Source organism: Narcine bancroftii, chromosome 1 (genome assembly GCF_036971445.1).
Source record: "Narcine bancroftii isolate sNarBan1 chromosome 1, sNarBan1.hap1, whole genome shotgun sequence".
Lineage (NCBI taxonomy): Eukaryota > Metazoa > Chordata > Chondrichthyes > Torpediniformes > Narcinidae > Narcine > Narcine bancroftii.
In genome coordinates this window covers 462,921,319-463,063,314 of record NC_091469.1, presented here as the reverse complement: position 1 = coordinate 463,063,314, position 141,996 = coordinate 462,921,319, and the positions used below count along the sequence as shown (strand labels likewise).

Below are 141,996 nucleotides of genomic sequence, written 5' to 3'. Positions count from 1 at the left end.
TATTCTGTCCACTACTACTCTCTGCTTTCTAAAGGCAAGCCAATTTTAATCCACACAGCCAAGGTTCCATGGATCCCATGCTTCATGGTCCAGATTTTGGTGCAATTGTATATTGAACTTGTGTATATAACAATAAACTCCCATATTGTATCAATAATTTCAAAAGCCTCATCATCCAGATTGTTTTGCCAGATGCTCAGAAAGAAACCAAAGGGAAAAATCTACAGAAATGAAAAACTTGTCAGATACAGTGGGAAGCATTAAGCTGCCATTTGGCACTATCTACCTTGGTGTATGTTCAGCTGTGCAAGTGATCAGCTCCACATGGCTCTTCTGTTGGTGAGCAGCTGAACTTGCTATTGTTAGTTTTTGGTGGCAGGTAGCAAGCATCATCTGGCCATAATGCATAACAATTACTCAGGTTTATATATTCTTTTTAATTTAGAGTTACAGCATGGAAACAGGCCCTTCCTCCCCATGAGCCCATTCCATGCAATACACAAATTCTCTCTATGTGCTTGGGTTTCCTCTCACCCTGTTACATGAGGAAAATAAGCAAAACCTTACCAACAGTGCCGGATTTGAACCTGGCTGGCTGGTGCCGTGATAGTATTGCGCTACACTAACTGTGCCACCCATTTTTTTGTTCAGAATACGGATGCATCAACAAGGACATGTCAATGTCGCTCAATTGGCCACTTCATGTAGCCATCTCAAAAAAAGTGGCATTCCGTATTCTCCTTTCAGTCTTGCTAAGAACTGGTATATTGATTTGACAAGGTACAAAGCCCGACTGTATACCACATGAGTTCATTATGGAGGATGCCAAGGTGCAACTTGAAGGATCAAACCTTTCTTGCAGAATGTGCCAGTTGCTGTCGCTTTCTTTAGGAAGGAAAATTAATGCATTCTCTTCACTCCCTTACGAATCAGACCCACTGAAATTGCACATTGTCATGAAAATTTGCTGACAATTTGCCAGGCTACTGCAAATTATTCCTGTAGGTTTGTAGCAAAATAATCAAATGAGTGTGAAGGTGCAAGAAAATGAGGAGATGAGGTTTGGCACTGATGAGATTGGTGTACCGTGAAGCAACACACGGAGTTGACTGGCCTCCTCCTGATAGCTAAGTAGGTTATGTCACCATTTCTTCTGCACTAGAAGTACTGGATGCTGAGACCATAAGTTGAAGAAGCAGAATTTGAGGCTCAATGAGTCTACTCTGTCATTCAAATCACGACTGATGTATTTTTTTCTCCCAACTCAATTTTCCTGCTTTCTCCCTATAAGATTGCATACCCTTATAAGAATTTTTTTCTCTCTCTTCCTTTTTGATTTCTGGGAAGCTATTTTAAAATGTGGGTAATTAATTAAATTTCATGTGTTAAGTGTACAAAGGGAGAAGTAGGAAGTGCTGATCGCTGTGGGATTATGTGTGTTTTTTGTGATTTTGGTCACAACCTGTAAAATGGAGGAAATTAGTGTTGTATATTTAAACAACACTGAATCAACACTTGTATCTGTATAGTTATAAGTATAGAGTATATATTCTTTGTAATTTTTTCTTCTATCTGGATTGCTGGAGGAGATGCGTACTGGCACGTGAAATATTACTTATTGGAATTAGAGGAAACTTGCGGGGGGGGGTTAAACACTTAAACAACACTTGTATCTGTATAGTTATAAGTATGGAGTATATATTCTTTGTATTTTTTTCTTCTATCTGGATTGCTGGAGGAGATGCATACTGGCACATGAAATATTACTTATTGGAATTAGAGGAAACTTGCGGGGGGGGGGGTTTGATGGAGGCGGATTGATTATGTTTTATAGAGATGAGTAAGGTAATGAATTTGTAAATTTTAATGTTAATGGATTCAACAGGATTGTAAAAAGGAAGACAGTGTTAACGTATATTAAGAAAATGGAGTTGATGTGGCCTTTCTTCAAGAAATACATTTAACTGAAAAAGAACATTGACCTTCAAAACGGTTTGGGTTGGAAATGTAGTATTTTCTTCATTTAATTCCAAGGCAAGAGATGTGGCAATTATGATTTAAAAAAAAAAAAAAATCTTCCAATCAAAATTCAAAATGCTGTGATAGATCCAGCAGGAGATATGTAATGGTAAATTGCCAAATATTTTCTGAATTGTGGTCTTTTAATTTAAAAAAATCTCTGTGCTCCAAATACTGATGATGATGAGTTCATTCAAGAAACGTTTCTTAATCTAGCCGAGGCACATGAGAATATTTTAATAGGAGATTTTAATTTCTGTTTAGATCCATTGTTATATCTAACAATGAGAACAAAAGCAGCTGAAGCAACACTGGTTTTGATGAAAGATTTTAATTAAATAGATATATGGAGGAGGATTCATCCTAGAGAGAAAGATTATTCATTTTATTCGAGTAGATATGATTCCTATACTAGAATTGATTTATTTTTTTTATTTTGGCTCAAATGCAAGCTAGGATTCTTGAAGCTGATTGTTAAAGCGAGGAATTTATCTGATCATTCTTCTGCATTAACAGTGGAAGTGCCTGAAAAGGAAAAGTTGATTTATAGATGGAGATTTAATTTTTTTTTTTGAAAAGAAAAGATTTTTGTGAGTTTGTTTGAATACAAATTCAGAAATTTTGTGATACAAATTTGAAATCATTAAATGATAAGTTTATTATATGGGATGCTTTAAAAGTATATTTAAGAGGTTAAATTATGTTTTACTTCTAAATTTAAAAGGTGTATATGAAAGAAACTGATCAGTTAGAAAGAGAAATAACATTTTTGGAAAAGGATATTCCAAAATGGAGTTCTGAAGATGAACATAGACAATTAATTAACAAAAAAAACCCAGTATAGTACATTGCAAGCTTATGAAACTGAGAAAGCAATTATAAGAAGAAAATAAAAATATTGCAAATTAGGTGAACGATCATATAAACTATTAGCGTGACAATTAAAATGGAACAGACCTCGAGAATAATCAATGCAATTAAAAAGGATACTAACAGTCATTTACAATCCTCAAGAAATAAATGAATCATTTAAAAAAAATTATTTGAAACTATGTAGTTTAGAATCTTTTAAAATACAAAAATAAAATAGTAAGTGTTTATCACAGATAATGTTACTTAATCTAAGTTTGGAAGAGCAGACTGAGCTGATTGTTTCTCTTACAGAGGAAGTGGTAAGGGAAGCCATGGGTTCATTACAGTGTAATAAATCTCTGGAAGAAGATGGATTTCTGCCTGAAAATTGCAAGGAATATAAAGATTTATTAATTCCTATATTTATGTGAGTATTAGATCAGGCTATGGAAACCCATACTCTCCCAAGATATTTTTCAATGGCAATAATTACAGTGATTCATAAAAAGGATAGAGATCCTTTAAAACCTTAATCTTATAGACCTATTTCATTATTAAATGTGGATTATAAAATTGTTGCAAATGTTTTGACAGATAGATTGACTAAATTTTATTCCTAAATTAATAAATATGGAACAAACAGGCTTTGTGGAAAAGAAGACAGCTATCAGAAAATGTAGCTAGACTGCTTAATATAATTCATTTAGCACAAAAATAGCTGATTTGGGTGTTGCAGTGGCTTTAGATGCAGAAAAAAAAACATTTGATGGATTGGAATGGGATTTTGTGTTTAAGGTGTTGGAAAGATTTGGATTGAATTTTGTAAATTGCATGAGGGCACTGTATAATTATCCTAAAGCAAAGGTGGTGACTGACAGACAAATATCTACAGTTTCAATTATCGAGATCAAATAGATAAGGATGCCTTTTATCTCCAGCTTTGTTTATTTTAGCTATAGAACCTCGGATAAATTTGGAAATTAAAGGATTTGGGGTATGTCAAGAAGAGTCAAGGTCAAGTTTATTTGCAGAAGATATTTTCATATATTTGACTTAACCTGAGATATCTTTACGAAAATTATATGTTCAACTGGAAGGATATGGGAAAGTTTCGGCTTATAAAGTAAATTGGGATAAAAGTGAATTTTTTTCCCTTAACAGAAGGAAATTATACTCAATATCAAAGGATTACTTGGTATAAATGGTCAAAAGAGGGTATTAAATATTTGGGTATTCATATGGATAACAATTTGAAAAATCAATACAAATTGAATTATTTACCATTACTTAAAAATGATCGAGGAAGATTCTTTTTAAAATGGATGAATTTACTGATAACTTTAGTGGGAACTCTATTAAGATGAATATATTCCCAAGAATACAATATCTTTTCCAAATATTACCTTTTTGATACCTCAAAAATAAATTTCAAGAATTGAGTGTGTATATAAGAAATTCATCTGGAAAGGTAAAATGTCAAGAGTTTCTATTGAGAAGATAATATGGAAATATGAATTGGGAGACCTACAATTTCCTAATTTAACAAAATTCATTATCAAGCAGCTCAAATGAGAGTTTTTGCTTCTTTTTTCGAAAGGGAAATATAGGTATTGGTTAAAATAGAATTGAATATAATAGGAGAGAAAAGCAGAAGAGTTTATATATAAGTGGGAACCAAAATGAATAATTAGTGATAAAGATACACCATTATTGAAATATTTGATTAATGTATAGAATAAAATAAATGATGAAATTCATGTAAGAGGATGTATATCACCTAAAATGCCTTTGATTCAAAATCCTCATATATTTTTAAAAGGATATTCAACTTTTGAATAGTTGGTTTTGTGAGTTTATAAATGTTGAACATTGTTATGAAAGGGTTCAATTAATGTCATTTGAGCAATTGAGAAATATTTTTTTTATTTCTAACTAAGAGCATATTTGAGGAACAAGTTAGGACGAACCATATTGTTACCTAATTGTACTGAAGTAGAACTCCTAGTTAGAAGAGAAACTGTTAAAAAGTTTATTTATATGATATTTTCTTTATTACGTGGGAACTTTTAAACGAGGAGTTTATGTCAAGACAAAGGTGGGAAGTAGGTTTGAATATTGCAATTGATGAGCAAATATGGCAGGTCTATGTAGGATTCCATGACCAATACTATCAATGTAAGATGGTATTAATTTTTACATCAGTTATATCTTACACCATTGAAATTAAATAAAATCAGATTTATCGGAGCAATGCTCTAGGTGTGATGAAGATGTAGGGATTTTCTTTTGCGTAGATTTACGGAATTTTTTTTTGGAACAAATTACAGGAGGTGTTTTCCTGCAAAATTCGGACTTAATTTTATTGGGAAAAGTCGAAGGAACAAGGCCTAAATTAAAAATACAAATGTATCAATTGAAATTTGTTAAAATAGCATTATCAATGGCAAGGAAATGTATAGTAGTTACTTGGAAATCAGATATATTTTTAGGTATGCCAAGATAGCATGCAGAAATTCAAAGTTGTATTCCTTTGGGGGGAAAAAAAATCACATATAACTTGAGAAATAAATATCCCATGTTTTTGAAAATTTGGTACCCATATTCCCAAATATTAGGTTTAAATTTGTAATAATGTCCTTTCCGTTCCTCTAAACCTGCGAGATTCTGAGTTTTAATGAAGAATGTTTATTTACATGTGTTAGACAACATCTCTTGGAGCAATCCTGAAAATTTTCTTTATCTATATAGCTATATTATCTTTTATATTGACTATTTTGAGGGAGGGAGGGGTTTTGGGAGGGGGTGAATACTATCATGTATGTAACTTTTAATTTGTTTCTCTTGTAATCTGCATTATTATATTCTGATTTCTGCATGCAAGGATAAAAATTTAAATAAAATATTTAAAAAAAAAAGATTGGACATGAATCTACCAAACTCCACTTTATTTTTTACCAAAATATATTTATTGTGCATCAACAACAACTTTGGGCACATTATACAGATGTACATTGTTCTCCTGTTTTCTTTCAAACTCCTCTTAAAATCTTCTCAGTGACATGGCCTCCACAGCTCTCTTTGGCAACAATCCCACAAATTCACCTCTAGCTGCAAAAACTTCTCATCTTGGTTCTAAATGGATGCCCTTTAATTCTGGACCCATATTCTCCCACTACTGGAAACATCTTGTCCACGTCCATTCTTTCAAGCCCTTACAAAATGTGGTATGTAATATTGTGGACACTTGTATTTGATTTATTATGTAAAGGAGACTAACTTTTAATCCAAACCTCTGTATTGTAAACAGATTTGAGTTTATTGTTCTCGAGTTATCTCTGCCACAGCATGATCTTATCAGCCTCATGGAAGGCAGATCTATTCACTGAAGTAAAACACGAAAATCTGCGGGCACTGTTTTTTTTTCGCAGTAGCAAAAGACATAACCTCGACGAAGGGCTCAAGCCTGAAACGTTGGTTATGTCTCCTTATCTTTGCAAAAATAAAGCACACTGCTTGACCTACTGAGTTTCTCCAGCGTTGTGCTTTTTAGATCTATTCACTGAACTGGCATTACTGGTGTTTACAACTGAGAAAGTGACGAAGCAAGCTTTTCTCATTCCCTCAGCTGTCTTAGGAGATTCACAGAAAGGATTGCAAAACATTTTGCACCTGTTATCCCCAATCTGTTCCGTTTGTACTTTCAACCTTCTCGTATAGGTTGACACGGTGCTTTATTACTGCATGTCCTTTTTCTCCAAAACGTATTTTGCTCACTGGCTGGAGAGATGCTCTGCTTATAAATGACTCAGGTATTAATGGCCACAGTTCAGTTGCCTTGGCAGTGTTAGTGATGCAATTGGAATTGTATTTTGCATCGAGACAGATTGTCATATTTAAATTCTCACGGTGGATGTTGAATAACAAAAATGTAAAGTACATTAAAAAAAAATCCACACAGATGCATGTTGGCAATTATTTCAGTGCTGAAACAGAACTTTTAGCCATTCCCGACCATGACGGCCACAACTATCCATCTATGTTTTCTTATTTGCCAGCACTTGGCCCTCAACCTTCCAATCCTTGGCATGCCAAGTGCTTGTCTCAAGACTTTTTAAATGGTGTAAGAATCTCTGCCTACAGTACATTTTCTGGAAGTGCACTCCAAAGACTTACCATTGAAACCTTCCCTTGAAGCCTCCTACTTACCTTTGGCTACAGATATCTCTGATAGGAGAAACATGTATTGCCTTATTTACACCTCCTATAGATCCGTCATCAGCCTTCTCTGCTCCAAGAGAAACAAACCTACCATACCCTAACTAGGCCCTTTCAAATTGCAATATAAAATGGGGTTAACCAGCCAATTTGATCAGTTAACGACACAGATACATGGTTATTTGAAAGGGTCCAATCGAGTCCAGTCTACTTCAGAGGTGATCGTGGAACCCAGTAAAACTTACCCAGGCTCCCTCCAGCAATTTGAAAGGGGAAATGGGAGACCCATTTACTCTGGTGATGTCTGCACTTGCGTGCATGCATCACAGGGAAACCTATGGCTGGCTCAATGTAAGATGCTGTAGTAGTGGTGCCTCAACATGCCGCTGCCACAAACCGGGAGAAGAAAGGTGCTGCCACGATTGAGGGTGGGAGGTTGTCGCGATGTGCCGTTGCCGTGGGAGGGGTGGTGGGCTGCTGCAACGCTCCGCTCTGGTTCATGGCAACGGCTCAATGCGGGAGTGTGAGAGCAATGGCCATCTTCCTTACCCATAATCCCCCACACCACTGGAACTACACTGTGCCCGAGCGGTTCCAGAGGTGTGGGAGTTTATGGGTAAGGAAGCCAGCCATTGCTCCCACATTCCCACATTGAACCATCACCACGAACCAGAGCGATACATCACAGCAGCAGCCCCCTTGTTCGCGGAAGCACCCCCTCTCCGTTCACGGCAGTGGCATGTTGCTGGTTACTGCTGGGAGCGGGGAGGGGGGGTGTCAACTGATGGCCAGGAGTGGAGCAACTGATGTGGTGGGGGGAGGCAGTGCATTTAGGAGAACTTTACTATAAACAGAAAGGGATTCCCTGAGGGGCTGCCTGTGACTGGGTGATGCGTCGCTCACCACATCATTGCAGTGGTTGGATCCCCCCCCCCCTTAAATCGCTGGCTTGGTGATTTAACAGGTAGGTTAGGCTGCTGTTTGAAAGGCGCATCCTGCCCACATGACCCAGTAATCTCACGCAATTCCCAGGAGGGCTATCCGGGTGCTGCAATTTGAAAGCTCCCATTCCAGGCAAGATCCTGGTTAATCTTTGTGCTGTCTCCTTGAATTCTTCACTGTTGTGACCAAAACCTCACACAATATTCCAGATACAACTTCTTCAATGACATTCAGCAAAAAAGATCGGCATCCTGTTCACTTTTGGACTTGCATCCAGGTCTGTTCTGCAATACCTTCTTTCATTCATTGCATTTGTCTTTCCCAATTTTAACCTCCCAAAGTAGTCACTTCAGTTATTAGTTGTGGGTAGTTTCAATGTAAAATTAAGCTAAGCTAAATATTACATTTACAGACCTGCTAATGTTAGAAAAGATTGAATAAGATTTTTTTTTAAATGCGTGACTTTGGCATGTATGTGAGCAATGTAAAGGCATTCAGGTATGCTTACTGCAACACAGGCCCTATTTCCTGTAAAGCAGTACTGAGTGCTCATACTCAACTTCAGATATGATTGCTCACCACCCTTGTGCTATTTAACAAAAGAGTGTTTCACTCTTTTGAACTGAAAAACCTCACAAAGATAAGCGTATACAGAGCCGTTGTCATACCCACACTCCTGTTCGGCTCCGAATCATGGGTCCTCTACCGGCACCACCTACGGCTCCTAGAACGCTTCCACCAGCGTTGTCTCCGCTCCATCCTCAACATCCATTGGAGCGCTCACACCCCTAACGTCGAGGTACTCGAGATGGCAGAGGTCGACAGCATCGAGTCCACGCTGCTGAAGATCCAGCTGCGCTGGATGGGTCACGTCTCCAGAATGGAGGACCATCGCCTTCCCAAGATCGTATTATATGGCGAGCTCTCCACTGGCCACCGTGACAGAGGTGCACCAAAGAAAAGGTACAAGGACTGCCTAAAGAAATCTCTTGGTGCCTGCCACATTGACCACCGCCAGTGGGCTGATAACGCCTCAAACCGTGCATCTTGGCGCCTCACAGTTTGGCGGGCAGCAGCCTCCTTTGAAGAAGACCGCAGAGCCCACCTCACTGACAAAAGGCAAAGGAGGAAAAACCCAACACCCAACCCCAACCAACCAATTTTCCCTTGCAACCGCTGCAATCGTGTCTGCCTGTCCCGCATCGGACTGGTCAGCCACAAACGAGCCTGCAGCTGACGTGGACTTTTTTACCCCCTCCATAAATCTTCGTCCGCGAAGCCAAGCCAAAGAAAAGAAAGAAAGAAAGATGTTTCACTGTAAATGGTGCGGTTTATTTGCATACTTCACTTTTCAATCTTTGTCATCTTTCATGGACTTTTTACTTTGTGGAAATGCTGAAAAATAGCATAGCTCTGAAATGCAATCCCTAGAACTTGCCAGAATTTTTCAATATGGAATGAAAAGAATTGCATTTTGTAAAGAAGAATGAAGAAAGGCAAGATAAAACATGTGGTAATTTTTTAAGAAAATGTTGACAGAATTAATTTCCTGTGGAAACATGACTTTTGGTCTCCGTGGCGCGATCAATGACCACTCACAGACATGAAGTAAAGGCCAGAGTCTTTATTGATCTAAAGATCCAAGCCTGCTGCTGGCTCAAGTCCAAGGGCAGGTACAAGGGAGGAGACTAAGACACTCGGCCTTTATTAGAGGTCTTAAGGGGAGGGGATACCGATTCAGCAGGCGGGCCAGCCGACCTGGTGGGGAAGGTGCCCACAATACCATGTTCCACCATATTCACCCTCCTTTTTAGATAGTCAGATGATGTGATGTAGGGCACTCTTTATATATAGTCCACGTGTTGCACAGCAATGTTCATAGGTTTAGTCTTTTCAGTGGTTTTACCCGTCGTTGGGACCTCCACAGTCCAGCTGGGTGTGTTCCTTGCTCCGGAAGTCTGATGGCTCGATCACTGGGCTGGCTGTTGGGGGGCTGAACCATGTCAGTGTCTCCCAGATCCATGGGAGTGGGTGGGGGTTAGTTAGTAACCGAGGAGGGAAACCTTTTTACCTCTAGTGGGAAACATTCAGGGGGCTGTGCTGGGTTGGGATCTCTAAGTCTTCAACCCAGTAGTCCCCGGGGCTGGTTGGTCACTGCCTAATGGTATTGAGTGCACCTCCTGCACTGGGATTCCTGCTTGCACCAGGTCCTGAATGGACACTGGGTCATCCCATCCATCTGGGTACCTTACCAGAGCTTACTGGGGGTTTGCATGCAGGAGGTACACTTCCTCCACCAGTGGGTCCGCCTTGTGGGTCCTAATGTGCTTCCGGAGGAGCACCGACCCATGGGCCATCAGCCGACCAGCAGCATGGTTCCTGACGCCAACCTCTTAGGGAAGGAGAACAGTCTTTCATGCAGTGTTGCATTCGTAGCACCAGAAATCCAGTCTCAAGATGACGGGAGTGTAGAGATGGGGCATCACCAGCAGTCTGAAATTTTTGTATTTTATCCACGCCCCCCCACAGTTATGTTCACGGTGCACTTCCCATGGATTTCTGTCAAGAGGGACTTGGAGGCTAGTGCTACCCGGAACTTTGCAGGATACACAGTCAGGGAGTAGCGTTCGGTGGTGCCCGGGTGTATGAAACTCTCGGTGCTCCCCATGTCGAACAGGAAACCCGTGGTGTGACCGTTTACCTCTGCGTCCATCATGGACCGTCCCAGCTTGTGTATTTGACTCTGGTCCAAAATGATCGAGGCTAACGTCGGTTCGTTGTCTGACCCAATGCTGCCCTGTCGTTGAATCAGAGGCCGCCAATATGGCCGCGCCATGTATCGCATGTGGTGGGGCCCCGGAAGCAAGCCAGCAGTGATGTCACTCCTTCTTGTGACGTGGGCCCATAAGTTCGGTTCTCTGCAACTGGAAGTGACGACTAGAGCTGCTCGATCAGAAATGGCGATGCAGGTTGCAGTCTGTATGCTGTGCTGCTTGCGGGGGTCTTGGATCAACTGCCCTTTTTTGCCGGCAGTTTGACCAGGTCACGCTACATGCACGGCAGTACTTTCACAGATGCTCACTTTGCCCACAGTAGTTGCACCTCATGTGCTCAGCAGTTGTGGCGGCAGTCAGGGGCAGGGGCCCCAAATCCCAAGATGACGCCACCCGTTCTGCGTATCTGGGGGCCACGTGGCCCATGGTGTAGACCTCTGCATTTTTTTTGGGCTGACTCTATGGCCTGGCCATCTGCATGACCTCCTCTAGGGAACTGTTCGCCCTTCTCCAGGAGTTGTTTGAGGAGGTGTTGGGAGTGGAAACCAGCGACCAGCCCGTTGCAGATGACCTCCACCTGGTACTCCACTGCCGTCATGTCCCGGCACCCGAAGTCTTGTCCCAGCTCACGCGTGGCCCGCACAAACACATTGACTGGCTCATCCAGGCCTTGGTGTTGGGAGCCATGCTGGAAGCACGGATACATGGCGTTCCTTGGCACTCCGTCCTGTTACTGGAGCAGGCCATTGCCTCTTCATAACCCATGCAATCGCAGATCAATTGGTACGTGCAATGGCCTACCGCTGCGAATAGTAGGTCATGCTCATCACTGTCCGCTGTGATTTCGTGGAGGCTCATGTAGGCCTTCATGCAGTGTAGCCACATGTCGAATTTCACTGAGGCCTCTGGGTTTTTTGGATCGATCTCCAGCTTCTCCATCTGATTTGCTTTGTCCATGACGCTTAAAATTTTGATCAATAAATTGTAGTGTGATCAATGACCACTCACAGGGCCACAGGCTTTATTGATCTAAAGATCCAACATGCCTCGGCATGCTGCTAGCTCATGTCTAAGGGGAGGCATGAGGGAGGAGACTAGGGCTCTTGCCCTTTATTAGGGGGTCTTAAAGGGAGGGGCAACCGGTTCAACAGGCAGGCCAGCCTGCCCAGCTCAGTGGGGAACATGCCCGTAATACCATGTTCCACCACAGGACCCTTGTTTCAAATTGTAAAGTGATGCTTCTGTGATCTGAAGCAAAAATTGCACAATAAAACACTCTGGGATTCCCCTCTGAGATTCAGATTACACTGGCTGAACAGCATTGGTTGAATGTGGCAGGAAAGTGAGGCTTCAGGCCCTTCTCCAGATATTTAGGCACCAGCTTTAAACTGATACTTGTTCCACTGGGAATGCCTGCTATTTAATGAGGATTTTAAATTGATGTCTTATTGCTGCTTTCAATATATGTACAGGAACCTGTGGCATTATTTCAACAAATGTTTTCTCTTTGTTCTAGTGTTGAGGTAGCCTGTTTTTTTGTTCCCAGGGTAGGGGGGAATCAAAAATGATAGGTTGTGGATTTAAGGTGAGAGGAGAAAGATTGATAAAGATCTCAAGGGGGTTTCCTTTTTCACACATATATCTGCAACAAGCTGCCAGAGGAAGTGGTAGAGACAGGGACAGTTTCAATGTTTAAAATACATTTAGTCAGACGCATGCATCGGGCTGCATGCAAGCAAATGGGATTAGTCTGGGTAAAGAATTTGGCTAGCATGAGTAAATCGTATGGGTCGAGGAATTTTGTTTGAGTTGTGGTTTGATTTTGTATGTTGGGAATTTTTTTGGGGGGGGTCAACTTGTGGATGTTAAGAGAATTAAGTTGTATTGAGTTAAAAGATCATCTAAGATCTTACTTAGTGAAGAGGAAGATGAGGGACTGAGGATGACATCAGAACAACAGGACGAACCTTCGCAAGACATCAGGCCTTGATGGTGTATCTAGCATGGCACCAAAAATCTGTGCCATGTAACTAGCCGGAGTGTTCACGGACATTTTTTAATCTCTCAGAGCTTCCCACCTGCTTCGAAAGGTCATCATTCATCACAGTGCCCAAGAGCAGTGTTGGCTGCCTCAATGACTACCACCCAGCAGCACTAACTTCTGCTTTGAGAGGCTGATCATGGCCAGAATTAACATGTACCTAAGCAAAGGAATGAAGTAACTGCAATTCACCTATCGTCACAATCGCTCCACAGCGGATGGAATATCGTTGACTCTCCACTGAGCTCTGGATAACCTTGGAAACAGCAACTCCTACATACAATAGACAATAGGAGCTGGAGTAGGCCCTTCAGCCTGTCGAGCCAGCACCGCCATTTTACAGATCATGGCTGATCACTACCATCAGTACCCCTTTCCAGCCTTATCCCCATAGCCCTTAACTCCTTCTCTTCATCAACTACAGCTCAGCCTTCAATTCCTTTTGTGCCAGTCAAGAAGCTACAAACTCAAGGCCTCCTATGCAACTGGATCCTTGACTTCCTCATGGGAAGACCACAGTAAGTATGAAATGGAAACAACGTCTCCTCCTAACTGATCATTAACATAGGCCCACCTCAAGAATGTGTGCTAAGCCCACTGCTCTGCTCATTATACACCCATGACTGTGACCGGGCACCATTCCAATGCAATCTACAAATTTGTCAATTCCACCACAGTTGTCGGCAGAATCACAAAGGGTAATGAGGAAGCGTAGAGGAGGGAGATGGATTAGCTCATTGAGTGGTGTAATGACAACAACCTTGCACTCAATATTGGCAAAACCAGGTGTATTGAGGATTGTTACAATCAAAAGAGCCAATTCTTGTCTTTTGAGAAACTAAAAAAATAAATATAATATGACTAATAGAACATTCTTCTGCCATCTTACGATTTTTTTTAAGGAATAAGTTGGGAACATCATTGGCCCGACCACTGAGCACGGACACAAAGGTTGTAATTCGAAAGGGGAATGTAACTAAATGTATTCCTACTATTGTATCTCCTGCTCCAAGAACAAAGTCCAAAAATTGGGTTACGTAGCTCTCGGGAGAGATGGAAACAGGATATAGGCATGGTAATTGATCAACAATGCTGGTCAAATTTATGCTTAGATAGTATGATGCCTCTTATTAATACATTTCAATTTTTTTTTTACACCAACTATATCTCACACCTCGAAAGTTATTTAATAGTAAATAGGAAATCTCAAATCTGTGTTTTAGATGTGGCATAGATATTGGTACTTTCATACATTTTACCTGGTTTAGCATTAAATTAAGGCCTTTTTGGATAAATTTGGTGAAATATTAAAGAAAATTATGGTGGTGGACTTCCTTCTTGATCTACAATTATTCCTTTTGGGGAGTTTGGCTATCATAAATGTTAACTTCCCCAAAAGTAAATCCAAGTTTATTAAAATCGCTTTGACAGTAGCCAAGAAACGTACAGCGGTAACATGGAAATCCGATTCCGTCTTACATATTGATCGTTGGAATATGGAAATGCAAGGTTGTCTACCCCTGGAGAAAATTACTTTGAATCTTAGAAATGAATATAACATGTTCATAGATATTTAGCAGCCTGCTAAATAAATATGAATTATTTAAATGTTTAATACAATTGATGCCAGTTCCTTCCCCTTTTTTCATTTCCCCCCTCTGCCCACTGTTTCATTTCTCTGAAGGTATGGAGGAGTTATTTCTGATCTTAATGTGCATTTTAAGGATATAATTTTTTTGAATATTTATACATATTTGTATATACATTCATTGAGTCCTTTGTGTGTGTGTGTGTGTGTGTGTGTGTGTGTGTGTGTGTGTGTGTGTGTGTGTGTATATATTATTTGGTGGCTGTGTGAGCAGTGGAAGAAACACAGCCACCACGTTGAGGATCGTTAACGACTGGTTTTATTCACATTCAGCGCGCCCCATGAGCTCAGTCACCTGGTGCATTGTGATGTCATAATCGCTGCCCAAGATGGGCGCTAGAAGGGATGCTGGAGTCAGAGAGAAACCTCTGATGACATCATTTCCCATGGCTGCCCCGCCACGTGGCAATACAAGCGGGGCCAGTTTGCCATGAGGATGTGCACCGCCACAATTTAATATATACTTTAAAATTAAATAAAATATTTTTTTAAAAATAGGAAAACCAAGGAGATGATTGTGGACTTCAGGAGGAAGTCAGGGGAACACGAGCCCAGTCCTCAGAGAGGGCTCAGTAGTGGAGAGGGTCAAGAATTTCAAATTCCTGGGTGTCAACATCTCTGAGGATCTGTCCTGGAGCCTCCTTGTTGATGCAGTTACAAAGAAGGCTCCCCAGCAGCTATACTTTGTGAGGTGTCTGAGGAGATTTGGCACGCCACCGAAGACTCTCGTAAACTTCTAAAGGTGTACCGTGGTGAGCAATGTGGCTGATTGCATCACTGCCTGGTATGAAGGTGCCAACTCTCAGGACAAGAATAAACACCAGTGGATTGTTAACTCAGCCTGTGAAATCACAGGCACCAGACTTCACTCCGTCGAGGACATCTACAGGAGGCGATGACTTTAAAAAAAAAAGCAGCCTTTATCCTCCCTCTTCACTCTGCAACCACTGGGGAAACTGTGCAGGACATAAAGAAGAATACTCAGCGGCACAAGGACATCTTCTTCCCCGCTGCCGTCAGATTCCTGAATAATCAATGAACAAAAGACACTGCCTTACTTTTTTGTGCACTTTATAATTAAAAAATATTGTTGTAAGGTGGTGAATTTTCTGCCTTGTTCATGACAATAAATTCTGATTCTAATTCTGCTGTTGGTAGCTAAATGTAATACAGGCAGTCGCCAGGCTGAAAATTGCCGATGGACGAACAACTCACACTTGCATACCGAGAAGCTGTCCATGAACTTCCGTATGAGCAGGGCTATGGAATAGGATACTCTCTCATGATGCTGCCATTGCCCAGCATCGTGAGAATAGCATACCGCATTTCACGGGAACATTCGAAAGTGGGGTGGGGGGAGGGAGCGATCGAGTGCGAGAGCGGGCGCAAGCGAAGGAGCCTGGTGTGGATTGGAAGGAGCCATGGGGTCAAGGGCGCCTCCATCAGCCAACATCGTGAGAGAATAGTCATCTCTCCATCTTCTATAAGTGTTAACTGATTTTATGACCTGTAGAGCTCGTCAAAAGAACCAAAGACTTGTTGATCCAAACCAAGGCTTTTATTAGCAAATGACAGGAGCTATTCACAGGTGGCTGACCAGTCCGGAATGATCCGACCTGGCTAGGGACACAACCCTTTAAGGCCCAGACAGTAGGCGTGGCTAAGCTCTCAGCCAATTGCTGTAAGCACAGTCATTACATACATACTCTAGATACTGTAACTATATACACTGGTGATAGGTCCGTACTATCACATGACCATATGTGGTGGCTTTTATTATTGTATACAGTACTGTATTCCCTGTATTATTATGTACTGCATTATTATGGTATTACTATGTTTAAGATGTGTTTGTGTATTGGGAAGTATTTTATATGCACATAAATGTAAAATATATACTATATACAGGTACTAAGATAAACATTTGACGAACTGACACTAAATAAGGACAGCATGTATCTGTTCCAACTTGCATACAAATGCGAATTAAAAACAGACCAAGGTAACATACTTTTAACCCAGGAACTGCTGTATATGAATGGGTTTCACAAAGGTATATTTTATGAATTGAAAGCATTGATTCAGTAGATTTCTGTCAAATTATGCTACCAGCCCTTCGTTTATGTTCTAGCCTCAATTGCCAATCTGAATCCCAGTGAAGAAGTGGATGAATATTCTAGCATCCCAACAAGCATTGAGTTACAGTTCATAGCTACTCATTTTGAAGGGAAAAAAAAATATCCCTCGCATTATCCTTGTATTGTTTTATATTTGATAGGTTCTTAAACCTTGGCTAATGAGAGCAGCTTACCCAAAAGCTACGAAATAGGATCAGTGTTCCTAAGTTGAATGGAACAAGGCCATGGTGGTGGAAGGGTCTGTTTGTGTTCTGTATAATTCAGTAACACTTGTCATGATCTTGTACACATATATCAGAATGCTCCTCAGTCACCTTTGTTTCAAGTTACTTCAGTGTAGTGATGTCATCCAGGCCCTATGTGCAAATCCACCTAGGACCTCCACTCCATTTTTTTGCCTGTTCCCCAAGTGAATCCAAAGCTTGATATGCCTGGTGCTGCCCCTCACACTCTTGATCCTCCATTTCACTTTCCTCATCCTTGCAGTGCACAGTTTATCTGGTTTCTTTGAGACTCATGGGGTGATGCATCATTGAGGGAGATCCTTCAGCCTTATGAGTCCATGTGGACCATTGGCTCTGTCTTCCCACTTTCTCACTCGCATTCACACTGGGGGCAAGGTTAGAGTGGCCTATTAACCATCTTTGGGATGTGGGAGGATATCACATTATTACAGTGGGACATGTGTAAGGTCCAAACAGCACCCAACGTCAGGATTGAACCTGGATCTCTGGCACTGCTGGGCAGTGGCTCTACCCCAGTGCATTTCGGGTGGGTGTGCACCACTTCACATTTAAGGTTGACTTTGCCTTGTGTTCTGCAGTGGGTCTCCTGCTTGTAAGAATACTTGCTGGGTGGGGAGAATGTAGTACAAAACTGATGTACATCCTGTGCATGGTGTTGCTCTATCATTCTTTCAGGAGCTGAAGAATTTCCAGACCAGGTTATAATTACCTTGCCTATTGACCAGAAGCACTTACATCATCAGTGATGAAGTGTTTTGAAGCATATCAGCTCCTGTCTGAGCGATGACATGGATCCTTTCCAGTTTGTCTATTGTAGAAACAGGGCTATGGCGGGTACCATCTCACTGGCTCGACATAAAGCCCTGGAACACCTCGACAGTAAAGATGCATACAACAGGATGCTCTTTATCGACTACACCATCATTCCCTCAAAACTGATCAGCAAACTCCAAGACCTGGGAGTTGGCACCTCACTGTGTAAATGGATCATGGATTTCCTCACCTGCAGACCACAATCAGTGAAGATGGGTAAGAACTTCTCCACGATCTCCATCAGTACTGGAGGAGCACAGGGCTGTGTTCTTAGTCTTCTGCTCTATTCACTTTACATCTACGTTTGTTTAGCTCAGTATGACAATAACATCATCTACAAATTTCCTGACAACACCATGATAGTGGGTTGTATAAAGGAAGGGGATGAGTCAGCGTACAGGATGGAGATTGAAAACTTGGCTGAATGTTGCACCAGCAACAATCTTGCACTCAATGTCACCAAAACTAGGAGCTGATTGTTGACTTCAGGAAAGGGATACAATCCGGTGATCATTGGGGGATCAGAGGTGGAGAGGGTGAACAAATTTAAGTTCTTGGAAATCACTATCTCAGAGAATCTTTCCTGGACCCAGCCCACCAATGGCATCATGAAGAAAGCACATCAGCGCCTTTACTTAGGGGTGTGCAGAGGTTCGGTTATGACACCAGAAATCCTGGCAAAAAAATGGTGGAAAGTGTGCTGACCAGCTGCATCACAGTCTGGTATGGGGACACCAATATCCCGAGCATAAAGCCCTCCAAAAGGCAATGGACACAGCCCAGGACATCACAGGCTAAACCCTCCCCACTATTGAGTACAGGGAGCGCTGCTGTCGGAGGGCAGCAGCAATCATTATAGACCCACATCACCCACCACCTGCTCTGTTCTTGCTGATGCCATTAGGAAAGAGGTATATGCGCCACACAATTTGCACCACCAGGTTCAGGAGAGCAGCTGCCACTGCTCCACCATCAGAATGTTCGACGGCAAACTTAATTGGAAACTCATTTAAGGACTCCTACTTGTGCACTTTATTGATCTGCTTTTGCACACTCGATTGCACAATTTGTTTACATTCATTATCTGTTTTCTGTTCTTTTATTTACATGTTTACGCTGTGTACAGTTTTTTGGCATTACTGTGACAGAGTATATAGATATGTTTTTGGGAGATAAATTGGGAAAGTTTGTTAGAGTAGGTTAAATACAAACACTTTAAAACAGATCTTATTTGAAATACTGAAGCTCTGCTAATGCTAGACATATCAGTGCCATAGCATTTGCAAGAGCTTTGGAGTGTGCTCAAGAGACTCCATTAATGAATTGTTGTTTACAAAAGGCAACAGATGAAAGATTTTGTTGGAGTCGCAGATTGTCTGGAAGAGAACTTGCTCTTCTAAGAGGGTCATGGGTTTTGCAAGCAGAGAGAGTCAAACAGGCTTTCTTTCTAAGAGAAAATTTCTTCTACAGTGTTACAGCCGGCAGAACCAGCTGCCTGCTCTGGAGCTCTATATTTCCAACTTCTGCTGAGACATTAACAGTCTTGAATTCAGCATTCCAATCTCATCCACTCAGAATCCCTGGCCCTACGCTCCCTCTACACTAATCGTGACCTCACCATCAAAGCTTCACACAAGGGCAATGTCCTTATGGTCTGGCTCATTGACCTCTATTTGGCTGAAGCCAGATAGCATCCACTTTGCTGCCAACTTCCAACTTGGTTCTGTGGATCAGAGGTCTTCTATAGGACAGTAAGCATGTCAGACAGGTTCATTGGAATCTCCCACTCACACACCCCTCCCCCCCAATGATGAGATCTACTTGGATTGTCATCTGAAGAGAGCGCACAGAATTGTTTATGACCGTCAGGAAAGAGATTCAGGAGGAGTACTACCAGGCTAAGAAACAGTTTCTTCCCATAGGCACTGTAAATGCTGAACTAGCAAAGGAACTGCTTGCACTAACCATCTGAGATTCTCATATTTACAAAGCAATATTTATTTATTTCTGTATATAAATACTTGTCCTGCATATGTATTGCTTGCCTGTACCTGTGTTATGTATGTGCGTGTGCATGCTTTGCACTGATGACTGGAGAACGCTGTTTCCTCAGTTTATACTTGTGTAATCAGATGATAATTTGTGGTCAAGTCAAGTTTATTTAATTTGGTCCATCTCCAGCAACACTCTCCCCTTTCTCTCTTTTTACATCTCTGGAGACCAACTCTCGAAAGACATCAACAAACCCATCAACTCCCACAGCTATCTTATCTACACCTATTCATACCCTGACCCCTGTAAGAATCATATTCATTTCTCTCAATTCGCCATCTCTGTTGCAACTGCTCCCAGATAGATGTCCTCCTTCTTCAGAAAATGTGGCTTCCTCTCTTCCACCATCAATTTTGCTTTCACGACCTGAACATCTGCCCTGGCCGCCACGTGCAACAAGGACACGACTCCATTGTCCTCACCTACCATCCCACCTGCTTTCGTATCCAAATATCACCCGCTGCCACATCTGCCATCTCCTACGTGATCCCACCACCTGACACATCTTTCCTCCTCCTTCCCTCTCTGCATTCATTCCGCAGGGACCACTCCCTCTGTGTCTCCCTTGTCCATTCCTCCCTTCCCACCAATTGCCCCTTTGGAACCTACTCCTGTGACCACAGGAGGTGCTGCACACATCCACACCACCTCCCTCACCACCATTCAGGGCCCCAAACAGTCTTTCCAAGTTGAGAGTTTGTTTCCCTGAGATGGAGAGACTGAGTGTTGCTAGAAATGGATCAAGTGAATTTGAGGTCAGCTCTAGTTTCCTCAAGCGCTCGCTCTCTCTCTCTCTCTCTCGCTCTCTCTCTCTCTCTCTCTCTCTCTCTCTCTCTCTCTCTCTCTCTCTCTCTCTCTCACACTCACTCTCTCTCTCCCCCCTTTTACCTCTGTCTTCTTTCCCCCAGCTCTGCATTTACAGAGCCACCCCCTCCCCCAATCAATGCTCACATTTCCTCTCTCCTGTCCTCTTCTCTTTTCTTCTTTGGCTTGGCTTCGCGGACGAAGATTTATGGAGGGGGTAAAAAAGTCCTCTTATTCATATCTTAATAATTAATACCTTTTGTCTGTTGGTTTGTACTTCTTCTTTTAATTCAGGCCCCTGCCTGCTTTTTACTCCTATCTTGATGAAGCACTCCTGCCAAAAACTGGTTATTTATCTTCACCTCCTATGGACGTTGTGAGACCAGCATTTCTGTGTTCTTACACAATCAAAGTGTCTGCAGACCTTCGTGTTTCACTTCATACTTCCGGTGCCCACACGTCAAGAGGACTTGACCGGTGGCAAAAGACTGAGCCATAATGAAGTTGTGAAATGTGTCACCTATACTCACAACAAAGTCGTTCCGAAGAGGCTATTTGACATGCGAATATGAAAGGAACAGAGCGATATGGATCAAGTGCAGGCAGAGGAGATCTAGTTTAATTTGATAACCTGTTTGATGCACACATTGTGGGCCAAAGAGCCTGTTCCTGTGCTTTAATGTTTTAACAAGGCTCCTCTCTGCACTATAGTTGTCCAGCATGCCACACCCTGTACGAATCTGCAGCCAGTTGTTTTGAGGATTTTTGAATGTATTATTTCTGCTGTGCGCGAGTTATAGTTGAAACATCAATTGGCATGGCTCGTGCTTGATAAACGACCTCAAGGGTACAGCTTTTCCTCAGAACACAGTCCTGTAATGGGCTTCCTGCAAGGATCGAAATTGAGCAGAGACCCAAGAGGAAAATAAATCTATCATTTGCACCTGGCTGCTGGTGAGTGCTGAGAAGGCACATTGTGTCAGCTGTCACTCTCCTCAATCAATATTGCAAGAACAATTAAACAATTTCTTATTTTGAAGCCAAATAGAAAAAAAAAATGATTTGTTTAATCCATCCCTGTTGGAATAACAGAATTAAATATTCTGGTTCTGAAATGTGCAGGGTACCCCTTGCTGACAAAATGTGAGTGTGACGAAATTGGAAATTATTGCTTTTCTTTGGGTCCTGTGTTGACGTGGACAGAATCACGTTACCATCCTGCATAGCTTATACCAGGAGGAATAGACTGTTGACTTTCTGGATTAACAGAGGAACTTATCTTAATTGGTGCATTTTCTGAAAATCATTATCTCGTCCAGCCCAGCATGTGCAATGCACACATCCTGGAACAAGAGGAAGTTGCTCAAACAGTGTTTTTTTTAAATATAAAATTGAAAATGTTGCAGCAGGACAAAAGAGAAGAAAAGAAAGATGAGAGACTTTAAAAGAGCATTTCCAACACTGCCTTTTTATTTGCCTTAAGAATATGAAATTCCTTAGTCAGATAGTTAATACTGGGCACTAGCTTGGCAGTGAATTGAAATGACCGAATAATGTTTTGAATTCGAGCCTGTTCCCATTAAACCAGCTCTAGACTTGCGGGTGGGCTTTAGTGGATTTGCAACAGTGATTTATTGGATTATTTATCACTTTAGCGCTCACGTGCAATATCATTTGAGACAGAAGGCTGATGTAGCTCGCGCAGCTGTTGCCTCACAGCTCTTGCGGCTAGGGTCGATCCTGATGTCTCACGATGTCTTTGTGGAGTTATCTCAATTTTCTTGCAATTGGAAGGGTTTTCTCCAAGTGCTCTGTTTTCTTCCTGCACCCAGAAGATGAGCAGGTTGATTAATTGGCCGATGTAAATTGCTCTTACGAACATGAGCATCTGCCTTAGTCCTCTCTGCCCCCACAAGCAACAAGATCCTTCTTGTCCTCACCTACCACCCCACCAGCCTCCGCTTCCGACACATCTTCCTCCACTATTTCAGCTATCTGCTATGTGATCACGCGTATTCTCCTCTCCGCCTTCTGCAGGGACCACACCCTCCATGGCTCTTTAGTTCACTGCTCCCACCCCACCAGTCGTCCCCTTGGGACCTCCCCCTGTGACCACAAAAGATGCTTCCCTTGTGCCCACCCTCTTCCCTCACCTCTGTTTGTGGCTCCAAACAGTTCTTCCAAGTGAAGCAACATTTCACTTATGATTCTGTACGGCTCACCTATAGCATCCGGTGCTCCCGTTGTAGTCTCCTCTACTTCGGAGAGACTAGCCACAGACCGGGAGATCACTCTGTTGAGCACATCAGCTCTATCTGCCACAATAGCATGGATGTCCCAATGGCCACCCATTTCAATTCCCCATCCCATTCCCTTGCTGACATGTCTATCCACGATCTCATCTATGACCAAACTGAGACCACTCACAAATTGGAGGAACAAAACTTCATTTTCCAATCAGATTGCAATAATATTGACTATGTTGGCTTTCATTAAGCTCTCCTCACCACCCCATCCCCCCCCTCCCATTTTTTGTACATCGCCTTGCCCCCAGCTCTGTCTCTCTCCCTTTTCCCTGTCTCTTTTCGCACAAACATGAAAAGATTCATACCTCATCCTTATCATATCCAATTAACCCCATTTGTGGTTCTGGATTTCTCCCCCAGCCACATTGTCTGAATTCTCTCTAAGATTTCCTGCTTCTGGCTCATTCTACTCATTCCTTGAAAAGTGCTTAGGTTCAAAACATGGGCTATATATCTATGCTTTTTATGGACACTGGAAAAAAAACAGCTGAGTTCCTCCAGCGTTTTGTTGTGTTTATACTACAATCACAGTGTCTGCAGACTTTCACGTTCCACCCTACTGAGCACGTGACTGGTAGAAATTTAGAGGGAGTTGAAGGGAATGTTGGCAGAATGAAATGAGATTAAGGTTGGATTTGTGTTAAATGTCCAATGCCGACTTGTTAAATTAACAGATCTGTTTGTCTGCTGTATGAATCTATGACTTAAGTCTTCTAGGTTCATTTGAATGGAGAAAAAAATAATCTGTTCATCCAAACCATATGAAAAAGATACTAATCTGGAGGTGGTGTGAAGTTGGGTGATTTGGAGAGAGGGTTCAATGACTGATCTAGAAGATAAATACTTGCAAATAAATGTTTAGCCTGTAAGAGTGGTAGACTGGTTATATATTTAGCTGGTTATCTGCAGTATATCAGTTTTGATTCCACTGTTTAAATTCACTTCTGAAAAATGTAAAAAATTAAATTGCTGTTAATAATTGTGACCAATGAATAATTGCAACATCTTTGGGGAATGAAATGATAAGACCATAAAGGTGTTTTTAATGGAGGGCCTCCACTTCGAGGCCGGCTCCATCCGCAGAGAAAATATTTACCTTACCTTTTTGTAGAGCATTCCTAAAAGGCTGTGCTCCAGTTTCGCTTTTATGCAGACCGGCACCTCAGGGCATCCCCTGGAGCCGCTATAGGTGGGGTGACTGTTGCCATGGTGCTGGCTGTCATAAATATGAGGTGAGCAACGGCTGTCTTCGATACCCATAATCTGACATGCATCTGGACCCCCCCCCCCCCCCTCTGGGTAAAGTCAGCCATTGCTCTGTCTGTGTCAACAGTGAAAATGTATTCAAAGGTGTCTAGCACAAAGCATTCCCTGATATAAATGGATTTTTCATTGGTGAAAATAGACCTCATTGATGTGACTGCTGCCACACCTTTGGGGCCCCAGATTTGCTGCTCCGCTCCCTCATCCTTCTCAATCTCCTGGCTGTGGTGGGTCAGGATCACAAAGCCATCCCCACAGCTGCTACAAGTGGACGATGGAGCTGGGCTGGCATCTGTGGTGATGGTGTGGGGTTGGGGGGGGGGTGCGATGTCAGACTGCTCTTGCTGATTAGTGGCGGAATGATCATCATGGACTTCGTGATCCTGACCTGCTGCTGGCGGGAGATTGAGAAGGACGAGGGAGCTGAGTGGCAAGTCTGGGGCCCTGAAGGTATGGCGGCGGCAGTCACACCGATGATGACTATTCCACGGTACTCTAAACAATATCTAACGCGCTGGCATAAATATGTTCATCTGCAATATGTTAGGAAGACGGTGACTTGGTAATAAAATGCATTGGTTTGCCCGGAGGAACTTTGCGCTCCCACACTCTGCATTCGCACCCAGGGTTCAGCGTGACATGAACTGTTTAGCGCAGATTCACTAAACAGTCCTGGGTTGCGGGCTGTCTGTGTCATCAGCCCGGCCCCACCCAGCCGCTTGTCGTGGCTGAAATTTATGAAATGAGGTGGAGCGCTCCGCTCCACCTTTGACGCAAGCCTATAGAAGTATCAGAGTCAGTGCCTTTGAACCACTCCCAGACATTTACGAAGGTAGGGTCAGCAAAGAGAGGGCGGAGAACATCCACCTTTACAGCTGTATTTTACAACTCTATAAAAGGACCTTAAGACATAGAAGCAGAAATAAGCTATTTAATCCATTGAGTCTGCCCTGCCATTCAATAATAAAATGATAATTTTCCCACTAAGCCATACTGCCAGGCCAGCTTCCCATAACCTTTGATGTCCTGGCTAACCAAGAACCTATCAATCACTCTTAAAATGTGTTATCCTCAGTCTGGCATGAATCTCTGGTTCCTTCAACCCTGTGGATTTTTTATTCTCCTCTGAAGTGCCCTTGCAACCTACTGTTTCAAATTCTGTATATGGTTTACGAAGGCTCACTATTTGTCTTCTCCAGGCAACCATAGGTAATAAATGCAGCCTTCGCCAGTGATGCCAATAGCTTAAGTAACAAGATTATTTTAAAAGAGCCTGTCACATTTGACAGTGTGAATACTTCACAAGTACTTTTTATGGAAAATTCCATTTTGATTGCAATCTGACGGCGGAATATTAAGGAAGATGGAGATTGCCTTAACTAACACAGGGGAGGGGGCATGGCAAGATGGTGTAGAGGGCAGACATGCGATCCCAGCCTTCCTCAGCCAGTTTTTAAGCACCTGTCTTTAAAGTTTATATAAGTGATTAAAAGTTGTATTTTTACTTTTGGGAACATTAGTGGGTCACAAAATGGCTGTTGATGTAAAAAAAAAACTCAACTACAGAAGAAATTACCTTTTAAAAGTGCTGAAGAATTGAGGCCTACCTGTTCAACTGAAGCCACGGACACATCGTTTGGAACAAAGTCAATCTCTAATGATGATTCAAAATAACAGAGTATTTTTTTACGCAGATCTGAGTCAGGAGATTATGAGGCGACGACGGGAGTTTAATTCAGCTAAAGAAGTACTGTGGCGGAAGGGTTATAAATTTGCTTTTCGATACCCTGCTGTGTTAAAAGTCTTTTATGGCAATTTTCAATCTCAATTTTTTGAGAATGACCATAATGGATTAATTTTTGCTAATTCATTACTGGATTTGTGAGGACATAGAAGAGTTTTGCCATCGTTGCCTAAAAAGAAGGCAAACAATAAGACAGAATGAACAGATAAGAGAGATGAGGGTTATGGAGGAAGAGTACAAAATTAATTTATTTGCAGATGATGCTTTGATATATTTAACAAACCCAGAACAATCATTGCCACACTTGTGGGAATGTTTATTACAATATGGAACATATCTGGATATAAAGTTAATTGGGACAAGAGTGAAATTTTGCCAGTTGGAGAAAGAGACGATTCAGAGTATAAAAACATTATAAAATTGAAATGGTCTGATAAAATTAAATATTTAGGAATAATTGTAAGTACTGAGTATCAATCTTTATATAAGTTAAATTATGTTCCTTTATTAAAAAAAGATTAAAGCAGACTTAATTAAGTGGAATGATCTTCTGTTAACTTTAATTGGTTGAGTTAATTGTATTAAGATGAATATTTTTCCCCATATTCAATATTTATTTCAATCAATACCGTGTTCTCAAAGGGATTTTTTTCAGGATTTAAATAAAGCCATGAGAGTATTTTTATGGAAAGGTAAATTATCGCGGGTCTTGGAAGTATGTGTTAGGTGGGCTTCAGTTACCTCATTTTCGAAATGATTATGAAGCAGCCCAGTTGAAATTTATTAATAGACTGATGGATTTGGACCAACCCTTGTGTTGGGCTAAAGTTGAGATGGCTTGTATTTTTGAAGTTGAGGTGTATCAATGTATATTTCAATGGAATATAAATTTGTTGAGGGAATATAATATGCTGATATTAAAACATCTATTAAAAGTATGGACTAAAAAAAAATAAGATTTTAGGATCAAAAGGTAAATTGTCAATTTTAACTCCACTATAATAATCAGCTTATTTCTTTTTCAATGTTTAATAATTATTTAAAGAATTGGGATTCTAAGGGTATAAAGATGTTACAGGATTGTTTTGTAGAAGGACAGTTTCTTTCTTTTAATCAATTGAAAGAATGTTTTGATATTGCTGAAAATTCTTTGTTTGTTTATTATCAACTTCGAGATTTAGTGAAAAATATGAATGATAGATGATTTTACCTGTATTGACAGAATTCGAGTCTTTGATTTCTTCTATACCAAAAAGGGGTTATATTTCTGTTATGTACCAAGTATTACAAGACAATATGGATAAACCAGAATGGGAGAAGTCTTAAGCTTAAATGGGAAAAGTATTTGGCTTTTGTTTTTCCTGAAGACAACTGGGCAGATACGTGTCATGATAGTGTTAGTAAACACACACACACACACACACACACACACACACACACACACACACACACACACACACACACACACACACACACGGAATGGTTAATTATAACTTTCTGCATCTGTTGCATTTAACCCCAGAGACTCTAAAAAATATGCTTTAGTAATTCGGATTCTTGTTTTAGATGTGGTGTATGTATTGGTACTTTTTTACATGCTGTTTGGTCTTGTGTTTATGTACAACCATTCTGGGATGAAATTAAGTTAATTTTAGAAAAATTATATAACATTAAGTTACCATTAGATTCATCTATTTTTTTAATGGGTTATATGATTTCTTTAAAGGGATTAGGGTTGGATAAATTTCAAATTGCATTTGTATATTTAGCATTGTCTGTAGCTCAAATGTGTAGCAAGTACATGGAAACATAACATAGTGATTAATATAATGCGATGGCATAATGAATTGAAAGCTTGTATTGTTTTGGAAAAAAATTACATATAGTCTGCATGATAATTATTCTATTTTTGTTAATAAGGGGTCACCATATTTGGAATATATGCATTTAGATATATTTTGATTTATTATATTCCATCCATACCTGCTGCTTTGCCACTTTTCAGTTGTTCAGTTGCCTTATATGTCTCATCCTGGGTGAGGACCTCATCCAGCTCTAGCCTTAGGGGCTGTTGAGGGAGCTGGAGCAGGGCGGAATCTTGGACTGAGTGGTTGGCACTGAAAAGAGATTGGAAGTGTTCTGACCATCGGTTGAGGTTGGAGATCTTGTCGCTGAGGAGGACTTTGCCGTCTGAGCTGCGCAGCTGTCTTTGGACTTGGGGTGAGGGGCCGTACACAGCCTTTAGAGCCTCGTAGAAACCCCTGAAGTTGCCAATGTCCGCGCTGAGCTGGGTTCGCTTGGCGAGGCTAGTCCACCACTCCTTTTGGATCTCCCGGAGTTTGCGCTGAAGATGGCTGCATGCGTGACGGAAGGCTTGTTTCTTCTCTGGACAGGACGGCTTTGTAAGGTGAGCCTGGTGGGCAGCTCGCTTCTTTGCCAGCAGCTCCTGGATTTCCTGGCTGTTTTCATCGAACCAGTCCTTGTTTTTCCTGGAAGAGAAGCCCAGTACCTCTTCAGTGGATTGCAGTATGGTAGTCTTCAGCTGATCCCAGAGGGTTTCAGGGGATGAGTCCGTGAGGCGGATTGCATCGTCGAGCTTTGCTTTGAGGTTTGCCTGGAAGTTTCCTCTCACTTCGTCTGATTGCAGGTCTGGTTTGCCTGGAAGTTTCCTCTCACTTCGTCTGATTGCAGGTCTGGAAGGCTGGCAGCAAAACTCTGCATGTCAAACTGCATGAGTTTTTCAAGCTTTGTTGGGACCAAGAAAACTGCCTCAGGATGGGATCATCATCACCTTCGTGATGCCATCATCATCACCCTGTACAAAAACAAAGGCGAGAAATCAGACTGCTCAAACTACAGGGGAATCACGCTGCTCTCTATTGCAGGCAAAATCTTTGCTAGGATTCTCCTAAATAGAATAATACCTAGTGTCGCCGAGAATATTCTCCCAGAATCACAGTGCGGCTTTCGCGCAAACAGAGGAACTACTGACATGGTCTTTGCCCTCAGACAGCTCCAAGAAAAGTGCAGAGAACAAAACAAAGGACTCTACATCACCTTTGTTGACCTCACCAAAGCCTTCGACACCGTGAGCAGGAAAGGGCTTTGGCAAATACTAGAGCGCATCGGATGCCCCCCAAAGTTCCTCAACATGGTTATCCAACTGCACGAAAACCAACAATTCGGGTCAAATACAGCAATGAGCTCTCTGAACCCTTCTCCATTAACAATGGCATGAAGCAAGGCTGTGTTCTCGCACCAACCCTCTTTTCAATCTTCCTCAGCATGATGCTGAACCAAGCCATGAAAGACCTCCACAATGAAGACGCTGTTTACATCCGGTACCGCACAGATGGCAGTCTCTTGAATCTGAGACGCCTGCAAGCTAACACCAAGACACAAGAGAAACTTGTCCGTGAACTACTCTTTGCAGACGATGCCGCTTTAGTTGCCCATTCAGAGCCAGCTCTTCAGCGCTTGACGTCCTGTTTTGCGGAAACTGCCAAAATGTTTGGCCTGGAAGTCAGCCTGAAGAAAACTGAGGTCCTCCATCAGCCAGCTCCCCACCATGACTACCAGCCCCCCCACATCTCCATCAGGCACACAAAACTCAAAACGGTCAACCAGTTTACCTATCTCGGCTGCACCATTTCATCAGATGCAAGGATCGACAACGAGATAGACAACAGACTCGCCAAGGCAAATAGCGCCTTTGGAAGACTACACAAAAGAGTCTGGAAAAACAACCAACTGAAAAACCTCACAAAGATAAGCGTATACAGAGCCGTTGTCATACCCACACTCCTGTTCGGCTCCGAAACATGGGTCCTCTACCGGCATCACCTACGGCTCCTAGAACGCTTCCACCAGCGTTGTCTCCGCTCCATCCTCAACATTCATTGGAGCGCCATCCCTAACATCGAAGTACTCAAGATGGCAGAGGCCGACAGCATCGAGTCCACGCTGCTGAAGATCCAGCTGCGCTGGGTGGGTCACGTCTCCAGAATGGAGGACCATCGCCTTCCCAAGATCGTGTTATATGGCGAGTTCTCCACTGGCCACCGTGACAGAGGTGCACCAAAGAAGAGGTACAAGGACTGCCTAAAGAAATCTCTTGGTGCCTGCCACATTGACCACCGCCAGTGGGCTGATATCACCTCAAACCATACATCTTGGCGCCTCACAGTTCGGCAGGCAGCAACCTCCTTTGAAGAAGACCGCAGAGCCCACCTCACTGACAAAAGACAAAGGAGGAAAAACCCAACACCCAACCCCAACCAACCAATTTTCCCTTGCAACCGCTGCAACCGTGCCTGCCTGTCCCGCATCGGACTTGTCAGTCACCAACGAGCCTGCAGCAGACATGGACATACCCCTCCATAAATCTTCGTCCGCGAAGCCAAGCCAAAGATTTATTATATATTCTTAGGATCTATTTATATATTTTTGGCTCTCCTGAAGATAGCTGGCTGATGGGGTGGGAGGCTGGTTGGGGATTTTTTAATATATATATATATATTATATATATACATATATATATATATATATATATATTATTTATATATATAGATATATATATATAATATATACTCATATTAAATTGTCTTTATGGAATGTATTCTGTATTACTACTAATTATCTTTAAAAAAAAATAGGGTAGAGGGCAATGGAGGAGGGGAATGCAGTGGGTGGTTAGTCCGTTGGAAGAAATATAAATCTTGCTTGGGATTCATAGGACTGAATTAACTTTTAAGGATGAATTTATTGTTTCCTGTGAAATCCTGGAAGGTTGCCACTTTGATGCTCAAATGTTCAAAGCGATGTTTGATTACAGTATTCAGATAAAACTAAAAGATTCTAGGAAATTAATCAGTTGTTATGTAGAATGCTTGTGAAATAGACAATGGGTAAATTATGTAAAAGTACAGTGAATTGTTTTTTCTAGTGATATAATCTCTTGGTAATAGTTTCATGTTCATGATCAATTTCAATGGATATTACTGTTGAAGTTTGACTGTAACAAAACACTCTTGCATGCAACCTAAAACCATCATTTGAGGAAAAGGAATGAAGCAATGTTTTTGTTCTGAAAACTCCTCATAGGTTCTGCATTTTGAGTTCTGTTTATTATGGTGTACTTGGAAATGATGGTGGATGATATTGTGATAGGAGGAGGGAGGACAATGAGAGGGAAGGGATTAATGAAAGAATGTCTGTGAGAGAGGTGGAGGGGTAGGAGGAGAGGGGGAGAAGGAGGGAGCTACTGAAGGGACTTCTGTAAGGGGGGGGGTTATGTTAAGGGATACAGACTCGCCAAGGCAAATAGCACCTTTGGAAGACTACGCAAAAGTGTCTGGAAAAACAACCACCTGAAGAAACACAAAAATCGGCGTGTACAGAGCCGTTGTCATACCACGCTCCTGTTCGCCTCAGAATCATGGGTCCTCTACCGGCATCACCTACAGCTCCTAGAACGCTTCCATCAGCTCTGTCTCCGTTCCATCCTCAACATTCATTGGAATGATTTCATCATCAACATCGAAGTACTCGAGCTGGCAGAGTCCGCAAGCATCGAATCCATGCTGCTGAAGACCCAACTGCGCTGGGTGGGTCATGTCTCCAGAATGGAGGACCATCATCTTCACAAGATCGTGTTCTATGGCGAGATCTCCACTGGTCACTGAGACAGAGGTGCACCAAAGAAGAGGTACAAGGATTGCTTAAAGAAATCTCTTGGTGCCTGCCACATTGACCACCGCCAGTGGGCTGATATCGCCTCCAAACATGCATCTTGGCGCCTCACAGTTCGTCGGGCAGCAACCTCCTTTGAAGAAGACCGCAGAGCCCACCTCACTGACAAAAGACAAAGGAGGAAAAACCCAACACCCAACCCCAACCAACCAATTTTCCCTTGCAACCGCTGCAACCGTGCCTGCCTGTCCCGCATCGGACTTGTCAGTCACCAACGAGCCTGCAGCAGACATGGACATATCCCTCCATAAATCTTCGTCCATGAAGCCAAGCCAAAGGACTAGACAGTGGGAGAAAGGGGAAGGTCTGTATGAAAGAGATCAAAGAATTAGATGGGCTGGGAGGTGAGAGAAAGAATATTCACATGTGGGCCTATGTGTTTCTGTATGCCAAGTCTGTACAACAGAACCAGGACTTCACTAGTCTTAGAAGTAACTCCATCGAGCCAGATCTTCTTCTGTCAGGCCTGCATGTAAGGCAGGGTTCAACGGCTAACCCTGTGCATAAGGAAATGTGACATGGGCATCTTGCATTTTCCAATGAAGTGGAAGCAAGTCACTGATAAAGAGCATCATTTCTCAATGGGTCAATGGCAGTGATGCTTGCAAGTAAAATCTGGTTCACACGAAATGAAATGGCACAAAGGGCTTCCTCGCCCGGGACACTGCATAGTCAATTAACTATGATGTCGTGGAAAAGGGGCTTCTGATTGACTTTGTCTTTGTGGATTCTGATGGTGGATGAGCAGCAGCTGTTCCTGAACCTGAGGCTGCGAGTCTTATGGCACCGATACCTCTTTCCTGATGGTAGCGGTGAGAACAGAGCATGTGCTGGGTGGTGTGGATCTTGGATGATTGTTGCTACCTTCCAATGGGGAGGGTTTTGCTTGCAATGTCCTGGGCTGTGTCCACTACCTTTTAGAGGGCTTTACGCTCAGGGTTATTGGTGTTCCCATACCAGACTGTGATGCAGCCAGCCAGCACACTTTCCACCTATGGCTTTCCTTTCCTGAAGTCAACAATCAGTTTAGTTTTGGAGAACAATGTTGTTGTTGGTGCAGCATTCAGCCAAGTTTTCAATCTCCCTCCTGTAGGCTGACTCATCCCCTTCCTTTATAACACCCACTACTGTGGTATCGTCAGCAAATTTGTGGATGGTGTTGTCATACTGAGCTGCTCAGTCATTGGTGTAAAGTGAGTAAAGCAGGAGTACTGATGGAGATTGTAGAGGAGAGGGTCTTCACCGATTGTGGTCTGGAGGTGAAGAAATCCATGATCCAGTTACACAGTGGGGTGTTAACTCCAAGTCTTGCAGTCTGCTGATCAGTTTTGAGGGGATGATGGTGTTGAATGCTGAACTGTAATCAATAAAGAACGTCCTGATGTATGCACCTTTGCTGTCCAGGTGTTCCAGGGCTTTGCATAGAGCCAGTGAGATGGTGTCTGCCGTAGACCTGTTGCTGCGAAAGCGAACTGGAATGTATCGATGTCACTGCTCAGACCGGAGCTGATACCATCACCAGCCTTTCAAAACACTTCATCACTCTGTGAGCCAACATAGATTTGAAGGGCTGAATATCTCCTTTCTTGTTAAAGAAAGCATAGCATTAATAGGCATTGCATTTCATTTTTGTAGCACATAACTTGTCCATAGCAATGCTAATATCTTTTGATTTTAAATTTCAAATTACAGCACGGTAACAGGCCTTTCTGTCCCATGAGCCCGTGTCACCCAAACACACCAATTAATCTACAGACTACTTCCATTGCTGACATCTGCTTTAATTGTTGCCATAGGTATGAATGGTGCTGTCCGTGCTGTGGTCCGTATGGGAATTTACGCTGGAACCAAAGTCTATTTCATCCACGAGGTTTGTTAATACATTTACACGTTTATTTTGATTCATGATCATTGGGATATTTTGGAACAAGAGATGTCTTCACCTTTTCCAAGTTAAAATAATGTGATGAAAATTAAAATATTTGGAGATGCTTGAACCCTGAACAAAATAAAAAGTTGCTGGTATTGGTCAGCAGGTTAAGTAGGATCTGTGGAAGGAGGAATGGAGTTAATATTTCAGGTCAGAGACCCCTTATCGAAACTGGGGAAAATGAGAAACCCCTTTAGCTTTAGATTGAGGAAAGGTTGGGAAGGGAGGAGAGAACAAAAGGAATAGCTCAGACGAGTGAGCCAGGGTTGCCATGCTGATAAGCTGTGGATGAAGCATCTCAGTGATAGGTTATTGAGAGAGATGGGCCAAAAGGAAGCTGAATTAAGTGGGTCTGCCAGATTGTCTTCTCCCCCTGCAAAGTCTGCTGTCCAAGACCCAGACATAGAGCAGATCCATTGTTTCCAACTGGTCTTGCAACTTCTTGTTAATCAATCAACCAGATCATTTCATCCACAGTTTATCACCGTGCTCCCTTGGTGTTATCCTAGCATTGTTTAGTCTCTTTGCTCCTCTGTTCTGTGCCATGTAAAACTAATGCTGTTGCTCATTTTCCTGTTTCAAGGGATCTTCCTCCTGAAATATTAATTGCTGACCTCTCCACATTGTCTATCTAACCTGCTGAGTACAACCTTCCTTGTATTATCAGTTCATTTTTTGAGTTCCATAATTCTTTCTTTCTTCAATAAATTCCTGTTGTAACAAAATTGTCAGGCACTGCTTGGAATTGTTTTAAATCAAGTAAGTCATGGGCCTGGATTCAAGAACAGTGCCAACTCTTATTATGGGGCCGTATTAAATGGAGGATTTTGGGATTTGCATGTGCAATCTGCAGTACTGAGTTACTCACCTCCAGTCTAACCTAGAGCATTGGCACTGTTATCCATGCTAGAGCATGAAGTTCTGGTGGAGTCTACTCCACTCGCCAGACCATAGTTCCGTCATATGCTGATGTAATGATTATGAAAACACTCATTAGCTGCATAATGAGTAAGGAACGTTTGTTGGCTTAGTTCCTGCTTAAAATCCCATACAAAATTTGTAGAGTCTTGCTGTATGGAAATGGGTCTTTCAGGCCATCAGTTCTGTGCTAAGCATCGGGCTAATTTACGATAATTCTACACTATTCTCCTCTCATTCCCATAAACTCTACCCACATGGTTAAGAACTGGGGCTTCAACTTTGTTTCTTATTTTTGTTTCCGTTTGACAGAGCTTATTTTATCAGCATTTGAAAGAAATAGGTATATTTTGTTATTTGGAAAAGACTCGAGAGATTTTGGTCTTGATAAAGCTCAACTTAATTTAAATCAGTAATTGTAATCGCAAACCCGTCCGGTATTTAGTGAACTATGAGAAGCTGGAGGAACTCAGTAGGTTAGGCAGAATCCATGGTTAGAAATGACCAGTCAACATATAGGGTCAGACCTTCTATGGAAACTAATGTAGGAAGGGGGATATTGTAAATCAAAGAGGGGAAGATGGAAGAAATAAGCTGGTGAGGTGAGAGGGTGTTGGACAATAGATAGGAGAGGTGAAACTTTTCAAATTTTCGGAAACCTCCACCTCTGCCAAGACTGATCCATCCCTTCTTTACATACTCACATTTTTACTTGTCCCTCTAACCTTCCTTCTCTCAATTATCCTCTACCCAGCTCTTCACCTCTCCCAACTTCTATCCTCCCTTCTCTCCTGCCTAGCTTCTTCATATCTCTCTTCATCTTGATGTACGTTAGACATAATAAAGAGTCTCAGTCCAATATGTTGACTCTCTATTTCTCCCCATGGATGTTGCCTGTTCCAGCTTTTCATTCTTCCCTCAAAATTGCAAGATCTGCAGGGTTTTTTTTTTTGGTGCTTTACTTCAGTCCAGTATTTGCCTTAGTTGCTCTGAAATTATTCTTTATGGAACTGCAATAGCGAGTACTCTGTTTTTTACAGACTATTTCCATCCGTGCTTTTGCTCTTCTGGCTTTATGCAACACTGACCACACCCAACACAACAAATGAGATAGCTTGAGAGTTTAGATGAATATTTTGTAAGCCCCTTGCAGCTTCCGTTGTGCAAGCTGAAAAGAAGAAAATAACTCGCACAGTTTTAGTGGATACTTTTCATATTGATCATGTTATTTTTGTTCCATTACTTAAAACCAAAATCATTACTTAAAACCAAAATATTCAAACCATATAACCTGTCCTCTGGCACTAAGCTTTCCTGTAATGTAAGTTTACCCATCTGATATTGTGCCCAACAGCATTAATAATGCATGAATACAATCCATTCAGATCAAGGGTTTTATCCTCTTTGAGTTTGTTCATCTTACTATCTAATTCATTTTAAAATTTCATATGTAGTTATACCATTTTATATCCTATTTCCCCAATCTAGTCACTTGTAAATGCTAAAACAAGACCTGTCTGGTCAGTTTGCTGATATAATATTATAAACAGATTTGTATCCTGACCTAAGGAAGGATTTCAGTACAAGAGAGGGAGTGCAATGAGGGAGTTCACCAGATTGATTCTTTGGTTGGATGGTTCTCCTACCTGAGAGATCGATCTGAATGTGTCTGAACTCTTTTGGGAGAAAAGAATAAGAGGTGATCGCATTGAAGCATACAGAATTTTTATGGGATTAGGGAGGCCATGATGAGAGATCCAGAACCTGGTGTTGCCTCCTCAAAATCATTCAAGTCAGAAATAAGAAATGCATTCACTTGGATGGTTCTGGGTCCTTTGAATTTTCTACCCGAAGAGGTCCGTCACTGAGTACAATCAGGATAATGATTAGATTTTTAAATATTTAGGGAATCGGAGGATAAATCAAGAAAGGAGTCAAAGAGAGATAAAGCTTCAGGAATAGGCCCTTTTGCCCTGCAGGTCCACACAGACCATTACCCACCCATTAACAATGATCCTAAGTCAAGCCCATTTTTTATTCTCTCCACCATTTTGTCACTGAGGCAAAAGGTCAGGGAGAATAACTTATGCACTTGGATAATATTTTGTAATCTTTGTGATAATGTCCTTCCCAATCTTTCACCTGGAAAACTTTGTATACATGCAATGACTGTCCCCATGAATTCCAATTTTACCATTAATATTTTCACCGCATGGACTGGACTGATTAAAGGAAGCTTCACTGCCACCTGCTCAGAGCTTTATTTTCATCATTTTTACAGGACTTTGATTAGACATCTGTAAAAATGATATTTGCATTTCCATGCACGCACAGTTATTGGAAAGGTTAAATCGGTGAAAGCATCTCTCCACTTTTAATCTTTTCCACGGGGTGTGATTTGCATCAGCAAATTATTGAATAAAGAAGTACCACATAGACTCAAGGTCACACAGACCTAGAGGTTGCAACAAATCTATCCTGTTCACTGACAGATAGGAAGAACTATAAATAGTGGTAGTAATTCTGTCATTTTTACTGATGCGTATGATTAGATTCTTACAAGAAATTGAATTTGCATTCTTGTGATTTGGCTTTGAATTTCTCAGTTGAAGCATGCAAAGGATTACAGAGTGAATATTGCACTTGAATAGGCCATTCGGCCTAACCAATCCATGTTGGCATTCATGTTCCACATTGATGCTTCCCTTCTCACTTTTGCTGCCCCTTGCCTTGGTTTAGTAATTTGTTTGTTGCTATTTGATTTTCCTGTCAAAAATTATTGAATAAAGCAGCACAGAAATAGACAATTCAGCCCACCATGTCTGTGCTGGCCAGTGAGCATTGCTTGCATTTATCCCATCTTCCAGCATTTGACCCATAGCATTTTACACTGAGTGATTCAAATGCTCATCCAGTCATGATTGAAATGCTGTCAGTGACTGCTTCTTCCCCTCTGTCTGCCAGTGCATTTCAGGGTCACATCAATCACTGGGTGAAATAGGTCTCCCCTCAGATCCAAATGGAAACCTCTGATTCTCAAACTACCACACTACAACACTCCTTCAGCCACACATTTACCCTTCTAATCTGTTTCAATCCAGACAATATTATTTATGTGGTTCTGAGTTTTGTTTTCAATCCTTGCTGCTCAAACTCTCTCCGCAGTCATCGTTCTTAGGATTGTGTCTGTTTTGTTTCCTTCAAGGATGTTAAAGCAGTGCATTCTTCCACTTTTGCTCCAAACCCTTTTTGAGCTGCAAGAAGATTGTTTTTCCCATAGCATCAGGTGTGCAGCTTAGCTTCTGAACTCATCGCAGCTTATAGAGTCATAGAGAGATAAAGCTTCAGGAATAGGCCCTTTTGCCCTGCAGGTCCACATAGACCATTACCCACCCATTAACAATGATTCTAAGTCAAGCCCATTTTTTAATTCTCCCCACCATTTCGTCACTGGATTCCACCACTCATCCAAACATGTTGGGCACTTTACTGTGGTCAGTTAATCCATTGCCCCACACAATTTTAGGAAGTGGGAGCAAGCCAGAGTACCCAGTGGAAAACTATATTGTTACAGGGAGAACATGCAAACTCCACACACTCAGCAGCTGAGGTCAGGGTAGAACTTGAGTCTCTGGTGCAATGAGGCAGCAGCTCCTTTAAATGATGCTGGTGTGCTCCCTGACTGCAGAATCCCCCTGCCTGACCACATCATCCTGCTAGATTCTTTATTGTTCTCCTTGCGTGAATGACTTCCTGTTCTGTAGCGCAGATATGCGCTTGTATTGTCAGGGGGCAGCCGGTGCAGGCTGTGGCAGCCTCGCCGGCCGCTCCGGAACCTCACCGGGCCGCCTCAGCCTTCAGGGCCGCTCGTCGGCGCCTGTGGCTTAAAGTACGGCAGCGCCACGGCTGTCTTTCCTACCCATGATCTCCATGCAGCTGGAACCATTCTGAAAAACACAGAACATTTCACACAGACCTCTCCCCTTCCCATATCCAATTAACACATTTTATGTGTGGGGGATTACGGGTGGGGAAGACTCCCATTGCTCTTCCATGTATTTATGCCAGGTGGCACCACTGCACCAGTTACACTGGCTCCGGAGGGCGCTACGAGGCACCGCTTCACATGAACGCAATGCAGGAGAAACCTGTTATGGCCGCTCCATGAAAGGTATGTTTATATTTTTCCCTCCGTGCTTATAGCCGGGCTCCAGGCGGAGGCTCGGTGTGAAAGGGCCTAGTTACACCATACCATCTGGACTATTGTCCATACCTAGTATTAATTTATCAGTTGAACAACTAACTCGAAAAGCAAATTGACCAAATTGCTTGTGTCCACTACTTTGAAAAGGAAAAGAGAATATTTACTCTCTCCACGTTGCATGGTTGACAAAATTTGATCTTTTACTGTTCAGCAATAATCTTTAGTCATTGTGTTTTGAATGTGACTTAATTGAATACATTTAATATCTGTTTCTGGGTTACTGGAGGCAATCTAAACTTAAAATATACTTGCTTCATTTCAGGCCCGCTTCAAGCCCTGAGGATACTCTGTCCAATTTAAAAAGCAGTTTAAAATTTCATTTGACTTTGAAATGCTCTTTCCAACCATAACATCAAATTGATCACTTGCAGTTGAAGTCGATTGTTTGGATATGCATCACTGATAATAAAGTGACTCAGGCTGTTTGGGAAGCAATATTTATGGAGCAAACAAAGAGAGGATGCTGTGAGAAGTGGGAGGGACACAGTAAGTCAGGCCAGAATCCATGGAGAGAAATGGATAGTTAATATTATACTTATCAGGACCTTTTTCAAAACTAACGAGGGAAGGGGCTATGGAGGGGCAAAAGGATAAATGAACGTGGGAGACGTGGACAGACAGAAACACGAAAGTCTGCAGATATTGTATTTAATTTTTTAAAATATATATATTTCAGCCCGACGATTCTGTGCCGCCCAATTTACATCTCATTAAAATACACCGAAATGCTGGAGGATCTCAGCTGGTGTTGCAGCATCAATTGGAGATAAATATATATTGCTGATGTTTCAGGTCTGAGCCCTTCTTCAAGGAATAAGCAAAAAAAAATCTAAAGAATAGAGACAGTGCTGGCTGGGGGAGGAGCCCAGACCCATAAAATGTGTTAATTGGATATGGGAAGGGGAGAGGTCTGTGTGAAATGAAACAGAGGGAAAAGAGAGAGACAGATCTGGGGGAAGACGAAGGAGGGAATAAGTGAGGGAGAGAGGTTTAACAGAATCCAGAGAAGTCGATATTGGTACGATCTGGTTGGAGGATGCCCAGATGAAAGATGAGGTGTTGTTTCTCCAATATCTGGAGGGTCTCAGTCTGCAGTGCATGAGACCATGGGCAGACATGTCAGCAAGGGAATGGGGCAGGGAATTGGAATGGGTGGCCACTGGGAGATCCACGCTATTGCGGCAGATAAAACCGAGGTGCTCAACAAAGCCATGTCCTAGTCTGCACCTCGTCTCTCTCATGTAGTTGCATGGGACCACGGACAGACATGTGAATGAGACCTCTGAGAATTGGGACTTGTTGAGTGAAAAGCAAGTAATGGAATGGACTAAGAAAATGGGAGCAGGTAAAGACTAGGAAATAGTGGAACTGGATCAGGATGAGGAATTTTCATGCCGATTGGATTGTACACTATTTAGGTGGAACGTGATGAATTCTTCTTCAAGTTTGTATTTGACCTCAACTTTGTAATAGACGAGGCTCTGTGTGGGAATTGAAAGAGGAATTAAAATGTATGGCAGCTGGGAGTTCTAGCAAGTGGCAGTATCTGGAGTCTGCTTGGACAAGTGAATAAGGCAGATGAGAATTATGGGCCTTCAATGTACCATCCATAAAACAAATATCCTCTACCAATCTATCCCCTGCTAACAAATTAAAGGCAATAACTAATAACATCACTACAAGATTATCCAGAATTATTTTTAGTCAAAATCAGTGACTGCTCAAGTTAATTAATTGCAATGTACACTGGCTTTCATTCTCTTGCAGGGTTACCAGGGAATGGTTGATGGTGGGGATAATATTGTAGAAGCAAAATGGGAAAACGTCTCCAGCATCTTGCAAGTGGTAAGTTTAAAAAGTCTCCTGTGTTTGCAGTTGGAATATAGATAATGCAGCATTGATTCTTCATGTAGAAATTCTCCCTTGCTGTTAACTTGTCCAAACCTTTAATCAAGAAAATGTATGCAAATGGACATGATACTCACAAACATAAATGCTTGATTGGTATTTAAAAACTGCAGGTTAAGTTATCAGTGTTAGATGGACATTTCACCATTCATATGACATTCACAGTCAGTGCAAATTCCTTAGCAGCTTCTCTCATCATCTTCTGGTCTCTGATTTATCTGGTGTTCAATCTTTATTTTCTTGAGAAAGGGAAGCCTAAAACTTGAAGGCATATACTTAAGGTGAGGGGCATAACATTGAAAAGGTAACTTAGGGGCATCATTTCACAGAGTGTGGCAGGGTATGTAGAATGAGCTGTCAGAGGAAGTGCTTGGGAGGTGAGGAGCAGGGCCCAATTGGAATATGCAAAAGACGAATTAGACAGATACATGGACAGGGAAGGTTTAGAGGAATATGGCCCAAACACAGGAAAATGGTAGGCAATGTGATTGGGAAGACATGGATGAGTTGGGATGAGGGGCATATTTCGATGCTGAAAAACTCAAGTACTTTACAACCATGACAAATGCCAATGTTGCTGTATGAGCTTTTTCAGGATGTAGGCACTTGTTGGCAAGGCCAGCATTCATTCCCCACCACGAACTAACCCCGAGAGGTGCAGTCATGACACATTGAAGTCCTGGTGAAGGTACTCCCACAACTTTGTTGGGATTTAGACATCAATGAAGGAACAGTGACATAATTCCAATTCAAGCAAGTGTACGACGCGGTTATTTTGACCCTCGTATTACTTTACGGTGGGTCACAGTTTTGAACGTTGAATGATGCATTACAGTCATTGTGTGTCAGCATGAGAGGGAATGAGTGTTTTGAGATGTGAATGGGTTAGCAGTCCATTTAGCTGCTTTACACTGGATATTGAGCTTCTGGAGCATCTTTGAAGATGCACTGTTGGTATTCCATTGCGCTCCTGACGTAAAACATAAATGATGGGCAAGCTTGGAGACACTTACAGCAGTTAGTATGCAAGCCTCCCAGATGGGTGATTTGCTGAAGGGTTGTCAGTTGGGGAGGGTGGGGGAGACAGGGTTTCAATTGCCAGCCTCGTGGGTTTAACCGTGGTCGAGGGAGGGACGTGGGGTGGGTGGTCAGTGAGCATTGTAAACACGTTAGGTGGTCAGTTCAGAGGCTTGGGTCAGGATCCCTATAAAAAGTTGCCCTGTCGCTCATACTCTACTGACTGGTGCAGGTGCCGGGCAGTGCTGATCTCTCAGTATCCAAAGGAAGTCAATGGCAGTTGTCCTTTCGAGCTTGAACATTTCCTCAGAGGGCTGAAATCAGGCAGATGCCTGAGTGGGAAGGTGGAGGAGCACAGGCTAATGGGTAAGAGGTGGATACAGGTGGATGAGGAGGGAGCTGACAGGGAAAAGTGCACCAGGCTAAGAATGATAATGATAACTCTCTGATCAGAGATGGAAAGGAAGGGACCAGGGAGCCAGAGGAAGGCAGACAGAGGGATGAGGGAAAGAGAGATACTGTGGGGGGGGGTTAACGGAAATTGGACAAGCTGATATTAGGGCTGTCTGGTGTTGCTGTCGCTTGCTGTTTACGTTCCCTTGCTGTGACCATGGAACCTGGGTTGTGAGTGCTTGGAATAATGACAGCAGGGCTCTGACCTTCCAAATGAGCATGGGAGCCATGTACTATCTAGTTGTTTTATTCAGCCCTGCTGGTGAGTCTCCATATTGGGAAAGTTCTCTTTAAATTTCAAGCTCATCTAAAGGGATCTTTGTCTTCCGATGATTCTGCTGTAGAGTTCCAACTGAAGATGTGAGGAGCTATGAATGGTCATGGGGAGTTCAAGGAAAAAATCCCTCACGAGAGGCTAGCTTTCATAGTCCAGTCATTTCCTTGGTTTTGACCTTCATGTGCACAGATAGGAATTTTAATTTCTCTTGGAGCGGGCGAAATGTGGTTTTGCCTCAAACTTGATTGGCCGTGTGCTTTCAGGGAGGGACTGTGATTGGGAGCGCGCGCTGCAAGCAGTTCCGTACCCATGAGGGCCGTCTCCAGGCTGCCCACAATCTGATAAAGCATGGGATATCAAACCTCTGCGTGATTGGTGGAGATGGTAGCTTAACCGGTGCCAATCTCTTCCGAGAAGAGTGGAAAGGTCTACTGGAGGAGCTCACTGAAGCCGGTGAGCCTTGAGTTTATTTCATTTCCATTATCTTTCTACTTGTGATACTATTTATTTTGTGCACAGCAATTGCATTGAATATAATCTTTTACATTTCTTTTTAATATTTTTATTGAAATTGAAGTTTCTCATGGAAAAATTCTGAGTGCATAAGAGTATATATTAAAAGTCAAAAAATAGTACATTACACTTAGATTATACCATTTCATCTAAGGTACCCCGCATTCTCAATTAAACAAATTATATTACAGAAATATTTTATTAAGAAAAGAAAATCTAAACCCACTACCAAAAAAAAGAAGTTATTTGGCAAAAAGAAGAAAAAAAGAATTCCTTATCAAAGTGATAAATATCCTATTAGTCAACACTCCTGCATTCATATCAAATCATAGATTCCAAAAATAATTCATAAGTCCCCACAGTGTTTGAAAATTTGAATTCAAAACAGAAATTGAGCATCTAATCCTCTCTAAATGAGGTAATGTCACGTAGCCATTGAGCATGTTTAGATGGAACAATGTCCTTCCATCTGAGCAACACTCCCTGCCTAGGCATAATTAAAAGCTAACACATGCAAATCAGATGCCATTAGAGTTATGCCACTCTCTCCAACAATTCCAAACAAGACAGTTAAAGGATTAGACTTAAAATATGTTTTAACATTTCTGAAGATAACTGTTGAACTTCAGTGTTATAAGGGAATCAGTGCACTTGTCAACTCATACCCAGATATTTTGTTTATTCATTTTGCCATTAGTCAAGTATGATCCAGACATTGATAATTTCAAATGTATTCTCAAATTTGGATCCACCTATCACCCTACCAGCTTCCTCCTCTGCCCTTTCCACCACCTACTGCATGATTCCAACCAACACATTCCCCTCTCTGTCTTCTGCAGGGACAGCTCCTTCCGTGACACCCGCATCCACACCTCCCTCCCCATCAATCGTCCCCTTGGCACCTACCCCTTTGAGTGCAGGACATTCTCCACTTGAGCCCACACCTCCTCATTCGCCACCATTTGGGGCCCCAAGCAGTCCCTTCAAGTGAAACAACACTCCACTTGCGAATCTGCAGTGATCACCTACTCCATCCGGGGTTCCTGCTATGGTCTCCTCTATGTCGGAGAGACTGGACACAGACTGGGAGATTGCTCGGCATTATCTGCCAAAAATAGCATGGATCTTCCAGCGGCCACCTGTTTCAATTTTCCAACCCATTCCCTTGCTGACATGTCTGTTCATGTCTCGTGTTCTGCCAGACTGAGAACATCGGTCAATTGGGGAGTCAACACCTCATTTTCCATCTGGGCACCCTCCAACTGGATGGCTTAACATCAGTTTCTCCAGTTTCCATTAGAACCCCCCCTCAATTTCCCCCCACCCCTTCCTGATCTATCCCCATATCCCCTCTGTCTTTTTTTTTTTCATTTTCCCTCTCTCCTTTCACAGAGCCAAAACCAATTCTCACCTTTCCTTTCTCCTGGCCTCATCATATCCAGTTAACATATTTTTGCCTGTTGGTCTGTACTCATTTCCCTCCCTTTCTTCCCTTTATCCCCAGCATTCCATAAAGACACCTATCACTCTTTCTACTCATACCTTGAGAACGGCTCAGGCCATAAATGTCAGTAATATATCTACCGTTTACCGGCACTGCGAGACAGGCTGAGTTCCTCCAGTATTTCTGTGTTTTTAACCTCATTCCTCACTTCTACAGACTTTCATGTTTCACTCCCTGGGAATCTGGATTATACTGAGTATTAGTTACCAAGCTTCACCTTCGATTTAAAAAAAAATACAAGTTAGGGCATCTTGAGAACAGAACAGATCTGGGGCATAATACTGTAATAAAATCTGCTTTACTGATTAAAATGCCAACATTGATATTTTGATCCATTCAGTTTAATGGATTATGGCCATTTCTGTTGCAGCTGGTAAAACCAAATATAGTTTTATTTTTAATATTCCCTGCATGTAATTTCATACCAGGATGTTTGCACACTAATCTGATTTCCTGGATGAAAATTTTATACTGATTGTTGTGTTCAGGCTATTTTTTTAAACTCCCTTATTTAACTAGGTAAAATTGACAAGAAAACAGCTCATAAGTACAGCCACTTAAATATCGTGGGCATGGTGGGCTCCATCGACAATGACTTCTGTGGGACAGATATGACCATTGGCACAGACTCTGCATTGCATCGTATCATCGAAGTGGTGGATGCCATCATGACCACTGCCCAGAGGTAATTCCAGCAGAGCAAATGTAAAAATAAATACTTGCAGTTAAAGTTGCAATGAACCCTCATCTTTGTTTTTTGCAGAAAACCTGTCAAACAGTTTGTTTTTTGCTGCCATGTAATGCAAATCACTGGGCCATTCATTTCTTGAACAGTAATCGGGAATACTGGAGGCACTCAGCAGGTGAAGCAACATTCGTGGAGTGGGAAATATGGACAACATCTCAGAGCAAGGACGCCTGATCAGATCTTGTGTGTTGTTGCAGAAATGGAGAGGCATGGAGTTGACTCACCATGTCGACGAAGATGTCAATTTAAATTAGTTCTATTAGCCTCCATATAACCCATATCATCTTTCTCAACCATGCTCCCAATTGAACATCCTTTAAATGTAATGGTAGCCACTTCTTCCTCTGGTAGCCCATTCCCTCTGTGTGGAAGAAGTTGCCCCTCAGGTCCTTTTCAAATATTTCCCCCTCTCACTTTGTGTTTATGCCCCTTAGTTTTAGATTCCTGTACTTTGGGAAAAAGACGGTAGTTTTTCACATTGGATCTGCCTCTACAAGATCACTCTTCAGCCACTCCTTACGATGCAAGCTGTCCAGTTGTACTAATATTGTCGTGAATCTAGAGAGGGGCAGTGTGAACTTAGGGAATGATTATCAAATTATATTACTTTAAAAACAGGCATTTGGAGGCATGAAAATTAATAGAAACAAATCAAAATGGAGCAAGGGTTTGGCTTGGTATATCAGATGTAGAGAGGATTAGAATCTGCTTCTCACCCCTGTGAAGCTGTTTTAGGGATGAGTGCTTCCAGCAAGTCTGCTTTTATTTTGATTCTCTGGTATCTGCAGCCTTTTGCTGATTTCTGTAGATATTGGTGGAGGGATTGGTATTGACTAGGGAACATGCTCTTGCTTACATTTGTTGAAAACTATTGGAGGGTCCCAAAACTGGCAATGGCTTCAGGTGGCTGGCATCGCCAGCTTGAACATATTCCCTTCCAAACTGCATGCAGTCCTGCCTTGGAGATATATTGCTATTCCTCCATCATCACTGGGCCTATGTCCTGGAATGACCTGCACAATGGCATTGATAGAGTGCCCTCTTCTAAAGGTTTGCAGCTTGGGCATATTTTGTACTATCATAATGTGAATCCTGTAAAATGCAGATTAATTGTTTTATGCTGTTATGCAGAGCCACTCAAGTTTTGAACTTTTTGTTTCCTGATATCATCTCTTTTGCAGCAGTGTTAATAACTGGGAAAATATCCTAACTAGACGGTTAAATAAATGTGTGGTGTATTTTATACATTGGCTGTATGGAAAAAGCCAGAGATGGTAGTGGATGATTGTCTCACTGACTGGAGGCCTGTGATAAGTGGTGTGCTGGGTCCACTCCTGTTGATAATGTGGAAAATTGGATCAGCAGGTTTACAGATAACTCGATGGTTGGAGTTGTAGTGGACAGCAAGGAGGGCTTTCAAAGCTTGAAGAGGGATCTGCAATGGCAGATGGAATTTAATGCAGACAAATATGAGGTGTTGCACTTTGGAAGGACATGTCAAGGTAGGACAAACATGGTAAACGGTAGGACTCTGAGGACTGTGGTAGAGCACAGGGATCTGGGAATACAGTCAGAATTCCCTGAATGTGGCATCACATTTATTTACATGGACTGCATCTTTAATTGAGGTGTTGCCAAAAAGACCTGATCATGGTTGAATCATCTGCAAATATCTCCACTTCTGATTTATAAGAGAAGAAAAGCAGTTGAAATTATCATAAACACTGCACTGAAAAACTCCCACAGTGGTGTCCTGAGGCTCAGAAGATAATTCTGTTCTTCTGCACAAGGTATTACTTCAATAGTGGAGTGTTTTCCCTTTGTTGCCATTGACTTTAGTTTTACAAGGGCACCTTGATGCTAGGTGGGTCTAGGGTTGTTTCAATTATTGAATTTTAATTCTCTGCTCTATATCTCTGGAACCCTACAGCCCTGGTGAAACCAAGTGGGACCTTGGTGAGGGACATTTGCTGACCTGCTTGGTAATGTTGTTGATAATCCAGTAATAATCGAGTAGTCATTAGTAAAGGCTTGCGTTCTGGAATTACTTCACTAAAAATGTAAACATCATTTTCTCCCCTTTTTAAAAACATTTTCCAAAAAACCTCCTCCTTAACAAAACCTTTGTCAATCTGCCCTTAATATTTCTGTGCATTTCTTCATCAATTCTTTATTTTGGACTATTTCTGTTGAACATTTTGGCATTTTTTTGATTAAGCAAAGTTGCTTTACAAATAGAGGATTTTGTGGTGATTTGGTTGCGTGGCCTTTGACATTTAATATTACTGCACAATTTTTACCAAAACTTTATTTCTGGCACAGTAAAAACCCTGGTATCCAGCACCTATAGGGATTGGTGTAGGCCGGATAAGTGAGTTTTCCGGCTGCTTGAGACTCACTCTTACAACACCTAACTAATATACCTTCATTAAGAATAGTTTAAAAGGCAAAAATACTACACTGTATTTACACTGAACAAACTTCACTTACATAAATATATAAACCTTAAAGCATTTTACTTTATTTTCAGTCACATTCTTTGAAAACATTTAACTGTCGCTGTATCTGCAGGATTCTCCCCTTCCACGGAGCCACCCAAAAGATTAACAATAACATTGTAATGAACTCCCTCCCCTCGCCGAAGTTTACAGATAAAACCTTACTAATATACTTAATAATGTACTAATAAGGATAAAGACACTTCTAAGTATGGAGCAAGCCTTTTACTAGCAGGGATAAGTAGACACTTTAAGAGAGTCTCGGTGCCTGCAGACTTTCGTGATTTACTCCAACGGCGAGCGGCATCAACCAGCTCTTCATCCTGGGTGATACCATTTTATTCAAATGCAACTTTATTCAAACAGCTGCTATGAGCAAACCATGGCCAAGGCCCTCTGCTGGCTGAATATTTGCTCCCATCTCCACCAAAGGTGTTACTTCAGAGAACATTTATTTATATAATTTTGAACTTTTAGTTAGTATTTTATTTATTCTTACTTTTTAAAAAAACTTTTAAATATTTATTTATATTCCTCGATCTTTGCCTGTTGCTTGAGGTTGCCAGTTCTTGAGTAACAGGGGTTTTACTGTGTTTTTATTCTCCAAAAAGACTGGAGAGAAATCAATGTCTGAACGGTTAAGCATGGCATTTTGATTCATACACTTCTTAAGACTTCAGAAATGTCTTGAAAATTTTAAAAATTTAAAAAAAATTGCAGATGCTGCAAATCTGAATCAAAAACAAAATGATGGAACTAAGCATATCAGGGCAACATCTGTTTATATTAACATTTCAGGTCAATTTCACTTCCATCAGACCTCTTACCTGAAACATTGATTTTCAAAGCTTTTCCATAGCCTGTGTCTGACTTTGCTGAATGTTTTCCAGCATATTGGGTGGCACAGTCCGTATTGCAATTAGCACAACGGTATTACAGTGCAATTGATCTGGGTTTGAGTCCACTGCTGTCTTTAAGAAGTTTGGGGTGGCACGGTTGGCGTAGCGGTTAGCGCAACGCCTTTATAGCACCAGCAATCAGGACTGGGGCTCAAATCCCGGACTATCTGTAAGAAGTTTGTAAGTTTTCCCCATATCTGTGTGGGATTTCCCTGGGGGGGGCTCTGGTTTCCTCCCACCATTCAAAATGTACCGGGGGTTGTAGGTTAATTGGGTGTAAGTTGGACGGCATGGACTCGTGGGCCGAAATGGGCTGTATGTTTAAATTTTTAAAAAATCTCTAAATGTAATATTTTGTTTACATTCCAGTAAAAGTATTTATTGGGTACACAGCAGAGATCTTCTCTCCTTGAGTGGTGCTTTTAACAGTTTAATGAGTCCCAGAGTTTTGATTCTGTTCAACAGCCTAGAACCCCTTTTGACCAGATATTTGTGGTTTCGGTGGCTGTTTATAAACACTAATTTAATCAAACCAGTAAAACGCTTGACTATTTGAGAGAGACCATTCATGCACAAAACAGTCATGAAGGATTCACCAGACTACAATTACAGCTTTTTTGACCGTTTGAATGACTTATTGCATCAAATTTTGGCTTAGGTTTTTTTTTAAACTTTCTTTCCATCATGCAATTAAGACCTTTTTTTCTTTGCAGTGTTTAAATACTCTGATGTGATCCAAGATTCCATTATTGTTATCCAATTTAAAAATTTGTCCAAGTTTGCTTGCTTGCTGTATAAACTGCATCAATAGGAGTAAGAGAAGCTGAGTGCGCATGGAATCTCCTCCAGTACTCCCGCACAACTTCCTGTTTGATCCATTAGCAAACTTGAGCTCCCAGATAATGAACCCCCTTCTTTGGGAGCCCTTCTCGCCATTGCCGCCCTCGTGAATCCTGGTCCCGCAGCTTGGGTTCCCACAAACCAGTCTCCAGCAGCCCGCAACATTTGAGACCTTCTGCCGCTGAGTCCCTTGCTGGTCTGCTGCCGTGATCACCATCTCTGCAGAGTCGCTTTCCAGGTCAGGGGTGGTGTTCTCTCACTTCCGGAGCTTTTCACCGGTATGTTGATCCCCCGCAGAACCTACAGTGCTCGTAGTCAGCTGCCAAGCATGGTCACTGCCATCTTGGGTACAGACCTCTGTAGTTTCACCGATGTTAAAAAAATATCACTGCCAGCCACTTCTACGGGCTGTTTAAAATCTGCACAGGGCCATCGCCATCACGACTGGGCAGTAGGACTCGGTGGAGGAGAACTGTGTGTCTGCCCACTGCTCTCCTAGCTCTGCACCAGCAGCAGTGCTGCTGTTACAGGTTTTCTCCCTTGCATTATAGCATTGTCATATAGTCGATGGTGATGCTGTTTGTGTTAAGATCCATACTCTCTTGTTGAAAGAAAATGCAGATGATAAATAGTCCTGGAAACACTATCTATGGAAAGAGAAACCAAGTTAACCTCCAAATCCAAGACAAGCGGTCTTCAACCTTAACCATTAATTCTCAATATCTTTAAACAGGTGCTAACTGTTTCTAGCATTGAAGATGTGCTGGGAGAAGTCGATGTGTTAAGGTGCAACATCCCTCCCCCCACACCCTGTTCCTCATTAGATGTCAATCAGTTCTTATTTAAAAAAAAAATCAATTGCATTCACTGCCGCAAGAGCTTAGGTCGGTGTAACACAATTCTCATCAAAAAAAATCGCAATGCTACTTTTTTAATTTGATGTGTGTGCCCTTCAACAAGACAAAGGAATAGACCGTAGACTTTAAGTAAGAAAACCCAGATGCACGTGACCCAGTAATCATTGATGTAGAGAGTCAGCAATTTCAAATTCCTGGGTATTGGAGAACCTGTCCTGGACCTCTCATATAAATGTTATTACAAAGAAAGTTCGACAGCACCTCTATTTCATCCAGAGTCTGCAGTGCTTTGATATGCCACCAGAAACCATGGTAAACTTCGACAGATATATGGTGGAGTGTTGACTGACTGCATCACGACTTATTATGGGAGCAACAATAAAAAAAATCCTGCAAAACTTCCTGCCTTTGAGCAATATCTGTGTGGAACATGGCTATTAGAAAGTCGCATCAGTTATCAAGGCTCCACACCATCCAGACCATGCTTTGTTCCTGCTGTTGCCATCAGGAAGGTAGAGGTGCTACAGGTCTTTGTACCACCAGGTTCAGGAATAGTTACTACCCCTCAACTATCTGACTCTTGAACAATAGGGAATAACTATACTTATTCAGAGACTCATTTAAGGACTCATATGCTCGTTATTCTTCTTTGGCTTGGCTTCGCGGACGAAGATTTATGGAGGGGGTAAAAAGTCCACGTCAGCTGCAGGCTCGTTTGTGGCTGACAAGTCCGATGCGGGACAGGCAGACACGATTGCAGCGGTTGCAAGGGAAAATTGGTTGGTTGGGGTTGGGTGTTGGGTTTTTCCTCCTTTGCCTTTTGTCAGTGAGGTGGGCTCTGCGGTCTTCTTCAAAGGAGGTTGCTGCCCGCTAAACTGTGAGGCGCCAAGATGCACGGTTTGAGGCGTTATCAGCCCACTGGCGGTGGTCAATGTGGCAGGCACCAAGAGATTTCTTTAGGCAGTCCTTGTACCTTTTCTTTGGTGCACCTCTGTCACGGTGGCCAGTGGAGAGCTCGCCATATAATACGATCTTGGGAAGGCGATGGTCCTCCATTCTGGAGACGTGACCCATCCAGCGCAGCTGGATCTTCATAAGCGTGGACTCGATGCTGTCGACCTCTGCCATCTCGAGTACTTCGACGTTAGGGGTGTAAGCGCTCCAATGGATGTTGAGGATGGAGCGGAGACAACGCTGGTGGAAGCGTTCTAGGAGCCGTAGGTGGTGCCGGTAGAGGACCCATGATTCGGAGCCGAACAGGAGTGTGGGTATGACAACGGCTCTGTATACGCTTATCTTTGTGAGGTTTTTCAGTTGGTTGTTTTTCCAGACTCTTTTGTGTAGTCTTCCAAAGGCGCTATTTGCCTTGGCGAGTCTGTTGTCTATCTCATTGTCGATCCTTGCATCTGATGAAATGGTGCAGCCGAGATAGGTAAACTGGTTGACCGTTTTGAGTTTTGTGTGCCCGATGGAGATGTGGGGGGGCTGGTAGTCATGGTGGGGAGCTGGCTGATGGAGGACCTCAGTTTTCTTCAGGCTGACTTCCAGGCCAAACATTTTGGCAGTTTCCGCAAAGCAGGACGTCAAGCGCTGAAGAGCTGGCTCTGAATGGGCAACTAAAGCGGCATCATCTGCAAAGAGTAGTTCACGGACAAGTTTCTCTTGTGTCTTGGTGTGAGCTTGCAGGCGCCTCAGATTGAAGAGACTGCCATCCGTGCGGTACCGGATGTAAACAGCGTCTTCATTGTTGGGGTCTTTCATGGCTTGGTTCAGCATCATGCTGAAGAAGATTGAAAAGAGGGTTGGTGCCAGAACACAGCCTTGCTTCACGCCATTGTTAATGGAGAAGGGTTCAGAGAGCTCATTGCTGTATCTGACCCGACCTTGTTGGTTTTCGTGCAGTTGGATAATCATGTTGAAGAACTTTGGGGGACATCCGATGCGCTCTAGTATTTGCCAAAGCCCTTTCCTGCTCACGGTGTCGAAGGCTTTGGTGAGGTCAACAAAGGTGATGTAGAGTCCTTTGTTTTGTTCTCTGCACTTTTCTTGGAGCTGTCTGAGGGCAAAGACCATGTCAGTGGTTCCTCTGTTTGCGCGAAAGCCGCACTGTGATTCTGGGAGAATATTCTCGGCGACACTAGGTATTATTCTATTTAGTAGAATCCTAGCGAAGATTTTGCCTGCAATGGAGAGCAACGTGATTCCCCTGTAGTTTGAGCAGTCTGATTTCTCGCCTTTGTTTTTGTACAGGGTGATGATGGTGGCATCACGAAGATCCTGAGGCAGTTTACCTTGGTCCCAACAAAGCTTGAAAAACTCATGCAGTTTGGCATGCAGAGTTTTGCCGCCAGCCTTCCAGACTTCTGGGGGGATTCCATCCATACCTGCTGCTTTGCCACTTTTCAGTTGTTCGATTGCCTTATATGTCTCATCCAGGGTGGGAACCTCATCCAGCTCTAGCCTTAGGGGCTGTTGAGGGAGCTGGAGCAGGGCGGAATCTTGGACTGAGCGGTTGGCACTGAAAAGAGATTGGAAGTGTTCTGACCATCGGTTGAGGATGGAGATCTTGTCGCTGAGGAGGACTTTGCCGTCTGAGCTGCGCAGCGGGCTTTGGACTTGGGGTGAGGGGCCGTACACAGCCTTTAGAGCCTCGGAGAAACCCCTGAAGTCGCCAATGTCCGCGCTGAGCTGTGTTCGTTTGGCGAGGCTAGTCCACCACTCATTTTGGATCTCCCGGAGTTTGCGCTGAAGATGGCTGCATGCGCGACGGAAGGCTTGTTTCTTCTCTGGACAGGACGGCTTTGTAAGGTGAGCCTGGTGGGCAGCTCGCTTCTTTGCCAGCAGTTCCTGGATTTCCTGGCTGTTTTCGTCAAACCAGTCCTTGTTTTTCCTGGAGGAGAAGCCCAGTACCTCTTCAGTGGATTGCAGTATGGTAGTCTTCAACTGATCCCAGAGGGTTTCAGGGGACGGGTCCGTGAGGCGGGTTGCAACGTCGAGCTTTGCTTTGAGGTTTGCCTGGAAGTTTCCTCTCGCTTCGTCTGACTGCAGTTTTCCAACATTGAACCTCTTTCTGGGGGCTTTATTGTTCCTGTGCTTTGGCTTGAAGTGAAGGTTGAGCTTGCAGCGAACCAGCCGGTGGTCAGTGTGGCATTCCGCGCTAGGCATGACCCTGGTGTGGAGCACATCTTGTTTGTCACTTTCTCGCACCAGGATGTAGTCCAGGAGGTGCCAGTGTTTGGATCGGGGATGCATCCAGGTGGTCTTAAGGCTGTCCCTCTGCTGAAAAAGGATGTTTGTAATGACAAGTCGCTGTTCTGCGCAGAGCTCCAACAGGAGGCGCCCATTGTCGTTGCACTTGCCGACGCCATGCTTGCCCAGGATTCCTGGCCAGGTTTCTGAGTCTTTGCCGACACGAGCGTTGAAGTCGCCCAGGATGACAACCTTGTCGGCTGTAGGGGTACGTTGGATGAGGTTGCGCAGGTCGGTGTAGAACTTGTTCTTTTCTGCTGGTTCCGCCTGGAGGGTTGGAGCATAGACACTGATGAGGGTGATGTGACGCTTGTTTTGAAGTGGGAGTCGCATGGACATGATTCGGTCCGAGAGGCCTGTCGGAAGGTTTTCGAGTTTGGAGGCAATGAAGCTCTTGACCATGAAGCCTACACCAGATAGGAGTCGTTCATCCGAAGGCTTGCCAGACCAGTAGAGTGTGTAGCCCGCGCCGCGTTCTTGGAGGCTGCCTACATCTGCCAGGCGGACTTCACTGAGAGCGGCTATGTCGATGTCAAGTCTGAGGAGTTCATGTGCAATGAGGGCAGACCGACGTTCAGGTCGGTGGCTGTCAGCCTTGTCTAGCATGGTTCTGATGTTCCAGCATGCTAGCTTTAGTTTGTGAGCATCTTTTGAGGGGGAGGACGTGGAGGGGGAGGACGTGGACCTGTCCTCGGGCCTGCGCAAAGGAGCTTTTAGGTGGAGTGCAGTGCGCGCAGTACTGGCCCCACCCTTTACACCCATGGTTCGTGTGCCGTGGCCGAGCAAGCTGGGACGTGGCAGCGAGGTCCTTGGGTCGTAGGTTTTATATCGGAGTGGCCTTCTCCTTCTCCCCGGCCTCGGTCGAGTGGGGCAGGCGAAGGCCCCGATCCGGGCAGAGAGTGGGAGGCGGCGGCCCCAATCCAGGCACAGGGTGAACTGCGGCGGCCTCGGCCCCGGTCCGGGCAGTATGGACCGACCTAGGAGGGGAGGCAGGCCCCTCCAGCCCGGGTAAGAAACCTGCATAGGAGAAGGCCACTCCGATGCTCGTTATTAATTACTGTATATTTACATCCACATTTTCAGTTTGTTTGCAGTTTTTGATATAGAAATGGCAAAATCCGGCCCAAAGTAACAAGAATCTCAGGGTTGTACATGATGTCATCCATGTACTTGGCCAATAAATTTGAACTTTGAACTGGAGATGAAACCCATTTAGAATGTTTATGTAGAATGTCTACCATTTTCAACCAAAAGCAAAATACTGCAAATGCCAGGAATCTGAAATAAAAGTGTTGGAAATGCACAAATAGCAGAATGCTGGGAATACTAAGCAGAATTGATATTTTCACTAGAATGGGGAAAATTGTGAGAAGCAGTAACATGGATTGCAAAAAAAAAAGATGCAGGGCAGAGAGAACATATGGGAAGATCTGAAAGAGTGGAGGCAACAGAGAGTGGATGATACAAATGGTAATGTTCAGGCTGATAGAGGACAAGAAAGGCCATTGGGCAACAAAAGTTATCTTGGGGGAGGTGGAAAAGATGAATTAAGTCTGAAATTAAAATAGAAACTCAGTGAGTAAGGTTGTGGGAAGAGATTAGGGGTTTGCTTGGACCAATGAATGACAAATTAACAGATTTTTATTCTCCTTATCTGTAACTTGTAACAGTTCTGATGGAAGGCCATCACCTAAAATAAGGTGACATGGATAGTGCAAACCTCTTACAATGGCAATAACCAGAGTTCGAATCTGGCGCTGTCCTTAAGGAGTTTGTTGTCCCGTGCCCACGTGGGTTTCCTCTGAGTGCTCCGGTTTCATCCCCACTTATCAAAAATAAACAGGAATTGTAGGTTAATTGGTGTGTTTGGATGCCTTAGGTTCATGGACCAGAAGGACCTTTTACCATGCTGTCAGTGTAAATTTCGAATTGCTAACTTTCTCAAAGATGTAATTTGATCTGTGGTGTATTTCCAACATTTTCTCTTCTGTTTTCATTTTGACACTGGATTTGCCGCTTGCATTATTACGCAAAAGCAACGTTTTTTCCAGGACTAATTTTAAAAATAGAATGGAGCTCAGTTACAATGGACTTTCACTGTACCTTGTGGGAAAGTAAGTACAAGAGGGAGAGTGGAGAGTGGTTTCACACATGTAACTCTTTCACCATTCCTTTCACAGCCACCAGAGGACATTCGTGTTGGAGGTGATGGGTCGCCATTGTGGGTGAGCAATCGTGGCATTCAAATAATAATTTGAGTCCATTTGAAGTGATTGAAAAATGTGTTTTATTAGTCATTATTTGAAATTCAATAAAGTTTGTCATTGCTCCAGGTACCTTGCTCTTGTGAGCGCCCTGGCCTGTGGTGCCGACTGGGTATTCATACCAGAAAGCCCTCCAGGTGAAGGATGGGAAGACCAGATGTGTCAAAAACTCTCAGAGGTAAAGCACAACTCTTCTACTGGGGGCCCTCCCACAGGATTAAGGATGATTTGCTTGCACTCAGATTTTATGGGATCTGAAATGAACGGATGAGACCAAAGCGAGGACTGCAGACTCTTCCACCGATGGATGAGAAGGTGCCTGAGACAGAGTGCGAGTGCACGGCTAGTGAAGCAGTCCAGCCCGACTGCCATTCACACAGAGTCAGAGTGTGCCCAGTGCACAGGGAGGTTCTCAAATGCTATCCTAAATGCTCCTGAGCAATCATGGGCCAGCAATTCCCAAGAACCACAGGACACATTACACTTTTCTCAAGGAAGTTTCAAATACATTTCTCAATTGATCCACTAATCTCTTCCCGTGACAAAGCATTGACTAAGTGAGGTTGCATATCATTTTTTTTTCCCAAAACTTGAACTGCTTGTGGAAACTGTGGTGTTTTGTGGAAAACAATTATTATTTCATGCTCTGTAAATTTCTCCCTTTGCCACCCCAATTTAACCTGCCATTTTTGGAACTGAGGTATTCCTCGGAGATTGAGTTTCAACATGGGATCAAGGTGAAGCTGCATGGGCCAAATCTTCAGTAACCCTATTGGTGCCCTTGTACATTCAGGTTCTCGTTTATCTGAAGGTAAGAAACATTCACACCATGCAAGTGTCTGCCCATGATGGACACCCAGCACGGGAAAAAGGGTGGCACAGTTAGAGTATAATGCAATTACGATGCCAGCGACTGGGTTTGAATCCGGCGGTGACTGTAAGGAGTTTGTACAATCTCTCCATGACCTGCATGGGTTTACTCTGGGTGCTCTGTTTCCCTCACCCCCCCATTGTCAAAATTAAAATCCAGCTTTCTTGTCAAGATTTTAATTTTAATGATACAGTATTACTGTCATCACTGAATTCCCCACCGTCCACATTCTGGGGGCTTACCATTGACTAGAAACTGAACGGAGTCGCCGTAAACACAATGTGGCTCCAAGAGTAGATCAGAAGTAAGGAATCCTGCAGCAAGGTACTCTGTTCCCAACTCCCCAAAAGCCTGTCCCCTTGTACAAGGCTCAAGTCAGCAGTGTGATGGAATGCTCTCCACTTAACTGGATGAATACAGCTCAAGACATCCTTGACAAAGCTACCTACTTGCTTGGTAGATGGCCTCAACATACGTTTCCTGCACTACTGGTGCACAATAGCTCTAATGTGTACTTGCTACATCATGTGCTGCACTTGCATGTCCAGATTGCTCTCATGCCACCTCAAAAACCCATGAGCTTCATCACTCAAAATGACCAAGGACATTGGAGTACCACCCCCTCCAAGTTGCCCATTTCCCTAATGTGGAAATAGATCTCTGGTCCTTCAGTGTTTGATCTAAATTCAGAAAGTTCATGCTCAACAGCTTTACAAGAAGAACTGTAGCAGTTTCAGAAGGCAGCTCAAGTAGCACCTTCTTCTCAAGGGCAGTTGAGCATCGGCAATAAATGCTGGACTAACCAGTTATACCCAGACCACATAAAGAAATATTAAAGGAAAAGAGTGTATCAAGAAAATCTGCAGATGCTGTGATTGTCATAAATGCACAAAATTATTAGAGAAACTCAGCAGGTCCTTCAGCACCCATTGGAAACAAAAATTATATAACCAATGTTTTGGGCCTAAGCCCTTGGTCAAGGTATGAGCAAAAAGCAGACAGGCGACGGAATAAAAAGTTGTCCACTATGACCTCTTGGCTCCTCATCTTGCCCCTTCTTCCCTCCACCCCCCTTCCATTTTATTCAGGTGCCTGCCTGCTTTTTTCTCAACCATTGAGCTTCCCAAGATCTCATAATTGTTGGTGGTCAGTTCAATTCTCCACCTCATGATCTTATCATTTTTAATCTTCCCCCGCTGTTTATTGTTAAACATAAATGCAATGGCTCCCTGGTCCGTCAGCAGGGTGAACAGCCTACTGGCCAGATAGTGCATCCATTGGTGCACAGTCTCCACTGTAGCCTGTGCCTCCTTCTTGATGCCCGAGTGCCTGAGTTCAGGATCTGGGAAAAAGAATGCTATGGGCCTACGTGCTTGGTTCAGTGTGCTGGCCAGGGTAAAGTCGCCTTCTTTGCAATCTCATCCTTAAAAGCCTTCATCCTTAATGCCCTCAAAGGCCTTATGGGCTTCCATCGACAGAGGAAACGTAGTTTTCACCAGAAGTGGACCTTGTCTGCATAATTGGAGATCCATTGGGCACAATAAGAGAAAAACCCCAGCCACCCTTTCAAGGCCTTGAGGTTTTGGGGCAGTGAGAGTTCCACCAGGGGGTGTATGCGCTCGGAATCGGGGGCAATGTTGCCAGGCACGAGGTTTGGACACGCACTTTTTCTGGTTGTGTGTATAAAGTTCAGACTTTAGTGGTGGCCAGGAACTTCTGCAGGTTTGCTTCGTGTTCCTCCTGGTTATGGCCACAGATGGTGACATTATCCAAGTATGGATATGTGTCTTTGAACTTATTGTCATCCACCATGTGGTCCATCTACATTAGGATCACCAACATCCCATTCATGTGGCCGAATGGGACCCACAGAAAATGGTAGAGGCAGCCGTTGGCCTCAAACACCGTGCATCAACAATCCTCTGTGTGGATTGGGATCTGGTGATACACCAACTTGAGTTTGATGGTGGAGAAGACCCAGTACTGGGCTATCTGATTCACCATGTGGGCAATGCAGGGGAGGGATAAGGATCCAATAAGGTGAACCGGTTGATGGTCTGGCTATAATCAGTGACCATCTGGTGCTTCTCCCCACTCTTAACCACCACCACTTGTGCCCTCCAGGGACTGTTACTTGGCTCAATAATGCCCTCCACTAGCAGTCGCCTTACTTCAGCTTTTATAAGGTTCCTGTCCCCGGGGCTGTATCACCTACTTTTTTTGGCAACTGGTTTGAAGTCCGGGGTGAGATTCTATGATGGGGGGGCCGAGGGACCCAGAGGGTGGTCAGACCATAGGTCAGGTGCCATAGACGGTGTTCCTGCGCCTAATTGCCACATTCGGAGAGAAAGGCGAGCCCTCCAGGAATTGGCTATTTCTGGATGGGGTCTGTTAAACTGCATCAGCACGCTCTTAAGCTAGCACTGGAAGTCCAGCCCCAGTATGACTAGTGCGCAGAGGTGGGGCATCAACAGCAGCTTGAAGTTTTTATACTTTGTGCCCCTCACGGTTAGGTTCATGGTGCAGCACCCGCGGATTTCTGTGGAGTGGGATTTGGACCCTCGAGCTACCTTACACTTTGCAGGAGAATGTCCTTGGTCACTTTGCAAGGGAATAACGTTGGACCGTGCCCGGGTGTATAAAACTTTCAGTGCTCCCCATGACGAATAGGCAGCCTGTAGTGTGACCATTCACATCTATGTCCATCATAGAGTGTACCAGTTGGTGTGACCTGTCGTGGTCCAGAAAGATGGAGGCCAGAATTAGTTCGTTGTCAGAGTCGCTGCTATTATAGTGTTGAAACAGCTGCAGCCAAGATGGCCACCCTCAAGATTCTGGACTGCCTCCAGCGATTGAGCCATATAACAATTACTGTACAGAAACAGGCCATCTCGGCCCCTCTAGTCCATACTGATTTAAGTGATCTCCCCTAGTCCTGCTTACCTGCTCCCTGCCCACAACCCTCCAATCCCCTCACATCCATGCACCTATCCAACTTTTCCTTAAATGACAAAATTGACCCTACTGCAGCCACCTCTTCCGGAAGGTCATTCCACTCAGCTACCACTCTGAGTGAAGAAGCTCCCTCTCCTGTTACTTCTAAACTTTTTTCCCCCTAACCCTTAACTCATGACTTCTCATTGCAATCTCTCCTACCCTCAAGGGGAAGAGCCTATTCACATCTACTCTATCCCCCTCATAATTTTGAACAACTCTATCAAATTCCCCCTCAACCTTCTACATTCCAATGAATAAAGACCCAGTCTAATCAATCTTCCTTTGTATTCTAGATACTGTAATCCAGGCAACATTTTAGTAAATTTTCTCTGCACCCTCTACCTTATTGACATCCTTCCTATAATTTTGAGACCAGAACTGCACACAGTATTCCAAATTTGGCCTCACCAATGCCCTGAATAGTCTCAACATCATTTCCCAACTCCTATATTCTATGCTTTGATTTATAAAGGCCAACATACCAAAAGCCTTATTTACTACTCTATCCACGAGATTCCACTTTCAAAGAACGATGAACTGTTATTCCAAGATCTGTCTGTTCCTCTACATTCCTCAATGCCCTCCCCTTCACTGGATATGTCCTGTTTTGATTATTCTTCCCAAAATGAAGCACTTCACACTTATCTACATTAAACTCCATCTGCCACCTTTCAGCCCACTCTTCTAACCCTCTCCAAATCCTTCTGCAGTCTCTGAAAACCATCTTCACTATCTACAACTCCCCCTATTTTTGTATCTTCCGCATATTTACTAACCCACTTTACCACTCCATCATCCAAATCATTAATGTAAGTGACAAATAACAAGGGACCCACACCGATCCCTAAGGCACACCGCTTGTCACCGGCCACCATCCTGACAGACAGTTATCCACTATGACTCTCTGGCATCTACCTTCTAGCCACCATTGAACCCATTTGACTATCTCAACATTAATACCTAGCAATTGAACCTTATCATCCTTTCATGTGGAACCTTATTGAAGGCCTTACTGAAATCCATAAAGAATACATCTATTGCTCTACCCTCATCAACATTCCTAGTCACCTCAAAAAATTCAACAAGATTTGTCAAAAATGACCTTCCATGCACAAACCCTTGTTGGGTGCCTCTGATCAGTCCCTGCCTCTGTAGATACTTATAATATTATCTCTGAGAATACACTCCATTAGTTTACCGACCACCGACATCAAACGTATAGGCCTATAATTGCTCGGCCTACACCTGGAGCCCTTTTTAAACAGAGGAACCCCATTTGTGATACGCCAATCCTGCGGCACCATGCACTCCTCTAGTGACTTTTGAAAAATCACTGTCAGAGGGTCCACTATTTCCTCCCTGACTTCCCTGAAGGTCCTGGGGAAAATCCCATCGGGACCCAGAGACTTATCCACCTTTATATGCCTCAAAGGTTTCAACACCCCCTTTCTTAATCCCTACTTTTTCCATAATTGCCCCTTTTGCTTCTCTTATCCTACACGAGTGAACACCAAAGAGAAGAACTTGTTCAATATCTTTCCCCCATCTTATTCGGCTCCGCACACATCCGATTTCCTTTCTCCAGGAGTCGCTCGCAGATGTGATTGGAACAGAAGCTGGCCACTTACCCATCACGGATGAGTTCCTCATGGTAGACTGCCGCGGCTTGTCCCAGCTCCCTCGTGGCCCTCAAAGTCATTGACAGACTGACTGGGGGCCTGGCATTGGGATACTAGCTGGTAACGTGCATACATTAGAGTTCATGGGAGCAATGTACTGCTGCAGCAGTAGAGCCATTGCATCCTCGTACTTTTCACAGCCCCGTATTATTTGGTAAGCTCAGTGGCCCACTGATTGAAAAAAGCAGATCGTGCTTGTCTGTGTTTGTGGAGATCTCAGAACACTGAGGTACCCCTTTAAGCAGTGCAACCACATATCAAACTTGACGGAGGCCTCTGGATCCATGGGGTTGGTTTCCAGCTTCTCCACTCAGATCGCAAGTACTTCTGGATATTAAAGTGTTGCTCGATCAATAACCACAAGCAAACACGGAGCAAGTGATATCCAGAAACATCAGGCATGTCTCTACAAGCTGCTGGCCCGAATCCAAGACTGGTATGGAGGGAGGAGACTAGGGCTATCAGCCTTTATTGGGAATCTACAGGGAGGAGTTACAGGGTCAGAGGTGGGCCAGCCTGTACAGTGTAGTGAGGTCACACCTGCACTAACGTGTACCACCATGGATACACATGACCATGGATTCCATTGATCAATTGTTCACATCTTTTCTACTTGCTGCCGATTTGCCTGTTATATTTCTTTATATTTTCTCTCTGAATTTTTCCAACCTTAGTCAAACTAAAGGTTTTAGATTGGGTTTGAAATTCAACCCCTTTAATGGGTCGAGGCTTGCAAATTAAGAGTGTTCATTTCTCCAGCATTTCTTTCTGTGTTCTTCAGAACCGTTCGAGGGGCACCAGGTTGAATATTATCATAGTTTCAGAAGGAGCAATTGACAGACATGGACAGGCAATTTCTTCCAATACTGTTAAGGATGTGAGTACCTGTGTAACGTGCTGGGTAACATGGAGCACATTACCTGCTAATGAATGGTTTCACTCACAAATTACCAATTGAAAATTTATGTTGTCACACCTCAATAGGTGGAGTCTGTGAATTTCCATTTTACAAAGCAGCTTTGTAGAAGAAGGAAGCTATGATAGCAGAATGTGCTCCAGTGGCTCAATTTCAATGTAGTTTCATGCAATCTTTATTTTTTCATCCAGAATCGTGCAGGAAAGAAAAGGCTGAATATCATAATTATATCGGAAGGGGCACTTGATTGTTGCAACAAGCCTATAACTTCTGACATGATTAAGGATGTGAGTACAGGCCTTATGGTGGAATGTTGCTGTGACCAATTCCTGCAATGCCACTCGAATTTTTCCTGCTTGCTTCTGAAATGTGATGTTCATAAATCGCTTGAAGCAGAAATCCTCTTCATCACTTTAATTTTAAAAAATCTGCTTCGCATTGTTCCTTGTATGTTACTTCTGAGACTTCCTGCATTAAGTTATGGATAAAGTTACAGGTATGATAAATTGAACAGGCTCTAGTCCATGTACTTGGATCCTTTATCGAAACAGGAAGATTGTTTATCTATGCTGTACACTGCATGCAATAAAGAGAGTAGAATCCCCTTATCTGGAATTTATTCAATCGGGAAACCCAAACAACCAGCAAAAGAAAATCAAGGAAATGAGTACATAAATAAAATTCAAAATATATAAGAAAAAGTAGAGTTTTAAATAAAGATCTTAAACAGAAGCTTAAAATTGTAAAAGTAAATGTTCTCCAAAGCAACACACAACCCCTTGATGAAGATGGGAGCAAAAATTCAGCCAGCGGACCCGTCCCGGTCATGCCCTACCCACAGCAGCTGCTCAAACAAACTTTCACTAAGTTTGTGTTTGAATAAAATGGTGGTGCCCAGGATGAAAAGCTGGCCGACGCTGCTCGCCGCAGGGGTGACTCTCCCAAAGTGTCGCCTTATCCTTGCTGAGAAAGAATCTTCAACTTTATTCGTATTAGGTATCTTAGTAAAGGTTCAATCTTTTAAACTTGGGGGAGCAAGGTTAATGATGACAGTGGCAGGTTTAGGGTCATGGCTAGTGCTGTGCTGTTAGAGTGCCAGCGACCAGGGTTTGAATTTAAATTTTGTAAGTTACGGGAATTAACTGATTAAAGTGAACCTTGCATAATAAAATACTACAATACTGATTTTTTTTCTTCCAAATTACATTACATTTTGCACTGTCTTTTGTCTTTTAAGCTGTGTATTCTTAATACAGGTGTATTAGTTGGGCATTGCAACCATTTTGACTCAGTCAACCTGAAAATTTGCCTATGAGGCATACACGATTCCCACAGATGCCAGATAACGGGGATTCTACTACAATATACAGTATGTGAAAAAGAACACTTGCACTTAACACACACAACACAATCCATTTTGGTAGCATGTGAGCCAGGAAATAATTGGTCAGGGTCTATTCATCTCCATCCCTCATTGGCATGCATCCTGTACATTGTGAAGTGGATCAGAGACTAAATAAGGCATGAGCAGAGAACCTGGAGAGTTGGATAAGGGGACTGTCCTTGCATTTCACCGCACCTGATTTCCATTCCTCTGGGATTACTGGAAGTGCATGCATCTCGAGCACAATTCATATATGTTTCATTTAAATGAACGTAGGATCTCTGGAAAGTGGACGCAATTGTATTCATATTATCGAATGCATCATTTCATTCCCAGTAATCCTTTTCGAATTTTTAGGTAATGAGATGTTTCTGGATTTTGTAATGTGGCCTTGCAGGTGTTGAACACGTGAGGTGTGTACTTCTGTCCTATCATTCTGGATTCTGATGCTGCTAAGTAAAAGAAAGTAACCTTACATTTTTGTAAATTTTAATTATAAGGACATGATTCTAAATATTTCTCCAGTACTTCTTCATTAACATGTCAGTGATAGGTGCTTGTTTCATCTGTATCAATCTGAAAATAAGCTTTCAAGCTTACAAATAATGGGACAGTTTGGGGATGGGATTGCATTCCATGTGTTAGATAAGTCATAGAATGGTAATCCTAATTCATGGGAAAAATTGGTGAAATACTTGGGGATTGACAAATGAGGTTCTGAGCCATTCCATGAAATTTTCCTCCTTTTGCATGTTCAGAATAAGTAGCTGCTGTTTAGTTTTAATTATGCTTGGAACTGTACTAATCTACTATGTCAACTTGCTTTGAATCTTGCTCACTGTTTACATTAATGGTTCATGCTGCAACACCTCTCCTGTGCTATTTTACTACTTTGATCTGTTCAACTAAAAATTAGGATGAGAACATTATTGAACACAAGATCACTTTCTGTAGTTCATGTATTGTATAGTTTTCAAAAGAAGCATTAAAAAATGCTTAGGATTGGTGATTAAAACCAATATATGTAGCACGATGTTAATACCTAGTATTTCAAAGGATTTTATCTTGACATTGGTGTTAAACCCAATTATGACCAGACTTGACAAGTTGTCACCTTCATTATCAAGTTTTACCCCTCAAGTTGACTGCAGATCATTTTCTCTTGCAACAATTTCTGACAGCTTGTCGTCAGGCGGATGGGTTATGACACACGTGTGACCATTTTGGGTCATGTTCAACGAGGAGGTACACCATCTGCATTTGATCGAATCCTGGTAAGTAAAGTCTGCCTTCACTTACAAAGCAACGTTCCAATTAAGCTACCCTTGGTATAAAAGCTTTTTTAAAAAAAATATGGTAAAGAAGGAATAATTTCAGCATTTTTTTTTCTTTGCTGCTGTGATTGTTCTGTGCTCCAGGCTAGCAGAATGGGAGTGGAGGCTGTGCTCGCCTTACTGGAAGCTTCGCCAGAAACTCCAGCCTGTGTTGTATCTCTCTCTGGGAACCAAGCCATCAGAGTCCCTTTAATGGAGTGTGTACAGATGGTGAGTAGTGAAGCTGGGTCAATTGCCTATTATGCAGGAAGGCCCAAGCCATTGCAGGATGGCCTTGTTTGACAGACTTGCAAGGGAAGCTCTGGATGAATCTCATAATTGTTTTTAACCACTTGGGTTTCTAACAAGATGTCTGTGCTTGAAGGTTACTTTATTGACAAATGCTTGTCACATTAATAGCAATGAAGTGTGAATTGGTTTTTCATATTTTTCATATTCAGAATGAGTTCTAGAATAGTTTTCCAAACACTTGATCAAGCTATTGATTTTCACAGTTAACCATCTGCATGAATATTGTTGAATACATCACGCGAGCCTTATTGTTACAAAAGATGAGTACAAATGTTTCCATGCTAAGATCCTACCATCATCATTTCCTTGTCATCTTATAAGGGGATGTTTCACAATGTTTTTCATTGATAAAAGAACTCAACTAGAATTGAACAAACTGTCCTATCAAAGCTATGTTAACAAGTCAACTTATTTCCTACCCTTTGCGTATCAATAACATGACTACACCTAGTTTAAAAATATTCAAAAGACTTCGCTTGCACTGTTCGTTGAGAAATAGAGTTGAAACATTCATGGAATACTAAGGAAAAAAAGAAACTTCATCACCACTTGGATGGGATACCCCTATTATTAAGTCAAGATTTCTCATTCTAGATTCTCCCACATCCCTTTAGGACAGAGATGAGGAGAATTATTTTTACTCAAGAGAAATTTGGATCTTGGAATCCTTTGCTGCAGAGGGTGGTAGGGGCAGATTCACTGGATATGTTCAAAAATGAGTTAGATAAAGCTCTTGTGGGCAGGGGAGTTAAGGGTTATTGGGATAAGGCAGGGAATGGATTCTGATAGAGAATGATCAGCCATGATCTGAAAAATGGCAGTGCTGGCTTGACAGGCCAATTGGCCTACTCCAGCACCTTCTGTCAACTGTCTATTGTCTAAGTGGCAACATCCTATCCACATATCAAGACCTGATTTGAGTCGGAATCTTCCAAAGAAAGAAAAACAGGATTGGAGGGTGACCCTGAAAATGTACTTTCAGAATGGCTGAACTGGCGAGAAGGGAACCACACAATCAAAGTAGCAACGGTTGATTTCAGTCATCTGCATCTATCTAATTATGTGTCCCTGCACCCAGAAAACCTGTCACATCCAAAGTTATTTCTACGCAGATGAATGAAAGGCAGGCATCTGAAATCTTGCATGGGCAGGCAGTGGTTTCATTGATTGGTTTAAGTGAATTCCATTAAACTGGCAAATGGGAACATAGTAAGATCAACTGGGAGGCACCATCAAGAAATTGATAGGAAGAATACTAGATAGGGACATGGAGCTATGAAAAATGTCGTTGGGAGATTCTAGGCAGTCGTTACAGTAGGCTATTAGGTCGGCACAACACTGTAGGGAGAGGTAGATTTCTACGTTGTATTAAGACTCATGCCTGGTGCTTTATTCATAATAAAGGGCAGCATGGGGTTAAATGGCCAGATTCAGTTTCTACCATGCTGTAAATAATAAAAATTACACCATTTCCAAATTGGCAGCAAGCCAACCAGTCAATTGTGGGCCAAAAGGGCCTGTTACCGTGCTGCATGTCCTTGCATGCATCTCCTGTTATCCAGACCAGTATTTCTCAGTCTACAGTCTGCTGCAGGTCCTAGAGCTTGTTATAGGTGGAGAGTGGAAAGATGGCTCAAAGTTAGCAGAACAACTTGGTGCAAAAGTTGAAAATATGAAGAGTTGGGATGATAGGACATTACAGTACAGGCACCCCGGTCCAAGATGCTGTGCTAACCTGTATAAACCTACTCAACCCAGTTATAACGGGCCGGCATGGTTAATGTAGTGGTTAGCGCAATGCTGTTAGAGCTCCAGCAATCGGTGCTGGGGTTCAAATCCCGCGCCTTCTATTTGTACATTCTTCCCATGTCTGCGTGGTTTTTCCCCAGGGTCTCCACTTTCCTCCCTCCCTCCCTCCAAGAGGTTCGAAGAGTTGTAGGTCAATTGGGTGCAATTGGGCCAAAAGGGCCTGTTACCGTGCTGTAAATTAAAATTAATTTTTTTCTAAATTAAAATTAATCTAATCCTTCCCAGAACCTTTTAACTTTTCTTGCATAAATGTGCCTGTCTAAGAGTTTTTAAATATCCCTATTGTCCCAACCTCCACCACCACCCATGTGTATTAAAAAAAAATGTACTCCAGACAACTCTCCAAAACTTTACCCCCCACCCCCCCTCACCTTGTACAGATGTCTTCTGATATTTGCTATTGTCGCTTTGGGTAAAAGGTGCTGGCTGTTCACCTTATCTATGCCCATCTTAATCCTGCAGACCTCTATTAAGTCACCTCTTATCCTTCTTCACTTTAAAGAGGTAATCCATAGCTTTGTTAACCTTGCCTCTTAACACATGTGATGCTAAATGCGTGTTCCTCTCATTAGCCCCCGGTAACGTGATACTACTCAGAGGCTTGTGAGAAGCACCAATGTGCATTTATTAACTTACAAGTAATGGCCAGTATTTACAGAGCTGTTCAGGTGAATCTGGGGTAAGGCGGGAAAACAGTGTTTATATTGGGTCCAACAGGGTCGGAGCCAAGAGGAGGGGTCGGTCATCTACTTTACACACAGACAGTGAATTGCAGTTCACTGCATATTCACCCCTTCCTTTAGAAAAGAACCTGTGGGCGAAAACAGAGACCACATACAGAAGGAAAAAAAAATTTTTACAGTTATTTACAAGTTGAGTCTGTCAGAGGGCCTGGTTATTCTGGTTGAGCATCTTAGCACTGGTGGATTTTGCTCTTCCAGAACTTCCTGTGTCTCCTGTGATTCTTGGGTCATGGGGATCAGAGAGAGGCTCTGGGGTCCCAGATCCAATGGTAGCTCAGTTGGAACCACGTCATCTGGAACCCTGCGCAGGGTGTTTGGAAGTTCCAGGCCTATTGAGGGCATCAGGACCTCAGTTCCTGAAGGTGCCAGAGATCTGATTGAGACAGTTCTCCCTGACATCCGGGTATGCTACGTAGGCATACATCGGATTCACCTGAAGACCTCTGTAAATACTGGTAAGTTAATGAAATTGTATCGTGATTGATAGTATTCAGAGACTTGTGAGGAACACAAACTTTTATTAACATACAACTAATGACCATTATTTACAGAGGTCTTCAGGTCAATCTGGGGTAAGGCAGGAAAACGGGATTTATATTGGAACTGACAGAGGCAGAGCCAAGATGAGGGGTGGGCCGTCTACTTTACACAAAACAGTAAATTCCAGTTCACTGCACCCCCTTGGGCTTTCAGTCTCAACATGTCCTGCAGTCACCACCAGTCAGACTGCGACATTGTACTTTTCCATGTTGCTGCAATGCTGGAGACTGCAAGAGGGAAGCTAACTTAATGTGCTTGTTTGATATACTGGAAACAGGGAGAACATGCAAATGGGCAAAGCACAAATGCCACTGATGTAATAAACAAGTTCAGTAAAACCCCTATTAATGGGAATGCAAGCAACCAGCAGCCTTAATAGGCAAAACAATTGCAGAAAATGAACAAATTAAAAAAACAGGTATAAAATTTGTCACACAGCCATTAGTTCACCATTCATGCAACACGTGTTCTCAAGCAACCGTAAAATTTATTTAACCGGCATCTACCAATCCCCACAGGTGCTGGATACCAGGGGTTTTACCGTACTATGTAGGAATGTAGGACAAGATTGTATGTACAACAAAAAAACCTCTAAAATTCTCTAATAATCTTGCCACCAAAACAAAGCAAAAATCCTGTCAGTCGTCTGGAAAAGGGCTTGAGCGCCCCTTCCTTCCCCCATTGGTGCTCCATGCATTTGTGATTGAGAACGACTGGTGTAGAGAAAGGAAGTGAATAGCAATGGGAATCAAAGACTAGAAAGTACATTGGTTGCAGTAGCCTCGTGGCCATGGTATTGGTCTAATAAACCTACTGGCTCTGTATGCAAATACCTCACCATCACTCATTGGAAAAAGGAGTACACTTGCTGAGTTATATTGCAACATGAGATAAAATTATGATGGATTATCCAGAACAGTTTCCTTTTCCCTTATCTCTAGAATTAAGTATCACTGTCCATGATTAATCCTTGCAGATGGTCTGAACAAAGCAAGAACCCTTATCTTTTATGTAAAAAAAAAATAGCTGTTATAAGGAATTTGTGGATTATTTTTAATAGAATATCTTAACTTGTATTTAGAACAAAAAAAACCTTTCAATTGTGTTTGAACAATTCAATTGAGAATCAATAAAATGGAAATAACCTTGACAATTTTAAAGCTCATTTCCACTTGAAAATTGCAAAGCTTATTTCCTCTTGAAAAGGAAAGTTATATTCATGATGTTGTAAGTTTAATGTTATATACTTTTAAAATGTTACAATTTAGACCATGGAAGTTCAGAAGGCCATGGATGAAGGGAGGTTTGACGAAGCAGTGAAACTGCGTGGCAGGTAAGATGGCATTTGACTTGTACTTGTGGGAGGTGTTACCCTATTGTCTTCAGCTTTACAGCTAGCTATTGCATGGTGTCAAACATGCAGCCTATCTGCAGCGCTGTGTCCGTTCTGAGCTTGTGTGTGCTTGATCATGCACCATAAGTCCATGATTTGCAGAGAATGACGTGCATTAAATTGCAGAATACGTTCTCCTGCAAGATTAAGGTTGTCTGGTTCAACAACATATTGTTCAGTATGTGTGCGAGGAAAGACTAAATGGACCTAATTTACAATTTCTTGTTAGGAGTGGCGCTCTAGTGGAGCAGCTGCCTCACAATGTCAGAGACCCAGGTTCAATCTTAACCTTGGGTGCTGTCCATTCAAATTTGCCCATTCTCCTCATGACAATATGGGTGTCACCCAAATATTGGCTTTTCCTCCCACATCCCAAAATGGTTGATTAGCCACTGTAAATTACATGTTGGTGAGAAGTAGAATCTGGGTGAAGTTGATGGGAAGATAAAAAGTATGGCATTAATGTAGGATTAGTGTAAATGGGCGGTTGACAGAATGGGCTCGGTGCGTTTCTTTCTGTATTAAATTACTCCATAGCCAATTAAGAATTAAATGTTTAAAATATATAGACAGAAACACATAAAGCAGATTTTTAATCATTCCTGATCTTCTCAGGTTTTTTTTCACAACTCTATCCTTGGGTACCTGGATGATATAGGTTGTTGGATTGCTTTCAGTGATACTGGTCAAGGTAGTGGACAATGGTTTATGCTCCTTGCACGCCATGAGAAATCCAACAGACTGGAAGATTGTCCAGGGATTATCTCAATGTCTAAGATGTCAAGCCCCTTTGCATTATGAGGTCAAACCCATGAATGCCCACAGATTTTTAAAGTTATGAAATATATTTGATGGTTAAAAGTTTTTTAAAAATTTATTAAAATGCATTTTGTTAAAGAAATTAAATAAACAGGGCAAATACATTGAATTAAATGCACATTAAAATTACAAAGCATTAAAAATTCTGTTTGATATACCGCATTCAGGGAGAACATGCAAAAGGACAAAGCACAAATGCCACTGATGTAATAAACAAGTACAGTAAAACCCCTATTAATCTAAATGCAAGCAATCGGCAGCCTTGGGCAACCGGCATATCATTTATATTAATGATTTGGATGAGGGGGTGGTTAACTGGGTAAGCAAATATGCAGATGATATGAAAATAGAGGGAGTGGTGGATAGTGAGGTACATTTTCTTGGATTACAGAAGGATTTGGTTTGGAAGAGTGGGCTGAAAGATGGCAGATGGAATTTAATGTAGACAAGTGCAAGGTGCTGCATTTCGGAAAAAAATAACCAAAATAGGACATATACAGTTAAGGGGAGGGCAGTGAGGCACACAGAGGGACCTTGGAATTATGGTGGATTCCCATGTAGACAGGGTGGTGTTAAGAAGGTGTGTTGTATGCTGGCCTTCATAAATTATAGTATAGAGTATAGGAGCTGGAAAGTGATGCTGCGACTGTTTAAGGCATTGGTGAGGCCAGGTTTGGAGTATTGTGTTCAGTTCTGGTCTCCAAATTATAGGAAAGATATAGATAAGGTGGAGAGGGTGCAGAGAAGATTTACAAAAATGTTGCCTGGCTTACAACATCTAGAGTACAGAAAAAGGTTAGGAGACTGGGACTTTATTTATTGGAACGTAGACGGTTGAGAGGGGATTTGATAGAGGTATTTAAAATTATGAAGGGAATAGATAAACTAGATGTGAGTAGACTCTTTCCCCTGAGGGCAGGGGAGGTTGGAACAAGAGGGCATAAGTTAAGTGTAAGGGGGCAAAACTTTAGGAGAAATGTTAGAGGATGCTTCTTCACTCAGAGTGGTGGCAGAATGGAATGATCTTCCAGAGGAGATAGTTGCGGCAAGGTCCTTTCTGTCATTTAAGAGAAGGTTGGATGTGTACATGGATATGAGGGGGTTGGAGGGTTATGGGTGGAGAGTGGGAGGGGGGAACTAGTGGAGTTGTTCAAGTGAACCGGCGCAGATTCGAAGGGCTGATATGGCCTGTTTCCGTGCCTTAAACTGTTATATGATTATAAAGTAAGTGCCCATCTGCATTTACTTTTATCTTTCCCCACAGGACAGAGATGCCTTGGGTCACATGTGCATGCTTTGGTGAAGAGCTGAGGGGTTTGGTGCATTGTAAATAAGGTTGTCTTCATGAATATTTAAAGTCCAAAAGGGAAGCTCAACACATCTGAATCAACTCATCACATCCATAGAAACCAATGATTATTCAGACTAATCCAAGCTGCCACTTGCAGATCTGGTCCTTCCATTCCAGTAGTTCTCAACCTTTTTCTTTCCACTCACATCCCACTTTAAGTAATCCCTTTATCGTCAATGATCTGATTAGTAAGGGATTGATTAAGGTGGTTGTGGTTCTTTTTTTTTTTCGCTGATCTTTGTGTGTTTCTTCAGGTGGTTCAACCACCTGAAGAAACACACAATGATCTGCGTGTACAGAGCCGTTGTCATACTCACGCTCCTGTTCGGCTCCGAATCATGGGTCCTCTACCGGCATCACCTACGGCTCCTAGAACGCTTCCATCAGCGCTGTCTCCGCTCCATCCTCAACATTCATTGGAGTGACTTCATCACCAACATTGAAGTACTCGAGCTGGCAGAGTCCACAAGCATCGAATCCATGCTGACGAAGACCCAACTGTGCTGGGTGGGTCACGTCTCCAGAATGGAGGACCATCGCTTTCCCAAGATTGTGTTCTATGGTGAGCTATCCACTGGCCACCGAGACAGAGGTGCACCAAAGAAGAGGTACAAGGAGATCTCTTGGTGCCTGCCCCATTGACCACCGCCAGTGGGCTGATCTCGCCTCCAACCGTGCATCTTGGCGCCTCACAGTTCGGCGGGCAGCAACCTCCTTTGAAGAAGACTGCAGAGCCCACCTCACTGACAAAAGACAAAGGAAGAAAAACCCAACACCCAACCACAACCAACCAATTTTCCCTTTCAACTGCTGCAACCGTGCCTGCCTGTCCCGCATCGGACTTGTTAGTCACCAACGAGCCTGCAGCAGACGTGGACATACCCCTCCATAAATCTTTGTCCGCGAAGCCTAGCGAAAGAAAGAAAAGAAGATTAAGGTGGTCTGTGGATGGAAAGAAAAAGTTTGAAAACCTTTGTTTTAATCGCCCCTAATTGACTCGATTTCTTAACTTCAAAAGAAATGGGACACTGACAATTTTTCTCAAGCAAAATATTTCAGTAACAATTGGGTTTGGACCAGTGATTCTCAACCTTCCCTTCCCACTCGTATACCATGTTAAGCAATCCCTTACTAATCACAGAGCACTGATGGTATAGGGATTACTTAAAGTGGGATGTGAGTGGAAAGAAAAAGGTTGAGAACCACTGCACCCCTTTTAAATTGCAGCACCTGGGTAGCCCTCCTGGAACCCGGGTGCGATTACTGAAGAAAAGGTGCTGGAAGCACCTATCAAATCGCAAGGGGATCTACCCATTAAATCACCAACCTGGCGATTTAAGGGGATCCTGCCCCCGCGATGAAGAGGTTAATGTTGCACCACGCACTCAACGGAAGTACGGCGAACGGGAAGAATGTTCAGATTCTTGTTGCCATAGTGATACCCGCACACAAGCACTGATATCACTGGAATAAGCTAGCCATCCATTTTCCTTTTCAAATCAGCCGTTGACAACACCTAGATAAGTTTTACTGGGTTCCCTGACTACCTCTGAGGTAGGTCAGGGACCCAGTTAGGTTCCGACAGGGTTGAACTCGTTGGACCCTTTCACAATGCCGCACAACTGGGGCGCTAATCATGCAAATTGCCCAGTTAACCCCATTTTACATGGCAGTTTGAAAGAGTATATATCCAAGTGCACCTTAAGTGTGAAGTTTTTTACTTTCACCAAACTGATGAGCTCTAAACTCCCACTATGATTTGGGGAAATTTTTTTCCCCCCTCTCAACACCTCCGTAATTGCTTTACCTAAATTATCTGACAATTCATGATGTTAATTTTGTGTTCTCAAGTTATTCCCTGCTAATTTAGTCGTACAGGTTTTCAAATCTAATAGCAATATTCCTTTTGCTTATTTATTGTTTTTCCCTGCAGGAGTTTTGAAAACAACTTAAATACTTACAAGTGTCTGGCGCACAGAAAATCTCCAGCACATCAACCTGATGTAAGTCTACAATGCATTGAGTTTCATAATAGCACAGAAAGAAATGTATTATTAAAGGTTTGTTTCTATTTCAGTTTCTAGTGATTTTAGAGGAAATAGAAACGAGATCCAATATAAAGTGAGCTGTTGATTTGCAACCAGGAGTTTAACAATTTAGCCCAAAGTCAAATACTCTATCTGAACCCTGTTTCAAGTGCTGTTTTGTGAACATTAGAAAAAGGAGCAGGAGTGGGCCATCCGGCCCCATCATTCAGTGAGATCATGGCTCCACTTACCTGCCTTTTCCCCATATCCATTAATTCCCCTACTTTGTAAAAATCTATCCAACCTTGTCTTAAATTTATTTACTGAGCTCACCTCTACTACTTCAATGGACAGGAATTCTATAGATTCACCACCCTCTGGGAAAAGCAGCTCCTGCTTATCTCTGTCCTAAATCTACTACCCTGTAATTTGAGGCTATGTCCCCAAGTCCATCTCCCCCACCAATGGGAATAACTTGCCTTATCTATACCTTTCATAATTTTACACGTTTCTATGACATCCCCTCTCATTCTTCTAAATTCAAGAGGGTACAGCCCCAGGCAACTCAATATCTCCTCGAAGGGTAACCCCCTTATCTCTGGAATCAACCTGGTTAACCTCCTCTGCATCTCCTCCAAAGCCAGAACATCCTTCCTCAACGAAGGAGATCAGAACTGCCTGCAGAACTCCAGGTGTATCCTCAGCAGTGCCCTCTACAGTTGCAGAACAATTTCCCTGCTCCTAAATTGAATCCAATCCTCTTGTAATGAATGCCAACATTCCATTGACAATGTGTTATCAATCTCCTCCTTTCTTCATCTCCACAGATCCAATTCAACGTGGCCATCCTTAATGTGGGCGCCCCTGCAGCTGGGATGAACGCGGCAGTTCGCTCTGCAGTGAGAACATGCATCTCTGAAGGACACAGGATGTTAGCAGTCACTGATGGGTTTGAAGGCTTTATGAAAGGACAAGTGAGTTTCCCAACTGTTTATATACATCCCTACAGTGAATCTGAAGCTGTCCCCGTTTTCCCTCCGATTTCCTAAGATGCTTCCACCAAATAATCACTATTTAAGCATAAGCTTAACTTCAGCTTTTTATGTGGTCCACAATTGTTTTTTTAGCATTTTAATAGTTCTTGTATTTAATTTGTCTAACGTATCCAAGAGTATTTTAAATGTCCCTGTTATACCAGCTTCTACCTTCCACCCTCGCCAGCAATGCATTCCAGGCACCCAAAAATAAAAACTTACTTCTGACATCCTCAATAAACTTTGCTCCACTAATTTTAAACAATGTGCTTTGGTATTGTCCATTGTTGCCCTGGGGAAAAAAGTGCTGGCTGGATACCCTGTCCATGCCTCTCATAATCTTATGCACATTTAGACATTCATACATACAGTACAGTGACAGGCCATTTTAGCCCATGTGCCCATGTTGTCCAATTATACCCCATTAATCTACATCTCTAGTATGTTTTGAAGGGTGGGAGGAAACCAGAGCACCTGGAAGAATCTCGTGCAGACACAGGAGGACATACAGACTTCTTACAGACAGCGCGGGATTTGAATCCCAGTCGCTGGCGCTGTAATAGTGTTGCGCTGACTGCTGCACTAACCTCTATAAAGTCACTCTTCAGCCTCCTACAATCATAATCCCTCACTTTATAACTGTAGCCTTCCATTCCAGGCCACATTCCTCTGTTAATCTGGTGTTTTTCAGTTGGAGACTGGGTGTTAATGCTACAACAGAGGGATATTTGAAAGATTTTCAAGAGCCCTACAGACTGAATGATGTAGAGAAGATCAGAAATGCAACTCGATTTGGGGTAGGGAGTAAAAGCAGGATGGGAGTGGAGGGGGATTTTGGGCATTTAGTCATGGTTAGGATTTATGGAAATCATGTTGGGTGAAAAGGATTGATTCACAAGAAATACAGTCAAGTTTTCTAAGTGAAACTTTTCTTGGAAAAGTTTGATTTTCAATGTTGCACGGTAGAAATTTCTGGGCAAGTGCATCCCCACAGTTCGTCAGGTAAATGCTACATCTTCCACAGCACATGACCACATCCATTCCAAAAGGTACTGGTTTCTAAAGCAGCAGAAATTGAGATCAGCTCAATGCCCCAACTCACTGTTGGATCATATTACAGTAAAACTCCCGTTATCTGGAATTCAAGCCACCGGCAGCCTTAAGCAACTGGTAAAAAATAAAAATAAATAGGTGAAAAATACGGAAGTTCAAATTTGCATGCCTTGCCGTTATTTTGCCAATCAGGAAATCTCAAGCAACCGTAAAATTCACTTAACCAGCATCTAACATTCCCCATAGGTGCCAGATACCAGGGGTTTCACTGTTCTTAGCACATGCTTTCAAGGTGGGTGAAATACAAATGAAGATCAACAAGAGTCACAATCAGTGCTCAAATGTTTTGCATTTTCAGAATGTAACACTATCTTTTCCTTCCCCAGATCAAAGAAATTAAATGGGGCGACGTTGGAGGATGGACTGGCCAAGGTGGTTCCCTTTTGGGTACTAAACGGTAATTGCAGGGCTGATGCTAGAGTATGTCTTTAATCCAGAGTGAATCAAAATGTAAATTATCATGAGAACCAGCATTAAAAAGTGTCGTAATATTACTGGAAAGATTCAGTCAATGTCCTAAACTTTTTTTTTAATCCTCTAATGACGTTTTAGTCCATGACTGAGAGGATGAAAGCTCATGAGTTCAAGCCCCACGATCTGAGCTGTTGCCAGTTGTTTACCAAAATATGCTAACCAGTGCTCTTTCATGACAAAGTCAGTGAAGGTTGAGGAACGGGAAGGTTTCGGGGGCTTACTTTGAGTCAGTATCTGTGTAATTCTGGGAAGAGTGGAAGAGATCAGGATTACAGTTGGAAGGTGGCGTGGCCTTTGCTAATGGTGGGGTTTGAGAGCTTGCTTTACACTAGGGATGCAAGTGAAGTATGCTGACATGAGGAGATCAAAGTGCTTTGAGAGGATGGAGGAACTCAGGGACCAAAGCCTTTTGGTGCATTTGAATTGAGAGAACTTCCTCCTGGATGTTTCTGTAATGAGCTTCCCAAGCTTCCCAAATGCCACAGGATGAATAACATCATTATTATCATCTGCATCACATGACCACAATTTACTCGGTTAAATTTCAATCTCAAAGCATCACAAAATTCAAAGTGCTACCAAATCCAATTTCCAGCCAAGCATCTTCGATTGGTGTCCTTTTATCAGTTCCACCACATTTTTGAATGTTTTCAGTTTTTTATAACTTTACAGGTGACATCAAGTTGCGCTTGGCCCATCTCTTGGACCAAGCTCTATCTATTGCCTGCATCAATGAAAGCACCACCTAGCTTCCTAAACCTTCCTCAATCATTTGTTCCTCATCAGATGGAGTCAATACGAGCCAAACTTGAAGCTAGTTCATTACTCCCAATGGCTGAACTTGTTTGAGTAGGTGGAAAAGGGTGGGGTGGTGCTGGATTGGTGGCATTAGGGAGGGGAGGAATAAGCTTACTCAATCAATGTTGGACCTATTTTGGGCATATTTAAACTGGCCAAAACATACACTCTAAATTTAATTTAAACCTTAAATTTAGACATATCGCATGCCCTTTCAGCTCACGAGCCTGTACCGCCCAACTACACCTGATTAACTGACAAACCCCAGTATTTTTTTGAAGGATTGGAGGAAACAGGAGCCCCCAGAGGAAACCCACGCAGTCACAGGGAGAGCATACAAACTCCTTACAGACAGTGCTGGATTCGAATGCTGGTTGCTGGCGCTGTAACAGCGTTGCATTCACAACTATGCTAAATGCGGCTCTACTTGGTAGCATATTCAAATTGCTGTCTCTTTTCCATCCTACAAAAGTTCTGCATGCATATGAGATATCATTCATTGAAATTAAGCATATTTCCTCAATGTTTAAGGTGGCTACCGAGTGCAAGCTGAAACATTTCTGACATTTACTTTGCATGTTTCGAACAGCACTCTTCCTGTTAACAACCTGAAGGCTGTTGCTGAGCAGTTACGTTTGCATAACATCAGCGCTCTTCTGCTGATTGGTGGCTTTGAGGTACGTGCAGGATTTATTTCCTGAAGTTCTCATTTATCGGTGTAATTAATAGTAAAATTGATTTTTATGTAGAATCCTTCTTAGCCTTGCTTTAAAAAAATAATACTGATGAAACAAATGTAAGCACAGTACAGGCCCACATTGTGCTGACCTATGTAAACCAACTCCACAACACTCTAATCTTTCCCTACCTCACACCCATAGCCCTCTATTTTTCATCCGTGTATCGATCCAAGACTTTTACTATTGTACCAACTTCCACCACCATCCCCGGTAAAATGTAATTCTGAAAGCAGGCAATAGTTCTTGCTTCAAGTTTTCAATATCTTTTAAAAAATCTTACAATTAAGGTGGAGATGGGGGAAAAAAGATACCAATAGTTCAATAGTATAGCTTTAAATTTATGAATAAGTTATAATATTAATGTACTCAACTTTGGAATACAGTGGAAGATCACTTTATGCCTACTGAGCAACCTCTGCCACCATTACCCTCTAATTTTTCACCTGCTATCATTCCACAATGCTCAATTATTTCAGTGATATTAGTCGTGAATGTTGGTAAGCAGATCCACAAGGAATCTCTTGAGCCAATATGCAGAGAGAACTCAAATGTAAACACGATCTCTGGCTTGGTCCTGAGCCAATTCAAATTCAGTAGAATTTGCTCCTGCGGTGAGAATTTTATAAAAGTTGCCAGTCTGCACACACTTTGTTCTCGCTGCTACCATCAGGAAAGAGGTATAGGGGCCACAAGACTCGTACCACCTGGTTCAGGAACAGCTGCTACCTCTCCACCATCAGCCTCCTCGACAACAAACTCATTTAAGGATTCTTACTTTTGCATTTTATTGATTTTTGTTTCTTTCTCTCTATATTGCACTATCACTTTGCTTACATTTCTTTATTTGTTTACCTGTGTACAATTTATGCAGGAGTTTTTTTGAACTATTAATAAGCGGTAATTCTTCCTCAATCACAGGGAAAAAAAAGAATCTCAAGGTTGTATGTGCTGTCTTGTATGTACTCTGACAATAAATCTGAAATCTGAGCACCCCACACCAGGAGGGAGATGGTTTCAAACTTCACAGCTCATCACTTGTCAGAACTGTTCCTCGAACTGTCACAACGTTTCACATTGTTCCAGTATTTAGAAATCAAAATTAACATATGTTGTGAAGAATGGTCTATAGCTCGTCTGCTGGAAATTTGCTCTATGACAGAATCACAAAAAAAGGAGATGATTCAGCTTATCAAATCTCTACCAAAGCAATACATAAATACCTCCGCTTGTCCCCATGTTCTCCACAATTACTTATGAAGGTCCCCTTTAAATGTTGCAGTTGAATCTGCCTGTCCTACTACCATTGATAGTGGACTGCAGAACACGACCGACCAATCACTGTTTTAAAGACATTTTATTCTATCGCCCATGATATGCGTATCGTATAAAAAGCATCTGGTTTGGAGTTTAATGAAGGGATTCAGACAAAGGTATAAACTGCAAATATACACTTCCGGCAATATACAATAGTTCTTGCTTCAAGTTTTCAATATCTTTAAAAAAAATCTTACAATTAGGGTGGAGATGGGGAAAAAGATACCGATCGTTCAGAATTAGTCCGTCATTTTCCTTCTTTGCTTTTGGCTGTTTATTAAATGACAAGAAAAATTTGGACAGGTGCATGGATGTGAGGGGAAAAGTCTGTGAGCAGGTCAAAGGGACTGAGCAGAATAACATTTCAGGACAAACTCAAAGGTTCGAGGGGCCTGTTTCTGTGCTGCAATGTTCTATGGTTCTGACTGCAAATAAATGCCATTGTATGTTTAAAAAGGAGTATGCAGTAAAAAGGTACTGTTAATTGGGTGAAATAGTAAGGGTCTTGTGTAAAGCTTAAACACCAGCTTGTTATTGGGTCTAATTTCTTGGATCTTTTATATTTTATATTTAACAGTGAATCAAATATTTTGCAACGTTTAATTGATGGCTTGAATTTGCTGTGGCAATATCAGCAGTGAAGTGTTTCTGTGACGATGAGGATTGACACTGGGATGCTCCAAGTGGCTCTCCCTTCAGTCCTTGCCACGTTTGTAATTTACCACTTGTACCTGCGAGCTAACCCTGAATATGTTCTGCAGGCTTACCTGGGAATTTTGGAACTGTTAGCTGGGCGAGCCAAGTACGACGAGTTTTGTATCCCTATGGTAATGGTACCTGCCACTGTCTCCAACAATGTGCCTGGTTCCGACTTCAGCATTGGTGCAGACACTGCCCTGAACGCTATAACTGACGTAAGTCTGTCTGGGAATGCGTGACTATATTTTTAATGTAATGGTCTTGAGAGATGTATGGGATCAGTTCTGACTTCGGCTACATATCTACCAGCAGCAGCAGAATTGATACTGCCATTCAGAACAATGGGCTTTCCTCACAAATCTCAAGCCATATTTATTTTGCACTGTGGGACCTTCTCATCACAGCAGGCTGTTGAGTTTCTTACTGTGGTTAATTAAACTCATTATTTTCCTGAGCACAGGATTCTAACTACCGGTATTGTTAACCAATACAGATTTTGGTGGTGCCTTCAATCTGCTTCTCCATTTTGGAAAAGCAAAGGTGATATTGAAGAACCTTTATTTAGTGAAAAATATAATCTTCCTTGTTACACTGTAGTAGTTTAGGATACAGTCAAATCAGAATCGGTTTTGTCGAGAGGTTTATTTAAGCAGGTTTATATTTTACCAGCTTTAACACTTCTACTGGACAACAATGATCTTGCTTCCTGAACACTTTTAGGTGTATTTTATGGATTTTGGCCTGCTGATTATGAAAATCAGCTTAAAGTTTTCCTGGCACATACTGCTCTTTTAGATATAACCTATTTTTGTGATTTCCTGTCAAATTTAAATCTACTTCAAGCATACAAAACTATGAAGTGCAACATGTCATTTAAAATTCACTTTCCGCACTCGCACTTGGATTTCTTCCTTACTGATCTTGGTGCAATCAGTGATGAACATGGTGAAAGGTTTCACCAAGATACTGCCACCATGGAAAACTGGAATTCATTTTTGCTGGCCGACTATTGTTGGATACTGACGCAAGAGGCATCCGATGCTGAGTACGAATGAAAATCAGCGACAAAATATTGATAGGTCTGTTGAACTAACTCAATATATCAGCATCAATATGTGATTAATTAATTTAATTTAATTAATTAAACCTTCATTTAATGATTCTCCAATGTGATACAGCAAATCATGAAATGATCTTTGTGTTCAGCTTGAAGTTGACCATCATAATCCTCAATTTTTATTCAGGAAGCAAACCTTTTGGAAAAAAAAATGCTACCCAGTATACTCAGTGGCTTGTTAAAGATTTTATTCCATTGAATTTATTGCTCAAAACTATTTGAAATTTAAGTATTTGGACAGAAAGGTAACCCTCTCCACTTATCCAAAGTATATTTTTTCCAACTTAATATTATCATTGCATTTGTCTTTTACCTGGAATTAGGTTGGGTCATGGATTAGGTAACTTAAATTTTTCAGGAATTGTGGGCTTTTCTGTGGTGTGTCCTCTAAGCAACCATATGATATTTCCCTGTCTGGGAGAGGGAAGGGAGGTGCTGGTCGATAACACAGCAGTAAAAAAGGGAGGAAAAAAAAATTACAAGTGCAACATAAAAACCTTTCTGTTTATGATTTACTAATCATCGCTTTGCCTGTGGATAATTCCAAAGTAATTGTTTCATTTTCATGCATATTACTTTCTATATTCACCAATAAGGCAACACCACATTATTTTCAAGAAACTCAAATATCAACATTATCTGTGAACACCAAGAAAATATTTAAAAGGAAAACATTCTTTTAAGCTTTTGGAAGTACAGGTACACCCTGCTTTACGAAAGTAGACCATTCCTGAGAAACCTTTCGTAAGCCAAAGTGGTGTAAAGCGAAGACCCATTCACTACTATTGAAGGATATTTTTCATAAAAGCGAAAACTCGTTCAAATTTCTTTCGGATAGTGAACACAATTTCTTCGTAAAAGCAAATTTGCTTTAACCGAGTACCAGTATTCGTAAAGCAGGGTATACCTGTATATTGAAACAGCAAGTTTTGTTTCTTCATTTAAAATATTTCTATTGTCTATCAAATTAAATAATCACTCAATTTTGTTCGTTTTTTAAAAACTCCTATTCCTGGCTGATATCATTGAAAAGGGGGAAAAAAGTGTTAAACTTATCCAGTTTTTCTTGATCCTTTATTCCTGTTCAGCTGTAACAGAAAGAAATGAGACTGAGCATTCCCAAATTAACTGCATTACTACCAACGCCTCAAACATCCATCAGTCATTTGGCTCTGAACTGGCTTGATGGCAATGATGCCCAAGGAACATTCTGGGAGGTGCACTCCCACTGCAGAAATTACACGAGGTTTACAAGGAAATTCCCAGTTGAATTTCACAATTGGTGTGATTTGACCCAGAAGTGGTCACAACATATCCGTAGAACATTGCAGCATAGAAAACAGCCCCTTTGGCCCTTCTAGTCAGTTCTGTACTCGTCCCACTAACATGCACCCAGTCCATAGTCCTCCATACCCCTCCCATAATTTATTTCAGATCAATTCAATTTTCTGTCACATATTGCTGAGGGAAGCAATGATTTACATGTTGTCCTCGTCGTCCATCACCCTTGGGGGATCCAATTCACTGATGCTTCCAGTGGAAATATCTTTTATTTGTATTCAAATCCCTTATTCCTGCCCTTTTTTGTTTCAGTGATCTCCTTACATTCATCCAAATATAATTGCATCCAACGTGATTCATGCCTACTTTGTCAGTAATCATAGGGCCCAAATTTCCATTTTGCATATCCTCCTCATCCTTTTCACATGCTTTTTAAACTGCACTTTTAATCGTTACTGAGCAGATATTTCTGTTCACCTCTGTGTACGCTTCCCTGCTTCATTATACTCCAAAGTATCTGATCACGTTTTGTATTTAAATGCAATTTTTTTCTTTCAGTGGTAATTTGGTTAATAATTTAAAAAAAAATGAATTCATGCAACTTCTGTTGAAGTTTTGTTAATCACATTTCAAACATATGGTAAGGCGTCCTATTAATTATTCAGTAGTAATACTCCTTAATTTAAGTTTCACGATTATGATGAAGTGTTGCCTGTGTTTGCATCTAATCATTTACATGTCTCTTCTATCTCTTCCTGCTTTTGGCTGTGTGTTTCACTGTAAACTTTTGAGTCTGTTGCAACTGCTTTGCATGCTCTTGTTTAAAGGTGACGTATTTGCACTGGGAAGCCTAACTTCTCCTCACAATTAAACCAATACAATGAGTATAGTTGCATCATGCAGTGCAACAGACAACCAAACATGTTAAATTATTTTTGTTCTGGAAATCCAGCCATATGAAGCAATGTTGGAATTATATTTATGCACGTGCATCCTTTGAAGAGTTTTGCATCCCTATGAGTATTATGCCTACTATCAGAAGTAATAATGTGCCAGGAACTGATTTTTCTATTGGCACTGATACTTCTATCAACATAGAAACATAGGTGCAGGAGTAGGCCATTTGGCCTTTCAAGCCTACATGATTCAATATGATCATGGCTGATTGGTACTCAGTTCCTGCCTCCTCCCCATACCCCCTGATCCCCTTAGCCACAAGGGCCAAATCTAACCTACTCTTAAATATTGACAAGGAACCGTCCTGAGCTACTTCCTGTGGCAAAGAATTCCACAGATCCACCACCCCTGAGAGAAAAAAAAATTCCCTCATCTCAGTCCTAAAAAAAACTTTCCCCTTATCCTTAAACTGTGACCCCTGGTTCTGGTTTTTCCCAGCATTGGAAACCACCTACCTGCATTTAATCTGTCTAATCCCTTAAGAATTCTATATGTTTCTATAAAATACCCTCTCAATCTTCTACATTCTGGAGAATACAAGCCAAGTCCTTCCATCCCTCGTGTCAGTCTAGTGAATCTTCTCTGCATCCCCTCCATGGCGAGGATGTTGTTCCTCAGATAAGGAGACCAAAACTGTGCATAGTACTCCTGATGTGGTCTCACCAAGGCCCTGTACAGCTGTAGCAGGATCTCTATACTCCTATCCTCTTGCTATGAATGACAACATAGCATTCGCCTTCCTCACCTCCTCCTCCTCCTCCTCCTGCATGCCCACTTTCAATGAATGTGGAGGCAAGTCCTGTTTTTTCAGTTTGAGTTATGGCTCTGTTTTTAACTTGATGCTGTTGCCATAATGATGAGTATGTTATGGAGGACTCAACAGAGCAAACTGCTTTTAATCCAGCAAGGTTGTGCAGAGCTGCACACTGCTTTTAGATTATTCTCGCGCTTTGCTGAGAAAATCCTGTAATTAAAGCAGAATCCAATTTTATCAAGTGATTGATCTCCAAGTATTTTACGCTTTGGATACAGAGCCTTTACTGTATTTAACCTACTCTATCTATTTATTCATTCACGGATGTGAATGTAATCGGATTTGCCATCATTTATCATCCATCCCTATTTAGCCCTGAACTAAGGAGGTTGGTCTCATAATTGCATAGTCCTCATCAGGAAAGGTTCCTTCTCCTGAAGGATTTTGGAGAACCAGATATATTTTTGCAGGAATCGGTGAATTGTTTCTGACCGTCATGATTTATTCTTCCAAGTTTTTTTTAAAATCATCTCCATTTAAACTTTCCAACTGCCATTTCAGGTTTTGAACTTAAAATTAAATTAAACTTAGACCCACAGCACGGTAAGAGGCCCTCTCGGTCCACAAGCCCAATTCCACACAATGGACCTCCATTTTCAATGGTGGGAGGGAACTGGAGTGCCCGGGGAAAACCCACTCAGACACGGGGAGAATCTCCACCTTCCAGACAGCGCCAGATTTGAACCCCAGTCGCTGGGGCCATAGCAGCGTTGTGCTAACCGTGCCGCCCACTTGATTACTCTCTAGAGCAGGGGTGTCAAACTCAAATTCACAGAGGGCCAAAATTAAAAACTTGGACTAAGTCGTGGGCCAAACTAAATATTTATTGAAAATTTTCAACAACATCTGCATGTTTTCTCTTCTTTCAACATATGTAATGTTAAACTTTTTCGTATTAAAATAAATGTTTAATAATAGTTTTGGTTAAACTCTTTCCAGAAGAAGCATTAACAAATGAGAAATAAAATATTCAATAAATAATATTTCTCTATAGCCTTTAAGCTCCTTTTAAATGTATTTTTTTTCACAAGCCAACAAGTAAAAAAAAACAACTTGCTTCAATGACAAACAGGTTTGTCTTTTAAAATGATGAACATATAGTCTGTCTCCCACCTGTCTTGAAAGGTCCTGTTTTCTGTCTTCCGTTTGGACATATTTCGTAAGGGGTTTATTACATGTGAGTTGGGCGACAGGTCGCAGGTGCTAATGAAAGTAAAGAGAGGAGGTGGGGGCGATTAGCGGGCTGACGGGTCGGCGCCAATGCATTTGCAAAGCATTCTGGGGTTTGTAGTATTAGCTGTGCATGCGCTATACTGGTGCGGCAGCCAGCGGGCCAGCTCTAATACATATTTGACATGATCTTGCAGGCCAAATATAATTATATCACGGGCAAAATTTGGCCTGCGGGCCTGAGCTTGACATGTGTGCCCTAGAGTAATAGTTCAGGCTTCTGGAAACCATTCCAGTAATTTAGCCAATGCGCCAGGTAAATTTTTGCAAATTTAAAATGAGGAACTCTAAAGATCAAAAGAATCTCAAAATAGCTACATCACAATTGTTATGTTAAAAAAATATGATCATTTTCTTAATTTTGTTATAAAATTATAAGTATTTTGGATTGTAGTGTGCACGAAAGAAGTGCAAATATTTCATAATAGATTGAAAGTAAGATAACATTAAGAAAATAATTGAATTGTGGAGTGCAGATTGGGTAAAATATTTACTCCATGAAAACATTGTAGAAATTACTTGATAATCTTCCAATCTCCAGGCAGGGGCTTGGATATTTTAAGAATTGAGTAAACTATTCTGGAATGTTGAAGGCCCCTGGGCTTTAATGATTTAAAATGCTTTATGAATTCACCACAGTGGGGGAGGATAATGAACCCGACTCAGTTGATTGTGAAGTTTTGTGCTCAGTTTCATTTGTATGCTGACATGATGTATTTCTGTTAGACATGTGATCGTATCAAGCAATCAGCGAGTGGAACAAAGCGCCGGGTTTTCATTATTGAGACGATGGGGGGTTATTGTGGCTACTTGGCAAGTATGAGTGGCCTGTCCGCTGGCGCTGATGTCTCATACATCTTTGAGGAGAAATTCGACATCCATGAGTTGCAGGTCAGTCTCAAGATTTTTTTAAATAAAAACTTTAACAGTAAGAATGATCAATTCTTTAAATTCAACCATTTCATTTCTGTGCCCCACTCTCGCGCTGGCATGTCTGTGTCCATGGCCTCGTGCATTGTCAAACCAAGGCCACCTCTAAATTGAAGGAACAACTCCTAATTTTCCGTCTGGGGACTATCCAGCCGGATGACATTAACATGAAGTTCTCTGTTTCTGCTAGCCTACTTCCCATTTTTCCTCTCTTTCCCCATCCCTCTGTCTTCTTTCCTCCATCCCCTTCCCTCTCCATTGACAGAGCCATCCCCACTCCCCTGCTTGCCGGTGAGTTCTCCCTCCATTATCCACCTATTACCCCCATCCCCTGCCCCTTCCGCCACCATTTTATTCAGGCGCCTGCCGACATTTTGCTCACACCATGATGAAGGTCTCAAGTTATATAAAGTACACTGTTGAACCTGCTGAGTTTCTTCAGCATTGTATTTTTACTAAAGGCTTTTGGTACGCTGGCCTTTATAAATCATAGTATAGAATATAGGACCTGGGAGGTGATGTTGAGATTGTTTAAGGCTTTGGTGAGGCCAAGTTTGGAGTATTGTGTGCAGTTCTGGTCTCAAAATTATAGGAAGGATATAAATAAGGTTGGGAGGGTGCAAAGAAGGTTTACAAAAATGATACCTGGATTGCAGTATCTTGAAATCAGAGAAAGATTGAGTTGACTGGGACTTTATTTGTTGGAGTGTAGAAGGTTGAGAGGGGATTTGATAGAGGTATTTAAAATTATGAAGGGAGTAGATGTGAATTGGCTCTTTCCCCTGAGGGTAGGGGAGATTTATACAAGGGGTCATAAGTTAAGGGTTAGGGGGCAAAACTTTAGGAGTAATATAAGAGATGCTTCTTCACTCAGAGAGTGGTGGCTGAGTGGAATGATCTACCGGAAGGGCCAATTCTGTCATTTAAGAGGGGACTACATGATTACATGGATGATAGGAGGTTGGAGGGTTATGGGCATGGGAGTGGGTAGGTGGAACTAGTGGAGTTTCACGTAAATCGGTGCTGACTAGGAGGCCTGAAGGCGATATGACCTGTTTTTGTACTGTAAATTGTTATATGGCTATATATGTAGCTTTCAAGTATTGTTCACACCACAGATTCTTTGTGTTTTAAACATGTGGTGATGAGGGTTTGTGTTTGCATGTAATCCTGTGCATGAATCTGGCAGATCTGAATTGTGCGAGGCAATGGGGACTACTCCAAGGTCAGGGAATCGGTAAGAAAGTGTGTCCTGATTATCCTGCGGAAACTAACTGTGAGGCTGCCTTTGGCAGAGTGCCTCCTCATGGATGGCCTCATCGACATTCTGAACTTCTTCATGGTGATCCATTACCCATTACATTTCAGTTTTTACATAATGTGGAAGGCTCATCAAATTATTCCATAAACTATATCCCTCTTTCAAGTCAAGTTTATTTGTCATCTGAGTGTTCAAATACAACCCAATGAAACAGCGTTATTTGTTCCTTGCAGACACCCAACCAGATATTACACACAATCAATCAAACAATACAAATGCAGGGCAAGTATTTAATCTGTACAAATGAATATTGTTTTGTACATATGAGAATCTCAGATGGTGAGTGGGAGCAGTTCCTTTAGTCGTTCAGGATTCTCACTGGTCTTGGGAAGAAGCTGTTCCTCAGCCTGGTGGTTCTGGCTCTGATCCTCCTGTACCTCTTCCCCAACGGGAGCTGCTGAAAGATTCTGTGTGCAGGGTGGAAGGGGGTCCGCAATGATTTTGCGCACCCTCTTCAGACAATGATCCTGGTGGATCACGTCGCTGGGGGTGGGGGGGATGGATGGATGGAGGGACACTCCAGTGATCCTCTCTGCCACTCTTATTGTCCTGTGAATTGACCTCCGATCCATTTCTCTACAGAAATCATCAGGTTGTGACCTTGGGTTCTCCCAGTCTATTTTTAATCATTGCCTCAGCAACTGTTGTTACATCAGAGTGTCCTTTAAAATGGATGAAGAGCAGTCATTCCTTTTAAGATTCGAACGAAGGCCAACATGTTTCCAAATAAGGTGTTTCATTATTGCTATACCCTTGTGACTCTTCCCAACTATGGTCAGGATCAAGCAGGGTTTCGACGCCAGTGATGATTTTTTTTTTCCCCTTTAGAAACACCAGTAACAAATCAATAACATTTTTTTTGTTGTTTCTCTTTCTCGCCCTTGTCAAGAAGGCAAATTCCTCCTTGATTTCCCTTGGGATAACAAGTATGGAACAATTTTGACCCTGCCAGTGTTTATTTTTACAACTTGTTCCAGGTTCTGTTCTGCAAGAATCAAAATGACACTCGGTGTTTCTGGAGCCATTCCTGTTTGCCTTCCTTCCCGTGTGAAGTCCAGATTTAAACTTCTATCATTTCCTTTGCTAATTGCTTATTCCGAGGCTTCTGATTCTACAATTCTTGTTTAAAGTTATACTTGGAAGCTTTTAGAAAAGAAATATTTAATATTAACACATAAACCTTCTTATCCTTTCTGTGTCTATTAGAGTGAATGAGGGTTTACCTCATTTATGTTACAATGTCCAGATGCAATGAAAGTCTTGCCTGTTGCAGCTTCCTAGTTATGTCAAACACACAAAATAATTTAAGTCCAAATTGGCTGCCTCAAAGGGGAAATATAACAAACGGAACTAGCAGGTCATTTTACTTCATAAAGCAAAGATAAAGATACATAACCAACTTTTTTGGGGCCTGAACCCTTCAAGGTATGAGCAAAATGTAAACAGGTTCCTGAAACACTTCAGACTCAAAATTTTGGTTGTGTACCTTTATCTTTGCATACACTGATCTGCTGAGTTTCTTCAGCATATTGTTTTTACTCCGATCGCGGTGTCTGCAGACTTTCGTGGTTTTCTTCGTAGTTATTAATATAGTTGGTTGGTGGTGCAACACTAGGCTGTTTCAGTAGTAGAGACAGTGTTTTGGTGGTCTTGAAATGCTGTTATGTTTGGGTGATAACTGTTGAAAAAAAGAAGCTGTTCTTGAGGGATAAGATATAAGAATTCAAGCATCGGTACTCTCTGCCTGAAGGTAACAGTGAGAAGAGAGCATGGCCAGGGTGATGGGGTCTTTTTTAAAAAAATATAGACATACAGCACGGTAATAGGCATTTTCGGCCCACAAGTCTGTGCCACCCAATTACACCCAATAGGCCTACGACCCTGGTGCATTTTTAAGGGTGGAGGAAACTGGAGGCCCTGGAGGAATCCCACTACTCAATGTATACATGTAAACACAAAGCAAATGTAACAATCTGACTGCAATACAAAGAGGGAAAAAAAATCAATAAAGTGCACCTGTGTGGGTGTGTGGGTGTGCGTGCTAGATGTGAATCCTTGATAATTGCTGCTGCTGTCCAACAGCAGCATTCGTGTTAGATGTTCTCGGTGGCGGGGAGGGTTCGCCTGTGATTTCCTGGCCTGTGTCCACTACTTTTTGCAGGGGTTTATGCTCAGGGGCAATGATGTCGCCATACCAGAACTTAATGCAGCCGGTCAGCACACTTTCCACCACACATCTATAGAAATTTGACAAGGTTTCCAATGTCAGACCAAACCTCCACAAACTCCTGAGGAAGTAGAGGTGCTGACGTGCTTTCTTCATGATGCATTTGGTGTGTTGGGTCCAGGAAAGATCCTCCAAGATAGTGACTCCCAGAAACTTAAATTTGCTCACCCTCTCCACCTCTGATGCCCCAATGATCAATTGTTACAAGAGATCTAACATTTCTTTTAACACAGGCTTGTAATCTTGTTTAAAATTATGGCAATAATTCTAAATGGAAAAATATTGGCAAAAGTTGATTTCAGTGTCTATAACGATTTTTTTAAATACCCCAAAATGTCCAGAAAATTAAAGATCATCCCCAGAAAACATTATCACGGGGAGAGCTTGGTCAGGCATATTTTAAAAATAACACATTCTACAAATGTTTTTATAGCAATGAATATTTAAAGTACATGAAAAGGCAGCTTGGGTGTCCCATATATATCTCATGTGTTTTTAAAATAAAAGTTCAAGATGCACTACATCATCACTGTAAATATTTGGTGAGCAGATTTGGAGAAATCAAATATATGAGGTTGGCCACCAGGCCATAATGCAACCAGTCAGCATGCTTTCCCTTATCCTAGCTTGTGATGTTGCACTTAATTAACACTGATAGATTTCTATCATAGAGTGGAAGTCTGCCTTTCCTTCTGTCTGCACCCTGTGGCTTTTACTACCACCTTGTGGGAATAGTGCAAATGAGCAGTAATAAGAATCGGAAACGTTTTGTGTTTCATCTTGTATTGGTATGTAGGAGTTCTTAGACAGCACATAGATGAAGGAAAAGGTTCTTTATGTTAAAGTTGATGTAAACAGCACCATGAGGCTGCAAGCCTCCATTACATATAACACACTGTGTGTCAGCCCCCTGCTGGCAGCCAAGTCTAATCAAACATTGCGAGTTGCATTGCACCCACGAGCACTCTCATTACCTTTTGCACATGTGGGTCTTGATCTCATGGAATGGAAAGTTTTGCACCAATATTTTTAGTTCGAACAATGTTAAACGTTGTTTCCGAGTTGAATGCACGAATCAAATTTTAACCACAGAGCAGAGCTGTTCAGCAGACCCAGAGAACTGATTCATTGGGTGCTTATGCAGCAGTTCCTCACAGGAAGCACCCCTGTAACTAAAACATACCATGACAGAATTGGCTTTGTTGGTGTAATAATCATGAAATGCAACATATATGTCAGAAAGGCACTTGGCTGCAAAATTCTCAGGGTTTTCTATTTTTTTTCTCATTTTTAGATCAACTCCCATCGAAGCATTTTGACATAAGGAATAGGGGGAGTCAGTTATCTGACCCCCTAGGCCTGCACAGTCCTTTAATATGATTATGAATTTTCTTGATCTTGCTCTCAGCTCCACTTTCCTCCCAATTCTCTGCAATACATGACCAAATTGATCTCGGCACTGAACATATTCTAGGGCATCAAAAGTTTTTCTGCACGACTGACACAGCACATTCTTTTGGCATGATGGTTAATTTTTTTCCCCTCGTATGTATTATCTTTGTCTTTAATATTGTTGGGCAGTGAATGTACTTGGGAAGCTGCAGCAAAAAGGCTTTCATTGAATCTGACAATAAACTTGATTTATTCATTCTGTAGTGTAGTCTCTACATTGAATGCCAAAGAAATTCTTCCTCTTCATCTTGTTTCTAAAACTGTGCCCGTTATTTTCCAGCAGCGGGCACATCCTCTCACCATTCACCTGCCAACTACTGTTGGAATCATTTTCCTCCATTGTCACCACAAGGACAGGATTCCACTTCCACCTTCCTCCCCACCAGCCTATGCATTCAACAAAAACTTCTCCAAAATTTCCATCAGCTTCGGTAAGACTCCATGATCAGACTCATTTTCCCCCTTCGTTTCTTGACACTCTGAGGGGACTGTGCCCTGCCACTCCAATCTTTCATCTCCATCAGTAATCCCCTTCTCATGGAGTCATTTTCTCAGATCCCCCAGAAACGGGTGTCGTGTTCACTCCAACCATTTTGTCACCAAACCTATTTCCCTTTCGTGAGGACCCCATATCTTTTTATGCTTTGCCTAAGTACCGTATATTTTGGCATATAAGTCAACTCCTTTTTTCAGCCTCAATTTAAGGGTTTTATGGTACATCCGATGTATAAATTGACCACAATTTTCTGGCTGCCTGAGATGCTCCGTTGACCTGCGTATAAGTCGAAGCCCAAAAATCGCAATGCCTGAGATGCGCTGTGGTCCAGCATGTATGTCGACCCTCCCCTAAATATCATGCGGATTGATCTGCTGGTCGTTGGCTGGAGGTGATTGCTATCATGGAGGGTCCATCGAAACAACGCTGCATGCAACAAAGATATGCAGTTGAAAATGATAGAAATGGCCAAGAAAACCAACTGGGCTGCTGCAAGAAAATTTGATGTATCTGAGAAGTTGGTAAGAGATTGGGGGAAGAAAACCAAAAAGTCAATGTTCTTTGAGAAAAGGAATCATTCATTGGCCAGAGTTGGAAAATCACATTGCAGAATGGTATGTGAACAGAGGCAAGATTGTTACATAGTCACCCAAAATCAAATAACATTTGCGCTTCAGTTGGCCAAGTTGCACCCAGACCTCAGTGATAATTTTGAGGCTACAGTCGGCTGGTGCAATCGTTTCATAAACAGAAAAAGTCTGGTATTACATCAAAAAACAAAAACTGCACAGAAACTGCCAAAGATCCTAATCATAAAGTTGTAAGTTTTCACCAGTTTAGTATATGTAACGGGCAGAAACATCAGTTTGCATTGGTAAATATTGGAAACATGGATGAAACCCCATGAATTTTGACATGATAGGCAATAGAACAGTGGAATGGAAAGGTATTAAAACTGTGCAAACAGAAGTACAGGTCACGAAAGGACCAGGTTTACCATGGTGTTATCGTGCATGGCCAATGGGACAAAGTTAAGACCCATGGTAATCTTCAAATGCAAAATTAAACCGAAAATGACATTCCCTGCAAGTTTTTTTTGTATATTTTCATGAAAAAGGATGGATGGATGAAAATGGTGTAAAACTATGGAACAGGTGATTGGGCAGTTTACACAAAGAACAGAGTTTGCTGGTCTGGGATATGTTTTTTAGCCACTTAACTGAAAACACTAAAAGTAGATTAGCACTACATAACGCTTACATGGCGATTATCCCGGTAGTTTGACGACTATATTGCAACCTCTCGATGTCTGTTTAAACAAACCATTCAAAAACCATGTGTGCGAGGAATGAAATACATGGATATCAAGTGCAGAAAAGTCATTTACAAAAGACGGGGCAATGCATGCTACATCGCTTGATGTGCTGTATAACTTCATGTTCAAGGCATGGGACCAAGTTAAAGTAGAGACTTTAAAACTTTAAGACATTTAAAAAGTGTGTTATCTTTTGTGCAATTGATGGCATGGAAGATGATTTATTGTGGGACAGTGATGGCGAAGCTGAAACCGCCTCATCGGACACAGGCTGGGATCCGTATGATGACTGTTTAAACAGTGAGAGTATGGATGTGTTTGCCCATCTTGGCTTCAGACGACGATAGGGAGAGTGATTTTGAAGGGTTCTATATGTGTTATTTTCAATTAAAATCTCAATGAAAATCTGTCGCAGTCGGGTTTTTCAAGGGTCGACTTAAATATTGGATCAGCGTGGATTGGATTTTGAGCTGAATTTAAGTCGATCCCCATTTTTGAGAGTTTTTTTTGTTTCATGACTCGACATATACCCTGAATATATGGCAATTGTCTAAGTGCCTTTTATCCTTCATGATTGCATCTGATTCCTCCACCCCTACTGGCAGACCCCCAAGACACTAACCAATTCTCTGTGTTAAGCAAAGATTCCCCACAGATTTCTTTGAAGCTCCCACCTGAATCCTCTGATCTCTTGTCTTTGATACCCCATCAAGGAAAAAATGGATTTGACTATCTGCCCTATCATTGCCTCTCATAATCTTGTATCACTCTATTGGGTCATCCCTCAGCCTCTTTCTTTTCCCGTTGATACAGCATTTTCTGCTTTTATTTCAGATTTTGAGTAACTGCAGTGATTTATTTCTTATTGCTGGCATTTAAAATTAACAGAATAAGTGCATCTTCTTGTGGAATAAACTCTCCTTGTTCGGAGAGTTCTACAGCATGGAAACATGCTCTGTAGCTCAATGTGTCTACCAAGCTAGTCACACATTTGGCCCATAGCCCTCCAAATTTTTACCATGCTTGTACCTGCCTAAATGTCTTCTCAATGTTATAATTGTCCGTACTACTTCCATGTCCTCTGGTAGCTCAGACCATATGCTCAACACTCTGTGCCCTTCAAATGCTGAAAGGCATGGACAGAGTAGATGTTGAAAGGCTGTTTCCTATGGAGAGTCTTGGACAAGAGGACATAACTTCAACATTAAAGGGCATCCACTTGGAACAGAGATGCATAGGAATTTCTTCAGGAAGAGGGTGTTAAATCTGTGGAATTTATTGCCACAGGCTTTTGAGGAGGCCAGGTCATTGGGTGCATTTAAAGATTCTTTGTTAGCCAGGGCATCAAAGGTTATGGGGAGAAGGCTGGGCAGTGGGACAGAGTGGGAAATGGATCAGGTCATGATTGTATGGTGGGGTTGACTCGATGGGCTGAATAGCCTACTTCTGCTCCTATGTCTTATGGTCTTGTAGGTCCCTTTTAAATCTTTCCCTTCTCATCTCAAACCAGTGCCCTCTAGTTTTGTGCCCCTAGTCCGAGGGGGATAAAAGGGCTAGGTCCATTTACTTTATCTCTGTTCTCCATAGTTTTAAACAGAGGCGATCCTACAGTATGGCAGGTATGGCATGTGCCCTGGGCACCACTTGAAGGGGGAGGGGGCACCACAAAGGGGTAACACTGAGCCAGCGCCAGCGCCCTCTCCCGGTCAACACTGCTGCCACCCTGCCCCTCTCCCTTACCCATCCTCTCATTTGCTCTGAACTAATACTATTCATATACAACATGGCGGTCACCAAGGCCAGTTCTCGCGAGACCCCCTTGACGCTGTTTATTTTGACATATTGGCCACCCCTACCATCGGCACTATTTTGAGTAGATATGCCCGTGGTTTTAAATAACAATAACATTCCCCCCAACCACCTGCACTCCAGGGATAAACATCCCGGCCTATCTAGGCCCTCATAATTTAAGCCCACCAGTGCAAACCTGCTGAGTTTCTCTAGCAGACTAAGTTTGGCTTTAAATTTCAGCATCTGGAGACTCTTATGTGTCCCAGTAATGTTTCCATGAACCTTCTCCGACTGAACGATCTTTCCACAAGATTGGCAGAAAGTGATGGTGTACTGAGAAGATAAAATATAGTGTTGTTTGACGTGGAAGTGCACAGCTCTTCAGCGCTTGACGTCCTGCTTTGCGGAAACTGCCAAAATGTTTGGCCTGGAAGTCAGCCTGAAGAAAACTGAGGTCCTCCATCAGCCAGCTCCCCACCATGACTACCAGCCCCCCCACATCTCCATCGGGCACACAAAACTCAAAACGGTCAACCAGTTTACCTATCTCGGCTGCACCATTTCATCAGATGCAAGGATCGACAATGAGATAGACAACAGACTCGCCAAGGCAAATAGCGCCTTTGGAAGACTACACAAAAGAGTCTGGAAAAACAACCAACTGAAAAACCTCACAAAGATAAGCGTATACAGAGCCGTGTCATACCCACACTCCTGTTCGGCTCCGAATCATGGGTCCTCTACCGGCACCACCTACGGCTCCTAGAACGCTTCCACCAGCGTTGTCTCCGCTCCATCCTCAACATCCATTGGAGCGCTCACACCCCTAACGTCGAGGTACTCGAGATGGCAGAGGTCGACAGCATCGAGTCCACGCTGCTGAAGATCCAGCTGCGCTGGATGGGTCACGTCTCCAGAATGGAGGACCATCGCCTTCCCAAGATCGTATTATATGGCGAGCTCTCCACTGGCCACCGTGACAGAGGTGCACCAAAGAAAAGGTACAAGGACTGCCTAAAGAAATCTCTTGGTGCCTGCCACATTGACCACCGCCAGTGGGCTGATAACGCCTCAAACCGTGCATCTTGGCGCCTCACAGTTTGGCGGGCAGCAGCCTCCTTTGAAGAAGACCGCAGAGCCCACCTCACTGACAAAAGGCAAAGGAGGAAAAACCCAACACCCAACCCCAACCAACCAATTTTCCCTTGCAACCGCTGCAATCGTGTCTGCCTGTCCCGCATCGGACTGGTCAGCCACAAACGAGCCTGCAGCTGACGTGGACTTTTTACCCCCTCCATAAATCTTCGTCCGCGAAGCCAAGCCAAAGAAGAAGAAAGAAGAAGAAAGAAAGAAGAAAGAAGCACAGTGTTTAGAACGTAGAAAATTACAGCACAGGACAGGCCCTTTGGCCCATGATGTTGTGCCAACCTATATATAGTATACCTAAAAAAATTCTAAACCCTCATAGCCCTCTATTTTTCTTTCATCCATAGGCTTGTCTGAGAATCACTTAAATGCCCCTGTTGGTACAGACTCCACCACCACCCCAGCAATCCTTCCAGACACCCACAACTCTGTATATAAAAAAAAAATAGCCCTAATGTCTCCCCTAAATTTTCCTCCCTTCACCTTGTACAGATGTCTTCTGGTGTTTGCAACTCCTACCCTGGGGAAAAAAGGTGCTGGCTGTCAATCTTACCTACGTCTCTCAGAATCCTGTTTTTCTGATTCTGCTTTTATGTTTTGAACAATCTGCACCAGGTCCAACTAGCCAAAATGCAGTGCTGGTTTGCAGAATCAAGAGCAGTACACATTCCACACTGGGTTCAGGCTCAAAGGCAAATAGTTGTCCAAGGCCTCTACTGTAATAATAGTCTAAATCAATGGTTCTCATCCCTTTTTTTCCCTATGCCATGGGGGCTCTGTGGTTAGAGAGGGATTGCTTAAGGTGGTATATGGGTGGAAAGAAAAAGTTTGAAAACCACTGTTTTAATCGTACCTAATTGGCTCGTTATGTGCATGGTTTCATAACTTTAGTGGGCCAATGACAATTTTTCTCCATCAAAATATTTCAGTAACAATTGGGTCCAGAGCAATGATTCTCAACCTTCCCTTCCCACTCACATGCCACCTTAAGCAATCCCTTACTAAGCACAGAGTACCGATGGCAGAGGGCTTACTTAGAGTGGTGTGCGAGTGGAAAGAAAAAGGTTGAGAACCCCTGGTCTAAATGGAAGCAGGGCTGGAAATTAACAGTGGGGGTTGGATTATCCAGAGACTCTGTCGATGCATTTCCTGAGCAAAGATGCAAGAGAAACTCAAGATGTGCTGTTGAACAGAGAGTGAAGGGTTAAAGAAAAACACATTAAGTAAGAAAAGCAAAGAATGCTGGAATGGTCAGCGGGTCAGTCCGGTTCATTAAGGACAGAAGCAGTTGACATGTGGAGTCAAGGCTCTTCCTCAGAACAACACACAAAGCTCCGTTGACATCACCCCCTCCAATTGAATTGTTTATTGTCACGTGAAATGAGATACAGTGAAGAGCTTTGATTTGCATGCTCTCCAGGTACAGTAAATCAACTCGTACTTCAGTGCATCAGGTAATGCAGTACAGGTGCTCCCCAACTTACAATGGAGTTACATTCTGGGAAAACCCATCATAGGACGGAAAAGAATACCGCACCTACCATTTTTTAATAATTAAATTTTGAATACATTTATTCCACACTGGGGGGGAAAAAAAACATTAACATACACAGCTGAAATCATACTGGGCATGAAGAATGCTTGAAGCATTGAACTAAAATTAATTCCTGGATGGTGGAATGGCGTACCGCATGTCGCAAGCACGGGAACGGATCGGAATTCAAAACTGAAAACTCGGATTCGAACCATCGTAACTTCAAAAAAATTGTAAGTCGGACCATCGTAAGTAGAGGAGCAACTGTAATGCATCCAAAGTGCAGGGTGTAGCTCCAATGAAGGGCCCTTGCCCTGAAACGCCAACTGTGTTTCTCTTCCCCACAGATGCTGCCTGACTTCCTGAACACTCCTTGCATTCTCTTTGTTGTTTTGGGTTTCGACATCTACAATTTTTTGATTCAAATAAAATTTGTATTCCAAGAGTGCTTTGTAAAAAAACTAAATAAATAAATGAAATGGGCAAGTTCCAAATTGACTATTGGGTAAAATAAACTTGTATTGTGCTACTTGGATCATATGAGTTTCTGACCATATAACCGTTTACAGCACGGAAACAGGCCATGTCGGCTCTTCAAGTCCGTACCGGTTCACTTGAACAACTTCACTAGCTCCTCCGCAAACTCCTGAGGAAGTAGAGGCTTTCTTCATGATGCCATTGGTGTGTTGGTTCCAGGAAAGATCTTCCGAGATATGCTCATCACTAGCCACTTATCTATGTTTGTCACCGACAATTTCCTTTGATTTTCTCTGGGTTCTACTTTATTCAGAGATATTATTTACAGCAACAGCCCTTTGGTAAAACTCATGATGCAAAAGATCTGATTTGTAGAGTTAACTTGGAAACCGCGCCATGTTGGTCAATCTTTGTCTAACACTTCATACTCACTCTGGTGTTGGGAAAGAAAAACAAATGGCAATATTTTAGTTTTGCTTTTTGATACCTTGAGTTTGTGGATACTTGAATGATTCATTTCAGGGACTGATTTGGTAAGAATCTTGGCAATACAGTATGTCACAGTGTTTTGGACATGGGTTTTAAGTTGTTCAAACAGGTGTTTCTGGAAATGGAAAATGTCATCAAAACCCAAGAAAAAGGTCACTTAGAAGGGGTTTAATATAGTTTGGCCTGCATGTTCAGCATGAACATTGAAAATGAGATTATTGTCATATACATTATGCAATGCACCGATGCATTGAAATTTGTACTTGCTGCAATCGAATATTACTTGTAAAGAAAAAACTATACCTATAAACTAATTTGAATTAAAAGAAAGAATTAATAGATAATTCACAATAATGCTTGTGGAAAAATTAGTGCAGACAATCATTTTGTCGTGTTAGAGCAGTCTGATGGGTGAGCCAAGGAGAATTTCAAGACCCTGATAACTGTTGGAAATAAATTGTTCTTGAACCTAAAAATGCTGGCTTAAGGCTCCTGTATCTTCTGTACTAAGGTGGTGGTGAGAAGAGGTTGTGACCAGGGCGATGGGGATCCTTTGTGATGTGGTTGCCTTCTTGAGCCAGTGCCTCACATAGATGTCTCCAATGGAGGTCAGGGCCTATGATAGATTTGGTTATGTTTGCTATCTTCTGCATCCTTGGGCACTTGAGTTGTCAAACCAGGCTGGGAGGCAACCAGTGCACCTGTGGGCATTTGATGGAGCATCCGATATCTTGCCAAATCTCCTCAAACTTGTTAAAAATTACAGGCATTGGTGTGCTTTCTTCACGGTTCCTCAATGTGCTGGCTCCAGGGAGGGTCTTCTGAAATATGGACCTTCTGTCTCTCTCCACCTCCTTCCCATCAATTCAGACAGGTTCGGTTGTTCCTCGGCATCTCCTTCCTAAATGAGTTCCTTGGTCTCGGTGATGTTGAGCACAAGATGGTTGTTCTAGCACCTGTCAACCATTGTGGGCTAAGGGACTGTTCCTGTGCAATATTCTATATTCCATGAATGAAACTTGTGGGTACACTAGACACAAGATTATTTGTCATGTTCATGCAGTGCAGAATTGCCACTTTCTGATGACAATTACCAGTGTATTGCAACTTGCAATATAAGACAGCCCAGTAACAAGTGTAGGGCCTCATAGTTATTCTCACCCATCAGCTGCTTGACCAGTTATAGATGCATTCACACTGCTTGAGATTGTACAGCTTAACTCAGGTATACGTGACCCTATGTGATGGGCAATTAATGAATCCATGCGTTTGTTAAGGATATTCACAGATATAACAATTAAGGAAAATAGGGTTAGATATGGGAATGCATGATTATATTTATGGCAAGGAGCAATCCTTTAAGACCTGCCAGTAGGCGTGGCTACACTCTCAGCCAATCACAGTCATCCTACACTACAATCTGTACATATGTACATTGGTGATAAAATCTGTATTATCACAATATGGGATAGTTCTCAACTCTAGCATGTAAATAACATGTGGCCCAGCCAATACTCTGCAATGATCCATGTGACAACCTTGAGCAGTTCAGCTCCTTTGGTTGGATGTGCTGGGTATTTATAGAATATTATGGATGATAATACAGGTATACCCTGTTTATGAAACCAGAGCATTCCTATAAAACCTTTCGTAAGTTGAAATGGCGTAAGGCAAAGACCCATTCAAATCATTTTGTAAAAGCAAAAGCAGGTTGGTTCGTAAAAGCAAATTTTCATAAAGCAAGTATTCTTAAAACGGAATAAACCTGTAATATTATGTATTAGTGACATTACAGAGTAGTTGCCATTGCATAAACAGAAACTAATGGAAGGAAGTTGTGTGGGTGTGGGCCACATCAGACACTGAGAGCTGCAAGTATGATCCCTTGTGTTGCATGTGGGTTCGGAAGCACATATCTAAATGAATGATGGTCAAAGAGAAGCTGGAGGGGATCAATGGGTCAGGCAGATTCCATAGTCACGGAGTATTACACCAAGGACACAGGACCATTGGCCCACCTTGTCTAAGAACATCAGAAATAAGAAACCCTGGTAAATTTCTACAGATTTGTGGCAGAAAGTGACAGGCTGCATCACAGAAACCCAATACACCCGAGTAGAAAGCCTTGCACAAAGTAGTGAGGACCTCGCAGGCCAAACCCTTCCCACTATCAAGAACAGCCACAGGGTACACTGCTGACGAGAGCAGAACTTGTTCATCCAGGATCCAGGCACCCAGCACGCGCTCTGTTTCTGCTGCTGCCAACAGGAAAGAGGTATTATAGGCGCCTCCTGGTTCAGGGACAGCTGCTCCCACTCCACCATCAGACTCCCCAATGACAAACTCAAATCAGGGACTCATTTAAGGACTTACTTATGCTCTTTATTGATTTTTATTTCTCTCTGTGTTTGTTTGCGTTTCTTTATTTGTTTATGTATATACGTTGAGCACAGTTTTTTGGGCACTAGAGATAAGTGGTAACGGTGCCTCGCCAGCAGGGAAAAGAACCTCAGAATTCTATGTGATGTGATTTATGTTCTCTGTCAATAAATCTGAACTGAACTGAAAATGGAACAGGAGTAGGGCATCTGGTCCATTGGACCTGTACTGCCATTCAATAAGATCATGGCTGATTTGGCTGTGGACTCAGTTCTACCTACCCACTGTTTCCCCATCTCCCCTAATTTCGCTGATACGTAAAAATCTATCAAACCATCTTAAATATAAACCCACTATGCCTTCTGCCTGAAATTTGGATACTACTCAAGAGGAATTTACCAAGAGGAACCATATCCCTGTTCTGTTTTAGAGGAAGGGGGTTTAAGAGAGGAAGTTCAAGGGGCAGAGGAGATGTGGGAGGTGGCTGAATTGACCACAGTCGAGGGGGAAGTGTTGCAGTTGCGTACTCACCTTCGTCAGGAGGAGGAAAGTGAGAGCGTTAAGATCATCTGTGTGGTGGTGAGCCAATGAGAAAGTCAGAGAAGTTTAGCTGGGTGGTGTTTGGGGAGTTGAAGAGGGCAATGTTGTGTCTAGTGATAAAAAGAAAGTCAACTTCATGGTGAGCTGAAAGAAACGAGTGAGTGTATTCTTTATTTGTTTGTAAGCTGTGGTAAATCAGTGCCGTTACAAATGGTGACCCCAATGTGAGTTGAACCCGCAGCCTTCTGATCTGTGACGATCTTTAGGGATGATGAATTTTTATTGCCTATTCTTACCAAATGCAGGGAAAGGGGTGATATCTATTATCTCTTGCTGTACTACTAAAAAGATCCGATAAGTCCGTGTACAAAAGACATTAACTTTGTTGAAAGCACGCACAGCATCATCTCCCATTGGGAAGACTGTACTTGCGAATGCCACGATGCTTGTACATCAAAAGCCCAACGCCTTGCTCTCTCTTACTACAGATACATCTGTCAGTGCTGTGGGAGCAATATTAAAACGTGTCTCTGGGTCATTGGAACCTCTGCCATTTTTTTTCAGCCAAGTTGTTGCCAGCTCAGGCAAAGTATAGTAAGTTTGGTCAAGAACTCTTGGCCATCTATCTTGCAGTAAAACATTTCTGCTTTTTTTATTGGAAGGTTGTCCTTGCACCATTTATATAGGCCACCAGCCTCTTGTGCATACTGCGAGTACAAGCACACATCTCTACTCACCCAGAGAGATTCAGCACTTGGACTTGACTTCATCCTACAATTTTCATCGGATATATGGCACATCTGAGGAAAAGCGAATGCCGTGGCCGACATCCTGTCCATGCGCGATATTGATGCTTTACATACAACTACTGCCATCGCCATGACTCGTGCACAGCACACTGATCCTGATATTGCTGGATCAAGTCTGGTCTCCATCCTCAAGATGTGACCTTGGATGAATCAGGTGAAAAGTTAGTCTGCAAATTTGCCTCAGGAAGGCCTAGGGCTTTTGAGCTGGCAGCTATGAGGTGGGATATTTTTGAGTCTCTTCACAATCTATTGCATCCTGGCAGAAGAGCATCAATCAAACTAATTACAGAACATTTTATCTGGCTTCATGTTAAATGGGATGTTGGATTATGGGCAAGGACCTTCTTGCTGTGCAAATGCTCTAAAGACTCCCAGTACACAAAATCCAAGCTGGGAGATTTTGTTGTTCCAAATTCCCATTTCCAGCACGTGCACCTAGACTTGGTAGGCCACTTCCGCCATCTCGGGGATGTACTTATTCTGCTCACGTGTAAAGACCAGACTACCAGGTGCAGGAGGACATTCCTATCAATGTGGAGACAATCGCTAGGGCTTTCGTGGATTGTTGGATTCCATCTTTCGGTGTTCCAGTCACTATTACAACATACCAAGGGTCTCAATTTGAGTCAGCATTGTTCCGATCTTTCACTGATCTTCTGTCCACTTCACGTATTCGCATTACCATCCGCAGGCCAACAGCCTTGTTGAGCGTTTCATCGACAGTTGACAACAGGTGGTGATGCATCTATATAGAGTGAACATTGGATTCTTCAGGGTTCTCCTTGGAGCGCATACTGCTGTTAAAGCAATTTTGGATGTTCAGTGACAGAGCTAGTACATGGCAGTACGTTGACCTTGCCAGGCAAGTTTGTTAATCTGAATCCAAGCACAATGTTCTTTGGGGAAAACAGAGGTTACTCCAACCTATTTCTTTGTGGCAGGAGTCACCTGCAGTTTATGTGTCGAATAATTTACAGCGCTGTTCCTTTGGCATGAAGCTGTTCGCAAACCATTCAGCCCATTTATGATAGTCTTTCTCAGGTCTTATCACGTCATCTAAGATTTTTGTGATCATCAGGAATGGAAAAGCTGACACGGTTTCCATCGAGAGGTTGAAGCCGGCATATATCGACGGTCCATGTTCTGCGTCGGAGCCAGAGTCAGAGAACCAGTCGCACCCTTGCTAGCCAGACCATGCATCACCTGTCTACTATTGTATGAGGTCGGGCGGAACTGTCAGCCCTCCGAACCATTACATAGCAGGACAGTTTCAATCAGTCACCTCCTTGCATGTTGATCGTCGGAGGGGGGTCGCTGTTGTCACTGTCATGTACTCTCTGGATGAGGAGAGCAAGAGTGTCAGGATCATCCATTTGACAGTGAGCCAATAAGAAGTTCAGAGGAGTTTGGATGGGTGGTTTTTGGGGAGTTGAAGAATGCAATGTTGTGTCCAGTGAATAATAAAAAGAAAGTCGACTTCATGATGTGCTGAATGAAACTAGCGAGTGTATTTTTGTTTGTAAGCTGTGGTAGATCAGTGCTGTTGCAGAAGCCGTGTTTGCTCGAAAAATGAGACATTTCAGATGTCCTGAGATGGAAGGCCTCATCTTGAAAGCACATATGGTGAAGGCAGAGAAACTGGGAAAAGTGGATGAAGGCAATCGAGACACCAGGTGGGAGGAGGTGTAGTTGAGGTTGGTTGGTTTGTGGTAAACATCAAAATAAAGCTTGTGTTCTAAAATAGAGACAGAGACCTCGAAAGGGGTGGGAAGTGTCAGAAATGGTTCAAGTGAATTTCAAAGTGGGTGAATGGTATTTGCAAATTTTCTAAAATTGGCAAAATCTGCAAGAGTACAGGAAGCAGTCCCACTGCAGTCAACAATGTAATGGAGGAAGACTTGGGGGCGAGGTGTTGGATAGATTTGAAAGAAAATCTGTTCCATGCAGCCAACAAAAAGGCAGGCATAGCTGGGACTTATTCAAGTGCCTATGGCTGCCCCTTTGAGTTTGAAGGAAATAGGTACCAAAGGATGAGAATGAGTTCTGCCATGCAGACAAGAGTGTTGAAGGGAACTTTCTTCCACAAAGAAGCAGAGGGCTTTGAGACCTCCCAGATGCATGTTGGAGAAGTACAAATGAGACAGTGGGGACTTCAGAATCGGAAGTTGTTAAAGAGTTGAAGGGCAAGGGAGATATCCCGGATATTGCAGGGAAGTGACTTGATGAGGGGTGAGAGGATCGTCGAGATATGAGGAGATGAGTTTATTGTGGCAAGAGAAGTTAGAAACAAGGGACCTACCAGCACAGTCCTGTTTGTGCATCTTGGGTAAGAGTTAAAGGCCAGAAGTGTGAGCATTTGTTCTGTGTTTCCAATGGGTCAGAATACAGAAATACAAGTGTGTGCCGTATAGCGTCCACAATATGGCCTGTGAAATTTGGTGTGATGCTATGTGGACATTGTGCAAACATCACATTATATACTCAGCAAAGCTAAATGGGGTGCTGTAGTGTACCTGTAAACTTTTTTATTTGTAGGTAAGGATCAGTGTGGGGACCAGCACGGGGTGGGGTGGGGGGGGGGATAAGCAGAGAGCAAGGCAGTGTGATCAGTGTGGGGACTGACACAGGGCTGTGGGTAGAATGCAGGGCAGTGGGTTGAGTTGAAACTGGTATGGGGCTGTGGGGAGAGAGTGGGGCAGTCAGGTCAGTTTGGGTATACAGTATACAATCTCCTAGAGCTTGCAATCACTTTTACTAAATTACTGCGGACTCGCTCGCGGTAACTGAATGATTATGGGACCATGGATGTATGAGCAGTCAGATGTTGCCCGAGTGGACGTTAAGCAGCGCATACCTGTACGGGAGGAACTCAGCCAGTCTTGCAGTGTCCATAGATCGTAAAAATATGTTACCGACATTTCGGGCCTGGGTCTTTCCTCAATGGGTGATGGAATTCTTCAGCTTCGAACCTCAAGCTATTATAAACTGCTATAATTCTGATCAAAATCAGAATTGATTGCCGTGAACAAATTTGTTGTTTTGTGGCAGCATCACAGTACTTGCAAATTAAATTTTAAAAATAGTGCAAGGAAAAGACACTGGCTTATTCTGAGTGTCTGTGGCTCCTTGTTTACTCAGGAATCTGATAGCAGAGGGAAAGACGCTGTCCTTGGGCCGCTGAGTGCCACTCTCAACAGTATTCGATCAATCTTAATGGCTGATGATGATATTTACTTCTTGGATAATATATTTGTCAATTAATATAATTTTAAATTACACTGTTGCTTCATGCCCATCTATTTTTTTTTAATGCAGTGCAACGTAGAACACTTAACAGAAAAGATGAAAACAAGTGTCCAACGTGGTTTGGTGCTCAGGTGAGATTTTTAGAATTGTTTATTGGATATTTGGAGCTTTATTGTTCATCTCCACTTGCCTTTGCGAAGGAACAGCGATCTTGCTTTCTGAATTGCTCTTCCCCATCTGACAATAAATGCTGCTGCGGAGCAAGTTCCAGGATCTAGATCCTGCGATGATGAGGGAACAGTGATATAGGTCACAGATTGAAACAGCAAGTATGGTGGCTCCACAGTGTCCACAGCTTTGAGTTAGTACACAAGAGGAATTTAATAAGGATGTTAAATTGGAATAAAGTGTGAATATGAAGTAGTGCCACAGAATAAGGGAGCGGAGCAGGGACTTGGGTCATAGTCATCTCGGGACTGTAGCTGGAAGATTAGGAGCAATGGACTTGGGAGTGCTGTAAGTGTCGGGAACCACCTTAAGGTGTGTGCATTTAAAAAGGGAGTGGAGGGCAAGTTAATGATTGGTGATTGGTGGGATGAGTAACAAAAATAAAGGACAGTGACAAATATAAAGAGGGGTAGCTCAAGCAGAGCAGCCAGTGTGTGGGTGGCTTGGGGTAGGAGAGGCTTTGGCTCATGGGGTTTTGGTGAGCTTAAGGATCAATTTGTTTCCAGCAAGGTAAGGCAGATAAGCTGCTTGTATTCAAATTAGGATGAGTTAATGGAGACAGCTAGGGCAGTGGAATGGTCCAAGTGCAATATGTGGGAAATCTGGGACAGCACAATTGACTACACCTGCAAAAGGTGCATCCAGCTCCAGCTCCTGACTGACGAAGTTGGGCAACTTGAGCTAGAGCTGGATGAACTCTGGATCATTCAGGAGGCAGTGATAGAGAGGAGTTTCAGGGAGACGGTCTCCCCCAAATGTCAGGAGGAAGGTAACTGGATGACTGTTAGGAGAGGGAAGGGGGAATAGGCAGACAGTGCAGAGCACCCCTGTGGCCATTGCCCTCAACAATAAGTTTGGGGAGGGAGGGGGGGAATGATCTAACAGGGACAAGTCATTGTGGTCATGTCTCTGGTGTAGAGGCTGGACCCTCAACTCAGAAGCGAAGGGAGAGAGAAGAGAAGAGCTATAGTGATTGGGGACTCATTGGTTAGGAGGATCTGTGAGCGAGATCAAGGCTCCAGGATGGAATGTTGCCTCCCAGGTGCCAGGGTCAGGGATGTCTCTGATTGAGTTCACAGCATTCTAGAGGGGGAGGTTGAGCAGCCAGATATTGTGATCTACTTGAGACTAATGGCATAGATGAGGTCCTGAAGAGGGAATATAGGGAGATAGGTAAGAAGTTAAAAAGCTGGACCTCAAGGGTGGTCACCTCGGGTTTGCTGCCTGTGCCATGTGCCAGAGAAGGTAGGAATAGGAAGTTATGACAGATGAATGCGTGGCTGAAGAGTTGGTGCAGGAGGCAGGGCTTCAGGTTTGTGGATCATTGGGATCTCTTCTGGATGAGCAAATTCAAGTTCTTGCGAGTCACTGTCTCGGAGGATTTTTCCTGGACCCAACACACCAATGACATTGTGAAGAAAGCACGTCAGCCTCTACTTCCTTAGGAGTTTGAAGAGGATTGTTATGACATCAGAACCCCTGGCAAATTTCTACAGAGGTGTGGTGGAAAGTGTGCTAAATGGCTACATCACGGTCTGGTATGGGAACACCAATACTCCAAAGCATAAAGCCCTGTAAAAGGCAGTGGATGCAGCCCAGGACATCACAGGCAAAACCTTCCTCACTATTGAGTACATCTGCAGGGACTACTGCCGTCGGAGGGCAGCAGCAACCATCAAAGACCCTCACCACCCAGCACACGCCCTGTTTTCCAGCTGCCATCAGGAAGGAGGTTATAGGAACTACAAGACTTGTACCACCAGGTTCAGGAACAGCTGCTGCCCTCCACCATCAGACTCCTCAACGGCAAACTCATTCAGAGACTCATGCATTTTATTGGTTTTCTTTTTGTTCCTGTATTGGAACAGTCAGTTTGTTTACATTTGTTAACTTCACAGCTCTTTGTTGACATGTTTACTGGGTTTTTTTTGCATTACCAATTAGTGGTAATTCTGCCGCGCCTGCTGGAAAAAGGAATCTCAGGGTTGGATGTGATGTCATTGTCATATATGTACTCTGACAATATATCTGAAATCTGGAAGATCTGACCTGTACATAAAAGACGGGCTGCATCTGAATATCCTGACAGGCAGGTTTGCTAGAGCTGACGGGGAGGGTTTAAGCTACTTTGTCAGGGGGGTGGGAGCCAGAATGTGAGTGCAGAGAATAGGGCAAAAAGTCAAAATCAAGATGCTCTGTGCTTTGAGTTGTGAGGAAGGACAGGCATTAATGGAGCCATTTAGAGGGGTTAAAATGTGTCTATTTCAATGCTTGGAGTATTAGGAATAAAGGGGATGAACTTAGAGCGTGGATCAGAATGTGGAACTACGATGTTGTGGCCATTACCGAGACTTGGCTGGAGGAAGGGCAGGATTGGCTGATGCAGGTACTGGGTTTTAGGTGTTTTACAAGGAATAGGATGGGAGGTAAGAGAGTGGGTGGGGGGGGGGAGGGGGGAGAGAGTAGCATTACTGGTCAGGATAGTATCACACCTATAGAAAGAGAGGATGCTGCAGAGTAGGTGACAACTGAGACAGTGTGGGTGGACATCAGAAATAGGAAGGGAGCTATCTCTGTGCTGGGAGTAGTCTGCAGGCCCCCAAATAGACCTAGAGACACCGAGGAGCAGATAAGCAGGCACATTTTCAGAATGGTGCAGGAAATACAGGGTGATTTCTCTAATATTGATTGGCACTTCCTGATTGCAAGAGGGACTGAATTTGTCAGGTGCATTCAAGAGGATTCCTGACACAGTATGTGGACCAGCCGATGAGAGAACAGGCCATACTGGATGTAATTCTGGGTAATGAACCTGGTCAGGTGGCCGACCTCTCAGAGGGGAAGCATTTTGGTGAGAGTGACCACAACTCCCTGACCTTTAGCATAGCTATGGAAAAGGATAAAAGCAGACAAAATGGGAATGTGTTTATTTGAGGAAGGGTTAATTATGATGGGATGAGGCAGGAATAAGCGAGAATAAATTGGAAACAGATGTTCGAGGTGAAAGCATAGAACTAATGTGGAGAAAGTTTAGGGACCACTTGTGCTGGGTTCAGGATAGTAGGAAAAGGGAACCATGGTTGACTAAGCAGGTGAGGTAACTAATCAAGAGGAAGAAGGAAGCATGCATGAGATACTGGAAGCAAAAAACAGGAAGGGCTTGTGAGAAGTAGATGGTAGCCAGGAAGGAGCTTAAGAAAGGACTTAGGAGACCTCAAAGGGGGCATGAGAAAGCCTTGGCAGAGAACCCCAAGGCATTGTATGCGTATGTGAAAAACAGAAGGATGACAAGAATCAAGGGGGTTGAAAAAGGAGGCAACGTATATGGAGATGGAGGAAGTTGGTGAGGTCCTAAATGAATACTTTGCTTCAGTATTCACAGTGAAAGGGACCTTGATCAGGGTGAGGTTAGAATAGAACAGGCTTGTGTGCTGGGCATTGTAGAGATTAACAAGAGGAAGTGTTGGATTTTCTTAAAAACATCAAGATTGATGTCCCCGGGAACAGACACGATATACCCCAGGTTGCCGTGGAAAGTGAAGGAAGAGATAGCTGAAATAATAGCTATGATCTTTGAATCCTCTTTGGCCAGAGGGGAGGTTCCGGAGGACTGGAGAATGGCAAATGTAGTTCCCTTGTTTAAAAAAGGTGATAGGGAGGATCCTGGGAATTATAGACTGGAGAGTCTTATGTCAGTGGTGTGCAAGCTATTGGAGAGGATTCTTAAGGACAGGATCTATGAGCATTTGGAGAAGTGCAGTCAACTCAAGGATAGTCAACATGGCTTTGTGAAGGGAAGGTCATGCCTCACGAGCCTAATTGAGCTTTTTGAGCAGGTTGCAAAAAAAAATTGATGAGGGTAGGGTGGTAGATGTGGTCTATATGAATTTTAGCAAGGCATTTGACAAGGTGCCCCATGAGAGACTCGTTCAGAAAGTCATTAGGCATGGGATCCATTGAGCCTTGGCTGTCTAGATAAAAAATTGGCTTGCAGGTAAAAAGCAGAGAGTTGTAGTGGAAGGAAAGTGTTCATCCTGGAGGTCAGTGATTAGTGGAGTACTGCAAGGATCTGTTCTGGGACCCCTGCTCTTTGTGATTTTTATAAATGACCTGTTTAAAGGGGTGGAAGGATGGGTCAGCAAGTTTGCAGATGATATGAAGGTTGGAGGAGTTGTGGATGGAGCTGAAGTTTGTCGAAGGTTACAAGAGGATATAGACAGGATGCAAACTTGGGTGGAGAAGTGGCAGATAGAGTTCAATCCAGATAAGTCTAAGGTGATGCATTTTGGAAGGACACTCCAGAAGGCTGAGAACAGGTTTAATGGTCTGTTACTTATGAGTGTGAATGAACAGAGGGACCTTGGATTTCAAATCCATGCATCCCTCAAGATTGCTTCATAGTTAAGATAGTTAAGAAGGCCTTTGGGATGCTGGGCTACTTTGATAGGGGGATTGAGTTCAAGAGTCAAGAGATCATGCGGCAACTCTACAGATCTCCGGTGAGACCACACTTGGAGTATTGTGTTTAGTTCTGGTCACCTCATTATAGGAAGGATGTGGAAGGGTGCAGAGGAGATTTCCCAGGATGATGCTTGGTTTGGGAAATGAGTCTTATGAGGCAAGGCTAGCAGAGATGGGACTTTTCTCTTTGGAGTGTAGAAGGATGAGAGGAGACTTAATAGAGGTGTAAAAGATTATGTGGCATAGATAGGGTGGGCAGCCAGTGCCTGTTTCCCAGCGCATGAATAGCAAACACCAGAGGACATGTGTACCAAGTGAAGGGAGGGAAGTTTAGGGGAGATATTAGGGGTATTTTACGCAGGGAGTAGTGGATGTCTAGAATGCCTTGCCTGGGCTGAAGCATTTGGGGCATTTAGACATTCTCAGTCAGGCACATGGTTGGAAGAAAAAATAGAGGGTTATGGGTAGGGAGGATTTAGTACTTTTTTTTAAGGAATATATTTGTTGGCACAACATTGAGTGCTGAAGAGCCTGTACTGTGCTGTAGTGTTCTGTTCTAACTAGAACTGGGAGTAGGTAGTGTGAATAATAAGGTTTGGGGTTAGAAAGGATGCTGAAATTACTAAATAGCTTCTTCAGCCTGTAGATGATGGAGAAAACTGGAACAAATGTCAAGGGTATGGAGTTTGTTAATGACTTAACTTTTCCACATATTTTCCTCCCAGAGATGTACACTAAAAAAATTGGGAGTTGACTTGGTTTGATTCATTTGCTCCTCAGATCATTCCTTGAACCTGCTCTGCCATTCATTAAAATCTGGGCTGATCTGATCCCAGCCTGAGCTGCATTTCATGCCCAGTCTGCCCAAATCATCTATCATCCAAACATCTATCTCAGGTTTGTGCATCTTCAGTGACTCAGCAGCTCTCTGGTGTATAGAATTGCAAAGATTCAACATGCTCTAAGAATAGAAATTCATACTTTATTCATTCGATGAATCCACCAATTAAACAATCTCTCAACCTGCTGTCAATGCAAATGCACCATTTGTAAGGAAACCAAAACTGTATGCAGATTGGAGATAAGTAAGAGAGACTGCAGATAAAGCCATGAAACACTACAGCACAGAAATCAGGCCATTTTGGCCCTTCTAGTCTGTGCCGAAACATCATTCTGCTAGTCCCACTGACCTGAACCCATTTCATAACCCTCCAGACCTCTCCCATCCATGTATCTATCCAATTTATTCTTAACAGATGCTGGAAAACTAGAGCAACACACAAGATGCTGGAGGAACTCAGTAGGTCATACAACATACATAGAAGGAAATAGATAGTCAGCATTTTGGTTTGAATGAATGAGCTATCTTCTGAACCTCTATTCTCAGAATGTGATGAATCTTTGGAAACCTGTACACCAGAGAGCTGAGGAAGATGAATCACATAAGCTGCACATACCTGAAAGAGAGAGAGAGAGAGATGTTGGACCATGGTGAAGGCAATCTGGGCAGGAAATGCAGATAAGGCAAAGATTAAATCGGGCCACTTTATGACATTTCATAGGTTGTGCGATCTGGTTACAGAGCGTCTACATTTCAATACTCCTTTGGTTCTAGCCACCAGGGCACCAGGTTCATTGCACATTCAGATCCAGTGTCCAATGTCTGACTTGGGTGTGTATACCTGGCTGTGGTGCACAGAAAACAAGCCAAAAGTTACATCCACAAATTGCAAGGCAATCAAAACGACTTATCAATCACCTGGCGTTGCCCATGCTCGAGTCACTCCTTCAGTGACCCTCAATGCACATACTCTGAACACTATTATTGTATCTGCTTCCACCACCTGGAAGCCTATGCCAGGCTTCTGCCACTCAATATGTAAAAAAGAACTTTCCCCACACATCTCCTTTTAACATTATCCCCTTCACCTTAAAGTCATGTCAAGTCAAGTTTGTCATCTGATCAACCATCTGATCAGGTTGAATTACAACCTGACAAAACAGTGTTCTCCGGTCCTTGGTGCAAATCATACAGACACACAACCAGATATAAAACACATACAGACAAACAATAGAGATGCAGGACAAGTATTTTATCTGTACAAATAAATAAATGAATATTGTTTTGTATGAAAGAAAGTCTCGGATGGTTAGTGTGAGAGCAGTTCTTTTGGTCGTTCAGCATTCTCACTGCCCCGTGGGAAGAAGCTGTTCCTCAGCTTGGTGGTGCTGGCTCTCATTCTTCTGTATCTCTTTCAGCTTGACGGGAGCAGCTGAAAGATGCTCTGTGCAGGGTGGAAGGGGTTCTCAGTGACTTTGCACACTCTCTTCAGACAATGATCCTATCGAGGCGAGGGAGGGAGACTCCAGTGTTCCTCCCTGCCACTCCCTTGGTCCTGTGAATTGATTTCCTATCCATTTATCTGCAGAAACCGTACCACACAGTGATGCAGCCAGCCAGGACACTACAATAGATGGTGGCCGGTGGCCTTGACCTCTTCAGTCTTCTCAGGAAGTGCAGTTATTGTTGTGCCTTCCTGCAAGTGAGGAGATGTTGAGTGTCCACAATAGGTCATTAGTTTAGTGAACTCCAAGGAAATTGGTGCTCTCCACTCTCTCTACTGCAGAGTTGTTGATGTGCAGTGGAGGGTGGTCATTCCTGATCCTCCTGAAGTCCACGATCAACTTTTTCATCTTGTCCATGTTGAGACTCAGGTTGTGACTCTCGCACCATTTCGCAAGATTTTCAACCTCTTCTCTGTGGCGCAACTCACTGTTTTTGGCTGATGAAGCCAACTACTGGTGGGTCATCAGCAAACGATGACACTGTCCTCTAGTATTCAATATTTTACATTGGGAAAGAAATTCTGTCTTATCTATGAATCCATTTCATAATTTTATAAACTTTTTATGAGATCTCACCTCGCTCTTTGAAGTTCCAGAGAAAACAAGCAAAGTTTGGTCAACCCCTCTCTATAGCTCAAGCCTTCCAATCCAGGCAGCATTCCAAAGCTTCCACATGCTTCCTATCTAAAGTTTTATATAGCTGCAAATAGCTCCCTTTCTTCTGACACAGACAGGATGATGGGATTATCCAAAGGGTCGAAAAATGCATTGGGGGTCGATAATGCTGGGGGGTGGGATGGGTCAATTGATCTTTTGTGCTGGAAAGCAGGGGCAGATCAACAGAAAATAGTGCCTATGCCAGTAGTGGCTAACCTCTTGCAAGAACGGGCCTTGGTGGCCACCATTTTGCATTTGGCTTCAGGCCTTGAAATAAGTAGAGAGCAAACGGGAGTTCGGACTGAGCATAGAAGAAAGGTGTGTTCTTTCGAGATTCCATGCCTGGAGGTCGATGAGGGATCAAGTATTCCATGAAGGAGTCGATGGTCTAAAATGTTAGGGGACCCCTGTCCTAAATGCTCTGCCACGAGAGAAAAGATTTGCAGCTACTCGGGCCGCATGCAACACACCAAAGAGCTCGGAGAAACTCAGCAGGTCAGGCAGCATCTCGAGGAAGTAAGGGATGTCGCCATTTTGTCTGAATAAAAAGTGGGGGAAAGTGAAAGGAGGGAGGAAGGGGGAAGAGCACGGGCTAACAGATAAGAGGTATAGGTGGATGTAGGAGGAAAGATCGAAGAAAAATGTCTTGTTTGTTAAAGTTTTCCATTCTGTGAAAGCTGTCAGTCTGAAGCCTTGATTCTTTTTCTCTTGAGCTGATCAGCCAGCTTCTGAAGTCCATTTCCTGCTGTTTACTTCCAGAATCTGCAAAATTGGGAATTCATTGTAAATTAATTCTAGTTAAAATCAAGGCACGTTGATGAAGGGTTATGTATATTTTTCTTTATTATATTAAGTACTCTGAACTACTGAGCTTCAACATTGTGTTACTATTTCAATCACGGTGTCTGCAGACTTTACTCCAGTCTACGGCAAAACTCTTGTGAAATTCCATCGAGGGATGCCTACACTGAAGGAGTTCTCCTTTGTTTTCCGAAGGGAGTTCTGTTGCATTCTCCCTCACTGCTCCCGGCCTGCTCTAAATTTTAACGACCATGGACTTGCCCAGACTCTTCATAACTCGAGACGTTGCTATATAAAGTATGCTGTTTGACCTGCTGAGTTTCTCCAGCAAGGTGTTTTTATACTTCATTTTATCATGTTTAACCTCACTTTCTCTGTTACAGAAATGAGTGCTGCAGTGAGAATTACACGACAGACTTCATCTATCAGCTGTACAATGAGGAAGGCAAGGGGGTGTTTGACTGCCGGAAGAACGTCCTGGGTCACATGCAGCAGGTAAAAATATATCGGCAAAAATAAGCTGTCGGTGGAACATGGGGAGGTGGGGGGGTCGAACAACATGGATTGGGGTGGGGGGGGTGAGGGGTAGAAGGAAATTGCTGATGTTTGAGGTTGAAAACCTGCATTAGGACTGAAGAGTGGCAAGGGCAGAGAGCCAGTATAAAGTGGAAGAAGGGAGAAGGGGGTAGGTGTTGGTGACCAGTCCGTGAACAGTGCAGCGAGGGAGGTGCAACAGTAAAGCTGGGAGGCAAGCCAGGAGGTGATAGGTGGAAGCAGACAAGAAAAAGAAAGGCAGATGGAGTCAGGAGGGGAGGGTGAAGCTGCCGGGGGAAGAGGTAGAGGTGGGTACAATCGATTATGAATACATACAGTTATAATGTAAGCACAAAACTTATTTGGATGGGTACAATGCTAGGTTAGAGAGACATGAACTCAGGAAAGGCAAATGGGACTAACACAGATGTGCACCTTTATGAGTGTGGACTTGTTGGGCTGAGGGGCCTGTTTCTATACTACATAGCTATTTGATGCACTGAGACTCTATGTTGCTGGAGGATAATGGAAGGGACACAAAGTGCTGGAAACTGGTATGCAACAAAGGTGATAATGGAAGCCATTAGAGAAGAGATAGATATAGGGGGTAAAATGTGAGGATTGTAAGTACAGCCATGCATCGACGTGTCCGGGTTATGTTCTGGAAGTGGGGAAGCAAATCAATTTGGGCATAAGTTGATCATTATAGATGTACTGCATAAAAAAATCATGACATGCATACATATTTACCTAAACCTCTCTATTGTACATACATGTACATATACCTACATATATTATAGATTTCAATTACTGGTGCCTAACCTTCCATTCAGGATTCAGAACACCAGCAACCTCCATAAATCAGCACTTTTTTCAGTAGATGATATTACATGTTAATTTCCCGTAATAAATTCTCCATTTTCAGAGGGAGACATCCCCCTCCACAATCCCCATCGTCCCTGTCCTCTCCTTTGGGAGCGCCTTGTCTTACCTTCGGAAGAATGGTGACTCAGCCCCCATTACCCGGTGTGTGAGAGAAGCAGGCAGTGGCTGACTCAATGCGGGGGCAATGGCAGTCTTCCTTACCCATAATTCCCCCATGCAGCTGGAACCGCTCTGAAGAGGGCCATTGCTCCCACATTGAGACGTCACCGCGATCCTGTGCAGTGCTCTGTAAACTGCACCCCTACTGCCACATTGGGAGTTAGATTGGGGAATGGGGACAATGGACGGCACTGCGTTGCCAGGGTGTGCCTGAGGGGCAGCCCGATGAGCTGGTGGAATGCCTGAAAGATGCCATTGCTCAGATCCACCGCTCTGATGGCCTACTCCTCCTGCAGCTCTGCACCTCGTGTCCGGCCTTCTGCCTTGCTTGGCTGCCGGCTCCAAGCAGCAACACTGACCAGCTTTTTGGCTGAGCTCCCAGGCCATCCCATCACCTCAATATCCTCCAGATTGACACGCTGGTCAAGAGCCTCCTGTACGGAGCATGTCAAACCATTGCTCAGTCCAGTCAAGATCTTCAAATTCTTGAGTGTCAACATCTCCGAAGATCTATCTTGGAGCCTCCATGTGTTTTTTTTTTTTTTTTTGTTTTTTTTTTTTATTTTTCACACCATAAATCACATTAGCCATGATATACACTATTTCTTTTTCACACATATACAGTGACTTTTTCTCCCCCCCCCCTTTCCTCCCAAACCACCCCCCCACCCCCCCCTCTCATCCATTTTAGGTATACAATCTAGGTTGCATTAAGCCAGTCAGACAATGTTGTCATTCAACAAAATTACACCAGAAATTCTACTGAGTCCATTCTTTTCTTTCCTTCTCCTTCCATCAACTTAGGTAGTGTTTGTCCCCGGTAGGTTTTCGCTATTGTATTTAATGTAAGGCTCCTATACTTGTTCGAATATTTCAATATTATTTCTTAACCAATATGTTATTTTTTCTAATGGAATACATTTATTCATTTAAATTTGGTAGTTTCTTCCTTTTAATTTGGTTATGTATTCCATTAATATTTAAAGACATATAGTTCAGCGTAGCCCTTTTATATTTTGTTTATCTTCTCTTTCCGTTTTTCCATCATTACCTTTCCTCCTTTTCCATTTCTGTTTTCTTATTTTCAACTCTTTCTAAGACAACATTCCTACAACATCTAACATTTTCCTTATTCTCCTATTTCTATCTTATTTATCCCCAATCTCCCCTTCACCTCCTGAGTTGTCCTTTATCCCTTGTCGGACAACCACATCTCCCCTCTCCATTTGGATTTGCGAATCCACTCGCAAGCGTCAACTGATTTTGCAGTGACCGCTATTTCCCCCCACCCCGCCTCCCCCAGAAAAGATTTCACTTTTCATATGTCACAAAGGTCCCTCTTTTAATTCCCTCCTTATTCTCTCTATTCCATTACCTTCCCTTATTAATTCTTGTCTATACTATCTATATTTTCCTCTAAGTACAGATACATTCACGTATGCACATTGTCTCTATTCACTCTTATACCTCTTTACCTGCATACATATCAATCGTGATCATTTTTACTCTCATTACCCGTCTTCATCCCTCAGTCTATTTTTGTCTTTACCCACATACATATCAGTCGTGATCATTTTAGCTCTCATTACCCGTCTTCCTCCCTCAGTCTATTTTTGTAATTGTTCTGCAAATTTTCGTGCTTCTTCTGGATCCGAGAATAGTCTGTTTTGTTGTCCTGGAATAAATATTTTCAATACCGCTGGATGCTTTAGTATAAATTTATACCCTTTCTTCCATAAAATCGCCTTTGCTGTATTGAACTCTTTTCTCTTCTTTAGGAGTTCAAAACTTATATCTGGATAAATGAAGATTTTTTGCCCTTTATACTCCAGTGGTTTGTTGCCCTCTCTTACTTTTTCCATTGTCTTCTCCAGTACCTTTTCTCTTGTAGTATATCTTAGGAATTTTACTACAATAGATCTTGGTTTTTGTTGTGGTTGTGGTTTAGAGGCCAATACTCTATGTGCCCTTTCTATTTCCATTTCATGCTGTAGTTCTGGACATCCTAGGGTCTTAGGGATCCACTCTTTTATAAACTCCCTCATATTCTTGCCTTCTTCATCTTCCTTAAGGCCCACTATCTTTATGTTATTTCTTCTGTTATGGTTTTCCATTATATCTATTTTTTGAGCTAGTAGTTCTTGTGTCTCTTTAGTTTTTTTATTAGATTTCTCCAATTTCTTTTTTAAGTCTTCTACCTCCATTTCTGCTGCTACTGCCCGCTCTTCCATCTTGTCCATTTTTTTTCCCATTTCTGTTAAGGTCATCTCCATTTTAATTATTTTCTCTTCTGTGTTGTTTATTCTTTTTCTTAAATCCTTAAATTCCTGTGTTTGCCATTCTTTAAATGACTCCATGTATCCTTTAATAAGAGCAAGTATATCCTTTACCTTGCCTATCTTTTCTTCTTCTATTTCACCATACTCTTCCTCTTCTTCTTCCTCTGGGTTGACCATCTGTTGTTTCTTTGTTGCCCTTTCCTCCTCTTCTTTCTTGTTTCTATTGTCTTCTGTGGTCTCTTCTTGCTGCAGGTGTTCTGCAGCTGTCGTTGCCGGCTGTGGAGATCGACTCCCCAGCTGGTCCCCCCTCCCGTCGGTGTGTTTTTTTTCATTCGCATCGCGCATGCGCGAAGTTTCGCGCATGCGCGGTTGCGCACTTTTGCTCGACTCTGCGAGCCATTTTTGTAGTCCATTATTTACCGACCTGAGGGAGCGGGTTTCTCTCTCCGCAGCGGGCCTCTTCGGACAGGTAAGGCCTTCACCTTTTTCCTCCTTTGTCTTCTCTTCCTCTCTTCTTACCGTTGCTTTCGACTTTTCTTTTTTTGTCGCCATCTTCTTTCCACCTTTATACTCACTTTTCTGTAACTTTTATTTCTGTGCCTTTGTGTTTTCTCTTGTTTTTCCCGACTTTTCTGGAGAGGGCTGGAGTTCACCGTCCGGCCACTACTCCATCACGTGACTCCTCCGAGCCTCCATGTTAATGCAATCACAAAGAAGGCACACCAGTGGCTATACTTTGTGAGGTGTTTGAGGAGTTTCGGTATGTCACCGAAGACTCTCGTAAACTTCTACAGGTGTACTGTGGAGAGCATTCTGACTGGTTGCATCACTGCCTGGTATGGAGGCACCAAATCTCAGGACAAGGTAAAGGTCCAGAGGGTTGTTAACTCGGCCTGCAAACATCGCAGGCACCAGACTCCACTTAGCAAGGAGACATCTGCATGAGGAGGTGTCTTAAAAAAGCAGCATCTATCCTCGAAGACCCCCTCCACCCTTTTCATTCTGCTACCATCAGAAAGGAGGTACAGGAGCCTAAAGACAAGCTCTCAGTGACACAAAGTCAGCTTCTTCTCCTCTACCATCAGATTCATGAATAATCAATTAACAAAAGACTGCCTTACTTTTCGTGCACTACAAAACCCAAAATTTATATCACTGTTCAGTTTACACATCATTTGGAGGGTGAGGGTAAATGTTCCTGAGTTAATTCATATGCTATTTTGCCTTTGGTCCAATTACACAAGTGTGGGATTTTGTTAAAAAAGGAATGAAAACATATGACAATAAATTTTTCTTGGGTTTTAATAAAACACTGGACTAAAATTTAGGTTTAATTTCACAATCTAATATGATTAAGTTTGGAATTATAAAATCCCAAGCCAATATGAAACATTCCAAAATCAAATCGATTGCTTAATCTTGTCCCTGACAAATTCTATGATTTTCAGGCAAGGTGGAACTTGCTCAAAGGATAACATCCAGCAGGTCAGTGTGAAGAGATGTTTCATTTCATTGTTTCAATGTCAGTCAGGATTCCTGGTGAAAATTTCACAAGATCTTCATTGAATGTAATGGTTGGGTGTAGTTAAAAAATAAACAAAATGCTGGAGGAACTCAGCAGATCTCGGAGCTCCCATATAAATATAGATAACAGACATTTTGGTCCTGAGCCCCTCTTCAAGGTATCAAATGATTGGATGGGTTTCTTTGGTGAAACCCAAGCTTGTAAAACTATTAGTGGCTTAGATCAGGTAAGGTCAGACATATTTTCCCAATGACATACAATGGAGGACTTGCATTTAAGGTTTAAGGGAGACGCGTGGAGCAATTTTTTTTTTACAGAAAGTGGTAGGTTCCTGGTGCAGGCTGGCATACAGGTGGAACCAAATGTTAGTATAGAGGATTGCACAACAGCACTAGCGACTGGCACCGAGGTTTGAATCCCATGCTATCTGTTAGGGGTTTGCACATTCTCCCCAGGTCTACATGGGTTTCCTCCAGGTGCTCCGCTTTCCTCCCACTGTTCAAAGCGTACTGAGGGTTGTTTCATCTTGTATTCATATGTGTGGGTTCTTAGACAACACATGGATGAAGGAAAAGGTTATTTACTTAAAAGTTGTTGTAAACAGCCCGTGAGGCATGCCATGAGATCTTCAAGCCTCGATTATAGATCTCTCTTACAGCAATTTCTTCACTGCCTGAGCCCCCTGCTGGCAGCCAAGTATAATCAATCAGGAACTATAATCCGTAAGACATTGCTAGTTGCATTGCAAACATGATCACTATCATTACAAGGGTTGTAGTTCAATTGGGTATGATTGAGCATTATGGGCAGGTGGGTCAATAGTGCCTGTTAGGTGCCATAGGTCTAAATTTCAATTTAAATACACAGAATTTGTCAACTGGTGTTTGCCATAAAATCATATATAACCATTTACGGAGCAGAAACAGGCCAGGTTGACCTTTCGAGTCCGCACCGGTTCACTAGAACAACTCCACTAGCTCAAACCTCCCGCTCTCCGCCAATAACCCTCCAACCCCCTCTCATCCAAGTACACATCCAACCTTCTCTTAAATTTGTGAATAAGATTCCTAGAATTGGCCTTTTAGAGCCTCTCATGCATGGGTCTGTATCATTGTAGCTATTAAAGTTGGAAAAGAAGAACATAAAATTAATTTATTTGCAGATGATGTATTCATTTACATGACAGATCCAATAAACTCTTTAAGACATTTATCATAAAGCCCATTAGATTTTTAATTCTGTCGTGAGCACAGTGGGCTATGAACAACATTTCTTGTTGTTTTCAGAGTATATCTTTCCCCTGTTTTATAATTCTTTGTGTGAATCACTTTTTTTACTCCTATCCAAGTTAGTAACAGGAAACACAGTAGGAGTGGGACGCTGTTTCATGGCTGGTAAAGTCCAACAACTGGTGAAACGTTTACATGATTGAAGCTCGCGCAAAGAAGGACCACTAGCCCAGTAATCCCAGCAATAAGTGAAAGCGGAGCAAAAGAGAGTCCCTTCAGAGACACCGAATGTCCATGGATTCACCTCCTGCGCTCCCGTGACCTCTGCAGTTGCATAGCCTCGTGAACATTCTAGAAATGAACCCAAGTTCTTGGTTGCAACAAAGATCTGCTGCTCAGGAAACTGCTAACACCCAGAGCACTTTGCGAGCCCTTCCCACCAATCAGCATTCCGATACCTGGTCTCCAGCAGCCCACCATCTGGTGTGAGACCTTCATCCTCTGCGCCACTTTCTGGTCCACTGCCATGGTCACCATCCATTTAGGGTCCTCCTAGGCTTCTAAATAGGGAGGTGCTCTCCTTCTGCACCGGCTGGCCTGCAGGTCCCCCAGAGCTCACACACCCGGAAGACCGCTGTCATACATGGATGCCCTCATCTTGGGAAAGGATCTCTGTGGATTTGCCAATGTTAAAAAAAAAACACAGTCGCACCCTTCTACATGCGACTTAAATCCTGTTTGGTGTAATGAGCAGGCAGTAAGATCCTACAGAGGAGCCCTGCTACAGAAACATCGCCATTTTTCAAGAGAATAGATGATGATAATGTTTAGAGGCTTTCATAATATACACATGGACATGCAGGGAATAGAGGAATATGCATTATGTGTAAACTTCAGGGGTTTAATTTAAATCTGTATCATGTTCAGCACAGCCATTGTAGGCGGAAGAGCCTACTCCTGTGTAGTACTTTAATGTATTCTGTGAAACACCAGATTCTTCATAACTACTTCAATGTAATCTTAGAATCTATCCAGTCACAGATCACAGAGCCAAAGGCCTTGGAGCTGTTCGGTCAGTAAAAACAGGATGTGGCAAGTAGTCTGGGTGGAGACCTTCCAAACCACTTTTCAAAGAACCCACCTGGAAAATCAATCTACAGGGTGGTTGCAATCAAAGTTTTACCACTTTGCTTAAAGTGGAGGTAGAAAATTGATTCCGTGAAAAATCGAGTAATTTAATCATTTATGCGAGCGTTTTTTTTTGTCCTTTAATAAACTTGCAATCAAAGAAATTTGACTGAGTCTTTGTATCTGGAATTTACTGTTTATTTGTGCTTTGCTGTTAAAATTGCCAGGGTGGATCACCATCTCCTTTTGATAGAAACTTCGGAACTAAGATTTCTGCGAAAGCCATGCAATGGATCTCAGGCAAGCTCAAAGAATATTACAGACAAGGTAATGCAGTCAATGTAATCTCCAAAAGTAATTTGTTAATAAGTGCTAGATTTTATCCATTGCTATAATGCATGGCAAATCTGTTGATTTACAGTTTAAATTTTTAGCTAAAATAGATCTGTAATGTGCAAAGTTTATGAGGGGTATTATAGCAAGCTAGCTTTTTCCTCTGAGGTTAGGTAATACAGCTACTGGAGAACATGGCTCAGGGTGAAAGGTGAAATTTTTAAAGGGAACTTCTTCATGCAGAGATTGGTGAGAGAGTGGAATGAGTTACCAGGTGAAGTGGTAAATGCCGGCTCCATTTAATATTTTATTTTTAAAAATTAGGAAGATGCATAGATAGGATTGAGGGCTATGGTCTGGGTGCAGGTCAATGGGACTAAATGGGCTAAAAGGCCTGTTTCTGTGCTGTTCTGTGATATTTAAGAATCATTTTAGATATTTCAAATTGTATAGTAATTGTTAAGCTTCCAAAACCATTACTGTGAAAACTGTTTTATTTTTCTCTCTGCTCCCGATTTGGACTCTGTTGATACTGTTTCTCCCCATTATTACTGCTCTCTCTGAACCTTGCATCGCTTCCTTCTCCCAAAGGCCCACTGATTCCTCCTCTAATTCACCTTATGTGTGACTCCTGTCCGCAGACTGTGCCTGTCACTGATTCCCTCGCTCTGTTTAAGCATGATGTCACCTGAGCAAAAGAGAAAATGATCCAGGGAGACAGAGATATAATATGCGAGGTTAAGTGATGAGATCAAAAGCTGGCAGGTGGAACTTATCACTGGATATTACTGGGGAAAAGCAGAAAAAAAACAACACATGGAGTAAATTATGAACAACATTAAATTTTGCTGCACAAACTGTTGTACGTTAAACCAGGAGACACAGAAAGGCATCATGCAGGCAAGGCAGTTAGGAAGGCAAGTGATACGTATATCTTTCTTATGAAGGGTGTTGAGAAGGATGGTAAGGAAATGTTGCTGTAAATTATGAGAGTTTCTTTCGAAGGGAAGCCAGTGAAAGGGATGAGTGATCATTTACTCATTTCGCCCTGAGGGAGCATAAAATTTAAATCCTTTCAGGAAAGCAGCAAGCCAAGGGGTTCCTCCGGTTCCATGAGAGCATCCATCCATAAAATATGTGCTTACATTGCCATAATGATCATTAAGTTGATATAATGATCATCAATTGTACCCCTGAGCCGCTCTTGAGCATCTGTTTGGGCTTTCTTCAATCTGACCTCCGTGACAGGGTTTCAAAGTGCAGAAAAACCCGTGATTCAGAATTCAAGCAACCGGCAAAACAAAAATCGTGGAACATCAATAGGTAAAAAAAAACAGAGAAGTTTAAAATTGTTACACCTCGTCATTAGGTCACGCAACACACGCACAACCTCAGCAAATGGAAAATTCACAACCCACATCGACTAATCCCCAAAGATGCAGGATAGCAGGGGGTTCTTACTGTACAGGAACTTAAGACGATACTTATCAACAGCTGGTCCTCGCATCTTTTTCACTCCTTTTACCTTCTTTGTTGTCTCAAATTGTATCCTGTGGCCTTTCATGTTGGTTCCTGTTTTTTTTAAAAAATATCCTGCTTCACTCATCACACCCAGGAGAACAAAGGCACTGGAATTCAATGCTAAACACAATCTGCTGGAGGAACTCAGAAGGTCAAACATCATCAGCGGGAGAGAAAGAGTGGGGGATGTTTCAGGCTGGGACCCTTCATCAGGACTCCCGCTGATGCTGGTCCCCCTGAGCTCGTCCAGCAGATTCTGTTTTGCTTCTGTCTCATTTAGTTTTTGTGGAACCAAACTGTAGAAGTATACTTCCTCCTACTTCCACCACTGTCCCTCCTTCATTTTAATGCTAGTGATAGATTGGCCCTCTGTTCAGTCCACAGCAACAATTCCTGAATCTATCGATCTTTGGAAGATAACCAGAGCATCCACCTCTTTCAAAGCTTTGAGATGCAAATCATTAGATCCTTCCGCAAAATACATTTCTGAGTTCAGTTGAAGAAGTGAGAACAAAAGAGAATGATCAAGTATTTTTGAGAAGATTTGAAAATAAAACTTGAGACATAATCAGACTCGGGTTTATTGTCAAGAACTCAAGTGCCTGCTCCGCCATAATATGCACAGTGTGTACAGCAGTGAGTGTAGTGGTTAGCGCAATGATGTTCCAGCGCCAGCGACCAGGTTTGAATCTGACGCCGGCAGTACATTCTCCTCGTGTCTGCGTGGGTGCTCTGGTTTTCTCCTATCATCCAAAACGTATCAGGGTTGTAGGTTACTTGAGTGTATTTGGGCGTACGGGCTTGTGGGCCGGATGCGCTTATCGTGCTGTGTGTCTAAAAATTAATGGACGCTGCTCGGCTGTACTTCTGCGGGAAAAAAAACGAAGTGGGTTTTTTGGGGGGGGGGGAGACTAGACCTAGAGGGCATAGATTTAAGGTGAGAGAGGTGCCTGCAATGCATTGCCAGGGAGGTTGGTAAGAAAAACAGGGGATTATGCGAGGGAGAGAAGGATTAAGTTAATATCGTGGGCTGAAAGGCCTGTATTATGTTTTAATGTTCTATAGTATTCATTAAGATGAAACATAATTTATCTGAAATAGTTTGTCGTAATAAGTTATCAAAAATTCTCTTCAGTGTTGACCTGAAACAGTCACAGTAATAGTTAGTTATTATGCAGCTCAGATACAGACCCTTCAACCAGAAGTCTGTCCCAATCATGAAATACCCCTTGTATTTGTCCAACACTAATTCCATTTTCCATCCCACATTCTCGCGAACTCGCCCCAGATTCAACCACTTCTACAAACTACGGGTAATTTAGAAAGGCCATTTAACCTATCGATTGTCCACTCCCCTCTTATAACTGTGGAGGAAACCAGAGCACTTGGAGGAAACCCATGTGTGATCACTCGGAGCACAGGCAAACTTGACACCGTCTGCACCCGAGATCTGGGTCACTGGCCTGTGCCACACACCACCAATGTCCCTCCTTCGTTTCAATGCTAGTGTTAGATTGGCCCTCTGTTCAGTCCACAGCAACAATTCCTGAATCTATCGATCTTTGGAAGATAACCAGAGCATCCACCTCTTTCAAAGCTTTGGGATGCAAATCATTGGATCCTTCCACAAAATATATTTCTGAGTTCAATTGGAGAACAAAAGGGAACGATCAGATATTTTTGAGAAGATTTGAAAATAAAACTTGAGACATAATCAGACTCGGGTTTATTGTCATGAACATGTGTTGACAATCTTGCAAAGTTATGTGAATGAGGCTGTTAAATATTGTAGCACATGGCAATGGTGTCAAAATTGATGTCAGATCAGCAAGAGGGAAGGTTTGAAATGGGGCATCTCCCTTGTCCTTGGGAAGGAAACCTTGCTAAAAACCAACTCTGGATATAGGTAGTCAGAAAGTGGGAGAAGCAGTTATAATGTCCAGTGCTCCATCAGGTTCATGAGCTTCACCTTGGCTTCCTTTAGCGTTTAATCAAGTAGTTTCTGTGTAAAACTTGTATTAGTTTCTGGAAAGTTTATTTGACTCAAAATAGTCATTTTAACCTGTCCCTTACTTTGTTCTGATTTGTTTCTCTCATTGCCATCGTGGAATCCATAGAAGAAGGTAATACATTTTATTGTTATATAACTTGATTCCTTGAATTGACTGTATACTTGAACAAAGCCTCTCTAATCAGTCAGACCAGCAATTTGAAGTTAATGGCTCAATATTAAAGTTATTCTCGTGAGTTAGCAATGAGATATCTGAAACATCTTGCCCATAGTTCGAATACAGTGGTTCTCAACCTTTTTCCTCCCACTCACATACCATTTTAAGTATTCCCTATGCCATAGGTGCTCTGTGATTAATAAGGGATTGCTTAAGGTGGTATGTGGGTGAAAGAAAAAGTTTGAAAACCACTGTTTTAATCATTCCAAATTGATTCATTAAGTGCACAGTCTCCAGCAATCTGTAGCCCATGCGGGTCTCACAGGCTGTATGGGTCCTTCAGTTTTGAGCCCATTGCTGGTCTGCTGCTGTGGTCACCATCCCATAGGGTCATCTCCTCTCCTCTGCTTCTCTTTTTCTATCTTTTTTTATTGGTTTTTATAATAAATAGAGTACAATGAAAAAATGGATCAAAACTGACAATACAACATGTGTGTGTATTTATACTGTTTGAAGTTTTATCTTGATATATATATTATCTTGATATAATATATATATATATAAATACATAGATTTATGAATTTATCTATTTATTTATTTATTTATTTATATATAATATATATAGACACACACGCAGTATTTCAAACAGAATAAACTTAGTCCCCTCTGCTCTGCCCTGGATGAAGACAGAAAAGGCATCAAACATATTATATACCTAATGTACTCTATTTTTAAAAAAAATTAACTAAAATAAAAACACATCTAAGCAGCTTATTCTGAAGGTTACATATATTTTGTAGCTTTTTATTCATACCGTCAATCAGAAAACAAAGGTAAGACTATCTCATCTGGAAGAGTGAGAACGTCTAATCACATAAAAAAAACCATATCAAATGAAAACAAGATATAAAAAGTTTGCCATTTATCTTCAAATTTCATTGATGAATCAAATAGATATCCATTTTTTTCAGAACATAGACAAGTCATAGTATGAAATAACCATTGAAACACTGTTGGAGGTGTTGGAATAAGATAGATCTTCTAGCCAACAATGTAGAGAAGGCCACAACCCAAACTCCCTATGTCTGGTTCAATAACCCCAAAAAGAGCAGTTGTTGGATTGGGTCATAGCTCCACCTGAAATATAGTTGAAAAGATATTCAAAAATTCTTTCCAATAGATTTTTAAGGATGGACAAGACCAAGGCATGTCAATGTAGCAATTCAGATTTGCATCATTCTTAATTTAGCATTTATTAGGGTTATTTATTTCCTTTATAATATTTATTTTCGGTAATTTTGTTACCTAAAAGTGCATAATTTAAATTTTGCCCCACAAATGGAGGAGAAGTTGGTTGAAAGGTTACATTCCCTGGAATTTAAAAGAATAAGATCATTTCAATTAAATTGTATATTTCTTAAAAGGCTGGTGTTTAGAATCTTTGGACAATCACAGCTGAGCAGTTAATGATCGTAGGATGATGTGGGAAGATGGGACAAAGCAAAAATAAATGTAAACAGTATACCTGCCCCTGCACCAGTTGATATTTTTATAAGCTGTGTTTTACCTGAGTCAAAGATTTTCAACTCCCAATCCAAAAAAAGGTAAGCATTAAAACTACTGGTTTCTCAATTGAGACATTAAACCTGTCTGCTCTTTTAAGGAAACATCAAAGAACCAAAGTACCATTTAGAACAGTGGTCCTTAACCTTTTTCTTTCCACTCACAAACCACCTTAAGTAATCCCAACTAATCACAGAGCACCAATGGCATCCCATGCCAAAGGTTAAAAGTGGTTAAAAGTGACATGTGAGTGGGGGGGGGGGGGGGATAAAAGGGTTGAGGACCACTAATTTAGAAGATCAAAAGACTTCTCTTTGTCACTCTGTCTGACATTTACCTCTGAATTAACATCACTGAGATCATTTGGTCTTTGTCACACCATTATTTTCTTTATTACTATTATAATTACTGCAGCGCTCTGAAGTCATATAACTGCAAGTGTCTATTCCTAGATATTATTCTTCAAATATTTAGACAATCCAAGGGACATCAGAATCTACTAAAGTTCCTCGACGTGTCTTTGATTAAATCTGATCCCAAGATCTCTCATTTTGAAGGGGGAGCTTTTGAAATGAGCAGATTCTGTTCTTGATCCTTGGCTGCTTTTAGCTGAAACCTTCCCAGATTTTCTTCCTTTTGGAAATACAAACTATGAACTTAAAATAAAATCGACATTGAACTTATTACTTACTGATTTTTGTAATTCTATTAAACCTTCAGGTAGAATATTTGCAAACTGCCAAGAATCTGCATGCTTACTGGGCATGCGTAGACGTTCTCTGGTGTTCCAGCCTGTATCAGAACTGAAAGAAATGACTGATTTCCAGTGAGTATGAGCCTGAAGACTTCAACTTTGCTGATCTCTGCAGATTTTCCACATCTCCATAATGTAATTCATCCCATCCTTGGCTTGGGACACCCGGTGCCATTATCACTCTTGCCTATTCCATCATACTCTATCAGATTCCTATCTTCCACCGCACCTAAACGTAAGCACATCCACACTACGGTCTGTGTTCAAATTAAACTAGGAGCTCCTGACTGCTGTCCCACATTTCATTTTTTAAATTCTCAACGTTATTACAAATCCTTCATTTGCTTCACCCCTTCCATTTTTCTGCCAACTCTCCCAATCCTGAAACTCTTTGCCAGCCTCGCCCTTCCTCTCAAATTCTACAGGGCACCTTGGGATGTTTTGCTTTATTACAAGGCACATGGAAGTGGTAAAAGCATGATGCTGGAGAAACTTGACAGGTCAAACAGTGTACTTTTATATATAAAAAAAGAATTGTTTTCATTTGGGAATGTTGCCCTAGACCTTTTGAGTTATAAATTACTGTGTAAGAACTGTGATGTGAATATCAGGCACTACTTAAATTATAGGAAAGGACTGTTATGGGTCATCTAATTCAATATATTTCCCAGACAGGAATGGTGGAGCCTATGCTATGACTGTAAAACTCTGTTTTTTCTCAGTGGTTAAGGTTCTAATTAAAAACAAGAGAATAGGACAATGAATTAAGGTCTGGACCATGGTGCAAAGTGATATGATAGAACCCTCTAAAGGTCAATGGAGAAATTGGCTGGGCTTTTCCCAAAGATGAGTGGTGAGATACATATTGGATAAATCTTTTGAACAGCTATCCTGAGTTTGACGAGTATGGTAAAAAAAAGCTAACATTGCTTAAAATAAGCCATGAGGCTGTATTCTGTGTTTAACTAGTATGGTTAAAGAGCTAACATTGCTTACAATAAGCCATGAGGCTGTATTCTGTGCTGCAAATCCTGGGCGTTTAGTTAATTGGCCAGGTGACTGCAGGTGGGTTTCCTGGTCAAGCAACAACATGACAAAAGGTTTAAAAAATAAAATATATCTAAAAGAATAAAGGTTTGATTCAAAACTTGAACTGGTTACGAAGAGCTAGAATCCTCATGGAATCAGAGTCTGCTTTAAAAATGGGTTAGAATATGTTGAAGGTGTTCAATGAATGAGGAAGCATGCAGGAGGCAGATATATGAGCTCATTGAGTGGTGTCACACTAGCAACCTTGTACTCAACTTTAGCAAAGCCAATGAGATGATTGTAGATTTCAGGAGAAAGTCAGGAACCAGTCCTCATTGAGAGCTCAGTAGTGGAAAGGTTCAAGAAGTTCAAATTCCGAGGTGTCCTGGAGCTTCCAGGTTGATGCAATCACAAAGGCTCACCAGCGGCTATATATGAGGCATTTGAGGAGATTTGGTACGTCACCGAGGACACTCATAAAACCTTTACAGGTGTACTGTGGAGAGCATTCTGGCTGGTTCCATCACAATCTGGAACAGAGGTGCTAACATTCAGGACAAGAAAAATCTCCAGAGGGCTTTTATCTCAGCCTGCAACGAGGATGTCTGCAAGAGGTGGTGTCTTAAGAGTGCAACCTCTATTGTCAAGGACCCCACCACCCAGGCCATGCCCTCTTCACTCTGCTACCATTCGGGGAAAAAGTACAGGAGTCTGAAGATGAGCACTCAGTGGAACAAGGACAGCTTCTTCCCCTTTGCCATTAGATTCCCAAATGATTAATGAGTCAAACTCTCTGCCTTATTTCGTTTTTCGTGCAGTATTTTTATTTATTTTTGTAAGATAGTTTATATGAATTATCTGTACTGTGATGCTGTCACAAAACAACAAATTTCATGACTCTTTCTTGGCAATAAATTCTGATTCTGAAGGATCTTTTTGATAAATGGCCTGATTCCAAGCTTTTATTGATCCCCGTAACAGAAAGTGGGTGTTCCTGGCAAGCCCAGCTTTTATTGTCCATTTGTATTTGCTGTTGAGAAGGTATGAGGGCCAATTTAAACTGCTGCGGCCCTTCTGATGTTGTCTGGTAGGGAGTGCCAGGAATTGGACCCGGTGACAAAGAAAGGATATACTTTCAAGTCAGGATGGTACAGGTGGTGGTGTTATTAGGTAGGCATTTCCCTTATCCTCCCAGAATTTTGAGCTATTTTGAAAATTATACATTCATCCTCTCTCTCTAGACATTCCTTATTATAATTTAAAGTAGTCCATAGGGCCCACTATTCCAAAGTTAGCTAAATTTTACTCCAATATTTCCTCTAAATGTGATAAGCATACAACTTAGGAAGGTACTTTATATCATATGTTCTGGTTATGTCCCTCCCTTTGTGACTACTGGAAAGAGGTATTTAGTACGCTATCTTTAATTCTTGATATAAATCTCTCTCCGAGCCCTTTTATTGCTATTTTTAAAAGGAGTGGACCAATGAACTTGATTTTGACTCCATCTCAATACCATGCAGTCACTGGAGGCTCATTTTGCCACGGTGGAAAGACGTTGTCCCTCCCACGCATACACAATAGTTCTTGGATTTGATGGCATCCCTCTAGAGAAAATGTAGGTGCTGAAAGGAGTAAATAAAATTCTCTTTGTTTTTAATTATTTTCAACATTTATAGATCAATTAATTTTGATTTTTATTTAAATTTTTTTTTTTCATTTTTTGAACCATTAGTATCAAAATTAGCAGTTGACGCTCGGATAATAGGTTGGGGTTAGAAATTACACTATCGTTTTTTTATTCCTTTTTTATTGACAACATGGATCATGTGTCTGGTTTACTATCTGTAATTTTAATTTACTTTCCCCAATCTTTATATCCTATGTATCTATGTATTTGATATTATGATTTTCTCAAAAAGGTTGAACAAGGAAGACAGTTGCCACAGAATCTGCCTGGTGCAGAGGGCCTTGCCAGGATAGTGCACAAGTCAAGGGGACTGTTAATGTTTTGTTTAATTCTGAGGGTGAGATGGTTGGGACATGAGGGAATGGAGCACAACGCTTAGCCTTCATAGAGAGAATGTTAGGATTTTTAATATAATTTCCCAAATGTATTTGCAGGCATCGGATTCCAAAGGAGCAATGGTGGCTGAGCCTCCGCCCACTGATGAAGATTTTAGCCAAGTACAAGATCAACTACGACGTGACCCATGCTAGCCAAATGGAGCACGTTGAAAGACGTGGGGCACATGAAAATCGTGACAACATTGCAATTTAAAAGTGGGCTGTGTGAAACAGGTCACGGTGCCACAGGTTGTTGGCTAACAGAAGGTTTAAAAAAAAAACAGCTTCTAATTTGCTCTGTATGTTGCACTGTTACTTTTTATGGAAATAAAAGGAGGCGCCCTGAACCCTTCCCTCCCTGCACATTCGCTCAGGCTCTTTCCAAACATATACAAAGTGGAATTCAATTGTGAATTTTTTTAAAAAGTAAATCTTCTAGTATAAAATACTGCTTCTCAATACACAGTTTCCAAATATATTTATTGTGTGGATCACCTGACAGAAGATGATAGTTTCACTGTGAAAAATCTTTAAAATATATATATATTTATGTGACCAATGCAATTTGTGTTGTAGTGAAGTGAATAGCTTCAAATAAAATTGCTATGGCTGGTCCTGTATGGAATTATATTTTAACTTATTAATTGCTGTAGTCTTATTCAGTCTGTGAAAGCAAAGAAACAGAAGATTAGAATTGTTGAACCTTTCCCAACATCCCAATACTGTTTGCATCTTCTCTTCTACCAAATCCCAATTCCCTTGCTGCCAGTTTGTCACTAGGCTCTTTCATGCAGTGAAAAAGCCAGAGTGTAAACGCAGCGATTTTCCGCCCTGCGTCAGGAGACTTACCTCTAGGAATGCGCCATGGCCAGCTCCAAGGCGCCAACTGCAATCCCTCTCGGAGAAGGGTCATCAGCGGAGCGCTGCGCTCCGCCGCCTCAAATGAAAGTAGAGCAGCTGCAAGCGGCTGGCTAGGGGGCATGCTGATAATGTTGCGATGAATGCTGTCAGCCCGCATCCAATCTCCCCTCACTTCAGCGTGAGCTGTCAAGGGAGGGACGGCCAGTAGGGGCCATCAGGATGGGGGCCGCTCATCAGTGGCTCAAAATGCAGCAGAGCAATGGCTGTCTTCCCTACCCACCGAGCAGTTCCAGCTGCATGAGGGATTATGGGTAGGGAAGACAGCCATTGCTCTGTCACGTATTTATGACGGATGGCGCAATGGCATCTGTCACCTCACCTCCATCAGCTCTGGAGGGCGCTACGAGGTGCCACTCAACCTGAAAGCAATGGAAGAGCAGCCTTTTAGGGTTGCTCCATAACAGGGGTTTATATTTTTCCCTCCAGGTGTAGGCTTGGCATGAAAGCATCTATTATTAATGATATTGTGGTCTGCACTTGCTTATTACAGTAAAACCCCTGGTATCCAGCACCTACAGCAATTGGTGGATGAAGGATTAGTGAGTTTTCCAGTTGCTTGAGACTCACCCTTACAATGCCTTACAAATACACAGCATTGAAAATAGTTTTAAAAATATATTATGCTGTACAAATTCATAAACCTTCAAGAATTTTGCTTTATTTTCATTCATATTCTTTGAAAACATCTGCAGGTTGCTCTCCCTTCTCAGAGCCGTTTGAAAGACAAACAGTAACATTATAGATAAATTAACCCCCCCCTCCCCCAAGTTTACAGATAAAGGCTTACTAAGCAGGGATAAGGATTCAAGAGTCACCCCAATGGTGAGCGACATCAATCAGCTCTTCATCTTAGGCAATGCCATTTTATTCAAACAGTTGCTAAGAGCAAAGCACGGCCAAGGTATTCCACTCTCATCTTCGTCAAAGGTTTGTGTTACTTCAGATAAGTTTAAATTTGTAATATTAAATGTCTATTTACATCTTCATTTACTTAAAAAAAAAAATTCCTCAGTTGTTTTTGACAGTTGCTTGAATTCCAGATAAGATGTTTTACTGTACCTCACCTTTCCAGTTCTGATGAATGGCCCTTGACTGATTCCTTGCTGCTTCCTCAATTGCTAAGAAGTTTTTTTTTTCCATTTCTCTGTCTACAGTATCTCGGCTCTTTGATTTCTGAAAGACTTCCAAGTCACTAACACAGTCACCCCATATTTCATTCTTTAAGCTCAATCCACAATTTTAAAAAATATGACATTATAACATATTAATGCAATCATTATATAATTGAATAAACCTCCCTCATCCACCCAACTAACACGTTCCCTCCTCCCCTACCCACCTACGAAGAAAGGAGATTGTCACGAAGGACAACAATTATCAACTTTTTAAGCTACAGAGACATCCACCGGAGCGACTGAGAGATTAAATCTTCATACCAAGAGTTTTTAAAATTATGGGCTCCATACTTCTACAAAAAAATGATATTTATCCCTCAAATTATACATTCAGTTTTTAGAGGACTACAACATTTCAGTTCAGTACGACATCCTTGCATTTCTAAAACTAAATCAGATTTCCAAATGATGGCCAAACATTTTTTTTAGAAACATAGTCAATCTCAACCCTAAGGCAATCGACTTAATGTCCCCTAATAAAAACAACATTGGATCAAACGGTAAACTTACTTTTAATACTCGCTCCAAAAACAATTCAACTTGTAACCAAAAATTCTTAACCTTAGGACAAGTCAAATTTTTTAAAAAGTACCTGTCTCTTGTCCACATCTAAAACATAAATCTGAAGAAATTAATTCAAATTTCTTTAATTTCTGAGGAATTAAATACAATTGAGTTACAAAATTATATTGTACTAGTTTATATCTTACATTTATAACCTTAATCATATTATCCTTACACAAGTTTCTCCAAACATTTTCATCTATCTTTCTATTTAAAATCAAGTTCCCATTTCATTCTTGATTTATGAACATTCAACTTAGGCATTTTATTTTGTAATAACTTATACACCTCAAATAAATTTAGTTGGTTCTTCCTTTGTGAGCAAAAATTCCAAAACAGATTGTCTAGGTAATTTTAAACTATGGCCTAATTTTCCCAATAAAAATAAGTTTTAACCTGATAATAGCAAAAGGAATATTACTAGGAACTTAAAACTTCTCCTTCATTCAATTGAAAAATAAAAACTTCCCTCCTTCAAAACAATTTTCAACTTTTTAAAAGCCCCAATTGATTCCATATTTTCAAAAACTGATTATTGACAGTAAAAGGAAATAGTTTATTTTCATATAAAGGCATGTTCACTGAAATCTTTCCCTCTCCACCAATCTGATAATCAATTTATTCCATATTTCAATTAAATGTTTCAAAATTGGTGGATCCTTACCAATTAACAATTTTGAATTCCACATAAATAAATTTGGACATAGACTTCTCATCAATTTTATCTAACTCTATATTCACCCAAATAGAAGATTTATTTAAAGCAAATATTGCATTAATAAATTTCAGTTGCACAGTTTTATAATAATTCTGAAAATGGGGAAGTTGAAAACTTCAAATTTCCAAGTTAATTTCTCCAAAGATAACCTACTCATTTTCCCCTTCCATTAAAATCTTAATTTAATTGTAAGGAAAGTTTTAACATTTTTTGGGGTACTAAACAAGGAATAGATTGAAAAAGATATTGAATCCTTGGAAAGATATTCATTTTAATACTATTCACTCTTCCTACTAAAGTAATAGGTAAATCATTCCACCTGTTTAAATCATCTTTAATTTTATTAAATAATGGAACATAATTTAACTTGTACAAATTATCTAAATTTTTATCAATTCTAATACCTAAATTGAGCTACACATTTACAACAATCAGAAACATAGAAGATAGGAGCAAGAGTAGGTCATTCGAGCCTGCTCCGCCATTCAACGAGATCATGGCTGATCTTAAAGTTCAGTACCCCATCCCCGCCTTCTCTCCGTAACCTTTAATACCCTTATACTGAAGAAATAACTAATTCCCTCTTAAATATATTTAATGAACCTGCCTCTACTGCCCTCTGTGGCAATGAATTCCACAGATTCACCACCCTCTGGGTAAAGAAATTCCTTCTCATCTCGGTCCTAAATGGTTTGCCTATTATCCTCAAACCATGGCCCCGGGTTCTGGATTTTCCCATCCTTGGAAACATCTGCATCCACTCTGTCCAGTCCTGAGATAAGGTGACCAAAACTGCACACAATACTCCAGGTGTGGTCTCACCAAAGCCCTGTACAGCTGCAGTAAGGTATCCTTGTTCCTATACTCAAACCCTCTTGATATGAAGGCCAACATACCATTTGCCTTTTTAACCGCCTGCTGTACCTGGATTCTCGCCTTCAGAGACTGGTGTGCAAGTACCCCTAGGTCTCTCTGCACTTCTCTGCATAATCTCCTACTAATGACATAACTTCACTTTTATCTCAATTAATTTTACAACCAGATATTTCTCCATAATCTTGGAACTTTTTATATAAAGAAATTAAAGAATTTTTAGGATCTGCTATGTAAATCAATCAATACATCATCTGCAAATAAACTAATTTTATGCTCCTCTTTATTCACCTTAATTCATTTAATACTAACATCTTGTTTTATTGATTGTGCCAGTGGCTAAATTGCTAAAACAATGCAGGAAATAAAGGACAACCTTGTCTCGTTGATCGTGTTGGTGAAAAAAGGAGAAAGTCCTCCATTAGTAACTACTTTGGTCATAGGATAGATATATATATATATATATATATATATATAGCTTTAATCCAATTAATAAATTTTGTCCTAAATTGAAATTTTTGTACAATCTTAAACAAATAATTCCATTCTAATCTATCAAAAGCCTTTTCTGTATCTAACAATAAAAATAATGCTGGATCCAATGGTTTCTGAGAACTATGTATTAAACAAATTAATTTATCTATATTATTGGCAGAACATCTTTTCTTAATAAATCTAGATTGATCAAATGAACCAACTCAGAAAAATAGTCATTTATTCTATTCGCCAAAACTTTAGCAACAATTTTATAATCAACATTTAATAAAGATATAGGTCTATCAGACTCAGGTTTTAATAAATCTTTATCTTTTTAGGTATTACTGTTATTACAGCATTTGAAAAAGATTCAAGAACAAGTTAAATTTAGTTGTTTTAAACTTCCATTAATAAAGACAACAATAACAATTTAATTTTTGAAATAAAATTCAGATGTAAACCCATCTTCACCAAGAGATTTCCCATTTTGCATAGAATTTAAAGCTTTAATAACTTCTTTCAATGTTAAAGGAGAATCTAAATCTTTCCAAGCTTGGCAATTCAAAGATGGTAATTGAAGCTTCTGTAAAACAAAATCATTAATTTCTTCTTCATTATTTAATGAAGGAGAGGAATTAATAATACTCTCTAAAAGAATCATTTCTATATCTGTGGTTTATAAGTAATTTTCAAATTCTTCTTGACAGCATTAATAATCCTTGATGCTCGCTCCATTTTTAATTGCCAAGCCAAACCTTATGTGCTCATTCTCCCAACTCAATATTTTTGTTTGGTTCTATCAAGTAATTTCTCAATCCTATAAATCTGAATTGAACTATAATGCATTTTTTTATTTATGAATTCTAACCTCTTTTTTTTCCCCCCAGATGGGTTTTTTGTAATTTTTTCCCCCCAAATCAATTTCCTTCTCTAATTTATCTATTTCCCTAAGATAATTTTTATCAAATAACATTATTTGACCTCTCAAGTAAGCTTTTAATGCATCCCATAAAACAAATTTATTATCATCTGAATTAACATTTGTAACTGGATATATCTGTATTTGACTTCTCAAAGTCACAAAATTCTACATTTTTTAATAGTGATTAATTAAACCTCCATCTCTAAATTGTTTCAATTCTACCAGAATTTGAACATGACATCAATAATGGTGAATGATCTGATATAATTCTAGGTTTATATTGTACGTACTCAATTCTTCCTTGTAAATGAGCCAAAATTAAGAAAAAAATCTATTTTAGAATAAGAGTCGAACTGATAAGAATAAAATAAATAATTCCTCCAAATATCTACCAAATTTAACTCTTCAATTAATATCAATATTTTTAAGCCATTTTCATTTTAGTTAAAGATTTTGTAGATTTATCTAAAATTGGATCTAAACAACAGTTAAAGTCTCCACTATCTAGTGTACCAAATTAAAAAAAGCATCTTGAATAAATTTTTCATCATCTATATTAGGAGCATACAAACTCAAAAATCCATGATTCTGAATGAATTTGACAATTTACTAATACAAATCTACCAAAAGGATCAATAATCGTTGATTGTCATTAAAGTGGATACTCCTTGCACTTTAGAATTAGAAGATAAAGCTATAACCTATTCAACCCATTCCTTTTTTAACTTTTGATGATTTTTCTCTGTTAAATGAGTTTCCAGTTTATTAAAAAAGCAATGTCTACTTTCAACTTCTTAATATGAGTTAAAACTCACCTCCTTTTAATTATATTATTGAGCCCATTCACAGATAATGTAACATAATTCAAACCTTGTATTTCCATATTTTAATTTAAAATATATTCAACTCTTCTCTCCACCCTGCGACATCCCAGTTCCACAGCCAATTTTCAAAACATACCATCTCCAGATAGAAAGCAAGAATCACCAAAAGTTAAAATATTTTAAAAAAACCAAAAACACACAAGGTCGGCACTAACTCCCTAAATAATGAGAAGTGGCCATTGCCACTAATGGCACAAGGCCTTGGAAGAAGAAAGCAGGAAAAAAGAACCCACCTCCCCCAAACCGAATATCAAAATTAAATTTCTGTCAGTCAAGTATGATAAAGCTTATTCAAGGTATCTATTGTTATGGAGTCGAGAGGACCCCCAAAAACCAGCAGCTATACATATGCTCTACAATACAGGGTTACTTAAAAACAAAAGTAGTTTTTAATTATATTTGAACAAGAAAACAGAATTAAACTCTAACTTATTACTATCAACTTACTTAACCTACCTAACCTACTTAATCCCCTATAATACTATGAGCAGGTGTGTGTAATGTAAACTTAAGATTAGAAAAGTTTTTTGGATCACAGTCCAATCTCACTGGTTGCAGGCAATTCTTCTACTGTGCACAAAAGTTGGCATTAACAAAGTTCACCAGTCTTTGGTGCTTAACAGGCAAATGATTACACTCAGAAGGGTTCTTAATGGTTTTCAGAGAGAGATTCCTTTTCCAGGCCATCCGCAACTGATTCATTCTCAATCAGTCTTGCTGACAAAACTTTCCCCCTTCAGGGTTCTCCAGATGATCCTCTTTCTTTCAGGTCACTAGTTTTCTCCTTCGACTAGCCAGGCTTCCAAAGTTTACTAGCTGGTCCCTCTGGAATGGATTTCTCCTCTCTGATTCACACCCTCCCTTTCTGAGAGCAAAACTCTTCTCTGCCTGCAAAGATCACATGCTCTCCCAGGAAAGCTGCTGTCGATACTTTGTTGCCTCCTGCAAAAAGCATTCTGCAAAAGTCCTGCAAATATTCTGTGTTTTAAAATGTGTGTGTGCAAGCTGCTCTAACAATTCCTCCCAAACCACCTCTAAATACTCAATTATAACTAAACTGTCTTAAAATCACTAAAGAGATAACAATACACAATATACAACATGTAATATAGTACAGTAATTCAATTTTGAGAGTATTTCTATAAATGATCAATTTTAACACCTTAACAATCAGCAATCACATTATTTACACCTACGTTATGGTAATTTGCAGAGCATATTCTTGTAATATCAAACTCCAGTTTAACAATCTTCTGTTTTTATTCTTCATTTTATTCAAAAACACCAGAGGATTGTGGTCAGTGAACAATTGGTTCATGAGACGTAGCAAGATACATGTCAAAATTCTGCAGAACGGAGGGAGTCACGTGATGGAGTAGTGGCCGGTAGGGGAACTCCAGCCCTCTCCAGAAAAGTTAAAAAAAAGATAGAGAAAAAACAAAGGCACAAACTTAAAAACCAAAACAAAGTGAAAGTAAAAGTGTGAAGAAAATGGCAGCGAAGAAAGAAAAACCAAAAACAACGGGAAGAAAAGAAGAAGGAAAGACGTCGGAAGAAGAAGGTGTGATAGTACAGATCTATCACCAATGTACATAGTGTATATAGTTACTGTATCTAGACTGTGCTTACAGCGATTGGCTGAGAGCTAAGCCACACCTATTGTTTGGGCCTTAAAGGGTTGTGTCCCTAGCCAGGTCGGATCATTCCGGACTGGTTGGCCACCTGTGAAGAGCTCCGGTCTTTTGCTAATAAAAGCCTTGGTTTGGATCAACAAGTCTTTGGTTCTTTCGACGAGCTCTACAATTTTATTAGCAAAAAGAATTTTTTTTGAAAGGGATGGAGCGTTTAACTCGGCCAGAAAAACTTGATATCGACCCACAGTCAGCTACAGCCTTCAAAGCCTTTAAGTTCTGGCTGCTGAACTTTGAAAACTTCCTGAGATTCATTCAGGTAGAGGAGGATAACCAGCGTCTAACAGCATTGCTGTCTATGGTGTCCTTGAGAGTCTACGAGAACATCCAGGATGAGACCACTTACAGCGCAGCCATAAAGGTACTGAAGGAACTGTATGATCAACCGGTGAACAGAGTTCATGCCTGGCTCATGCTTGTGTCGAGGAAGCAACAGCCCGGCGAGTCCAGCAGGGCATATTTACAAGTATTAAAGGCATTGGGCAAGGACTGTAACTGTGTGGACAAAACTGCTGCCGAGATCACTAGCGACCTCGTCCGGGATGCCTATGTTGCCGGGCTCCGATCGAACGAAGTGAGGCTGCGTTTGCTCGAACAAGGGGTAGAAAAACTAGAGGACGTGGCCCGGATTGCAATCACAATGGAGGATGCAGCCTTAAAGTCCACCGAGCTCTCTAGGGACTGGACCCCTCGTTCTGATGTGAGTAGAGTGCCCTTCTACCCTACCCCTGACGGCCTGTCGGCTGCTGCTACCCTGCCCCGTACGAACCCGAAATGTTATTTCTGCGGGAGGGACAAGCACAGCAGATCCCAGTGCCCAGCAAGAAAAGCCAGGTGCCAGAAGTGCCTTAAAAAGGGCCACTTTGCTGCAGTCTGTAGGTCTAAAATGGCCGCCAGCAAACACAGTGCCTCGTGTGAAGCTCAACCGCCACTATCCCATTCAAACTCTTCTTCCCCAGAGCTCTCGTCCAATGAGAGCGAGGGCTCCCCTGCACGGCAACGCCTGACGTCACGGAGACGCCGAACCCGGAAGGAGCAACCCACCGTCGCAACCATGGTGATGGCCTGCCTCTCGCCCCGTGTGGAACACTTGACACTACCGCCGCTGCTGCCGCCGCCACAGCCACCCCCGGGGCCGACGCTACCGCCGCTGCTGCCGCCGCCACGGACACCCGCGGGGCCGACGCTACCGCCGCTGCTGCCGCCGCCACAGCCACCCCCGGGGCCGACGCTACCGCCGCTGCTGCCGCCGCCACCACGGACACCCCCGGGGCCGACGCTACCGCCGCTGCTGCCACCGCCACGGACACCTCCGGGGCCGACGCTACAGCCGCTGCTGCCGCCGCCACGGACACCCCCGGGGCCGACGCTACCGCCGCTGCTGCCGCCGCCACAGACACCCCCGGGGCCGACGCTACCGCCGCCGCAGCCACCCCCGCGGCCAACCAGGTGCTCACCCTAGCGTCCATCGCTGACGACCGCCAGGGCCCGACCGCCGATCGCGAGCAACTACAAACCCCACTACTTACCATTCACCCGCCACAACAGCACTTCCGGGAGGTTCTCCAACCTGCTCCTCGAGCGTTGACTACGTCATCCCGTTGCGTGACGTCATCGCGCAAAACTCGCCTGTCAACTGCTTCAATAACATTAAACCAGCAATGCTCTCATCCCCTCACCAGAGCAATGGAACTGATTAAAGTGCATGGACACTACACCAATTGCTTATTTGACTCTGGGTCAACTGACAGTTTTATCCAGCCAGATCTGGCCCTCCGTTGGGGACTTGACATTATCCCCACTACCCAGAGGATCTCATTAGCGACGAGGTCGCACTCGACTGGGATAAAGGGGTATTGCATCGCCACGCTGGAAGTACAGGGCGTGACGGTCACCCACTTTAAATTATTCGTCCTTCCCCAATTGTGTGCCCCAGTGTTGCTGGGATTAGACTTCCAGTGTCAGTTCCAAACGGTGTCCCTACACTTTGGGGGACCCCACGCCCCCCTCTCGGTCTGCCATCGCCCCACTCCCGAAGCACCCGAGCAACCCGCCCCCGTGCCCTGGGGCCAATCCTGCGGCCTTTCCACACTCCGGATTGCCCCGCCAGCACTCTTCGCAAACCTCACCCCTGGCTGGAAGCCTGTGGCCACCAAAAGTCGGCAATATAGTTACGAAAACAGGCAATTCATTAGGAGTGAGGTGCGTAGATTGCTGGATGAGGGCATCATCGAGCCCAGTTCAAGCCCCTGGAGAGCCCAGGTGGTGGTTGTCAAGAATGGGGAAAAACTACGGATGGTGGTCGACTATAGACAGACCATTAACCGCTTCACACTCCTGGATGCGTACCCCCTGCCACGCATCACGGATGTGGTGAACCAGATCGCCCAGTACCGCATTTTCTCCACTATTGACCTACGTTCGGCCTACCACCAGCTCCCGATCCGCTGCGAGGACCGACCATTCACGGCCTTTGAAGCG

The 141,996-nt window shown here is 42.1% G+C and overlaps 1 protein-coding gene across 5 annotated transcripts; it reads left to right on the top strand.

The window, feature by feature from the left end:
- Positions 1-33,398: 33,398 nt before the first annotated feature.
- LOC138751843 (ATP-dependent 6-phosphofructokinase, platelet type-like) lies at positions 33,399-131,686 on the top strand. Of its 5 annotated transcripts, XM_069914675.1 has the most exons (22): positions 33,399-33,477; positions 40,487-40,564; positions 42,638-42,827; positions 44,911-45,076; positions 55,663-55,707; positions 55,816-55,924; positions 62,075-62,170; positions 62,401-62,496; positions 64,775-64,867; positions 65,012-65,137; positions 69,579-69,643; positions 73,807-73,876; positions 74,728-74,874; positions 76,374-76,444; positions 77,909-77,996; positions 80,135-80,287; positions 86,198-86,362; positions 105,693-105,754; positions 114,500-114,611; positions 122,083-122,182; positions 128,161-128,266; positions 131,348-131,686. In XM_069914675.1, exons 1-22 carry the CDS (start codon positions 33,406-33,408, stop codon positions 131,502-131,504), a joined length of 2,367 nt encoding a protein of 788 aa, XP_069770776.1. In that variant the 5' UTR covers positions 33,399-33,405; the 3' UTR covers positions 131,505-131,686. The 5 variants fall into 5 exon arrangements, with proteins under 5 accessions (XP_069770776.1, XP_069770777.1, XP_069770778.1 ...); XM_069914676.1 differs by lacking the exon at positions 62,075-62,170; XM_069914677.1 differs by lacking the exon at positions 62,401-62,496.
- The last annotated feature ends 10,310 nt before the right edge of the window (positions 131,687-141,996 follow it).

Coding starts and splice junctions, on each gene's coding strand:
- LOC138751843 (XM_069914675.1), top strand. CDS start 33,406: ATGAATGGTGCTGTCCGTGCTGTGGTCCGTATGGGAATTTACGCTGGA. Junction 73,877..74,727: donor CTCCAGCACATCAACCTGAT/GTAAGTCTACAA, acceptor TCATCTCCACAG/ATCCAATTCAACGTGGCCAT. Junction 114,612..122,082: donor TCCTGGGTCACATGCAGCAG/GTAAAAATATAT, acceptor TAAAATTGCCAG/GGTGGATCACCATCTCCTTT.